General features: G+C 42.6%; 1 protein-coding gene and 1 long non-coding RNA gene across 12 annotated transcripts; one reads left to right on the top strand and one right to left on the bottom strand.

Annotated features, from left to right (window-relative positions):
• Positions 1-37,143: 37,143 nt before the first annotated feature.
• On the bottom strand, positions 37,144-109,109 carry Ptpn12 (protein tyrosine phosphatase, non-receptor type 12). Of its 11 annotated transcripts, none has more exons than XM_087655657.1 (18): positions 108,765-109,109; positions 84,032-84,140; positions 76,015-76,091; positions 73,843-73,938; positions 70,976-71,014; positions 68,639-68,710; positions 64,329-64,388; positions 62,575-62,717; positions 58,421-58,487; positions 55,822-55,899; positions 55,626-55,721; positions 54,976-55,061; positions 51,232-52,181; positions 47,446-47,514; positions 46,816-46,883; positions 45,698-45,728; positions 43,357-43,443; positions 37,144-38,005 (listed from the first exon to the last, which is right to left on the bottom strand). In XM_087655657.1, exons 1-18 carry the CDS (start codon positions 108,861-108,863, stop codon positions 37,944-37,946), a joined length of 2,289 nt encoding a protein of 762 aa, XP_087511783.1. In that variant the 5' UTR covers positions 108,864-109,109; the 3' UTR covers positions 37,144-37,943.
• A 2,552-nt stretch (positions 109,110-111,661) lies between these two features.
• On the top strand, positions 111,662-117,091 carry LOC102556034 (uncharacterized). Its single transcript, XR_015686318.1, has 3 exons — positions 111,662-112,197; positions 114,414-114,548; positions 115,697-117,091. It is a non-coding gene; the product is annotated as an uncharacterized LOC102556034 (long non-coding RNA).
• The last annotated feature ends 27,088 nt before the right edge of the window (positions 117,092-144,179 follow it).

The following is a 144,179-nucleotide window of genomic DNA, read 5'->3' as shown; positions in this document are numbered from 1 at the left end:
CTTGCAGGCCTGATTTAAAGCACATTAGGGATTCCAGGGTAGGTGACATTTATCTTGCTCCATCTCTGGGACATTCCATTAACCGGGTGTGGGGGCTGGAAACTGTTGCTGAGGAAGTCTGAAAACTCCTGACCCATTGTCCTTGCCTCAGACCAGGTGGTGGAGCAGCTTCTGAGGCCTGGACTTGCTCTGTTCTTGGAAACAGACATTTAGGCCTTGTCTCCTTCCAATTTGAAGCCTGTCGTGGAGTCAGCCTAGCCTTCTCAGTTACTGTTCTATTTCTGTGAAGGTACACATTACCAAGGCAACTCTTAAAATAGAAAGCAATTAACTGGGGGATTGCTTATAGTTTTAGAGGATTAGTCCATGACATTCACGGAGAGAAGCAGACAGGCATGACACTGGAACAGTAGCTGAAAGCTTTTACATCTGCATCTGCAGGGAGCAGGCAGAGAGAGGGGCCAGACCTAGCCTGGGCTTTTTAAACCTTAAAGCTCACTCCCAGTAAGCTCCAACAAGGCCACACCTCCTAATCCTTCTCAAACAGTTTCCACTCCCTGGTGAATAAGCTTTGAAATGTGAGGATATGGGAGCTGTTCTCATTCATGTATTGGCTTGTGTTCTCATGCTAATTGTGTTACCTGTTTGCAGTGTCCCAGTGTAGGCTAAAGGAAGCCTGCCCACCCTTGGCTCTGATTGGACAATAGAGTTGCCAGCGCCCAGTGGCTGGGAAGGGAGACAGAAGGATTTTTTTTTTTTTAGGATTCCCTAGGCAAGAAATGCAGGGGAGGAGGAGAAGGGATTCTGCCATGAGAAGGGTATAGGACAGACCATGCAGTGATGAGGTGAGAGATCCGCATTAAGAGCCCACAGACATGTAAGAGTCAGGGAAGTAGCCCCACTCCCCCACTTGGGTCTGCAAAGATAAAATAAAGATTTAGAAAGTGTTAACTAAGGAATACTGGAAGGAAGTGTGTGCTAGCCGAGAGGAGGTTTGGAAGAGCCCAGTCATTGAGCTGGTCAAGGCATATTAAATTAAGCTGAAGTGTATGTGTCTTTCTCTTGCTAGAAGCACAGTCACGCACCAGGAGCTCAGTGTGGATTAAGTGTTCACCTTTACACATTCAAACCACATCATCCCCAGAGGGAATCACAGTGCCTTAGCCTTCACTCCCTGGTTCCTCTGAGATTCTGCCAGGTGCCTTGTAGACAATCACTGGTCTACTTTCTGTCCGTTCCCTGCCGCCGTGTGGAGCAAGAGGAAAGATGAGTTTTCCCTGAAGGCTTCTAGAGAGAGAGACCTTTGTCCCTGTTCTCAAAATGAGATGCTCGAACTCCTTGCCATTTTGAGGATTAAATTAGTCCTTCAGATTGATAGCTTATTTCCCCGCTGGTGCAGCGAGCCCATTCAAGCCAGGTTAGAATATATTAAAGGCGGGGTTACTGAGAAGCCGCTCTCAGGCAAGTTCATCGTCCCCAAGGACTGGGCCAGGGAAGTTACCATGTGGGGTGAGGGAGAAAGAGAGGGTGTGTACACACACACACACACACACACACACACACACAGAGAGAGAGAGAGAGAGAGGAGACACCAACATGTCTGGATTATATAGGGAGGAGCCTCTGGGAGAAGGGCAGCTCAGCCCATGGGCTGGAAAGTCCAGGGTCGAGGGCAGGGTGTGCTGGGAGGACCTGGAGGCCAGGTCTACTTTGATATGTAAATTATGTACCTCAGTCCCTTATCATGGGCTCAGAACCAAACACAGATAGATTCCCATCGGATCTTCAAAAGGTAGGAATATATTATGTTTATATATAATATCTATGAACATATTCATACCTAAATTTGATCTGACTTAACTTTAATGGTTTCTTTTAAAGTAAGATCCCAGCACACAGAGACATACACATACACACGTGCACACATCCCTGCCTTGCCTGTCTTGCTGCTCTTGTGAAGCTGTCTTGTCTGAACTGCGTGCCTATAACTTCCCTACTCAGGCTATGTTACAAACAGATTCAACAAGTAAGGCCGACAGAAAAGCAAGCAAAACCATGTGTGGAGGGGCAGTGAGCACCGTTGGGCTCTCATGCTCTCTCCAGTGTCTAGCCCTCTCCTGGCTCTCATGCTCTCTCCAGTGTCTAGCCCTCTCCTGGCTCACATGCTCTCTCCAGTGTCTAGCCCTCTCCTGGCTCACATGCTCTCTCCAGTGTCTAGCCCTCTCCTGGCTCTCGTTGTTTTCTCCAGTGTCTAGCCCTCTCCTGGCTCTCATGCTCTCTCCAGTGTCTAGCCCTCTCCTGGCTCTCGTTGTTTTCTCCAGTGTCTAGCCCTCTCCTGGCTCTTGTACTCATGTCTTGCTCATTTGACATGAGTTCCCAGAAATACTAGACATCAGGAAAAGAGGTATCCTCAATGAATAAAGACAGTAGAATGAGCCAAGGATGACTTGGACAACCACCTCTTGACAGGGCAGTCACAGATAGTGAGGGTGTGACTCCTGGACTCACTCACAGACAGGACAGAGCACCATGGAAGGGTACTTGCCTAGTGTGTGTGAGGACCTACTTTTGATACCCAATGGTGAAAAACACAGACTGAACAAAGCAGGGCTCACAGCATTGAACAGTAGAAAATTCCCCCACACCAGGTCAAGTGCTAGTGGCATGGCCAACTGACACATCCTTCCTGTTTGTTTCCTGTGTGCCCTTCCCTGAAAACTCTTCTTGTGCCTCCCTTTCTCACCCAGTCCCTCCCTCAAACCAGTGTTGTTCTGGACTTACTCCATTGCTCTACGCAGTGCTAAAGGCACAGAAGATGAACAGATCATTTCAAAGGAGTTATTTAAGAATCTCGTAAAGTTATAACTACCTCAGGAAGGCAGAAGGAAGTAAGATTGTTTCAGCCGTTACTTTCCACTGAGCCAAGAGCATCCAGGTCCAGCCCAAGGAAACCGTGGAGCTGCTGTAGTTAGGCTGCTAAGGAGCAAACCCAGGTTGTTACACACACTGAGTCCATAGAGCTGCACCTGAGGCCTCATTCTAAATAGGAGTGAGATCAGTAGGACACCACGCTGACTCAGAAGCCTTGAAGGCACTGGAGAAGGAGAAAGCACAGCTGTCCCTGGGGCCTGAGGTAGCACTGCGCAGATGAATTGCTCTAGTCACTTGGGAGTCATTCAGGGGAGAGGTTGCCACACTCCAAGGTCAGACCCCCAGGCTCGGGGTAGGTCACAGGTCACAGGTCACAGGTCAACACAAACAGACTCGATGTTTTGTTTTTTCCTGTGCATTTGTTTGTTTAGGGGTTTTTGGTTTTTTGGTTTTTGTTTGTTTTGAGAGGGGGGGGACATAACATTGGATGGGTGGGGAAGTAAGTATCTGGCAGAGGAAAAAAAGTAATCAAAATATATTGAATGAGAAAATTATTTTCAATAAAAAAATAGCACATAAAGAAAAGGAAGGGCTGGAGAGATGACTCAGTGGTTAAGAGCACTGACTGCTCTCCCAGAGGTCCTGAGTTCAATTCCCAGCAACCACATGGTGGCTGACAGCCATCTATAATGGGATCCAATGCCCTCTTCTGGTGTGTCTGAAGACAACTACGGTGTACTCATATAAATAGAATAAATTTTTAAAGAAGAAAAGGAAAAGCAATTGTCTTTACATTACAGCCATACTTGCAGTGGTCCTGAAAGCCAGTGTCCCATGGAGAGCTGGAGAAGGGATGGGTATGGATCTCATTGGATGAAATTCTCAGCCAACTAACAATTTCTTTAAAACCGAAGACTTCATTGGCTCCTTCCTTGATTGGCTTTGTCATTGACACATCTTGTTTTAAGAAACATAAAACTCAAAGCCCAAATCTAGTAAAGCAGGAAGACAAACCACCAGGACAGGACAAACACATGCACAGACTTTACCAAAAACTCACTCAGGCAATTGGTCTGAGGATCTATCAGAAGCATCTTTATTTTCTAAATGATTTCTATCCGCTTAAACATAAAAGTGAACGCAGTTGTTTCAGTAATACTCTGTGCAGAATTTCACATTATAACTCTACAAGTTTCCAACTTGCTTCTAAGTTTACTGTTTCCGTCCTGAGTCCAGACTTCCCATTGCTAAATTTTATGGATTTTCTTTTTCCTCCTTAAGCCCATAATTTAACTCTGCTCTTGCCTTGAGCCTTGGATTTTTCTCACATACAGCTAGCTCATCTGTTATACCTGAGCCTCTCGCATTTGACACCACATGCCCGGTTCTTTCTGCGCTTCCTCAGAACTCTTGACTCCACAAGCCTTTAATCGGGCTGTTCTCTGAACCCTCGCCAAGTCTCCTTTTCCCTTGATAATAGCATGGCATGTAAACTGAAAAATGCAGTTTGTTCCAACTGAAGCCTGTCCAATGTGCAACAAAGCAGCAGCCCTTCCCCCTCCCCTTTCACACACGTGCTCAGCCCAACCTGGGAGAACGGTCTCCTCTCTCAATGCAGAGATCATCAACCCAACACCAAGCGCTGGGTCTGGCGTGGCTCTGTCTCTCATATTGCTGTCGTAGCTGATATTTCTGCTTCTTATTCAGGCAATCCGATTGGCCATCACATTGCCGTTGTTGTTGATGTTGTTGTTGTTGTTTTGAGACAGGGTTTCTTTGTAGACCAATTCTGGCCATCCTGGAGCTTACTTTGTGGACCAAGCTGGCTTTGAACTCACAGAGATCTGCCTGCCTCTCCCTCCTGAGTGCTGGGATCAAAGTCAGCATTATCACTCAATCTTTAAATTCATAGAAAGGACAGCTCATGCACATCCTCTCTAAAGATGGGTCCACACACTGTGAGGTCTGAGAATGAGCCATTTCCACAGCTGTCTAGTTAAAGCAAGCTGTGTTTAGAAGTGCACAAGGAACCGGCCGGAAAACTCCCTCCCACTATGTTGGGGTTTAAGGGAGCAGCCCTTCACTGGCTTTTGGGTTCCCTCTCATAGGGAAGGGTTATTTGATAGAAAATAGCTGTTAGCACCTGGACACAAGAGTGGGGGACTCGGGGCTCAAGGCTGCCTGTGGGTAGATGAATGCAAGAATACATCTTGTGAAGGGGAGTCAGGGGGTGTCCAGGAGATTAGCCACCGTGGAGTCCCAAGTTGAGCATAGGGTGAGAAGCATGGTTTGGAGGATACAATAAGCTTAGGAAGCAGAGATGGATTCTTGTTAGGTGTGGAGAGTTAATAACCTGTTATGACTGGTGCTTCCTTAACAGCGGTGTGGGCTCCTGCCACAGAACAACTTAGTGGACAGCAGTAAATATGAATTTAGTGCTGGGGTCTCAAGAACAGAGGCCTCGGTGACTGCAGGGCTAGGTGGAAACTAGATGGGTTCATTCAGATGCAAAGACTGCCAAAGCTGCAGACAACCAAGCTGTCTTCCTGAAGGACTGAGGGGAGTGGAGAATGGAAAATGGCACCCAGCAGCTACACGGCCATCTTTCTCAGACCATGGCTCAGATCCCTGCTTTCTGGAGGGTTCTAGGTGTTTGCCAGGTTCCAGGCATCGGCCTTGTTCTCTAGCTGGAAATCCACTGATACTTTTTCAAACTGTCTTCCATGGCTTGGAACCAAGAACTGTGGCAAAAGAAAAACACAGTTGGATCTTCTCCTCTAGCTTGTTAACCCTTTCAGAAGCTGGACTCTTAGTAAAGATTAAACACTGGGTAACAGCCAGGCAGTGGTGGTGCACACCTTTAACCCCAGCATTCCGGAGCAGAAACAGGTGGATCTCTGGGATCAAGACTAACCTGGTCTTTTAGAGTGAGTTCCAGGACAGCCAGGACTACATGGAGAAACCCTGTGTAGGGGAGAGGGGGAGGAACAACATGAAATACTTTACTACTATCCCTTAATAGCATCTTTATCTTTGGAATTTTGTTTGTCTTTCTGAGACAGGCTTTCGCTATGTAGATCAGGCTGGCTTTGCAACCTGCCTGCTCTGTTCCGTGTGCTGGCATTAAAGGCTAAAGTCTTGTGTCAATACACCCAGCATACGATTCTTGGACTTCTTCCTTACTTTTTTTTTTTTTTTTTTTTTTTTGGTTCTTTTTTTCGGAGCTGGGGACCGAACCCAGGGCCTTGCGCTTCCTAGGTAAGCGCTCCACTGAGCTAAATCCCCAGCCCCACTGAGCTAAATCCCCAGCCCCACTGAGCTAAATCCCCAGCCCCCTTCCTTACTTTTAAAAACTGAGTTTTCGCCAGGCTGCCGGTGCAGACCTGCAATGCCAGCTACTTGGAGACATCGGCGGATGGACAGTAAGTACAGGGCCTGCCTGGGCTACCAAATGGTGCATGCCTTCGTGGGCATCAGTGTGAGACCTGACTCAAAATACATAGCACAAAAGACCAGAGGGAGCAGTGAGATCCCTCAGTGGGTAGAGGTTCTGGCCAACAGCCATCAGTTCCATCCCTGGGCCCTCCATGCTGGAAGGAAAGAACCAAGTTGTCCCCTGACCTCTACACACATGCACATACATGCACACAATAAATAAACTTCTATCAGTATGACTAGGAGTAGACAGCCAGTGATGAGCCTCTTGCCCAAAGCCCTGGGTACAATCCCCAACAACACACAAAACAAAGCAAAGGAAAACAAAACACGGGGTCGAGAGATGGCTCAACAGTTAAGAGCACTGACTTCTCTTCCAGAGGTCCTAAGTTCAATTCCCAGCAACCACATGGTGGCTCACAACCATCTGTAATGGGATCTGATGCCCTCTTCTGGTGTGTCTGAAGACAGCTATAGTGTACTCATATAAATAAATAAATCTTGAAAAAAAAGAAAAAACACTGGCTTTATGGTGAATATTCCTATCTCATAACATTTCTCCAAATACTGCTTTGTCTTCTTTCTTCTGGAACTGAGGCTTGAATCCTGGGCATGCACTCTGTATTAAACTACATTGGGAAACAGAACTGTCTACTTGAAGAATAAAAATCAAAGATGATTTTACAGTTGAAATTTCTCTCCTCTCTCTGGGCGATGGCATGCAGTGGTTGGGTTTTGCCAGCTCGACACAAACCTGGACATGTCCGGGGCCCCTGCCTCAGCTCCTGCCTTGATTTCTGCCCCGCCTTCCCTCCGTGAGGGACTGTGCTGTGGAACTGGAAACTGAAATAAACACTTTTCTCCCTCAGTTGATGTTGGTCATGGTGTTTACCATAGCAATAAAAACCCTAATTAAGGGGCTGGGGATTTAGCTCAGTGGTAGAGCGCTTACCTAGGAAGCGCAAGGCCCTGGGTTCGGTCCCCAGCTCCGAAAAAAAGAACCAAAAAAAAAAAAAAAAAAAAAACCCTAATTAAGACATGGCACAAGTTTTTAATCCCAGGTAAGCAGCTCAGAGGTGGGGGTTGAGTAGTGGCAGGCACAGCCTGGTCTACACAAAGTCCCAAGCCAGCCAGGCCTACCTAGTGTCTCAACAAGAACCAACAAAGGGAAAGAACTTCTCTGCTCTCTCAGGATCTCCACGTGGGCAGGCTGTCGTGTTACGTAGTAGAACAAGTACATTTGAAATGGGTCTCTTGCTATCCACAGAACAGTATGACGGTAATCTCTCATCCTCCTATTGAGACCGGAAAACAGCAAAAACCAAACCAACAACAACGACCAACTGATGAAGCTCTCCTGACAGGGCTGGTGGGATGGCTCAGTGGTTAAGAGCACTGACTACTCTTGCAGAGGACTTGGTTCTCGCACCCCATAGCGGCTCACGAATGTCTCCAGTGCCAGGAGATCTGATGCCCTCTTATGGCCTCTGTAGGTACCAGGCACACCTGAAGTGTACATCCAAACATGTAGGCAAAACACTAATACAAATAAAAATAAGTAAATCTTACCAAAAAAAAATCAAAAAATAAACAAAAAAAGCAACCCTTTCCTAATAGCCATTTGAGGTGTGTATAGTTTGATGATATATGAGTCTGGAAATAGCTTTCCATGTCAAAAATGGCTGAAAGCCCACAACAGGCTCAAAGTCCTCCCCCACCCCCACCCCAACTCCCAACCCCCATCTTAACAGTCCTCAGGTACTGAAAGAAGAGCAGGGTTCCTGCATCAGGGGCCAAAAAAACGTCCAACTCCTTCTGAGAAGCCAGTACTTGGAAGGCACCTGCGCAGTTCTGAAAAGCTTCCCTGGCTTCTGAAAGCTCAGCTAACCCCAGGAGACCGACGACCTCGGGCCTCCCTCCTTTCCGGTTTGCCTGCCGTACATGTGGGAAGCAGAAAACTCAATGGTCCCTCCTGCAGCCTCGCACCCTGCAGCCTAGTGCCCAGCATGACCTTTTTGCTCCTCCTCTTAGTCTACAGTTAAGGCGTTTTCCCACTTACCCTGAGGATGGTGCCTGTAAAAAAGCACTCTCCCACCAAACTAAAACCCCAGTGGAGTTATTTTATTAAGAGCAGAGAGGGTACGAGACCAGGACAAAAGCCGAAAAAGAAAATTTCCTACTAGAACCCTGAAGATTTCTTCTTACGTTTGGAGAAGAGTTAACGTTCCATATTAAATTTCCGTGTTTGAATTCGATACTACCTATCACATTGTGTGGCTATTTTCGGCCCTACACTGCTCGAAGCAGGTTAGTTGCTTAGCTTTGATTGGCAGTGACGTTAACTGTGTGGTGATTCTATTTTAATCCACTCATTCCTGTGGTAAGTATGTGCTGAGCACTGAGGTGTGCTAGACAGGGCTGTGTGTAAGCGCTGGTGACAGAAATAAACTGGTCCCTGTGTTCACAGAGAGCAGGAGCCAGCAGTTAGCAAATGCTGGTGCACTACAAAGAGTGGAACATTTGCATATGGGGAGCTAGCCCCAACTCAGGGGGGCAGGACATGCTGCCCCCAAGCCCTATCTCACAAGCCCCAACACTTAACCCATGTTGTCAGTTTATTTCCACAGATAGAACATTAATTAAGCTCTCTGAACCAAGTTTCTGATCCAAATAACTAGATTAGAATTTGTATGAGAGAAAGACTCATTTGCTGCCCACGATGTAGGTTTTCTTCCAGAATTGAATAACTGTTTAAAAGAAGTGAGGGCATCAACGTGAAAGAAAGCTCTCACTCCTAAAAAAGGGAACGAGTGTTTATTCTGAAGCAAAATGTGAATGAACATGGTCCAGGAAGACAAACTGAGGTTACCCCAGATCCCATATTTAAAAAATTATTGTGTATATGCGTGTGTGACTGAGTGTATGTATGTGTGCCACATGCATGCAGTGCTTGACCAGGGGAACAGAGGCATCAGGTCCCCTGGAACTGAAGTTAGGAATGGTTGTGAGTCACCGTGTGGGTGACAGGAACTGAACTCAGGTCCTCCGCAAGAGCAACCACCACTCTTAACCAGGATCGTCCCTACAACCCCTCAAATTTTAAAGTTTTAGAATAACAGCAAAATAAGTCATATAGCAAAACGTTTTCAAGTATATCGATGAGAACATCAGGAGGCAGGTGGGTCGCAGCAAGGCAACCTCTGCTCTTCCCTGGAGACACTGTCAGATGACATTCTCAGCTTCCGGCTTGGTGGAAGTTAACCAGCAGGCAAGATCGTACACAGAGATGGGCAGTACGTGGCTATTTAGGGGCTGAAACCAGCCTGAGGTGCCTGACTTTGGATCTGTAACATTCCAACCCCTCCTCCAGCGCGAACGTGCTACCCAGCCAGTCAGCACTGTAGACTGTCCGGTGTAGGTGCACTTCTTCTCAGGGGCCTGCACCCCAAGGGTGCAGGTAAACAGCTGCTGTCTTGCTGGATCTCGGACCAGCTCTGACAGTCCAGAGAAGCCCTTTGTGGAGTTTCCTCACTACAGAGGACTTACTAACACGTTTTACGGCCCTTTGACGCCCCCCAGTGGCCAAAAACTATTCCTGGGGGGAAATTCCCTTCCGTTGTTTGCGCTGTATTTCGAGCCACGTTCCTGCCCACATCTTGATCAGAGGATGAAGAGAAAAGTGCGTTCGTGGGTTAGACACGCGCGCGTCGAGGCAAATACAACAGTTGCTAAGGGTAGAACTCAGGACTGATATGTGGGTTGCTATAACTCAACTTCTGTATTTTTGAACATCTATCTGTATTAAATGCTGAACAAAAGACCCGTGTTATGGTGGGGTGGTGGTGCACTGGGAGGCAGAGGCAGGAGGATCTGGGTCCAGAGTGAGCTCCAGAACAGCCAAGCCTACACTGAGAAACCCTGTCTCAAAAACTCAACCAAACAACCAACTGAACAAACAAAAAAACTAAAAAGAGAAAAACAAAACAAAAATCACTTTGTGAAACTGGAGTGATGTCTTCTTCTATTGGGTTCTTAAAGACTTTAAGACAGTATTTTAAAATAACACATGATGCACTTGTCTTAGTAAACATGGAATTGTTTTTAAATGTTTGAAAAGGAAAACACACTTAGGTCTTCTATGCTTCTTTCTTTTCTTTTCTTCCTTGATTTTTGAGACAGGGTTTCTCTGTGTAGCCCTGGCTGTCCTGGAACTCACTCTGTAGACCAGGCTGGCCGCAAACTCAGAGATCTGCCTTTATGCTTCTTTCTTATAGATTCAGATAATGAGAGTTGCATCAGCTAGGGTGTGCCCTGCTGTAAGGCATGCCATACTTTGTAAAACTAGTATTTCAGAACGTGCTTTGCCCTGAGATTTATAGGTAGCTTTTGAACTTACAGCACTAACATCGAGTTCCTGGGTGGGTAGATGAACAACGCCATCTGTCCGGCAGCACCGAGGTGGAAGAAAGGACTTACTCCTGAGAGGAGAAAGGATCTCCCTATGTATTTCTCAGAGCTAACTGAGACTGTAGGGAGACATGGGTGCATTTATGAGGCACAGCAAACCAAGGAGGACCCCTTGTGACGGCTCAGGGGCTAAAGGTGCTCACTGCCACACTTGGTGAGCTGAATTCGATTACTGGGGCTTACTTGCTGGAAGAAGAGGATTGGGTTGTCCTTTGACCTTTACGAGTGCTTTGCTGCATGCTCGGGAACACACACACACACACACACACACACACACACACACACACACACACACACACTATGTGAATCTAGGACCAATAGGCTGAGAACTTCCAACTGTCCTGGAGCTTCAACTTGGCTTTGTTCCTACTCTGGTGTGGCCCTCTCAACTGCCATTTACCTGTTGTCCATCTATCCATCCATCTATCCATCAGTCCTTCTTCTGCACACTGTCCTGTCCTTTTGCCTCTGCAGCTGGATTCAGTGCAGAACCTTCACTCTCAAAGCTGTGGTGTGAAGCATCGAGACCCGCACTGCAGTGTGTGTGTGTGTGTGTGTGTGTGTGTGTGTGTGTGTGTGTATGTGTGTTTGTGTGTATGTGTTTGTGTGTGTGTGTGTTTGTGTGTGTGTGTTTGTGTGTATGTGTTTGTGTGTGTGTTTGTGTGTGTGTTTGTGTGTGTGTTTGTGTGTGTGTTTGTGTGTGTGTTTGTGTGTGTGTGTTTGTGTGTATGTGTATGTGTGTGTGTTTGTGTGTGTGTGTTTGTGTGTGTGTTTGTGTGTGTGTGTGTGTGTGTGTGTGTGTGTGTGTGTGTGTCTGCCACATGCTCAGTTCTGGTTCTTGTTAGTTCTCTATCAGCACAGAGACTCTTGCACCCCTGAAGTTGGTTGGCTTTGCCTTCCCGGGGCTCTTTGAAACTCCGTTAGTCTTCGAAGATAATTATAACCTTGATGTATGGATGCAGGTGAACACGGTAGTTACTGACTGGAATGTGTGATCAGAGCTAATATTGTAAGACTGGAGCAAGAGAACCGGTGGCCTGGCCAGTGAGTGAAAGGTGCCTGCCACGAAGCATGATGGTCTGAGCGACCCATTGAGAAGGAGATAACTCATTCCCGTAAGTTGTTCTCTGACCTCCATGGGCACTTGGCTCTGCCCACAAAATAAATACACGAAATTTAGAAAGAAAGGAAGAGGAACTGAGTTTACTGCAGCCAAAGTTTCTGAGGAAATTGGAGGAATTGGCAAATTGCACCTTGTGACCTCCTTGTTATCAAATAAGTTCTGACACTGTAGAAGGCACAGCTGTGTTTATCTGTCCTTCCGACACAGACTCACGACAAGAATGTAAAACCATGTCTGAGTTGTCCGTGTAAAGTGAATTACTGTCATGAAATTTGGTGGATGTCTTTTGTAAGAAGATTTTTATTTTACTATATTTTTAATATTTATAAATTTTATTTTGCTTGTACAAGTTTTTTGTCTAAATGTGTATATGTGCACCATGTACATGAAGTCAGAAGAGGGCTTCTGATCCCCTGGAACTGGAATTACAGATGGTTGAGAGCCACCATGTGCGTACTGGAAAAGCATCTAGGTTCTCTGCAAGCGCAGACAACTGCTCTTAACCATTCAGCCATCTCTCCAGGCCCCTTTTACTGCTTTCAAGTGTCTCTGTTTAAGAAAGAGAGTGAGTGTGTGTGCATGTGCGTGTGTGTGTGTGTGTGTGTATGAATGTGTATGTGAATGTGTGTGTATGAATGTGTGTGTGAATGTGTGTATATGTGTGAATATGTGTGTGTATTGTGTGAGTGTATGCATGTATGTGTGTGAATATGTGTGCGAGTGTGTGTGTGAATGTGTGTGTGAGTGTGTGTGTGAATGTGTGTGTATACATGTGAGTATATACATGTGTGTATGTGTGTGACTGTGACTGTGTGTGTGTAAATGTGTATGTATATATGTGTGTGTGAGTGTATGCATGTGAATGTGTGTGTATGTGTGTGTATATGTGTGAATATGTGTGTGTGAGTGTATGCATGTATGTGTGTGTATGTGTGTGTGAACATGTGTGTATGTGTGAGTATATGCATGTGTGTATGTGTGTGTGACTGTGACTGTGTGTGTGTGTGCGCACACGCGTGTCCGTGAACATGAACAAAGTGCTTGATGAGTCCCGATGCATTGGGTCTCCCTAAAGCTGTACTTACAGGGGTTGTGAGCTGCCTGACGTGGGTGCTAGAACCAAACCTGTATCCTTTACAAGAGCAGGATAAGGTTGGCAGCACCTCTCGACCCTGTGTCTTTTTTTTTTTTTTATTTCAGAGCTGGGGACCGAACCCAGGGCCTTGCGCTTGCTAGGCAAGCGCTCTACCACTGAGCTAAATCCCCAACCCGACCCTGTGTCTTTTACAAGAGCAGGTATAAGGTTGGCAGCACCTCTCGACCCTGTGCTATTTTGCATTTTTGAAGCAGAGTCTTGCTATGCAACCCAGGCTGGCCTTGAATTCTACCTCCAGTGAACCGAGATAACAGATGTGCACCCCAGTCTGTACTGGCTTCTTAGAATATTTTATGAACTCAGGAAAACGGTAATTAATTTATTTATTTGCTTACTCATTCATCGCTATTAGGTAATTGTTGGAGAACTGTTCACAGTTCTTCTTAGAGACACACAGGTCAGGGTTTGCTCATGACAGTTCAGACCAAAAGGGATTCCTTATGAGATTTACAGAAGGTTGACAGGTTAAAGAATCAACCTGTGAGTGGAGCTCGAGGAATAACAGACTCCTGCTATACTCTGAAATGTCCACTTCCTATTCTGTGGTCAGGGAGCCACTTGTATTGAGAAGCTCCTGGGACACCGAGTGCTTCTAGAGACATCGTCTTCGCAGTAATGTCCTGCATCAAGGAGACCCATAACCTCCATCTGCCCCATGTTGGAGCAGGCAAGCATAAGGAGCAGCTTAGGAACCTAGGACTCCGGTAGGCTTGGGCTTTAAACACTTCCCCGTTGAGCAATGCACCTAGCAACCCGTGGCAACCTGGGATCCCTCTTCTCTACTGAGCTGCAGGCACACTCCACTCTGAGTGATGGAGTAAGATTCTTTTCCTCTAGACAACCATCAAACTGAGATTTTATTCAATTGTAGACAAAAGTGTACTCAACCACACCCTGTTTATAACTGAGTATCAGTGATAGGAAACCCATCCAGCATTAGGTTTTGATATATGGCATATATATATATGCCGTAAAGCCAATCTATGTCTTCAAGAGCACTCTTAGAGGAATTCCCCATCTCCTTTCTTATGCGTACTTGGGTGTGCCCACACTTAAAATCAGATGGGTTATGGGGAGGGACACATGCAGTAGAAAATAATTGTATTACTTAATCTATCAATCAAAATTGAGAAACACCCTAGTCACCCATTAAAAATCGGCCCTTCCTTCCTTCCTTTAGTCCTGTAAAAACAGTAATTGTGCCCGAGTTCTTTCTCAGTCACATGAACTGTCTGTCGCTGCCATACAGTATAGGTCTTTCTGATCTGTACTGTGTAATGCTTTGCTTAAAAAATTAACTTTTACGTGTATGTGTACTCTGCCACATGCATCCTGACCCTTGAGGCCAGAAAAAAGGCATCAGATCCCCTAGAATTAGGGTGCCAGACCCTCGTGAGTGGCCGTATGTGTGTTAGGAACTGAACCCAGATCTTTGGGAGAAAGCAGGCAGTGCCCTTAACCGTAAGTCATCTCCCTGGCCCGTGCTTTGGTTTTTTTTGTTTGTTTGTTTGTTTGTTTTTTGTTTTTTGCTTTTTTCTTTTTTCTTTTTTTCGGAGCTGGGGACCAAACCCAGTGTGCTTTGTTTTAAATAAAGTTTCTCACTACTTTGCAGACTATGTAGGCTTTCGTTTAATTTTTGAATAAGACGACCCTGGAAACACCTGGTCTATATTTCAACGACTGGTGACAAAGTCTGTTTAGAGTGTTTTTCTTTTGAGACGGTTTCTCTGTGTAGTCCTGGCTCTCCTGGCTCTCACACTGCAGGCCGGACTAGCCTTGACGTCACAGAGATCTGTCAGCTTCTGCCTCCCCAGTGCTGGGATCAAAACCTCTGCCCGGCTCCTGTTCTGAATGTTTTTACTCAAGTGCCCCTAGTTGGTGGAGTTTAAACACATTCATGGTAGTTTGGAAATCAACTAACACCTCTGGGGGAAAGAAATCCCAATCTCAGCTTTCTGAAAGCCCAGAAGATGCCAAGAGGAAGATGTCATTAAGGCCGTTGGCAACTGTATAATAACAGGGCCTGTGGGCAAACCCCAGCTTTTCCCTGTCAGTGGTGCACACTGTAATCCCAGCACTGAGAAGGTGGAGGGAGGAGGATCACTTAAATTAGGGGCTATCCTGGACTACATAGTTAGTTCCAGGTCAGCCTGAGCTACGGAGCAAGACTCTGTCACGAAGAAACAAAATGAAGGGCTGGCGGAATGACTCAGCTATGGTGGCTCACAGCTATCTGTGATCCCAGTCCCAGGTGATCCAACACCCTCTTCTGGCCACCTGAGGGCACCAGGCAACACAGGGTGCACAGACATCAAGCAGGCAAGACATCATACACATAAGATGAGAACTGGCCGCAGCGTGCCCGGTGGGCACAAGGGGACCACCGAACCGGTGTCACTCGTGTTTGTATGTTGTGGATGTGGCTGTGTGTGCACACACGTGCTGAGAGCAGGGGGTCAGCCTTCTCGATTGCTCCCCACCTCTTATTTCACACCTTTCACTGAACCTGTAGGTCACTGGTGTTGCGGTAAAAATTTAAAAAGGAGCGGAATCGTTTCCCATGAGTTCCCACTTCACGAGGATCTGTGGGAGCCGTGTGCTCCGGCTGTCTCGCCGTGAACTTTGCTCACATCCCCTGTAGCATGGTAAAATCAACGCTCTAGAAACGTGTAGTTTAACAATTAGATTTATATGTCAAATACGCAATCCACAATACATTCACACCGTAAGTTCACTGCCAATGAATAAAGATTTAAACCGCCCACCTAGACAAGATAAAATTGACCCAGTCCACCTGGATCTGGATCTTCCTGCTCCATTGTCTCCATCTTGATCTTTCCTCCTCCCCCCCCTCCTCCTCCTCTTTCTTTCCTATACGTTTTCCCTGCCTACCCTTCCTTCTCATTCAATGATAGGCTTCGCCTTATCCTGGACCTGCCTTGCTGCATAATGACGTCATGGCTAGACTGACTGTGCAGGAAACCTTGGGCTTCCCTGCCTCCCTCTGTCTCTCCAGTGCTGGGACCACAGTGCTTGGTTTTATAAGTGCTAGGGATTGAACTCAGGTCTTCACGGTTGCATGGCAAACCTTTAGTAATTGAGCTACCATCCAACCCCAAAAATACATAGAGACCTATGCTTTAAGTTCACCTGAGCTCCTTTCAAGATGGTCTTTGAGGCCCCCTAAACAGTGAACCATCCCCCAAAGCTTTGAGGCTACTGGCTTTTTGGGGGAAAAAAAAGCTTGCTTGTTTGTTTGTTCGAGGTGGTATCACTGTGTTCAACTGGCTGGTCTAGACCAGCCTTGGCCTCCAAATCACAGATACCTGGTCAGTCTGAACAGTAGCTAATTCCCCCAAAATTCAATTTTACACATAGAATTCTTTTTCATTCTTTTCCTTCCTCCTAACCTCTCTCTCTCTCTCTCTCTCTCTCTCTCTCTCTCTCTCTCTCTCTCTCACACACACACACACACACACACTCTGTATAGCAGAGGATGGATCTCCTACTCCTCCTGCCTCATTTTCTCCAGTGCTAGGCAGTAAGCACATCTACCATCCTACCGTGTGTAGTGTGTAGCTCTAGGGCTCGCCGCAGGGCTTCATGCACAGTGGACAAGCACTCTACCATCTGACTGCATCCCTACTCCCTAGCATCTTAATGACATTTTCTCTAATGTTGTTTCAGCTAACTTGTTTCTTTCCAATTAAAGGAGTTATGTAGTGTCCTTAGGTTGTTTTAAAATGTTTGCCTAAAAGCTACATGCAAAACGTTTACTTTGTAAACTTACTTCAAATACAACAAGGCTAAATACAGGTCTTATGTTTACTATTATAAATTACTTTAAAAAGTTTTCCCACATTTTTAGATTTTCTTATATTTATTTATTTGTATGTGTGTGGACTTGTGTGCTATGATGTGTGTGTGTATGTGTGTGTGAGAGTGTGAGTGTGTGTGTGTATGAGTGTGTGTGTGAGTGTGTGTATTTGTGTGTGTGAGTGTGAGAGTGTGTGTGAGAGAGTGTGAGTATGTATGTATGAGTGTATGTGTGAGTGTGTGTGTATGAGTGTGTGTGTGAGTGTGTGTATTTGTGTGTGTGAGTGTGAGTGTGTGTGTGTGAGAGAGTGTGAGTATGTATGTATGAGTGTATGTGTGAGTGTGTGTGAGTGTGTGTATTTGTGTGTATGAGTGTGTGTGTTTGTGTGTGAGAGTGTGAGTGGGTGTGTGTTTGTGTGAGAGTGTGAGTGGGTGTGTGTTTGTGTGTGAGAGTGTGTGAGTGTGTATGAGTGTATGTGTGTGTATTTGTGTGAGAGTGTGAGTGAGTGTGTGTGAGTGTGTGTGAGAGTGTGTGTGAGTGTGTGTATTTGTGTGTATGAGCGTGAGTGTGTGTATTTGTGTGTATGAGTGTGAGTGTGTGTATTTGTGTGTATGAGTATATGTGTGTGTGAGAGAGAGTGTGAGTGTGTGTGTTTGTGTGTGAGAGTGTGAGAGTGAGTGAGTGTGTATGAGTGTATGTGTATTTGTGTGTATGAGTATATGTGTGTGTGTATTTGTGTGTATGAGTGTGAGTGTGTGTATTTGTGTGTATGTGTGTGTGTATGAGTATATGTGTGTGTATGTGTGTGTGTATTTGTGTGTGTGTGTATTTGTGTGTATAAGTGTGTGTGTTTGTGTGTGAGTGTGTGTGTATGAGTGTGAGTGTGTGTATTTGTGTGTATGAGTGTGAGTGTGTGTATGAGTGTGAATGAGTGTATGTGTGTGTGTGTATCAGAGAACAATTTGCCGAGTCAGCCCTTTATCACCACATTTGTATTTTAGAAGCCACTAGAAACATTCCAGATTACATATGTAGTTGAAATGTAGAAGACACATCACTTGACCATACCATGAGTATAGAGATAGTCTCCATGTCTGAACACAAATCTTGGAGCCTACTGCAGGACTTTTCATCAGAAACACATGCGTTTTTTACCAGGCATTTTTAAAAAAAGATTTATTCATTTATTATATATGAGTACACTGTAACTGTCTTCAGACACACCAGAAGAGGGCATCAGATCTCATTACAGATGGTTGTGAGCCACCATGTGGTTGCTGGGAATTGAACTCAGGACCTCTGGAAGAGCAGTCGGTGCTCTTAACTGCTGAGCCACCTTTCCAGCCCTTTACCAGGCATTTTAAGAATGAATCTCGACTCTGTGATTCATGCTTGAGTATTTGGATATAAATCTAAGTAGCAACTAAGAATGTGTTCTTCCTGAAGTTGTGAGTGCTATTTCAGTTATGGCCTCTATATACATTTCATGTTATCTCTACAAAAGTTGAAATGGCAGAATTGTCCAAATGCCTTTCCTCCACTATTCAACAAATGCTCAGATCTACAGTAGTCAGAACAGAGGTCCATCCTCCAGATGCCAGCATGGTCACTTCCAGGGATATCAGCAACGGACACTGGCCATGGGTATATATGTGCACTTTGAAGACAAGTGGCAAACAGTTTGGAGCACTGCTGTTAAGAAAATGGAGTTTAGGGGGCTGGGGATTTAGCTCAGTGGTAGAGCGCTTACCTAGGAAGCGCAAGGCCCTGAGTTCGGTCCCCAGCTCAGAAAAAAAGAACAAAAAAAAAAAAAAAAAAAAAAAAAAGAAAGAAAATGGAGTTTACATTCAAAATCACATCTACACAGTGTGAGCACCATCAAAGGCTCCCCTCCCCTCTGTGTGTGTGAGTGTGTGAGTGTGTGTGTGAGTGAGTGTGTGTGTGTGTGTGTGTGTGTGTGTGTGTGTGTGTGTGTGTGCATTTCTTTGAGACACAGATTCTCCTGGCTGTTATGGAACTCCCTCTGTAGACCTGGCCGGCTTCAAACTCAGAGATCCTCCTACTTCTGCCTCCTAGGTGCTGCTGGTAGAATCTGAATCTTTGATCATTTAAAATAGAAACTGAAGAAAAATGTTAAGAGGTATCTGTTAATGAGGCAAAGTCTGTCAGGGTAAGAAGAAGGCAGATGGGGAAAAGCAGAAGCTTGGCCCTCTGAATTTGTGGACAAAGTACACCTTCCTTCCTACATGTAAAGATCCCCAGGCTTCTAACCAGAAGCCCATAGACCTGGGTCTGTAGTAGAGCCTGCCAGGCAGGTGAGGCTCTAGGTCCAAACAACCAACCAACCACACAACAGCAGCAACGAACACCGGAACACAAAACAAAGATAGAAATCAATGCATGGGCCGGAAAGGTGGCTCAGTGGTTAAGAGCACCGACTGCTCTTCCAGAGGTACTGAGTTCAAATCTCAGCAACCACATGGTGGCTCACAACCGTCTGTGATGAATTCTGATGCCCTCTTCTGGTGTGTCTGAAGACAGCGGCAGTGTACTCACATACATAAAATAAATAGATCTTTTAAAAAAATCAACGTACAAAAAAAAAAAACATTACTTTTCTGTACACCAATATGAACCTGCAGAGTTAGAAATCACAAGACTCCAACTCACAGTAGCCTGAAAACACACACACACACACACACACACACACACACACACACATGCACACATAAAAAGCAAGAAAGCAGCCAACCAAAGAAAGAACAAACAAATAAAAACCTTAGAAATAAATCTAACTGAGGAGGAGCAAGGCTCTGCCATGAGACCATGGAATGACAGAAGTGAGAAACCTAAAATGGGAAGAAATCCTGTGCTCACGGAGCAGGGAAATCATCCCATGCTCACAGAATGGGGAAACCATCCCATGCTCACAAAATGGGGAAACCATGCTGTGCTCACAGAGTGGGGAAACCATCCCATGCTCATGGAGCAGGGAAACCATCCCGTGCTCATAGGAGCGGCAGAATTAGTGCTGCAAAGATTAAAAGATATCTGCATATTTGACTGCAATCCCTATAAAATTCCAATGTCATACTTTATAGAAATGGGAAAAATTAATTCTTTTTTTTTGTAAAGATTTATTTATTTATTATATATAAGTACACTGTAGCTGTCTTCAGATACACCAGAAGAGGGCATCGGATCTCTTTACAGATGGTTGTGAGCCACCATGTGGTTGCTGGGAATTGAACTCATGACCTCTGAAAGAGCAGTTGGGTGCTCTTAACCGCTGAGCCATCTCTCCAGCCCCGAAATGGGAAAAATTAATTCTAAAATCCACATAAAGCACAAAAGACCCTGAGTAGAAAGTACGATGCCATATTCAAAATTATACTATAGAGTTCAAAACAGTGTGGCACTGCACACAAACATCCAAAGAACAGGCTCCAATTAATAACTAGGTGAATAAACTGACCAGTGGAGTAGGACACGGGACCAGAAATAGACCCATAGAGCCACAGTCATCGGACAAAGTCATCCACAATGGTTCTAGTTCGCTGTCTGTTGTCTTGATAAAGACGGTTCCTGAGTCATGGTCCATTGAAGGAAACCAAGGGAAGAACTCAAGAAGGATAGGAACCCAAAGGCAGGAATTGAGGCAGAAGCCATGGAGAAGTGTTGCTTCCTGGCTTGCTCTATTTGCTTTCTTATATAACGCAGGTCCACTTGTCCAGGGGTGGCAGCACCTCCAGCAAGCTGGGCTCTCCACATCAACCATCAATAAGAAGTGCTCCCAAGACTTGCCTACAGGCTGATCTGACGAGAGCATTTTCTTAATCACTTTCTCTCTTCTCAGATGACTATAGCTTGTGTCCAGCTGACAAAAAAACAAAAAACAAAACAAAACCCTGAAATAGTGACAAAAACATACAATGGAGAAGGTGGTCTCTTAAATGCAGGGGTTGCTACATATCCACGTGTAGAGGAATGAGATAATATCCCTGTCTCTTACCCTATAATGAACCATCTCAAATGTTTCAAAGACCTCCAGTGTAAGATCTGAAACTCTACAGAGTATATAAGGAACTCAAAAAAAAACAAACAAACAAAAAAAAAAAAACTAAACAACCAAAGAATAAACAAACAATCCAGCTAGTGAGTGAACAAATAAACGGATCAAGACATTTCTCAAAAAAAAGAAAAAGTACACACAGAAGATTTATCTCTAGGATATTCAACTCATACCACATGAAGGTCATACCTCAATGTCATTCACTGTTAGAATGAGTACCATTGAGAAATCAGACAGCAATGCTGGAGATGAGAAAGAAAGAGCATAAGGGGAAAAAGCCCTGTGGTGGTTGGACTAGGAATGACCTCCACTGGCTCAAACATTTGAATGCTTGGTCCTTAGGAAGACACTTGAATGCTTGGCCCTGGTTGACAGGGTTAGGAGGTGTGGCCTTGCTGGTGGAAGTGTCACTGGGGCTGAGCTTTGGGGCTTTAGATGCTCAAGCCAAGCCTAGCAAATGTCACTCTCTCTTCCAGGTACCTGCCAATCCAGATGTAGAACTCTCCTCTACCTCTCCAGCAGCACCATGTCTGCCTATGTGCTGCCGTGCTTCTTTGGCATGATACAGAAGTACACCTCAGAACTGTCAGCCAGCCCCACTTAAATGTTGTCCTTTCTAAGAGTTGCTGTGGTCATGGCGTTTCTTCACAGCAATGAAACCCTGTGACAAACCATTACAGGCCGTTATGTGAATTAGTTTATGCGTTATAGAAGTCAGTATAGAATTTCCTGAGAGTAGAATTATGGCAAAATCCTGTCGACTACCTTGGTATACACCTGAAGGAAACGGTGTGCTACTGTCTGCACTCCTGCATTTAACACAGCCCATTCACGAGAACACACAAAATGCAGATAAAGAAAGAAACTGCGTCACTTACAGGAAATTGAATGGATAATAACTGGCAAAACGATCACACTTTCTCTGTATGTAGGATCTAGATTTTTTTTAAAAAAAGATATGAAAGTAATGGGGGATTCACCAAGCCAGCTCAGTCAGTCAACGGGGTTCAAGGGAAGGAGTGAGGACTGAAAAGACAGAGACAATTAGACAAACACTATCACATGACTCCAGACGGTGCTGAGGCTGAAGCAGGTTCGTCTTCTCCAGCCTGCTTTTATATCATCCCCAAAACCACGGTCAATTCTTAGATCAAAGACAAAGTAGTCAAGTGAAGTAGTAAACAAAGAGATCACACAAGGAAGTCATCAAGCAGAGTCCTTGCACAAGGTAACAATTAAGTGAAGTAGGATGCAAAGAGATCACACAAGGGAGTAATTCAATAAAGTAGCAAACAAAGCCCTATGGCCACTGTTTCTAATATTCTTATCTGAGCCTACTTTCTTGTCCAAGAACAGTGACAAATGCCAAATTCCTAGAAGCAGCACCACAAGCTCTCAACATCTCCCTCTTTTTTATTTCACGAACAAGGCTGCAGCTGTCTTAAGTGATTCTGACAAGAGTGCCCTCCTTACCCGTCTTGGAATATACATTTAAAAAGAAAGAAACATGTACTTCTGTCTTAGGTTGGTAAGGCACTGTACAGAAAATTTGGATGCCAGCCCATTAGATTAATAACTCTGTCTGGGGAATCCATTTCTAGTTTCGAGTGAGGTAATTTGGCTGCCAACATGTCAGTGTTGTTAAAGGCAAGTTTTATCACAATGGGCAGGTATTCCGAGGACAAGGAGGGCTAGCATGATCAAGCTATACAACCCATTCTTGAGGCTTGACCAAGATGGAAATACTGATCTTAAGCCATGAATCAGATGACCAAAAGAAAAGAAATGCCACCCATTCCTGGGCTGAGTTTACTTTGAGCTTTGCATTCCTTAAATTCATGATCTCCTTATGCAAAGTTAAACTATCAGAGAGGTGTTAGAATTATGCCAAATACCCTGAATTTTCCATTGGTATTTAGCATGACACTCTAGATGACTTCTTAAATGCAGAACCTTCTCTCCAACAGTTTAAACAGTATCAATAAGAGCTCCAGTTTGTTGTTCTACATGTCTATCTGAATCTTCTTGAACACTCAGCATTAGAAACATTTTTTTTTTTTTGCTAGCTGACTAACAAAAGTATCTCTCTTAGCTTCCTGTGTCAAAACAATTGCAGAAGCAGTGGTGCTGATAATAATGTAATCAAAGCTGCTACACCAGCAATAATCAAGCCCACTATCCTCTTGCTTCTGCTCAAAGTCTGACTCACTTCTTCTAGTACTTGCAAGTCTTTTTCAGAATACCCAGGTCTGTTAATACTCACAGGCAGGGGCTGGTGAGATGGCTCAGTGATTAAGAGCACTAACTATTCTTCTAGAGGTCCTGGGTTCAATACCCAGCAACCACATGGTGGCTCACAACCATCTATAATGGGATCTGATGCCCTCTTCTGGTGTTTCTGAAGACAGCTACAGTATACTCACACATAATAAATAAATAAATAAATAAATAAATAAATAAATAAATAAAAATAAAAATACTCACAGGCAATAATACAAAAGCTGATTGATAGAGCACCGTAACGGAATTCCAGATTTCAGTACATTAACACAATTGGAAAGAGTACAATCAACACAACTCATGTTAAATACTGTAGAAGAAACAAAAGTAACTTTAACATGACCAGTCAATAAAAGATTCCAGTTTTGAGGAAACAGAAATACACCCATCATTTGTACTATTCTTCACAAAACAGACAGAAATCCCATCACCAAATGCATTGCAAGTCATGGTCTTACTATAAGTTGGCTTCTCCATCCAGGGAGATCCAAGTACGAGAATCTCTGGTCTCGACCACACTGCTGGATATATCAGTGGTGGGTCAGGAACATAGGCCCAATACAGCTTCCCTGTCGTCATTGTCGGGCACTCAGCAAGCTCACAGTCAGCATCATTCTTTGTCCCAGCATCAGCATGTTTCGCCAGTCACTCTGGCAGCTAGCACACTCCTTCTGCATCCTGCAAAAAAACCACAAACACACCCTCTTCCCCATATCAATACCTGATCAGGATCATGCCATATGTCCTTCCATTTCACCTAGACATAAATATGCCGAGTTGTAGGGTGCCATAGACCCTTGGCATCCAAATTTTTAAAAAATTTAAACAAAAGAACATGATTAAAATAAATTTGTCGCGTATGGGGACCACATCTTCTTAATTTTGTGAAGTTATTGTTTTAATGTTCCGTGGGACTGTTCCACAATACCTTGTCCCCAAGGACTATAAGGAATCCCAGTAATATGAGTAATATTAAATTGTTGACAAAAAGTCTCAAATGCTTGACTGCAATAACCAGTTCCATTATCTGTTTCAATCTGATTTGGTACACCCAGCGTAGAGAAACAATGTAGGCAATGAGTAATTACGTTTTTAGTTGCTTATCCCATTAAAGCAGTTGCAACAAGAAAACCTGAGAAGGTATCAACAGTACATATTTTACTTTTCCAAAATCAGAAATATGGGTAACATCCATGTGACGGTTTGCATATGCTTGGCCCAGGGGGTGGCACTATCAGAAGGTGTGACTTTGTTGGAGGAAGTGTGTCACTGTGGGGTGGGCTTGGAGACCCTCCTCCTAGCTGCCTGAGGGTGCTCAGTCTGTTCCTGGCTTCCTTCAGGTGAAGATGTAGATCTCTCAGCTCCTCCTGCACCATGCCTGCCTGGACTCTGCCATGCTCCCGCCTTGATGATAATGGACTGAACCTCTGAACCCGTAAGCCAGCCCCAATTAAATGTTGTCTTTTATAAAACTTACATTGGTCATGGTGTCTGTTCACAGCAATAAGACCCTAACTAAGACAATCCATTTGCCATAATTAATTAGGTATGAGTCCTTGAGGATTAACACCAGTATGTGGTGCAGGAAGAAATTGAGGACACTGAGGACAAATCTTTACAATTTGACGTGCATATTCTCTAGAAATTCCAAATTGTTGTCTCAAGCTATTACTATTTTGATGATGTAAAGAATAAGAATGTTTGGCTAATTTAAGGAACAGTACATTCTCTTAAATTAAGATGTATTTATATAAATAATTGCAAAATTTGAGAATTAATAGTATCTAAAAAAGTCTCAAGCAAACCATAAGCTATATATTGGCTATCAGTATACAAATTAAAAGCTTAATTTTTCAATATTTCAAGAACAGTGGCTACAGAACACAATTCAATTACTTGTGCCTGAAGCAGAAGGAAACCCAAGAGAATGAACATATGATCCAATTACATATGCCACTTTCCCATTAGATGAGCTGTCTATAAATACAGTAAGCGCATTCTCTACGGGCTGCATGTGTAAATTTACAGGAAATACAAGAGTATGTATAGAAGCAAGTTATAATAACTTGTCTTTTGGATAATGATTATCAATTTTTCCTGGAAAGTTTGCACATACAATAGGCCATATATCAGTATTCTGCAATGACCAATTTAATTGCTGTTTGGAATAAGGAATAAATATTTTATCATGTTCTTTCTCAAAATACATTTGTGATTCTATCCTGTAATTCTGTATTAACACAGCAATAGCTTCATAATAAGGCGTTCAAACTTTACTTGGAGATGAAGAAAAATGAGTCCACATTAATGGTCCCTTTTGACAAAGAACTGCTGTGGGTGCATGAGAAGTAGAAAGAACCAAACAGTCAACAATTGATCATAGTATCTGTTGTTGACTAATAGCTTCCTCTACTTTCTACAAAGCTATTCATCCCTCAGCAGTTAATTGTTGAGGGGAATTAGGATTTGCATCCCCCTCGAGGATATCAAACAGAGGTTTAAGCTCTCCCATGGTGAGCCTGAGGTGAGGTCTTAGCCAATTAATATCTCTTAGCTTTTGAAAATCATTTATTTAAAGTAAGTAGATTATCTTTTCTTATTTGAATTTTCTGTGCCACAATTTGTTTAGGATATAACTGATGCCCCAAATATTGAAACAGATATTGCCTTTGAATTTTTTTCTGGAGCAACAACTAATCAGACTCCTTCAGAGGGAATCAGCTATCAAAATATCATCCATATAATAAATACAATACACAGAAGGATACAAAGTCCTAACTTGTATTGAAGCAGCAACAAATTTTGACATAATATAGGGATATTAACCATTACCCGAGGTAAAACTTTCCAATGATATTGCTTCATGGGTTCTTTAAATTACAGGCAGGCATACTAAATGCAAACCTTTTACAATCATCAGGACACAAAACAATAGTATAAAAACAATCCTTTAAATCTATAATTATTATATATGTTTTTTTGGAATGGCAGATGGGGTAGGTAAGCCAGCTTGTAATGCCCCCTTAAGTTCCATAGTTTCATTAACCTTTGATCAATCTTGCAATAATCTCCAATTGCCTGACTTTTTTTTCTTAATTACAAACATAGGTGAGTTCGAGGGGGAATTGGAAAATTCAGTATGGCTAGCTTGCAATTGCTCCTGCACTAGCTGTTGAATGGCCAGAATGTTTTTCTGAAGAGACCACTGATCCACCCATACAGGAACATCACTCTCCAAGTAATTTTATCTGCATAGAGTGGAGGCTTCTCAATGGTCTCCACTAAAAATACCCTGGCCTGGTTTTCCTTCCCTGGGGGGTAACTATAAGGGTAACTAATTTTTCCTGATCTTGTTTTCCAAATCCTTGGATAACCACAATCACACATTTGTTGTGTAACTTTGTTTTTTGGACATATAAAAGGATTCCCATGTCCTTCATTATATCTCTTCCCCACAAATTAACAGGCAGGTTGGAAACAATGTAAAGTTTAAAACATCCTTACTGAGTGTGATGGTTTGCACATGCTTGGCCCAGGGAATGGCACTATTAGAAGGTGTGGCCTTGTTGGAGGAAGTGTGTCACCGTGGGGTGGACTTGGAGACTCTACTTCTAGCTGCCCAAGAATCAGTCTGTTCCTGGCTTCCTTCAGGTGAAGATGTAGAACTCTCAGCTCCTCCTGCACCATGCCTGCCTAGATGCTGCCATGTTTCTGCCTTGATGGTAATGGACTGAACCTCTGAACCTGTAAGCCAGCCCCAATTAAATGTTGTCCCTTATAAAAGTTGCCTTGGTCGTGGTGTCTGTTCACAACAATAAAACCCTAACTAAAACAGTGACCTTCCTCATCTTCCCAGTGTAAGAGATCAGGGCTTTGCTCGGGACTCTGACTTTGCCCAGGACTCTGACTTTGCCCCCTCCCTTGTAATTGAGTAATGGTAGTTGTTTTAGGCCGAGATCTAGGCCAGTGAATATAAATCATATTATATTCACATACAGATATATCTGCTCCTGTATCCAGCAGCCCTGCAATGTCTTTTCCATTTTTTTTCTTAAAACTAATTCAGGTCTTTCAGCTTTTATCACCTGGACCTGATGAGCATCTGAAGAACCAAATCCTTTTGCTCCTCGAACATTAGCTTTAACCTTACTTTCATCATAACCAATGGCACAAGGAGTAACTGAGCAACTCTCTGTCTGGGTTAAGAAATATGGGTAGGTGAAGAAGTCATAATTTTAATTTCCCATGTATAATCTGCATCTAGAACTCCTGGGGCGATCATCAATCCTGTCACAGTGGCCCTGCTTCTTCCTAGTAACAATTCTATGTTCCTGACAACAACGGACCGCATATTCCAGTAGGAAGGGCCTGCACCCCCACTTCAGGAGTTAATACTGTGTAGGTGGAGGGACCCAGGTCCAGTCCTGTGCTGTCTGGGTGTGGCTCCAAAGATCCTGAGAGGATTGTTTTGCTGAGGAAAGAACTGCATTGCCCCATAACATTGTTTCGGGGCCTGGGGCTGGCTCCCTCTCCTGTTTCTCTGAGGAAGAAGATTTCCTAAGTCATCTTAGACCTGCACTCATTAGCCTGATGAGTCCCTCTCTTGCATCTAGGACAGAGTCCTTGTTTTCTCTCATTACTATTTTCCTTAGTTCTTTTTGGACAATTTCTTACTTGATGCCCTGTCTGTCCACACCAAAAAACAAAACAAAACAAAACAAACAAACAAACAAAAAAACCCTTCCAGGAGGCCCATTAACCCTCCTCTTTCCTTTTCCTGTCTGTTGAAACAAAACTTGCTGTATAGTTTTTCCCTGTAGTTCGGCAGCCAGGTCCACACCCTGCATATAAGAGGGACCAAAGTCAGAACATAGTCTAATATAGTCTGCAATGGTTCCAATCTTTCTATAAGGTCTTATGGCAGCCTGACAGGCCGTGTTTGCGTTCTCAGAAACCAACTGTTTTACTAAAAGCATTCCGGCATTAGCATCTCCAAACACTCTGCCTGCCGCTTTCATCAACCTATCAACAAACTCCCGAAAAGGCTGGTCAGGTCCCTGCCTTACTCTTGAGATACCTTGAGACAAACCCCCTTCCATAGCAGCAGTGCCAATTCGAGCATAAGTACCAGGATTAAATTGTTACTGATTCTGAGTATCCTATTAACCTTCTCCTGCTAACATCTCATAAGTAACTGGATTGTTAGCTCTAGCATTTAACTCTGCTGTCTGCTGGCATTTTTTTTTTTAAGAAAAAATTAGTTTTCCATAACATAATCTCCTCATCCCAAACATGCACGAGCTGCTTCCCTAGGTTGACTCACACCACGTGTTGTTGTCTAAAATCGCTCCAACCCTAGGTTACCAGTGCTAAGACAACTTTCTGTTACCAATATTACAAATTTTTAATCATACCTAATAACTTACAAGCCAGTAGTCTATAACCAAGACATGCAGAACATGTTTACACGTCTAAACAAACATGAAGTTGCCACACCTTTACTTATTTAAACTAGAAAAAATTCTCTTGCTTTTTCTAGCTATAATTTCAAGGGAGGAGCACCTGTCGAAACCGATACACAGTCGCAGAGATTTTTCTAGGAGAAGCAGCCATCAGCTTCCTTACTATGGAAGCCGAGAAGCTGCTGGAGCCTTTCAGAGCAGTTTGCACAGGCAATCAGCTCCTGGCAGGGCTTCTCCAGCTATGCCGGGCTCCTAGCTACAGGTTCAGGGGAACTTACCAGTTTTTATAACATGAAAGACAGAGCAACAGTCACGCGACAAAACAAAAGCAGACATAAACTGACAGACACGGACAGATTGGCACGCCAAGGACAGATAACAGACAGAAAGGGAAGAGAATTATATGTGCCAAAGGGACCCAGATATCCTTCCTAAGTTACCCAGAACCAGAACTAAGCATCCCCCCAGAAGGAGCAGGAAGTCTCCTGACCTCCTCTTGCCCCTAGGAGAGCTCTGAAACAGCTTACATTCATCTTCTTTCTCTTTCACCAAAGCGTCCCACTCAGAGGGGACAACTGCTTTTCTGAAACCCATTCTCTGTCTCATGTCCAGGGTTAAATTATCTCTGATCAGGATCCAAAGACTAAAAGCGTCTATGAAAATTATCTTCACTCCTCTATATTTTAGCATAACTCTAAACACATACACAAAATATGTGGAAAGCCGCAATAACATTCGCCATCACAAGATGGCGCTGGCTTCCGCTGTGCCAGCCCGACTTCCTTTCAGGAAACTAGCTGTGTGCGCATGTGCCAGAGTGTGTTCGCGCCAAGTCTTTGCCCACCCCGGGGCGTGCCAGTGAGATCATGGGTAAGCGACCAATCAGGCGTGGACACGCCGTGCTAGGGTTTTATAAGCAGCACCTTTCTGGGCCCCGGTCTCTCCTCTTCAAGATGTAATAAACGCATTGCTACAGAAGGATCCTGGTGTCTGCGTGTCGTTCTTGCTGGCGAGACGTTGGGCGCGCAACAAAAATACATTCTACCATTTACCTTGTCCCTTTTTACAAGGTTTATTCACCACTGGCCCAAATCCCTTTTTTATATATTTGGTTGTGAGCCTAGCCTTTAACGGCTGAGCCATCTCTCCAGCCCCCAAATCCCTTTTTTATTTTCCTTCATCTTTCCTTTTCCTGAGGTGTCCTTTGCTGTGTCCCCTTCACTTGAGCTCCAGCATTGAGGCACCATCTGACCAAGTCAGTCAACAGGGTCCAAGGGAGGGAGTGAGGATTGAAATGACAGAGACAATTAGACAAACATTGTAACAGGACTCCAGACAGTGCTGAGGCTGAAGCAGGTTTAGTTCTCTCCCGTCTGCTTTTATATCATTCTAGGTACATCCAAAAACCATGGTTAGTTCTTAGATCAAAGACAGAGTAATCAATCAAAGTAGTAAACAAAGAGACCACACAAGATAGCAATTAAGTAGTAAACAAAGCCCTATGGTCAATTTCTAATATTCTTTTTTTTAGATTTTAATTAATTAATTAATTAATTAATTTATAAGTACACTGTAGCTGTTGTCTTCAGACACACCAGAAGAGGGCATTGGATCCCATTACAGATGGTCGTGAGTCACCATGTGGTTGCTGGGAATTGAACTCAGAACCTCTGGAAGAGCAATCAGTGCTCTTAACCGCTGAGCCGTCTCTCCAGCCCTGTTTCTAATATTCTTATCCGAGCCTATTTCTTTGTCTGAGCCCAGTGAAAAAAAATGCCAAATTCCTAGAAGCAGCACCAAAAGCTCTCAACCGGGGGATTATTTGAGGAAGTAAAGACAAAGGACAGGAAGACAGGAGGGGGATGGGTGTCGATGATTGAATTGGAATGTATATGTCTAAGTTGATGAAAATATCATAATGAAACCCTAATAGAAAACACATACTCAATCAAAAATGGGGGTGGGGACTGGAGAGATGGCTCAGTGGTTAAGAGCATTTACTTTCCTGCAGAGACCCAGGTTAGGTTCCCAGCACCCACAGTAGGCCACAGCCATCCATTGGATCAATTTCAGGAGATCCGATGTCTACCTGTGTAGGCACCAGGAGTGCATTCACACCGCGCTCAGACATAAGTACAGGTAAAACATGCATAAAGTAAAATAAATAAATCTTTGAAAAGTAGTTATTAAAACCAATACAGTGAGCTAATTTTACTTAATCTTATATTTAATTTAGCATTAACCCAAAGTAACTTCAGAGGCCAAGCACCAAATATGTATTTCAATAAAACGTTATAATTGAGCAACAGCTGATCAAATGTAATTTAGATGTTATTTTACAGTGACATTTTTCTAAATGTGATTATTCGGAGTGTGATGGTGTACACCCGCTGTCCTTGGAAGCTGAGAGCTGAAGTCAGTCTGCCCTGCGTAAGTATGGCCCAATCTCCAACAAAACTGACTTTGGATCTCCTGATGGCAAGATGCCTTCATTCCTTTTATTATTTCCCTTCATAGCAAGCATGAAACCTGCCTTATTGAGCTTTGAAAAACAATGTTATCGGGTTTTTAAAAAACCAGGTCTTACTATGTACTGTCCAGGTTAGCTTTGAAACTATGATCCTTCTACTCCACTCAGCTGCCTGCAGGCTGAGATTCCAAGTGTGAGGCAGGCATCACACTTATCAGAACAGTCTCAGTGGGTTTTCCAGTTTTTGGTTTTGTTTTGTTTGATTGACCTTGCTCTGTAGATCAGGCTGGCCTTGAACTCACAGAGACTCGCTTGCTGTTGCCTCCCGGCGTTGGGATTAATATCATGTGTCATCACTTCCGGCCCTACTTAGTACATTGTCAACCCATGGCTGCAAGCTTTCAGAGAAGTCAAACATGAAATTTGGGAAAAAACTAATAAACTACTCAGGATAAATGCTCATTATTTAAATTTTCTTTTTACTATTTTGTGTGTATGTTTTGTCAACATATATGTCTGTGCCTTATATGCATAGTGTCCTGGGAGGCCAGAGAGTGTCAGAACCCCTGGAATTGGAGATACACATAGTTGGAAGTCACCATGTGGATGCTGAAGGTTGAACCCAGGCCCTCTGGAAGAGCCTCGGTGCTATTAACCACTGAGCCATTGTTTCAGCCCCTGTTGCTGTTATTTTAAAAAAATGACTTATTTATCTACTTTAATTTTTCATGTGCATTAGTGGTTTGCCCCATGTATGCCTGTGTGAGGGTGTCAAATCACTTGGAGCTGGATTACAGCTGTGAGCTGCCGGACAGGGGCTGGGAATTGAACTCTGGTCTTCTGGAAGAGCTGTCATCCCTCCAGCCTTATCGCTGGCATTTTTGATCATTCTTATGAGCTGGTTTCAGGAAATGGACAATGTTGAAGCCCGGTTCCCTGACACAACATACCTGGCAGCGTTTTTATTATTGCTGACACAGGAAAAGAGCTTGACTCAGAACAGGGTCAAGTTGAATACATACCGTTATGTTCTGAGGGTTTTTTAAAAGGCATTCCACAGCCATAAGCTCCTCTTAGGACCAATCAGGATAAAGGTCAGTTAGAACCGTTTTGTCAAGCCAGCCAAAATAGCGTGAGTCAGAGCCGACCACTGGGCAGTGGTGCTTCCTGCACCTGCACATGAGCTCATTGTGGTTTTTGCCCTGGAAAACATTTGGGGCTGTAGTCTTAGCTCCTGAGTCTAAGGCTGCATCAGTATCAGTCAGTCTTGGGGTGTGCATTCAGTAAACTATGCTCGTTTAACTGAGATTGAGCGTGGCGATTCCTGGACAGCAACAGACAACGTATAGACTAAGCTTTACCCGAAGAATGAATTATTTGTATGTGCACTGAGTATTTGCCTGTGTGTATGTCTGTGCACATGTGTGCAGTACTCACAGGGGACATGTGAAGGGTGTCAGATCTCCTTGAACTGGAGTTTGTTATTAGCCACGTTTCAGATGCTGGGGACTGAACCAGGGTCCTCTGGAAGAACTGACAGCGCTCTTAAACACTGAGCCATCTGCCAAGTTCCCCAGGAGTGTCCTTATGTCAGGACTTTAAATCACATGTTAAGTTTGAAAGGAGAAGGCTTGGTGAGGGGAGGTGGCTTAGTAGGTAGGGTGCATTCCTGGTGCACTTAAAAGCCCTGGGTTCCACTTGAAGCACTGCATAGCCTGTTGGTGTGCATGTCTGCAAGTCCTGCACTCGGGAGACAAAGGAGGGTCAGAAGTCATGCTTGACTACAAAGCAAGTTACAGGCTAGCCTGGGGTATACAAGGTCTTAGAGGGCAGGAGGAGAAGCAAGACTTCCTCAGGGTAGAGCTGTTTCTTTAGTATGTGCTTCCCTTGGAGATAATTAACCTGTCACACTTACTCATTTCTCCCTCAGTAAGGACAGTACTGGAAGCTGAAACTTAGTTCTTTATATGTTTAGCTACCTGGTGAGTCTCAGCTTCCACTGCCTCCCTCCATTAAATGTCATGGTCGTCTGTCTGTCAGTAGCCCATAACTGAAAGCAAAATAATGAACAGGATACAACACAGAGAGAATCAAAGAGAAAGTTGATTTGGCCAGAAGCAGGATCAAGCCTTTAGTAGAGGAAATGACACTAGACAGGAATTTGGAGCACTCAGCAAAAGAAAGCCAAAGACAGGGCTTTTAATACCTCAAGAAGGGATGCTCTGTGAGTGGTGTGTGTGTGTGTGTGTGTGTGTGTGTGTGTGTGTGTGTGTGTGTGTGTGTGTGTGTACGGGCGCATGTGAGCGTGCACACTGCAGTTGGTGCTCAATACAGACAGCAAAGGAAAGAGACGAGTAGCAGTCAATCTGCAAAGAAGGTTGGGTTTGAATTTGTAGACTTAACTCCAACTTCACTGTGCAATGGACTGACTGTCAATGGCATGTCCTTAGTCCCATTCTAAGTTCTAAAATCCCAACTCGGGAGGCCCTGGGCTGGGCTTTAGAGGTTTGTGAAGACCTGGGAAATAGAAGGTTGAGATGGCTGTTATGGCTACAAAGCCCAGGCTGAGCTGGCACGTACAATCTGTTCCCAGCTGGACTACAAGAATAAATTATGACAACCTAAATTACATTTTACTAAACAGAGATGGGAAGATTTAAATGTAAAGACAAAGAGTCACTTATCTCAGCAAGAGAGAGGTAGGCCAAGAGGATCACAGTCAACCTAGACATTATCAATACCTAAGTTCAAAAACAATTCATTTAAATACCAAATAGTTCGTTTATTCTCTCTGGGTTTTTGTGTACATACTTCTAATTCATGTGTATGTTCATGTTTTGTTTTGTTTTGTTTTTGAGACAAGGTTTCTCTGTAAAGCCATGGCTGTCCTGTAACTCGATCTTCAGACCAGGATGGCCTTGAACTCTGCCTCCTGAGTGCTGGGATTAAAGGCACACACCACCACCGCCCAGCTATGTTCGGATTCTTAACCTGATCTACAGTGTAGTTGTTTCATAAGGCTATCAAGACTTTACTTCTATCTCTAGACCGGACATCACTTCTTGGATGATAGATTTATCAATTGCTTAAAGTTAAACACATTGAAAACTGGCATTTTCCATTTCAAACCAGAATCCTGGGAACCAAAGACAACCCTTTCTCAGTCACCTCACCTCTATTTGAAGAGAGGACCTGCACTTCCTACCCAAAGTTCTGGGTCTCCCTTCTCCCCATGTCGCTGGCCACTGGCCCATAAGGGCCAAGGGAGCAGATTCAACAAACAGGGTTTTGAACATCCCCTGAATTTGAACGAAAATGACACTTGGATCAGCTTGGGGGACAGAGCAACTTTATTTGGTCTGAATCAAGGGTTATATAGTTTAGGGAAGAGGGTAGGCGTATCCAGGGAGGGCAAAGGTTATTGGCTGAGGACTAAGGTACTGAGATATCTCATTATCACGGGGAAGCACTCCAGGAATCTCAGGTGCTTGCTGACCTGGTTGTTATTTGGAGAAAGGAAGCTAAACCTGTAATCTCACCAAGGCTAAGTGACATCCCACAGGCAGAGGTTCTGGGAGAGAAGTTGCTGGTAGAGGGAGTCCCCCATTTTCCCCAGAGCTCAGAAGGCAATCAGAACAATGGGAGACTTCATTTGCAGGGTTTCTCCACAGCGAATGGAGCTTTTTTTTTTTTTTTTTTTTTTTTTTTTCTTCCTTTTTTTTTCGGAGCTGGGGACCGAACCCAGGGCTTTGCGCTTGCTAGGCAAGCGCTCTACCACTGAGCTAAATCCCCAACCCCGCGAATGGAGCTTTAACGCATAAAAATTTAAACTGGCACAGAGAGCCTTTTAAACCCAGTTCAACATTTGGTTTATTAATTTAAGTGACCCCGATGGTTGTCCCCTACCTAAAGAGGCTGTCCCACTAAGTCACTTAACTAGAGATGGATAAAGGTCGGTAATGATGCCAAATTTGTGTTTTATCGCACTATGCTCATCAATATATGAAGAACATGGCCATAAAGCAACAAGTAGTACTTAGGAATACAGTGGCTCCCAGTCAGCGCTAAGCTGTGACACTATGAAAGGAAAGAGCTGAGTCCTTTGTAACTGAGACACAAGGTTGAGTTTTTGGAAAGCGGCAGGATGAATCTGACACTGGCCTGCCAGGAGCAACGAACAGGCTTACTTGAGTCTTTCACTGTATTCTCTACAGGTTTCACTGAGGGCTTTAGGTAGCATAAAAAATTATCAGTGGGACAGGCCAAGGCTTGCTAATGCCTGGTTCCAGCATTCCTGGGGCTGAGACAGGAAGTCGTGGATCGGGAATACATGTCAGAGGCTTTGGGGCTAGGGGATATGTAGACGGGTAGGTAGTGAGTAGCCTAGCATGTGTGAGGCCTTGGTTTCCATTGTCATCCCTGAAAAAGCCAAGCAGAGTTAAGACCCTACCTCAAAAAACAAAACAAGACAACAACAACGAACCCACCCCACCCAACAAACACACTTCCCTATGCTGCTGTAAGCTACCCACATATGCCCACCAATGCATTGGGTAAACATATTAACCTAAGACTTCCAGTTGTTCTGTGAACAAAGTGTGTAACTGCTCACTTCACAGTGGATGTGATTCATCTGTGTTCCTAGGCCACAGTCATATCTGACCCAGAATGAACCATCTGTATTTCCTGGAGCAGGAGACATTTTCCTAGGACAGGCTTTTACTTTCACCATTCTTCCTTCCAGCAGAACCATAGTTCAGTGTTCCAACATACGGCTTTTAAAGAATTACGTTTGTAGACGTGGATCCTGTGGAGCCCAGCTTCCAGCTATGGCTTGAGTGCCATGTGTGTTTGTGTCACAAGCTCTTTATTGACTCAACTATCTCTCTAGCTCCTAAAATTCTTTTTTCAGTTACACTTCACGTCAGTTTAAGCTTTATTAGGAAGTATCTTACAGCCTAAAGATATCTGTATCCTGTAATTGTCAAATATCTACTGGACCACCATTTTCTAATGACATACATGAAAACTTCTCATATTCTAAGGAATCAACATGAGAGTCATTTGTTTTTAAAATGCTAACATAAACCTCAGAGTGTGTCTCAAAATCCCAGCACTTGGGAGGCTGAGACAAGGAGGATCTGCAGTTAATCAAGGCTGATTTCACTATATAACAAAGCTGAGCCCAGTCTGGAATGCAAGAGATCCTGGCCCAAAAATCAAAAACCAACCTGACAGAAATCACAAAGAGAACTTAAGCAGAAACAGTAAGTGCTAACACAACCTAATTAGTTACTCCAGCTCCCTTCAGTCTCATGGTTTCTCCATTCTTCTGTAAGCACGGGGAAAACATGTCCAACCCAATCCCTGAGTCTGAAATGTAGGCTTAGTGTTTATGGCTAGATCCTGAGCTCCCTCATCGGGTAGAAGGGAACACGGGACCCACCCCGGTCTCACTCTGTGGTGTTCTGGGATCGTGGAAGAGTAACACGGACAAAATGCTGAGTGCTGACCGAGGGCAGGTGCTGAGAACGGGCATGGCCATGATTTCCTCAGAAGGTACTCTCTAGTCTCATTTTTACCCTTTCGTAGAGTAACTCTCAACTATGCTGTACAGACTTCAAACCTCATGGTTTAAGTGATCAAATGCTGCGCTTCCCGGAGGCTTCCATGGACTCGACTACAGGCATGCAGCTTCATTCTTAAGCCTTCCTTCCCACTCCATGGTCATGTGATTGAACCCTACCCACAGCTCATGACGGAAAAGATAAGAATGAGGGGCTAGAGAGATGGTTCATCAGTTAAAGAGTGTACATCATTCTTCTAGAGACCTAAGTCAGTTCCCAGCAGCCATGCTGGACAGCTCACAATCTCCTGTAATTCTGGTTCCAGGAGGACCTGATGCACTCGTGTGCACATAACTCCACAGATACACACATACACATAATTAATACAAATCTTTCCTTAAGAATAAAAAACAATACGAGACGTAGCAGTGTAAAACTGTTTGTTTTTTAATGGCAGGTCAACAAATATCCTGAAACATACATAGATTCTGATAGTCTTCTAACCCCAGTTGAATTCAAACTTGAAAGTAACACACGCGAGCTAAGGGAAGTCAATGTTGTTCCAAGGCACTTACTGAATCTCCATGACTAGACGAAAACAAGAACCATTAGGGTGAACAATTAGACAGTATATAATATAAAAATAACTTTTTGCTTACAATTTACAAAAGGTATTATTATTACACTCTTTGATCTCTGATAACCTGCAATGCTGGCTACACGAATCCAGCAAGTTTAAAATTCAGAAACAGTTTTCTAAAATTTCAGGGCAAATAATTTACAAGTAAGATACACAAAGACTTAAACCATGCAGAAATTCTTACATCTTCTGTTAATAATATTTTAGGACTTCAACTTTATCAAATTATATACCTACTTGCCCTGTACATATACAAAATAATGCATACATGATAAAACAGCAAAAGAGTAGTCCTTTAACTCAGTTTATCATAAAAGTATTACTATATTAACAGGTCTACAAGCAGCTTGTAACAGGGTTAAGAGACATTAAGGCAATAATACTTGAAGTTACAAAATAAACAATATGTAATACTTTCTCCTAAGTGTAGTATAAGGCAGGTAGATGGTCCCAGCAAAAAATATTAAGGTAACAATCTACACTGCTATCAGTCCCACATTTTAAAGATGGAATACTATAAATCTGGCTTTCAGTGGCACTTGAATTTTCCAGTATAATTTAAAGTGTCTTTTAACTCCCTGAATCATGTCCATTCTGAAGGTGGATCTCTTGGTCCTTTAGGTTTTCCACAGCGATTACCAAAACCTGTTGCCAAAAAAACAAAAAAACACAATAACAAATTAACATCCAAAAGGACTTCAAAAAAACATTTTTAAGAATGTATCTAAGAATACATGCATAGCTGTTCCCCCAAACAAAATTACCTGGGTCACCCCTACCAGTGCAACAGAACACCAGTTGCAGCCTCCCTTCCACCCTGTCCATGCCTCGTGGGTGCCACAGACCACCCCCCCTGGCCTCCCCTTCCCCAAGTCTCCAACACCAGCAAGCATTCTCCATAAGCATATCAGTGGAGCAGGCCAAAACAGGCAACACACAGCCATCACACTCTGAACATCTAGAAGAAACAGAAACCAAAGAACAAAACACCCACCCAACAAAGACAAGCCAGAAACCAGCACCTACATCTATAATCACTCCAAACTCAGATACCCGGATGCTAGCATAGAGAACACAGTAATAGCCAGGGCCAGGAATCCTACCATACCAGGCCCTGAATGCTTCAACATAGCTGAAGTATGATGTGAGCGCGAGCGCACGCGCACACACACACACACACACACACACACACAGAGAGAGAGAGAGAGAGAGAGAGAGAGAGAGAGAGAGAGAGAGAGACCTTAATTACAACTCTGTGAAGATGTCAGAGGTCCTTAAAGAGGAAATTAATAGATCAAAGAAAAGCCAGAAAAACACAAACAAAAATTGGACAAAAAGAAAGCCAAGGGGAAAAAACAAATAGACAGACAGATGAAGAAAACTAATAAAACTGTTCAAAACCTGAAAATGGAAACAGAAGCCATAAAGAAAACACAAACAGGGAATCCTGGAGATGGAGATTTAGGAATGTGAACAGGAAGCACAAAGGCAAGCTTCACCAACAGAATGTAAGCAACGGAAGATTATGTCAGTCACTGAAGGTAACAGAAGACCTAGATACCCCAGTCAAAGAAAACCTCTTATCTAAAAAATCCCCAACACAAAACATCCATGAAATATTGGACACCTTGAAGAGACCAAACCAAGAATATTAGGAGTAGAGGAAAGAGAAGATCCTAAGATCAAAGACCTAGAAAAAAAAATTCAACAAAATCATGGAATAAAGTTTTCCAAACTAAAAAATAATATGCTGATAATTCTATAAGCATATAGAACACCAAATAGATTGGACCGGAAGAGATAAAATACTAACCATACAGAAGAAAGGTTATTAGAAGCTGCAAGGGAAGCCAGGTAGTTGATCCCAGCCACACCTTTAATCCCCAACACCGGGAGGCAGAGGCAGACAGATCTCTTGACTTCCAAGCCAGCCTGGTCTACAGAGTGAGTTCCAGGACCACCAGAGCTACACAGAGAAACCCTGTTTTAGGGGGAAAATGCTGCAAGGGAAAAAGACCACATAACATATAAAGGCAGAATTGCACCTGACTTCTCAGCGGAGACTCTAAAAGTCAGAAGGGCCCAAACAGATAGATGTCTTACATGCTCTAAGAGACTAGAGATGCCAGTTCAGCAAAACTTTTAATCACCATAGGAAAAAATGAGTCATCTCATGATCAATTTTAAGCAATATCTATCTACAAATCTAGCCCTACAGAGGTGTTAGAAGGAAAACTGAACCCAAGGAACATAACTACATCCATGAAAACACAAGAAATAAATAACTGCAGACCAGCAAACCCAAAAGGGGCACACACACTACCAGCACCAGCACCACCAAAATAATAGGAATTCACAATCATTGGTCATGAGATTGATCTCTCAATATCAACCATCTTAAACTCCTCGATAAAAAGACACAGACTAACAGAATGGATGTGAAAACAGGATCCATCCTTCTGTTGCATACAAGAAACACACCTATATTCAACAAAACTTGAAAATCTGCAGGAAATGGACAATTTCCTAGACAGATACCAGGTACCGAAGTTAAATCAGGAACAGATAAACCAGTTAAACAACCCCATAACTCCTAAGGAAATAGAAGCAGTCATTAAAGGTCTCCCAACCAAAAAGAGCCCAGGTCCAGACGGGTTTAGTGCAGAATTCTATCAGACCTTCATAGAAGACCTCATACCAATATTATCCAAACTATTCCACAAAATTGAAACAGATGGATCACTACCGAATTCCTTCTATGAAGCCACAATTACTCTTATACCTAAACCACACAAAGACACAACAAAGAAAGAGAACTTCAGACCAATTGCCCTTATGAATATCGACGCAAAAATACTCAATAAAATTCTGGCAAACCGAATCCAAGAGCACATCAAAACAATCATCCATCATGATCAAGTAGGCTTCATCCCAGGCATGCAGGGATGGTTTAACATACGGAAAACCATCAACGTGATCCATTATATAAACAAACTGAAAGAACAAAACCACATGATCATTTCATTAGATGCTGAGAAAGCATTGGACAAAATTCAACACCCCTTCATGATAAAAGTCCTGGAAAGAATAGGAATTCAAGGCCCATACCTGAACATAGTAAAAGCCATATACAGCAAACCAGTTGCTAACATTAAACTAAATGGAGAGAAACTTGAAGCAATCCCAGTAAAATCAGGGACTAGACAAGGCTGCCCACTCTCTCCCTACTTATTCAATATAGCTCTTGAAGTTCTAGCCAGAGCAATCAGACAACAAAAGGAGGTCAAGGGGATACAGATCGGAAAAGAAGAAGTCGAAATATCACTATTTGCAGATGATATGATAGTATATTTAAGTGATCCCAAAAGTTCCACCAGAGAACTACTAAAGCTGATAAACAACTTCAGCAAAGTGGCTGGGTATAAAATTAACTCAAATAAATCAGTAGCCTTCCTCTACACAAAAGAGAAACAAGCCGAGAAAGAAATTAGGGAAACGACACCCTTCATAACAGACCCAAATAATATAAAGTACCTCGGTGTGACTTTAACCAAGCAAGTATAAGATTTGTACAATAAGAACTTCAAGACACTGAAGAAAGAAATTGAAGAAGACCTCAGAAGATGGAAAGATCTCCCATGCTCATGGATTGGCAGGATTAATATAGTAAAAATGGCCATTTTACCAAAGCGATCTACAGATTCAATGCAATCCCCATCAAAATACCAATCCAATTCTTCAAAGAGTTAGACAGAACAATTTGCAAATTCATCTGGAATAACAAAAAACCCAGGATAGCTAAAACTATCCTCAACAATAAAAGGACTTCAGGGGGAATCACTATCCCTGAACTCAAGCAGTCTTACAGAGCAATAGTGATAAAAACTGCATGGTATTGGTACAGAGACAGACAGATAGACCAATGGAACAGAATTGAAGACCCAGAAATGAACCCACACACCTATGGGCACTTGATTTTTGACAAAGGAGCCAAACCATCAAATGGAAAAAAGATAGCATTTTCAGCAAATGGTGCTGGTTCAACTGGAGGTTAACATGTAGAAGAATGCAGATCGATCCATGCTTATCACCCTGTACAAAGCTTAAGTCCAAGTGGATCAAGGACCTCCACATCAAACCAGATACACTCAAACTAATAGAAGAAAAACTAGAGCAGCATCTCGAACACATGGGCACTGGAAAAAAATTTCCTGAACAAAACACCAATGGCTTATGCTCTAAGATCAAGAATCGACAAATGGGATCTCATAAAACTGCAAAGCTTCTGTAAGGCAAAGGACACTGTGGTTAGGACAAAACGGCAACCAACAGATTGGGAAAAGATCTTTACCAATCCTACAACAGATAGAGGCCTTATATCCAAAATATACAAAGAACTCAAGAAGTTAGACCGCAGGGAGACAAATAACCCTATTAAAAAATGGGGTTCAGAGCTAAACAAAGAATTCACAGCTGAGGAATGCCGAATGGCTGAGAAACACCTAAAGAAATGTTCAACATCTTTAGTCATAAGGGAAATGCAAATCAAAACAACCCTGAGATTTCACCTCACACCAGTGAGAATGGCTAAGATCAAAAACTCAGGGGACAGCAGATGCTGGCGAGGATGTGGAGAAAGAGGAACACTTCTCCATTGTTGGTGGGATTACAGACTGGTACAACCATTCTGGAAATCAGTCTGGAGGTTCCTCAGAAAATTGGACATTAAACTGCCTGAGGATCCAGCTATACCTCTCTTGGGTATATACCCAAAAGATGCCCCAACATATAAAAAAAGACACGTGCTCCACTATGTTCATTGCAGCCTTATTTATAATAGCCAGAAGCTGGAAAGAACCCAGATGCCCTTCAACAGAGGAATGGATTCAAAAAATGTGGTACATCTACACAATGGAATATTACTCAGCTATCAAAAACAATGACTTTATGAAATTCATAGGCAAATGGTTGGAACTGGAAAATATCATCCTGAGTGAGGTAACCCAATCACAGAAAAAACACACATGGTATGCACTCATTGATAAGTGGCTATTAGCCCAAATGCTTGAATTACCCTAGATGCCTAGAACAAATGAAACTCAAGACGGATGATCAAAATGTGAATGCTTCACTCCTTCTTTAAAAGGGGAACAAGAATACCCTTGGCAGGGAAGGGAGAGGCAAAGATTAAAACAGAGACTGAAGGAACACCCATTCAGAGCCTGCCCCACATGTGGCCCATACATATACAGCCATCCAATTAGACAAGATGGATGAAGCAAAGAAGTGCAGGCCGACAGGAGCCGGATGTAGATCGCTCCTGAGAGACACAGCCAGAATACAGCAAACACAGAGGCAAATGCCAGCAGCAAACCACTGAACTAGGACCCCCGATGAAGGAATCAGAGAAAGAACTGGAAGAGCTTGGAGGAGCTCGAGACCCTTTATGAACAACAATGCCAAGCAACCAGAGCTTCCAGGGACTAAGCCACTACCTAAAGACTATACATGGACTGACCCTGGACTCTGACCTCATAGGTAGCAATGAATATCCTAGTAAGAGCACCAGTGGAAGGGGAAGCCCTGGGTCCTGCTAAGACTGAACCCCCAGTGAACTAGATTGTTGGGGGGAGGGCGGCAATGGGGGAGGATGGGGAGGGGAACACCGATAAGAAAGGGGAGGGGGGAGGGGGATGACTATCCGGAAACTGGGAAAGGGAATAACACTCGAAATGTATATAAGAAATACTCAAGTTAATAAAAAAAAAAAAAAAAAAAAAAAAAGAAACACACCCTAATATCAAGTACAGACATTACCTCAGAGTAAGAGTTGGAAAAAGAATTTCCAAACAAATGGACCTAAGAAGCAAGCTTGTATAGCCATTCTAATATCTAACAAAACGTGTTTTCAACCAAAATTAATCTGGAGAGATTGGAAAGGACAGACACAAGCACTAAGAGAGTCACTGTGCCTGGCTTTTAGAATCATGAATTACCAATGTCTGTGACTTCTGTTAGACTTTCTGTTATTTCCTCTTTCTTGTCACTGAAAGTGGGTGAACAAGCCGCTGTGTGGGAAACCCCTGCATCTAAAAGGAAACGTCCTTATTAATCACCGGCTTAGGGCAGCACCTCATTCACAGTAATTTGCAGCAGGAAGGGCACAGAATAAAAGAGCAAGTTTCACCTTATGGTTGCCATTTCTAAGACTCCATACAAGGAGAGGGGTAATGAGCAACTGGTCTGTGTGTGTGTGTGTGTGTGTGTGTGTGTGTGTGTGTGTGTGTGTGTGTGTGTGTGTGTGTGTTCTGGTGGTGGTGTTTCTAAGACTCCATAGCAACTGGTGTGTGTGTGTGTGTGTGTGTGTGTGTGTGTGTGTGTGTGTGTGTGTTCTGGTGGTGGTGTTTTGAGACAGTCTTGTTACATATCTTCAGCTCTCCTGTGTTGAAGTCAGAAGCATGAACCACAGCCGAGCTCCAATCAGGCAGTCTACACATGTGTGTTGGGGAGGTTCTGTGTACTTACCTCATTTCATCAATCCCGAACATGGCATGCTGTATTTTCTAAAGTAGTTATAGTCAAACAGGTTTCTAATTACTGGACAATTTACTACTCCCCATGCCAATATGAATTCTTTTTAAGTCTTCTTGTTTAAATTGTAGTTAATTTACTAATTTAAAGATCAATGAAAAGATTACTTTAAAAAAAATTAAGATTAATTCTTATACAATTTCTTCCTTCCCTCTTTTCTCCCTCCTTCCTTCCTTCAAGAGGGAACTTGGTAAGTAAACCAGGCTGGCGGCCTCAGACTCAGAGATCCGTGTGCCTTGTGCCTCCAGGGGTTTCAGGTTGCAGACAAGCAGCACACCCACACCCAGCCTCCTTCGTTGTTTCTGTTGAGAAACCTTTCTGGAAACCCAGGATAAGTCTACAGGTGTTCCCTGTGCTCATGATTCTGCCTTGTTATTCTTTGCCCACCCCACCCCCGACCCACTCTTGTTCTCTTTCCACTCTGCTAATCCAGAGTCTTGCTATGTAGCCCAGGCTGGCTTCTAACGCCCAACCCCCTGCCTGCTTCTAAGTGCTAGAATTTCAAGCATCAGCATCAGGCCCTACTTGGTTTCCTTTGAAACCATGTACATTTATTTCTTATGGGAATGCAGGTGCCACAGCATGTGTGGAGGCCACCATGTGGATCCTAGCAGTTCAACGCAGGCTGCCAGGCTTGGCAGCTAGCACCCTCACCCTGGGAGCCATCTCATTGACCTAAAACAATTTCCTAAAACAAACAAACAGGTTCAGCTCAAAGGTACACAAAGTCCTGCCAAGACCAGGGCAGGCCCTGGGGACAGAGTTTTCTAGCTGCTGGCCTAGTAAGAGACATGCATAAATCATCTTAGTGGTGGTGAGGAGTTCCTCAGGGCCACCTTCTAAGGAGGAAGACGGGGCAGATTTAAAGTCTCAAGCTTAGGTGAAGGTCATCCAGGAATAAGACTCAGCCTTAGAGGTCAAGGTTTAGTAAGGCAGAGGGCACAGGAGACGGTGCCAAATGGAGCACAGGAAGAGCAGGGAGCACCAAGAGCCCAACTGTAGACATTGCCAAGGAGGCAAAGTCCTGGGGACTAGCAGTGTCACAGTGGCAGCAGTGCCGATGATAACTTCATCTACTTTACTCATGATGGTGAGATCCTTCAGTCACTCCTCCCCTCCTGCTGCCCCTTCCAAATTCTGGGACTGCAAGTGTGCACCATCATGCCTGGTTTCTGAAGGGCTGGGAAATTAGGACTTTATGCACGCTAGGCCCTCACTGAGCTATCCTAAGTCAAATATAAAACTTCTAACTCGTAGTATTAACTATTGACTTATTTTCCAATAAACATGAGCACCCCCAGCAGTTATGGAGACATTTCCATTTGTTGGTCAATATGGAGCATATACTCAAACGGGAATGAACTTCTAAGTACCTGTTGTTAACTTTGGTGCTAAAAAGTAAACCTAGACTTTAGACCTGTTAACTATGTGCTCAATTAGAGCTATACCATAGCTTCTAGATATTTTAATAAACAATAAAAACACAACAAATATCCAAAAAGCAACACATAAACCCATAACTTCTGATAATAAATGTTCCCGTGACTTTCCGATTCAGATCAATAGTATTTATGGGTGGGTCAGCTTAGAAGAATTATGCCACAGAACTGTGTTTCCTCAAGCAGTTATTGCAGAGATCTTTACATAACATAGAGGAATAACCGAAGAGCACGAAGCAAGATATGTGCTGTTTTAGATAAACTAATCTGAAACACCTCTGGTAAAAAGGAAGAAATAATAACTCACCGTGTTTGTCATTTCCAGAGGTTATCAAGCCCTGCAAGGACATTTTACAGTTATTACAGAAAGCTCATCTTATGTGCAGTAAATAGAAGACAATCTGCTATAGGAATGACCCCAAGAAATTGAGATATAAAAAACCCCCCTCCTTGTTACCTATTTGTTTTTGAAACAGAATCTCACTTAGTCCAGGCTAGTTTCAAACTCACTATGTAGTCAAGGGTGGGCTCAAATTCCTGACCTTTCCTCCTTCACCTCCTTAAGTGCTAGCATTATAGGCACACACTACCAAGCTTGATTTGTATCTTGATTTTCAATATCAAAGAAAAAGAAAACAATGGTATATTATTATGCTTGAAATTCTGTTTTGCTTTACTTAAAAATTTCCCATTCCTTTGAGGCAGAGTCTCTCACTGATTCTGGGTGCAGGGGCACACCTAGGTCCTCATGCTTGAGTAGCAATTGCTCTTACACACTAAGCCATCTCCACAGCTCTTACTACCTTGATGTATACTGTAAAGGGAAACTTCTGCATTAAAACAAGACAAACACCCCCCACCCAGCTAATGCTGGAGGAGCACAGAACTGTAATCTACTACTGTGGTGTCCCCGAGTCCAAATTACCACTACAGAGTTTTTCTTGAATATAAAATAAACCTAGGGTGGTTGTATATGACAGGGGGACAAAATACTGAGTTCTATTCATATCTCCAAAATGACTTAAGACATGGTCTAATTTATGAACTTTTCAGTAGCAGTGTAACCAAGTCAGAGATGTCCTCACGAAAGCCAGAGTTCTTACATTGTATCTTACAAAAAAGCTGCAGCTTACGTTTTACGTCAACGTTTAATCCACAGCCTATCATGGTAGTGCATATATATGATAAGTAGTACTTGAGCTGAGGAGAAAGAGGAAGAGGGCCAACAGTTCAAGGGCAGCCCTGGACACAAGGTGAGTTTGAGGACAGTCTGACTATAGGAGACCCTGTCTCAAAAAATATCAAAAAAAGTAACACCTGTAAAAAAACTAATTAAAAAGAGTCAAGTCCAGGAACAGAGGAAGCGCGTAACTGAGGGTGACAAGCTCTCGGATGGAGCTAACACAGCGATTCCAAATGACTCACTTCAGATTCCCTGTGCTCCGAGCACTCCTGACTTGGAAGTTCATGCCAATCAGATCTTATGGGCATATCTGGGGAACAAAAAAAAGAAATCACAATATTAAAACTTTTGTCTTAACATTAAAAATAGCAGAGGAGAAGTCAGAAGAGGCATGTTATGTATGGGAAATATATGGAGTTGGTGGTGGAAAACCAGGTGTGGATGTATGAATTATCAAAAATAAATGATGTTATTAAAAAAACTTTTGTCTTTAATCCTTGAATTTTTTTTATTAAAGTCAATGCAAAAAAAAATCCTATAAATTTTAGAAACTATCCTCATAAACACGTGAATTCACAACGCAAGTTGAATGTTAACTTACATAAGTTGAATGGATTAAAGAATGAAATGACACCAACAAATCCAAGTTCTCTTGAAACTGCAGTTACCTTAATTCTAGTAGTTTCCAATGACTACTACAAATGCAGTCACTTAGCAACTTCAGGAAGGGAAAAATACTTACTTAAAGCGTTTTCAAGTGAGTAATAAAAACCTGTCAGCATCAATTAAAACGTACACTTCGATTTTGATTACTCAGTATAGTAGTTGATAGATTAAACCCAGCAATGAAGAAGACGTACTCATCCGCTCACCTGCTAATACAAAAGACTCGGGAGTTCTTTCAGGTAAGGGAGGAGGCGACTCTTCACTAACGTCAGCATCTAGATTAAACACACAATTTATTAATTAATTCAGACAATTAAACATTAGTAAAATACCATCTAAACAGAGAACTTCCTCATTGTCTCAAAAGAGTAAATGTCCAGCACCACGAAATTAGTTTCAGACATTGTCGCCACCCTATTCATGCTGCACAGACTCCGTTACTGTGTACAGAGCCAATAGCTCCCACAAGCCTGCAGGCGCTGAAGACATTGCTCTCACTGCACTATGACGCCATGAGTTTCCTCGTGATGCTTTGTGTGTCGAGCAGAAAGCCGCTCACCTGGTTAAAGCCAGTGTTTCCCAAATGACTGGCTTGCTTAACTGTGATGAACTGTAGCTACCATGCGCTGGGGGACAGTGGACTGTGCCAGGAAACTGGGTAAGGCTGAGGCGGGGTCAGAGTCCCCGGCACCCAGGAACCCACCTGAGACTGAAGGCGGCTCCCTGCTCCCTACCAGATTCCTGGCCTGGAACACGTGCCACGCTACCCACATAGGAAGGACCCGTGATCAGAACAGAGTTCTGCATGCTAATGGGGTATCTGGAGGCCCTGAGACAGGCAATAGGGTTCCCTTCCAGGACATTCCTCCCTGCAGAAGGTATTTAATCTCTGCTCCACAATGAGCCATCTGTCTAGTTCACTCACGGAAAAATTACGTACTTGAGTCAATCTCAAACAATTAAAGTAACATCTTAAGTCACATTATCTTCCCATTAGATATAATTTTAATAACCGTATATTTACTACTAGGTAGTGAAGGATCGTCAGACTCTGTGTCAAGGACATAAGCTAAAGTCATTTAAAGGCTTTTTCAGCAGTAGAAACCTAGCTAGCCCATAGAAAGGGTAAGAGGTAAAGCAGCAAGCCCCATAGGTAGCCTTAGGACTCGGGATAAACCGGTGTCCTGGATCTTTGAATCCCTGCTCTAGGAAGCGAAAACAACCGAGGAGGTCCTAGGGCCATGCGCGTGCCCAGTCTGGGCAGGGTGGACATGGGACACTATGCTGAGGAAACTATTGTTCTGCCCAGGCTTCATCCTTACTTTCTCTGAAAACGAGCAGTCTGGCAGGACAGCATCTTTCCCATATTCGATAGCAAGAAAAGCTCAAATCAAGTACATTTTCATAAGCAATGAGGCTGGCCGACTGCCCATGCCCCTTATGTTTATTTAGCTGGTGACATCACACAAAGTGAAGCCTTCAGTCCAGAGTTCCAATACAATACTCCATAGATGCACCTAGAGCAGCAGAACTATTTCCCTCATCCAAGAGTGGCAGGGAGCAGGTGAGCCAACAAGCACGGTTCCTCCTTGTCCTCTTAGCACAAACCGCCACACAGGACACTGGGACTGAGTTCTGAACCTGCTAAGTATCTGTCAGGTTCCCGATAACCACTGTCAAGAAGTCTGTTTTCTTAACTGTGGCCCTTGCTTCTCAACTGCATGCTTCTCCCTGGATCTATAAATGGCCTTTCACACACTTCAAGCTTTCTGTACAGTTTACATAATGACTGGGGTTAGAGCTCCAGGCTGGTACACTTACCCAGCACGTAAGAGGCTCAAGTTTCATTCCTAGAAGCCCTTCTACCCCCAAGACTTCTTCAACTAGAGACTGCCTTGTATTACAAAGGTTCTGAGCACCACAGTGTGTGGGGCCTACTCAGGTCAAACCTGAATAACATATCAGGCCTGAGAAAATGATGAAGTAAAAGTTCACAGCACATGTTTGGCATGTATAAACCCTGGGTACATGGGAATAAAAGGGAGAAAAAAGGAAAAAGAGAACTAATGAAAGAATTCATAGTGAAAAATCTTGTCAGGCAATAACATACAAAATACTATTTCTGCTATCAATACCAAATTATTGGGTTAACTCACCAACAAATTCTAATACAAAATTTCCTAATATTTTCAAGGCAATTGTTTTACAAAGCAAGTAACAAATTAAGTAATAACCAATTATTAAACAGTACCTACAAGGTAAGTGATTAGGAACAATTAAAAATAAGTCTACTTTTATTAATTTATCATTTATTTTTATTTTATGCACATTGGCGTTTTGCCTGCATGTATATCTGTGTGTGAGTGATGAGTCCTTGGAACTGGAGTTAAAATAGACAGATGTGAACTGCTGTGTGGCTGCTGGGAACTGAACCAGGGTCTTCTGGAAGAGCAGCCAGTGCTGTCGATAACTGAGCCGTCACTGTACCCCTGACAAGTCAGTCTACTGTGGCAGTCAACAGTAGTGCACTCCCGGGTATCTCAAGAGCACAGAGGACTGAGCCAGAAAGATGGAGTTGCAGGCTCTTGTCTCAAAAGCAAGAAAGCACTGTGTGAAGATCTCAAGACCCAACAGTCTACAGCAGGCATGGTGAATCAAACTAGAATCCCAGTGCAAAGGAGTCAGGAGGATCCCGAGTTCCAGGTTTGCCTGAACTACGTAAGAAACATACAGAGTGGGAGAATACATGTGTCCTGACATAGCAGACTTAGCGGAGAGGTGTTAAGGGAGCAGGCCTGGTATCAGGGTCTACACTCACTCTGCTCAGTCTTGAATAAATACAAGGCCTCTGGTCAGCAGAGTGGTCTCCAGTACCGTCTGGGTGAAGCTGCCAGCTCAGAGAAACTTTACTTGTAAGCATTTATGAAAACAGCTCTCTAAAAGTTATTTTGTAGTCAACGGTAGGAAAACAGAGCTACTAAGTGTTCCCAAGAAGCATGGGCGAAATCAAATGGCTAAGCAAGGGTCTACAGTGTGTGTCACCAATTCCACCAACATAATGATCACATTCTTGTAACAATAAATATAAACTTTAATTAAAATGTAAGGGCAGGGGCTGGCCCTGATTGTTTTTGAGACCCTTCTCCTCCAGAGCTGGCTTGTTCGCCTTGATGTGACAGTATGTGCCTGGTCTTACTGAAGCTTGTGGGGTGATATTTCTGGGAGGCCTGCTCTTTTGGTGGGGCAAAGATCTGGGGAAGAGGGGAGAGGGGGGAAGGAAGATGGGAGAGAGGGGAAACTGTGATTGAGATATGAGAGTAGAATAGAAGCATACTAATGTAAATGCTGAGACATTAAATAAGGTTGTGTATTTCTTTTTTTTTTTTAGGTTGTGTATTTCTATAAAAAAATTCTGCTAATTATAAACATTTACACTAGTTGGAGAGAAGAAAAGACTTTAAATTAGAATATTTAAAAAAAGAATAGATGGGCTGGAGAGATGGCCCATCGGTTAAGAGCACTGGCTGCTCGTCCAGAGGTCCTAAGTTCAATTCCCAGTAACCACATGGTGGCTCACAACCATCTGCGATGGGATCTGATGCCCTCTTCAGGTGTGTGATTGAAGACGGCGACAGTGTACTCATGTAAATAAAAATAAATAATATTTAAAAAAAAAAAGCGATCTGTCCAGTTGAAGTGGAGCGTGTCTTTAATCCCAGCACTGAGGAGGCAGAGACAGGTGGATGGATCTCTGGGATTTCCAGGCCAGCCTGGTCTAACAGAGTGAGTTCCAGGACAGCCAGGGATACAGAGAGACCCTGTGTCAAAAAACCAAAAACTAAACCACAAATTAACAAAAAGTTAACTAAAAAACAACTCAGTTTTGTTGCAAGTTCGAGTATGGTGTGGAATGCTAAGGAACTGACAGAGCTGAAGTGCTTAGAGCAGAGATGGGCAGGTAAGAAAGAGCTGAACATCAGACACTAAATTACCTTTCTCAGCACCTGAATGCCGCCTTCCTGCCATTTCCTGCCTGGCAATGGACATGGGCAGTACTCTCCTAGTGCAAGCACTCTCGGTACTACTGGCAGGAGACACGGTGGCACTTGCTGTTGAAATGCTAGTTTTGTTCTTGGTCACAGCACCATCGGAGTTCCCTTCGTCTGAGTCGTCAGAGTGAAGAGGGTTGGTAAAGCTGAGAGGAGCTCTCGGCAGAGGGGAGCTGTTATGGTGCTCTGTGAGATCGTGGGATTCCTCTTCTGCTGTCGAGTTTGGTGTGGAACTCACAGTTTTTAGAGTTTGAGAATGATTATCTGGTGAGTCAGATACAGGTGTGGCATTTTCAGGTCCATGAAGTGACCATGTCACATGTCCTTTCTTATCAAGGGGCAAGCAGTCTGGCCGTGGAGGTGTGTGTGAGTTCTGGGACTCTTCTGAAGACTCAGGAGCGTTGTCTAAGTGTGAGGCACTGCAGTCCGCACAGGAATTCTGAGACACATCGTGAACCTTTAGATCACCTGAACTTAACTCCTGTGGCTTAGAGCTTTTGTCAACTACAGAAGATGAAGCAGACTTAATTTTAATCGCATGTCCCCTATTCAAGAGTGTGTTCCCATCAAAACTTTTGGGCCCTTCTTGGAGAGGGACTTTCTTAATCTCAAAACTTAAATTTTGTTCTAACTTTTTATCTGTGTGCTCAACAGCAGATTCGCTTCTCCCCATTAGGTCCGCTGACTTATCATAGTTTCTGTTGAGGTCCGTTGGGGGCTGCTCTGGGGAAGCCATGTGCAGCACTGGCTTTGGGTGGTACCTGTCACTGTCTTGCCACACAGTGGTAACGGTTGGGAATGCTGAAGGAGGCGATGGTGTCAGGATGGGCGGCACCGGGTGAGGCTCTGGTGGCTGGAGGATTTCTTCCTTGGCATCCCCCTCTACAAGACAACTGCGATTCACAAACAGGACGTCAGCAATGGTTAACACGTAACAGTACGTTGACGGATTATTTTTCAAGGTAATACAGATGTACTGTTTTAAAGCTCTATGACATTAATGAAAAACAGTAGCCCCACCTTCTATCCTATTAACCAGAGGTGCCTACTCTGAAACTTTCTCACGGGGTTGGGTGTGAAGGCATAGGCCTTTAATCCCAGCACTGGAAGGCAGAGGCAGGTGAATCTCTGTGAGTTTGAGGCCAGCATGGTCTACAAAGCAAGTTTTGGGACAGGACCAGAACTACATATTGGAAATAAGAAAAAACTTTACAGTTACTTCTAAGATAAACCCCAATATTTTAAAATATTGACGACTGCTATTTATTTCTTGATCTCTTTGTTTTAAACATCATACTTTCTGCTTTGGAACTCTCTCCTGTGTTACCTTTCTGACAGTCTTAACTGTTTTTTGGCTCAATCTGTAACCACCACACACTTACAACACCATGCTTTTTTCATTCTATAACGTCTTGTCTTCCTGTTAGTCTTTGAGTTTTACAAGGTTTTTCTGTGTAGTCCTAGCTGTCCTGGAACTCACTCTGCAAACCAGGCTGGCTTCAAATTCAGAGATCTACCTGTCTCTACCTTCCTAAGGTAGAGACCAATTATACAAAAAAGCCAAAAGCCAAAAATACACATTCTAAACTGCATCTAATTATCAGGGGCTTATTCTAATCCATGAGTTAAGGGTGTGTGTGTGTGTGTGTGTGTGTGTGTGTGTGTGTGTGTGTGTGTGTGTAGCTACTTATGCTCATGTGAAGGCCAGAGGTCAAACTTGGGATCTTCTGCCATGCTCTAATTTGTCTTGAGACAGGCTCTCACTGAACCAGAGCTGCCATTTGGGCTAGACTGGCTGGAGACAGCACCTAGGATTTGCCAGTTTCCCTCTCTCCCTCCTTCTAATGGTCGGGTTCATGCACAGGCCACCATGCCAAGCTTTTGATGTAGGTGCTGGTGATCTGGACTCAGGTCCTCACACTTGTGCAGCAAGCTCTTTAATCACTAAGCCATCTCCAGACCCGTATTTGTTTTCTTAACTAATGGAAATAAACTTATATTTATCTAATTAAATATCTCTAGATATTTAGACCAGGCTGTAGTTGAATAAAGTTTTACTCATTATTTGTGTGCGGGACATGATGTGTAGCTATGTATGGACCACAGTGGTAGGCAGAAGACAGACTTCACGAGCTGAGTCTTACTTTCCACCCGGCTCTGAACTCAGGTCATCGGATTCCCTCGACACTGAGTGACCTGTGCACCGAACCATCTGACAGGCCTGACCTTGACCTTCTGATCTTTCTGCCTTTACCTTCCGAGAGCCTGGTCTGAAATGCTGTAATTTTTAGATGGGCTGGTTCTCTCATCATTTTCCTCCAGTTTTCTTTGATATTTTTGGCTTTTAATGAATCCACATGCAATTTAATATAGTCAGTTTTAAAAACACATATTCTGGTATTTTGAAAACTATGGCAAATAAGAAAAAGTACCTTAAATATTATTTAAAAGCTAAACTACATACATAATTTTCCGACTAAGAAAATTTATTTTGGTTTTTTTAAATTAACAAAAATAATAAACCTCTATTTAAAATTCTATTTTCTACTATCTACTACTCTATAATAAACCTCTTTAATACAACTTATTTGAATTTACTACAATTGTCTTTTAAAAAGATAAAAACTTGAGGCCGGTGAGATGGCTCAGCATTTAAAAATACCGTTGCTTTTCCAGGATCAGGGTTTGATTCCCTGCGCCCACAACTGCTTACAACAGCCTGTCATCCAGTTGTAAGGGATGTGACCCACCTTACACATGCACATAGAGATTTATCTGCACACATGTACACAGATGCAGATAAAGTACACATAAAGTCCAATGAGTAAGTCTAAAAAAATAATAAAAACCTGACATGTAGGCGAGGCTATCGTCTGCAGCAATCCCCAAATCTGCCTCAGTTTCTTCACTTCTGACCTGACATTGCACCATCTTATTTTGTACTTGCTCCTTTTTTCAAGTTCCTAGGTGAATTTCCCCACAACCCTACGCTGTTTGTGAGCTTCCCTAGTCAGACGCTCTAATGCTCTGACGGGACCCACCACAGCACCTTACTGCAGTCTCTTAGCTGCCATCTGCAATTCAACGTCTTCCATGCTCTGTGCTCTGCACACAGGTTTGAATGTGCAGCTCAGTCTCCGGGTAGCACAGTTGGGAGCACACACTCCTGCTAGGCCTGCACTCCCTCAGGGCGGGGCCTGCGGCCTAGTGGGAGGATGCTTGTCTGCCACAGGAAGCCCTGGGTTCCTTTCCTATCACCAAACTCCAGACAAACACAATAAAGTCATCTCTCCTCTGAGCCTCTACCACAGTGCTTTCCAACCGTGCTTCTGCCTTTTGTGCTCTATCCAGGATAACCAGTCTTGATAACCTTGGTCAAGACAGCATCTGGGCAGTTTCTCTTGAAACATGAACTGTTTTCTGATTTCCTGGGTCTAGAGAGTTCTTCTATCCTAAGAGAAACCATTTTAAATGAAGCGAAGAGAATATTCCCTATTCTAACACCAAAATACACATTTTGGTATAGTATACTACTGACATTTTATATAAAAATCAAACAAAAACTTTAGCTTATCAGTAACAAGTAATTGCTAAACGTTCTACAGCTTAAGAAATAGCCAGTTATAAAACTAAGAAGTAATCAGAACTTGTCATTTTAGTTTGGTCATGTCCTAAGGCACACAATACCTTCGAGTCCGTGGTGGCTTTGGAGGAGGAGAATCTTGTTTTTCACTATCAATGGAACTGACCATGTTTCCAGTGCTAATTTCATTCTGCAAAGGGGAAGAAAAGTTTCAGTAAAATTACAGGAAAAATATTTTCCTCGGTTGATACACGAGAGCTAAACCTACAGAGTTGTCTTAAGACCCCACACTATGGTATGTGTCCCTACCCCTACCTACACTGTGATGTGCACATGCAATCATACACTCCTTAATAATAAATTAAAAATCTGTAGCTCCAGTAAGAGCTTCTCATTTTACTTAGATTATTCAGTTTGTTTTGAGTCCCTAAATCTGTACCATAACAGATAAAAGTTAAGTGAGTTAGAAGGACCCAGATCAGAAAAAAGTCAACTCCTATCTGCCTGGCAGTGGTTGCAAACGCCTCTAATCCCAGCACCTGGGAGGCAGAGACAGGGGATCTCTGAACTCAAGACCAGCCTTGTCTACAGAGTTGAGTCCCAGGATAGTCGTGGCTAAACAGAGAAACCCTGTCTTGAGCCCTGCACCCTCCTAAAACCCCTAACACAGAACCCCCTGCTGCAGACGCTCTCACCCAGCTATGACACAAGGTCACAAGTAAGTCTGCCAAGGCTGCTGAGCTAGGACACTTACACCATCAGTGATTTTCTGGGCTCCGTGGATTTCATACAGTTGTAGCTGTTTTTCAAACAGTTGGGCAATAGCTCTATGGACGAGTTCATACTGCTCCTATTAAAAAGAGAAATGATACCACAGGAGACAATGAAGAACATCTGAGGAGAAACACGTATGAAAATATAACTTATAAGGAGAGGAAAATCAACCATACCTTCGTTTGTACTGCAGAGTGCCTTTGTGTTCTCATTTCTTGTATTAAATTAAATACATTAAATTCCTCTGGAATTTTCTAAAACAAAGAATATGACGCATGTAACTGTAGACAATGTCAGAAAATAGTAAAACACTCTCCCAGTTCTCATAGACCTTAGACACTTGCTGGGTTACTGCAAATATTTACTGCGTTCTAGCTATCAGACAAGGAGCACACACACTGCGCACAGAGCTTTTCCATCGTCAGCTGTCACGCCACAGAGCGTGACCACAGCATACAGGAAACAAGAGGCCACGGCAAACTGACGGATGGAGGAAAACTTACAGTTATGAAGGGCTGGGGAAGACAGCTCAAGTCAGGAAAGTGCTCATGTAACAAAGTCTGAGGACCTGGCTGCAGCTCCTCAGAACTGACATCAATGCCCGAGTGGTGTGGGGCTGAAACCCCAGTGCTGGGGGAGCAGCCATCCTAGCTCATTCTAGTTTACCAAGACTTGTTAACTCAAAAGATATGGTGTCCCATGAGTCAGGAAGACAACTGAAATCTATCTCTGACTGCCACTTGCTGGTGCGTATACCCATGCGCGCGCGCGCACACACACGCACACACACGCACACACACGCGCACACACACACACACACACACACACACACACACACACGCACAGGCACACGCACACACACACCATACATACAAACATGCGTGGGAACACACAGTTTTATACTGTCAAAATAAAGGGAATATATGCAATCACAGGAAAATGATTATTTGGAAAACTAGGAAGTTAAATATGGATAAAATGTAAGATAAGGTTACTTGAAATTAAGACTATAGATATAATAAAGACTGGACTCTCTAGGCTACTGTGTCCTTGCCCATGGCCATGTAAGACACAACTGAGAACTAAGATGCACAGGCTTCCTCTCCAGGTGATGACCATAAAGCCACCAGGACGACTGTACACTCCACTCTGAGACTACACTCTTGAGGTACATTTGTACCCTCCCAACTTCTAGTCCAGGAAAGAGGGCAGTCTGAACCGGGAAGAGGTCAGCAGGACTTCACATTCTGGAGTGATGAGGAAGATTGATGAGCAAAGAATGATTTTAAGTTTCACAGCTGTAGTCTCTAGAGACATTAAAGCATTTTTACACCTAGTTCCAGCTAAGGCCTAGGTTATGTTTATGTTAAGACAAATTCAATCAAGTAGGAACTACAATTGAAATATATAACTTTAGTGATGTTTCAAACAAATACTTAAATATTCTGAATTTCTTTTGTTTGCTGGTATTTAAATATCTCTTCCTTTCCCAGTTTTAATTTTTGAGTATAAAAATATTCATTAATGCTGTGAGGTGGTGGCACAGGCCTTTAATCCTAGCACATAGGAGGCGGAGGTAGGTGGGTCTCTGTGCGTTTGAGGCCAGCCTGGTCTACAGAGTGAAGTTCACAACAGTCAAAGCTACATAGTAAAAACCTGTCTAAACACTACCCCTCCCAAATACACGCACGCACGTGCGTGTGCGCACACGCACACACCCCAGATGCTTGCCTAATGCCTGCAGAGGTCAGATGGACTTGCCTATCCTGAAACTGAAGTTATGTGCCACCAGGTGGGTGATGGACTTGAACTCTGGTCTCAGGCAAGAGCAGGAAGTGCTCTTTACTGCTAGGCTATCAATCTACTACTGTAATTTTTTACTTTTTTGTTAAAAATGAGATCTAGGCACAGTGGCACTTTCCTTTAATCCAAGAACTTGGGAGGTAGAAGCAGGAGGATCTCTCTTTATATATATAGTTCCAGAAAAGCCAGAACCACATAGCAAGACCCTATGTTTCACACCTCCCCCCCAAAAATCCCCAACAAACAAACAAAAATAAACAAGTGGGAAGATCCTAGTAAAATTTTTCCATTTAATGTTTTCCATTAAAAGACATTTCTTATTAGGAAAAGACTAGTTTTTAAGGAATATAAAAATGAAATTTTATCCCAGAGAGATTATTAAAGAATTATTTAAAACTTGCTCATTCCCTAGAGTGGGAGGTGGGGGCAGGGAGACATGAGTAGACAGACGGATGAACAGCAATGGTAGGGAAAAAGAGATGACGTAGAAAGAAAAACTAAGCATTGAATCTAGGTTGTTTGTTTGTTTGTTTTTTGTTTTCTTAATTAACAAAATGTTGACTGACATAGCAAATTTCAAGCTATGATAGATGGTTTGCCTATAACCCAGAGAAGGAACTCTTACTGATCCTCTTGTCTTCCACAGCCTCAAACACAATTCATGGAAATAGCAGGTAGATATTACAGTGCTAACAGCAACCGTCAGAACTAAAATGCCACAGGCAGGGAATTTCAAGCCCAGAACTTATTCCAGGCGCTTTGTCCCCGTAGTCAGCACTCTTAAAACACCGTGTGTGAAAGAGTCCACTCGGTGGGAAACAAACCCCACCCTGCGACTCAAAGCAGCTGTAACAGTTACACTTACTCACATTTCTCTTTACGTGGTAAAACTAATTCTGGAAACATATCTAGAAAAGCTCTAATTCGAATAGAACAAACCCAAATATGATGCTTTATAAAAGCCACTCTTACCCCTGCTTTCAGTAAGTTCCACGTGTAGTCGATGGCACAAATAGCACCTGTCCGTCCACAGCCTGCACTAAGGGCACAGAGTCAGAGAAAACGATTTGATTTCTCGTTAAAATAAAAGGCATGCTAAACATTCAGAAGCTTACCTCATTAAGAAATTTGATGCAATTCTACGTAGTAAATCAAGTACACATTAGAGTACAGTACCATCGTTAACATTAATATTTGAGTATTTAAAAATGTAATTCAAGAAAAAGAAAACCTGTGAACCTTTAACTCCATACGTCTAATTCCAGCCTATAACCCCCTGTAGAGATAAAAATATTCTCAACAGTTATAAGCAGAATAAAAATAATGCTCAAGATGGCTTTATGGTTTTGGCCAATGAGCCCCAGTAAATTGTAGCAGGTATGGGACCGAGAAAGCCTCAAGTGTAGGGATCAGTTCAGAGAAGCAGCAGTGACCTTAGCTGTGACCAGTCCCGTAAACAAAGGCAGCTGACGACACACGGTCTCTTGAGGACAAGCAGGAGTTATACTTTTTACAGTGCTATTAAATACATGGAAGCACTCTTGTGAAGTATGCTCTAGAGCTGGGTGTGGGTGTGGGAGGCCTGCTGTGGTCATGGAGCACCTCGGAGGCTGAGGCGGAGGCTGGCTGTGGGTTCCCAGCCAGCGTGGGGAGGTATTAAGATCCCCATCTATAAAGAAACACTTTATATCCAATGGACACATTTTCTTTCCTTTTGTAGATGTGCTTTTAAAGTTACTTCAGTTAACGCATTTCTAACAGCATTAAATAACCAACTTTTTTTCGTACATGGTTTCTCTGTGTAGCCCTGGCTGTCCTGGAACTCTCTCTGTAGACCAGGCTAGCCTCAAATTCAGACATCCACCTGCCTCTGCCTCCCAAGTGTTGGGAGGTGCAAAGGTGTGCACCACTACCCCCCTCCCCCGTAAATAATTTTTAGAAGTAGAAAAACCCTACTGAAATAGATTTATGAATTATAGTTACTGACTGAGTAACAGGATGCAACAGGAAATAATTTCAAACAAGTTGTTTAAAAAAAAAAATCAAGGTAAAACCATTTATCTTTCAATTCCAGAATAAAAATTTTCTTTTCTGACTACCACTGAATTAACTGCGAAAAGACTGCTTTAATCCAGTTATTTGTTAGATGGTTTCTGTATTTCTACCAGCAAACTGATTCTCCTGGAGGCAGCCCTCTTTACTAATCAAAAGACTCCAGCTGGGTAAGAAAAGTTCAAAATTGAAATAAACCAACCTTTAAAAAATAATTAACCAATAATCTCTTATGTCTGAAATTTTTCGTTTACTTAAAAAAGAACTATGTCATGTGCAGGAGGGTTCTGTCTCTATGTATGTATGTCTGCACAGCACGTGCATGCACAGGAGAGGGTGTCTTAATCCCCTGGGGCTGGAGTCTAGGTTGCCAAGTGGGTGCTCGGAACCTGGGACTCAGACCCTGGGTCCTCCGGAAAAGCAGACCTGCGTCTTTTTGAGACAGGGCCTATGTAGCCCAGGTTGGTGTCCTACTCATAACTTTCTTGCACCAGTTCCCAGAATGCTGTCATGCTGTGCTCCTTATTGACTTCTCATAATAAATTCAATTACAGGTACAAGTAACTTAGTAGGACACATTCAGTGTGATTTTAAGAAACACTGATTCTAAGACATTTGAAATATAAAGATAGAAAGTAGAAAAAATGCCTCAGGAATCAAGCACATTTTATACTATTTGCAAACATACAGATTTATCTAATGAAATTCTAAAATTAGGTTTTGAAATATCCTATATATTACTGAACAATATAATTATGACTACACTGTAAAGCTACTGTGAGCCTTTTATTTTTAGTGATTGATTTATTATTTATTCTTTTAAAAGTTGCATTCTCCCTAACATTTTTATAGACACTATATACACAGACCTTAAAAATGATGCTAGGGTATGGTGGTTTGAATGAGTAATATCTTCCACAGACTCACACATCTGAACACTTGGCCCCCAGTTGGTGGCACTTTGGAGGTTGGTGTAGTATGAGACCTTTAGGAAATGGAGCCTTGTTGGAGGAAGTATATTGTTAGAGGTGGGCTTGCAGGGTTATAGTCTTGCCTTACTTTCTGATACTGATGCTATCCCTTCCCCAACATTATGCACACTAACCCCCTGAAACTGTGAGCTAAATAAACCCCTTCTTCTTTAAATTGTTTTGGGTCATGGTATTTTATGACAGCAATAGAAAAACATGTAACAATGCAAGGGGCAACTATTTTTCCTGTGTTTAATACACTGCTTAGCTGTTTCCTATGTTGGTTTTTGCTGGTTTGTTCCTTTAGGGTTTTATTGTTGCTGATTCTCTCCCCTGCCCCTCCTCTGTGAGACATAGTCTCCCTGTGCTGAGTCCAGGCTGGTCTTATGTCACACTGGTCTCCGAGAGTCTCTATGTAGTGAGGTTATAGGCACTTTATTGAGTCTTTGAACACTTTCAAGTAGTTAAAACTTCCTTGTTTGCCATCGTAGCAATGGGGAGGTAAAAGTTCAAGTCTCACCTTGGCTATTAAGACTCTACTCTGCCTTTGAAAAATAAAAACTTAGTGGTCATCCAAAAAAGCCTCAAGGCACTAACAGCCCTTCCTGAAAAGGGGTTCAGAGCTCTCAGCTCCATCATAAACAATATGGAGCAGGAAGATTGTCAGCTGAGACGGGAACAAAGGATCACAGTATTTAAGGCCATAAAATCCTATAAAGGCCCATTCTCAATTTCTCAGACATGGAAAAAATTAAGGCTATCTTCCTTCCAACTGGGATATTTCTTTGCTGTTCATTTAAACTATTTCATGACTTGTAAGTAGGAAAGACAAAGACAATAAAAACAGGTCATTGTGTTCAGTTAAAAACAGCTGATCTTATATAGCACAATTAACCTCTAACCCACTTAGCTACCCCTCCGAGAATGAACAAATGTCAAACTCACTGTCCTAGAAGTTGAAGGCTGGGTTTACGTGGCTTCTTACCTGTCAAAATGGCTAATTTTTGCAAAGCCTAACTGGAATTTGAACATTACCTACAGAGAATGAAGACATTTCTGCAGAGCAGTCCAGCATAGCTAGGGCTAACCCAAGCCTGCTAAGGGAGCAAGTCGTTATTCTAGGCAATTCTGCCGAGCACAGTTTAATAAAGATGTCCAGTAAGCATACACCAACAGTTCAATGTGTAACTTATGACAAAAATGCTAGGCCAGGTATCGTGGCACACATCTATAACCAAGCAGGCCAGTGGAGGCAGGGAAGATAGCCGTGGCTATTTAACGAGTCTGAGGCCAGCCTGGCCTACATAAGACACAGTTATAATCCTTCAGTTCTCAAAAAAAATTGGGGGATTCAAATATTTAACAATAAATAAATGTCACCCACCATAATTCTTTAAAAGTTAAAAAAAAAAAAAAAGAATGCTAGTTTCATGTTTGCCTAATATTTCAGCAGTTTTAAACTATAGTTTTGGGGTATGACAGCAGTGGTAGACTAGACATAGCAGCTTGTTTCTCAGGAACAAAACCAGCACAGAATGTTTGTCACTTAGAAAACACCTTATAACCTATATTGTAAGAGCTCTGAAATTCAGGTCCATCTTACAAATGACATCTATGCTGTGTAACTGGCAAGGAATTCTCCTTTCAAACTCTCACGTTCAGCATGTAAGGTCATGATGCGTCCCCTTTCCTTCCTTCCTTTCGGCTGACTGACAGCATCACTGACCAAATTTTGTATTAGCCGCCTTGGTTCTGGGATTATAAGCATGTTCCCTACACACAGCACCTCTCTGGAGACCAACAGTATCTCAGATCAGTAAGACCGTTCAGGTCTAAATACATCTTTTAAAGTCTGAGACTCTATCATTCATGAAAATTTGCCTGATTGATCACATCAGGGAATAGGGTGATGTTTCACTGTAACATTTGGACAATCTACTAACTGGATTAGATTCTAACAATTCACAGGGTCTCACTCTCAAACATACTGTAACAGGGCTAGGAAAGTTCAAGATATAATAAAGCATCATACTGATGTAGAAATAAAACTTTATTTCACAGAACTTAAGCATACTTCTCTCGACTGAGAATATGTTCCTGTACCTGCAATGGATACAAATAGGCACATCTTCGTGCTCTTGGTACTTCCTCATTAGACTTATCATGTCCAGGATAGAATCGAATGACGAAGGGACATCATGGTCTGGCCAGTTCACGTAATGAAACTGATAGAGTCGACGGGATTCCTTCATGAAAAACAGACATTCAGTAAGTAGAAGGATGTATGTACAAACTTGTAAGCCATGCATCCCATGTCTTAAAGGCTTCCCGACTTTAACCTTATAGCGAACACTGAGAGTGACAGCCCACATACATCAGAGACCCAAAGAAGCCTCAGGAACTCCAAACACTATTTTGTCTTCATCTATGAGTACCAACCCACAGACACACGTACACTGTGTGTGCCTCATGTCCCAGAGGTCGAAGACGGTTTTAGATCTGAGTGGATTAGAGTGGTTAGCCATCAGCACAGGGCTAGAAACTAACTTGGGTACTCTACGAGGGCACTTAACCTCTGAGCAGTCTCCTCAGTCCCCTCAATAACTTCTAAGATTGATTACTCTAGATGTCAGTAGAAAGAACAGAGCTTGGGTTTCAGTTCCAATATTCCAGTTCTGTATCTTCTGTGTTAAATAGGCTATTTAACTTTCCAAATCCCTTTTCCTATGTCTATGTGCACTACATACTTTATCTAATGCACTTGTGAAAGTGAAGGCACTTACTACAGATAGAATGTGCAGCCTGAGTACAAGAGATGACTCCACTACAGGAGTAGGATTAGTGCAGTCGATGAGAAGAAAGACTGCAGCTTACAAACAAGTTAGGAAGAATGGTGTACCATGACTGTACTGGAGGATTGTGTGTGTCAACTTGACACAAGCTAGCATCATCAGAGAGAAAAGGAGCCTCAGTTGAGAAAATGCCCCCAGGCCTTTTGTCAGTTACTGATAAATGGCAAAAGCCCAGCTCATGGTGGGTGGCACCGTCTGTGGGCTGGTGGTCCTAGTTTCACAGGAAAGCGACAGCAAGTCATGGGAATAAGGCAGTAAGCGGTACTCCATGGTCTGTGTGCGCAGCAGCTCCTGCCTGCAGCCTCCTGCCCAGTTGGGAGTTCCTGTCCTGACTTCCTTCAGTACTGAAGAACAACGAGGAACTACAGGGTGAACAAAGCCTTTCCTCCCCAAGCTGCTTTTTGGTCATGGTGTTCAGTCGGAGCAACAGACATCCCAAGACGGACTGATAACCAGAGAAGAGAAGAAAGCGGACAAGCATGCTCCCAGTGTCTTTGGTTTCTTCCCTGAAGAATTATCATTGTATTTGGCTCTGAAATATCTAAGTCAACAGCCTGAAGTAACCTTAGTTTAAATCTAAATTAATATTTACTTTTTAATTTCTTACAGTGCTGGGTATTGAACCCTTGTACCTGCTAGACAAAGGCCCCCACTATTGAGCTGTATCTCAGCTTCTAAAGGAAAATTTAGTTTTGTCTTTAAAAAATTTTGAATACAAGTGAGTAATAAGTAGTGTTATATAACCTGCCAATTGTTACCAGAAGAAAACTACACAACAGAGAAAGCACAATAACGCCACACAGAGAAAATTCCATTGTTCTAAATAAAACTCAGGCTGTCTTGCTATGCAGTTTGATAAGCATAAGGCTCAAGACACTAATTAACTAAACTACATAATAGCAAGACTCAGATCAGCGCAAGAATGGGAAGGAGGAGAGGGAGAAGGGGAGAATGAATATGAATGGAAATAGGTACTCTTTTTAATCTATAATGGCAGTTACTTACATTTTGAAATTCAAGTAAAAGTGTTCGAATGAAGTAGTCTGTTCTTGCTTGTTCATTTTCCTAAAAAGATAAAAGCTTGTAAATTAACACATATCTTTAATCCCAGCACTCTGTGAGGCAAAGGCATCGAATCTTTGTGAGTTCAAGTCCAGCCTGGTCTGAGCCTGCATGCGCGTGTGCGCGCGCGCACACACACACACACACACACACACACACACACACACACACAGACACACACACACACACACACACACCCATGCACGCACGCACGCACATGCTCTCTCTCTCTCTCTCTCTCAATTCTGGGTGTATGCAATAGTTATTTTAAAAATCTAAAAGTCGGGGTTGGGGATTTAGCTCAGTGGTAGAGCACTTGCCTAGCACGCGCAAGGCCCTGGGTTCAGTCCCCAGTTCCAAAAAAAAAGAAAAGAAAAAAAAAAAAAACAAAACAAAACTAAAAGTCATCCATTTAAGTTTCTTTTTAACGTGCTAGAGACTAAGCCCTGAGGCCTTGAAGGTGCTAGGATGATAAACATTTAACACACTGAGCCATAGCCTCTGCTTCCTAATGTTTTACTCACTGGCTTTAAAAAGTGTCTAGTAAGCGACTGTGTAATCCTGACTCTCCTCTAACAGAATATATTGAAGTGCAATCATCCCCAGAACCATTTAAGGGAACAATCCAGGAGCGTCAGGCCTACTGTCTGCCACTGCATCCCACTTTCACCATGTTTATTTCCACAGGGCTCTATATTCCCTTGTCACAGCCAACACTCAATTTAAATGAGCAGCAGCGAGGGAAGAACCCCCTTAGCTGTCATTATGGTTTTAAGAGACTGCTCAGCTTTGCATCTAATACCGTCTCTCGGCCAGATCAGGAGGAAGCCTGACATTTGTCTGCTGCTGAGTTCTTGTTTTTGCCTTGTTGGTTGTAACCACAGACAGTTAACAAGGACAACATATGCCATTCATTAATAAAATATATATCCACTATAATTCTAGCACTGGAAATCACTTCATTTGTTCGTTCATTCGTTCAATCGTTCATTTATTTGTTTTTTCATGTCAGAATTCTGCCTGTCTAACTCTGTTGTTTCTCCTACCTCAACACCCAATTAAAGGCATGCACCGCCATGCCCAACCCTTTTCATTTATTGTTAAGAGGAAGGTACATTTTACTTTTAAAGAAAGGAGTCAAGAACACAGCACAGCTGCTCATGCCTGTCATCCCCCCATGTGGAAGACTAGGGTGGGAAGACTAATGCTGCGAGTTTGGGGCGGATTTGGCTACAAATACAAACAGCCTAGTGGGCTAGTGCTGACATGGGACTGGCCTGCTGTCAGTCCTCCCTTCTGACCCCACTGCACTCTTCCCATCCCCGTATGACAGTTCCCAGAGAGGACTCACCTCTCTGTATCAAACATGGAGACTGCCAAGCAGGCACATTACACACTGCGGCTGTTTTCGCCAACATGCTTTCAGCTTGCAAATTTAGCTTTTATAAATGCAGTTAAATCAGTGGCAATATATCCTGAGTTATGAGTTGTCGGACACAAAAGTCACAAAAGTTCCTTTTATTCTAGTCCTCAGCATGGATTAATCCTGATACTCACATCAGAGCATCCTTTATTGACCAGACCAAAGCTCTCACTAAGAAGACTTCATTTTTCTTTCAGTTCAGGTTAAAACACATCCACAAAAGTCTTCTTTCCCCCTACTTACAGAACTGTTTTGCTGTTGAAAGTCAAACATCAAATTCTTACTTGAATAGTGGCATCACTACAGTCATCTTATTGCATTTAAATTAATAACCGTCAATATATATCCACAGCACACAGAACTCAGTTCCCTGGGCTGTCCTTGAATCTAATATAGAATCATTTCTGAACTGAGTGTGTGCCTTACTGATATACTGTGATGTGTACTAGTTATTGTTCATCCTAAATAACACAAAATACAGCAGGATTAAAATATGACATCTTTTTGTCCATTGTGGTACTATATACTTAAAAAAAAGATTTTATTGATTGATTGATTTAATGAGCTCTATCTGTATATACACCTGCAGGCCAGAAGAGGGCATCAGATCCCAGGACAGAGGGCTGTGAGCCACCATGTGGGTGCTGGGAATTCAAGTCAGGCCTGCTCTTAACCACAGAGCCATCTCTCCTGCCCCAGTGCACACTTCTAATCCAAACCTTTAAGAGGTGGGGGCAAGCTAATCTCTTTGAGTTCAAGGCCAGCCATGGCTGAACAGTGAGACCTTCTCTGAGAAAGGAAAACAAAACAACAAAACCCTCTAATGTCACTGTCCCACATTACAATTTTAGAATATTTGCTGCAGGTTGGATGAGTTCAGTTATGAGTGGGCTGTGGCTTTACAGGGTCTCTACTTTCACAAACTCTCTTCAGTACAGAGCTCTCTCCATGCCCCACTCATACTCCAATGCCCTTGGTTCTGTTTCTCTTGCATCCTAAAATGGCAAGTTCAAGGTGTTTGCTAAGGTGGGCAAATACAGCATTTATTATATAAGATATAAAGTACCATATAAATAAAACCATTATTATTCTATTTGGCTCTCTATATTTTACATAATTTTCTTTCTCTTCCCCTTATTCTCTTTCCTCACTGTTCTTAACTTCGTTTCCTCAAATTTCTACTGTGGTAGTATTTGACTTGAGTTTTAACTCCAGAGGTCATTAAATGGTCTCCCACTTCAACCCTGCAACGAGGCCCTTCCTCCTGCTGTGGCTCTTTAATTTAGCTCCTCATGCTGTGGTGACCTCCAACCATACAACTATCTTTGCTGCTACTTCATTTATGATGTAGTTTTGTTACGGTTATAAATAGAAATGTAACTATTTTTGGAGACAAGAGGTTTATGAAAGGGGTTGTGACGTGCAGGTTGAGAATCACTGGTCTATCGCTCGTTATGCAGACCAGGCCAAACCTGAACAATCCTCCTTAGTGATGCTGGAAGTCCAGCATCAACCAGGGCCAGCCTACACTTCAGCATCCATGTCAAATTACCTGCTATCAGGAATACTCTTTACTTTCAGGATGGCAATTCGAGTTTATCTTTATTCCTAATTTTAGAGTGTGTGGAAGAATAACAGTGAAGATTAACATTAAATATGTCACTTAATGAGCGGTGTTCTTTTCTATTTATTTGATCAGAAGTGATCAACTTCCAAAGAAATAGTCACATGTACATTGTCAAGAGATACAAAAAGACTAACAGAATCATCACAAAAGTAAATAACAGTTGTAAAAGTTGTTCCTAAACTCCGAAGTCAGTATAAAACACGTGTGCTGACCACTGTAAGTGACAGTCTGCATGAGTGAAGCCCGGGGCTCGACACATCCCAAGTCTGCACCTTATTACAATTCAGTGTTCATCAGTCTACAATGCAGTTTTTCTCATTGAATCATGTATATAAAAACGGTGCTGTGGAGACGTCCTCCCTACTGTGCAGCTTCTCTAATGCAGAATGGTAACGCATCAGTGGTGGAAGCCTTACCTGGCTGTGAACTGTGTGACCTGGCCATGCATGCCTACTGATGCAGTTGTGGCATGAATGTCATAGGATCCCCTTTTCACTGAACCTAAGGGCTGCTCCACAGAATGGAAATCAAGCCCGACACTGTAAACTGCTGGATAGGTCATATCCCTAGGGGAAAACCCACTTCTGTTACTTTGCTAAATGGACAAACTGCCTTCAAAAACTGATCTTTATATAAATCCATCAGTGCAACTCTGAACCTTCAACAAAGAAGCTTCTGTGTGCTAAGGATGGAGGCAAACCCAGAGACTCTAACTGGTTAAAGAGCAGAGAGTAATGGTGTAATGGTGTGGAGTGCTCATCAACAGATGGGATGTCTGCACCAGCCTCTCCTACGAAGCTCAGGTCCACTGTGGGCAAGTAGGAAGCCTCCAGGAGCCAGAGGCTGGCGAGGACTGCTGTGACACTGAGAACGCTGAAGTGCAGCTCCCTGAGCACACAGCCAATCAAGTCCACACAGTCCTACTCCAAGGGGAGGGGCTGCTGGGTAAGGACAGCTAATTTTCTTTAGGATGTGGCCTCTGGTAGTTTGCCTATGCTCCAGTTTACTGCCCTACACCACGTGCACCAACTGGACTCAGTGGATTAAAAAAATTCATGAAGTTGGGAGAAAGACAGTTTGTGAGTCCAGAGACCTGGAAAATGGGGCAAGGATAGATTTGATCAAAATAATTGTACTTGTGTATGAAATTCTCAAAGAACAACTTTTAAAAAATATATAAAGCAAATAAAAATAGGTACTTACACAAGAAATTTTAAATGGTGCAAATGTTATAGGATCTTCTCCATACAAAGGCCAATAGCGCTCACACTTTTTCTGTTGTCCAAAAAAGATAAAATAGAAGAAAGTTCAGTAACTGCATGATATTTCTTAAGCTTTTAGAAATATTTTAGTCCTAGGGTTAAGAAGAACGAACACTGGTTGGTATAAGAAGTACTTTGGGGGCTGGAGAGATGGCTCAGAGGTTAAGAGCACTGCCTCTCTTTCAGAGGATCCTGGTTCAATTCCCAGCATCCACATAGCAGCTTATCACTGTCTGCAGCTTTAATTCCTGGGAATCTTACACCCTCACACAGACATGCATGCAAGACATGCATGCCCAATGCATATAAAAAACAAAAAGGAATCATATCCAAAAAGGAGGAGGAGGAAGAAGTGCAGCAGCAGCTTCTATTGGTTTGTGCTAATTAAGTAACCGATTTTTACCACTTAATACAATGAGCTCCTCAATGAAGAGGGAAAAAAGGCCTCTAATCTAACGGCACTTCAGAAAAACACCAAGTGAGCCAGGTGGTGCACACGCCTTTAATCCCAGCACCAGGAGGCAGAGGCAGGCAGAGCTCTGCGTTTGAGGCCAGCCTGTCTTCTAATGAGTTCCAGAACAGCTAGGCTACCCAGAGAAACCCTGTCTTAAAATGAACAGGAAGGAAGGAAGGAAGGAAGGAAGGAAGGAAGGGAGGGAGGGAGGGAGGGAGGGAGGGAGGGAGGGAGGAGAAAACAACTAGATGAATAAAATGTAAATTTCCAACTATAAGTAAATGTCAAAGAATATTAACATTTACATAGAAAATCTGATTAGCCTTCAATTTTTATATTTTATTACCTTTGTTTACTTTCTATCCAACATCACTAATACTGCCAAGGAGTAAAAAATTAATTAAAATATAGGTCTTCCATTATTTATGACAAAGATATGTCTTGCTTATGTTCCACATCTCTTATTGAAAAGTTTTATAGCCATTTTTAGAACTTAAAATTTACCTTTACTGATGAATCACACTAATATGAAGAACTTTAAATAAAGACACTACACGTTATTCTTTAAGTTTGATTTGGGTGTCACATCTGGGATCAAACATGTTTTAGTTAAGTACTATTGTTTGTAAGTGTATGCCTATCTTCTATAGTGACAATTTCGGTTCTGATGCTGGAGGCCATCACAATGTCTGAAAACATCACTTACTCAGAACACCAGCTAAAAACAGAAGCTCGGCTGGAAGCTCGGTGGCCAGAGTGTGATAGGTTCTAGGTCCAATCTGAGCATCACCAAAACACAAACCAAGCAAAGGTTCTCTTTTCTGAGCTTTGAGAACAGCATCAACAAAAGCTGGGCGTACTGGCACATGGGTTTAATGCCAGCACTGGGGAGGCAGAAGCAGATCTGAGTTCTACAACAACCAGGGGCTGCCCACAGAAACATTGTCTTGAAATACTGCCCTTCAAAAGTATAAACAAACAAATAAAATACAACAGTGGTGGCAGACCGGGGAGGTGGTTCAATGGCTCTGCAGTCTGCTGAATTTGGAGCCCAGCACTCACATAGAGTCAGGCATAGTGTACCCATCTATAATGCCAGCACTGTGGGGAGGAGAGAATTCTGGACACTCCTTGGTAAGCTCCAAGTTTAGTGAGAGAGCCTATCTCAAGGGAGCAAGGGACAGATAGACAGAAAAATATTAACTGGATGCTAACCTCTGGTTTTTCATATTCATATGCACCACATGTGACTCTACCTGCACACACATACATGTGCCTATGTATGCACACATGTAAAACACACACACACGGATTAGTTTTTGTAAAGAGACTAATCAAAATATTCATGCTATTTTTAAGATTATCTTTTTTTTTAAAAAAAAAATCTGAGACAATGTCTCATATAGATTTAACTGGCCTAGAACTCATATGTAAACTGACTTGGCCTCAAATTTGTGGCATGCTCCCTGCTTCTGCCTCCCACGTGTTGGCATTACAAGTGTATGACACCATATACAGCTTAAACTGCTGACCACTGGAACTATTTTAATATGCTCATTTGTTCAATTTTATTACCATTTTAAAAATTACTTTTTAGACAATAAATTACACTTGGCTTAAAATACCATGAAACATTTGAAAACTATACTTAATTTTAGAATATTATAAAATAAATTTCTGAAACACAAGTCTGTGCTCCGTGTATCATGTAAAATAGCTGAGCACGAGATGTACCCTTTAACTACATGGGATCAGATAACTGACGTGACAAATGACCAGGAACTTGTATTCCCCAACATACAATGTGTACACTGGCATACGTACCCTTCCCATCTCAAATTCACGACAGGCCATTACAATGATCTAAGAAGGAGTTGGGGTGGGAGAGAAAAAAAAATCAGTTAAAAATAGTTTTACTTTAAAAACAAAATATAAATGTCAATAATTATTTTTTATTCTGAGCAAAAGTTTACTTGATCTATATTTAAAAATCTATCCCCTTATTTATAAAAGTATTTCAATGCCTTAGTACACAGTAGATATCAGCATACTAAATAACTGAGCATGCATATTATAGAGTTTAATATATTTGTTTAATATATTTTCTCTTGAAAATACATAACAATGAAATACAGCTCTTAAGTGACAATTCTCCAAATTTTGGCAAATGTGTACTTCTGTAAAATCCAACCTCCTGGGGGTTGGGGATTTAGCTCAGTGGTAGAGCACTTGCCTAGGAAGCGCAAGGCCCTGGGTTCGGTCCCCAGCTCCGAAAAAAAAAAAAAAAAAAAAAAAAAGAAAAAAAGAAAAAAAAAAAATCCAACCTTCTATGCAGACATAATATGTTCCCATTATCCAGAAGATGTGTTCCTGCTTTAAATCTCATTTTGAAGTGAAACTGTCAGCAAACACTAGTACTGTTATTCCACTCCCCTTTTATTAATCTCCCAAAGGGAGAACGGGGGGGGGGGGGGGGGATGCCAATGCATTAGAATCACTGCAGCGCCACAGAAAAAGCCATTGTAACGTTCGTGAGAAAGGAATGAGGGCCTCGTCACGGGCTTTCCACATCCGCACAAGTGCTGATTGCAGTGGTGCTGCTTAGCACCACGATGGCTTCACAGGATCCTACAAGCCATAGTTTCTGGCTTTCAAACCTAGGGGCGCATGATTTCCCTTTATCCAAAAAGGCCAAAAGGAACTAAAATGCCATAGCTCAGATATGCATCCCACTGAATGAGCAGAGGGGGGGAGATGGGTTCTTTAAATTCTTCTACACTCACTTCACTTCTTAATAATTTATAGTTAATATATTTACATCTATCTTCCTAGGAAGAGGGACACAAAACATTCTACTTTTAGACAAAAGTTAAGATATGGCTGTGGAACCTAGCATAACCGTCCTCTGAGAGGTTCCACTCAGCAACCAATGGAGACAGAGGCAGAGACCCATAGCTGAGCATTGGACAGAGCTCTGGGTGTCTTATGAAGAGTTTGGGGAAGGATTCAGGGACCCGGAAGAGGTCAGGAACTCCACAGGAAGATCAACAGAGTCAACTAAACTCAGTCCTTAGGGGTTCCCAGAGACTGGATCACCAACCAAAGAGTGAGCATGGGCTAGAGCTAGGCCTCCACGCACATATGTAGCAAATGAGCAGCTAGGTCCCCAACTACAGGAGTGGGGGCTCTTCCTGAATCTGTTGCCTGCCTGTCTATGGATCTGGTTCCCCAAATGGACTGCCTTGTTTGGCCTCAGTGGGAGAGGATGTGCCTAGTTCTGATATGTGTGTGTGTGGTGTGGGGGAGTCCCCATCTTAAGAGAGAAAGATATGAAGAACGAGGGGAGGTTCTGTGTGAGGGGTACCGGGAGGAGAAGGTGAGCAGACACTGGGGTGTAAAGTGAATAAATTAAAACAATAAACCTAAGAAGAAGAGGAGGAGGAGGAGTCATGTCTGTCATGCATGGAGGAGAGAGGTGCACTGTTATCACTCCAGGATGGGAAGACGTGGACAACTGATGGCTGCTTGGGAGGGGAAAGCAGTTTTTTTCTTTTAATTAAAAATGTTCAAGTTTCATGTATATGAATGGGTCCTTTGCCTGCATGGTATGTCTGTGAGCTACATACATGCCTAGCGCCCATGGATGCCACAGAAGGTCCCGGAACTGGAGCTATAGATGGCTGTAAGCTAATATTTGGATGCTAGGAACCAAAGCTCCATCTTGTCTTCCGGAAGAGCAGCCGGTGTCCTCAACTGTGGAGTCAGTTTTGTTAGGGCTATGGTCTTGGGTAGGCTCAGCAGGCATAAGTGCGCGGCTCCACACTGATGTGTGCATGAGGAGCACTAAGGAAACTATCCACAGCGGGCTGGGTAAGGGGAGAAGGTGAATAATGGTGGAACTGCACTGAATGTATGTATGTATCCATTTTTTAAGCAATACATTAAGAATCTATTATTTTTTTAAAAGAGCATGACTATATTATTAATCATTATGTTGGTCTATGCAAGCCTTAATCTCTTTAGAAATACGATTTTAAAGTTATTTAGTAGTTATATCATTGGTTGACAAGATTTAAACTATAGTCACACTTTTCTTAAAATATTTGAACTACTGTATGTGAGAATTTAATGAGCCATCTTCAAAATAAGTAGTTTTTGTCTTTTCCAGAAACACCACTACACTTAAACCACTATACCTAAAGAGTTGTCTTACAGGGGCTGAAGAGACGGCTCAGAAGTTAAGAGCACTGACTGCTCCTGTAGAAGACATGCGTTCAATTCCCAGCACCCACATGGCAGCTCACAGCTCTCTGTAACTCCAGTTCCAGAGACCCTGATACCCTCACATAGACATATATACAAACAAAATACCAATTCACTTAAAATAAAAATGAGTAAAATCATTCAAAACAGCACAAAACAAACAAAGAAAAAAATCCAGACAGTTCTTGGGGCTGGAGTGGAGCAGTTAGGAACACTGGCTGCTTTTCCGGAGGACCTGTGTTCAATTCCCAGCAGGTACATGGAAGCTCACGCCTGCCTGTAACTCTGTTCCTGGGCTTTGGACAATGCACATAAAATAAAAATAAATTATCGAAAAAAAAAAAGGTCGCCTTACTTCTTTCTCAGTAAGATACCTAATGTCATTCCCTATCATAGATCTCAAACCCCACGACAAGAGGGTCACTCACCACCACATTGTACTCCCATATCATCCTCCAGAAGTCTATGACTGTATTCGCCAAAGGCCCTTGGGTTGCCACGTATGCTCTCGGCCCATATACACCCTGAAAGAGTGAAAGGCAAACTTTACATGTACTGTGATCATCAAGAATATTTCATTAAGGTTTCAAATTTTATTAGTAATGTCTTCAACTAAAGCCATTTTCTTTCACAGAGTATAAAACATGAGAACAATAAACCCAATTCACTTCAGCTTTTGCTAATCAATAGTACTTTTGTATTAACTGAATATACTGTACAAAATCAGCAATTAAAACTTACTTTGTACTAAGAAATGAAAACAAAAATTTGGGTATGATGGCGCATATGCCGTTAATCCCAGCACTCGGAAGGCAGAGGCCTACTCTGTGGTAGATCTCCGTGCTCTTTTGAGTTTGAGGCCAGTCTGGCTTACACAGTTAGCTCCAGAGCAGCTAGGTCTGTATAACAGTCTCAGAGAGCGGCAAGGAGAAAGACACAATACCCAGCTCCCCCCCCCCCCCCCAAGAAGTAACTGTAGCCACAGAGCAGAGACACAAAAGCAGTTTGAATCGAAGGTCACCAGTTAATAGATGTTCCCATGACACCTTAAGAATCTACTCAAAAAGTGAGCGCATACTCAGAACCTACTATATGGGTCTGGAATTAATAAGCTAAGAATAGATAAAACAAGATATCTGATTAAAATAAATGAACTGGGATATAAGTGCCTTGAGAATAGCTAAAACCTAGAACTCTTACAGTGCATGGTGGCTCACGCCTTTAATCCCAGCACTAGTGGAGGCAGAGGCAGTGGCTCTCTGAGTCCAAGACTAATTTGGTCTATAGAGAGTTCTAGGACAGCCAAAGCTACACAGAAAAATTGTCTTGAAAAACAAACAAACAAACAAAAAATCTAGAACTCAACACATAAAAAAAAGTATATATTGATAGTACTTGAAATATAATATTCAGTTTTTATTGAATCCATAAATTTCTGTCTTAATATAATAACTAAGTTTATTTCATTAAAAGATTTTTTGACTTGAAACCATATTTGTCCAACACTACAAATACAATATTAATTTTCCACTCTTCCTATCTTTTATTATCAACAAAATACCTATTAAAATATATGACTGCTAATAAGTCATTGAAAGGCTCTAATATATAGAGCCTTTCAATATAACTAGACTAGATATAATATAACTATAACTAGACTCAAAATAACATAAAATAGCCTATAGGACAAATTAAAGTCTTTATTTAAACTCAAGTCTCACGGGAGGTTGCGTCTCTTTCTTGGCAACAGTGTAGACACCTGACTGGCTGGGCACAGTAGAACACACTCACAGCCACTACCAGAAAAGCAAGAGAATCTTAAGTTCTAAGCCAGCCTGGGCTACAGAAATGAGCTGAGTCTCAAATCACCCCCCCCCCCCACTAGTCACCACTTACGATTCAAGAATAACTAAAGTTATCCAGCACGGTGTTTAGTGCTTTATTTTTATTCACAGATTTACATAAACAGTTTTTATTTACATAATCATTTACTTATGTATTCATTTATTTTTAGGCAGTTGCATTCTTTAGCTGATGTTGGCCTTGAATTTACAGCAATCTTCCCTCTGATCTCAGCCTCCTGAATGTTGGGGTCACAGGTACACACATGGCCCTGAGTTGTCATAATAACATGGTAACAACTACCAAAGATTTTAAATTTTTCAGTTATATTTTATAAATTTAAATATCACCTAGTAATTTCAGCACTACTAGTTTATCCTAAGAAATTGTGCGAAGGAACAGTGTTCACTGTAATTTCATTTCTGAGGAAAACTGGGAACTATCATATAGTTCAGCAATGTATAGGCACCCTAAACCGAAAGACAACTTACAGAATGGCTTGAAAGGTCGTGCTTGTAATATAGGCCTCTGAAGCAGAAGCAGCACACAGAAAACTCTCTCTGCTGCTACATATATGGTTTGATCTATGTGGTGTAGGCAGCTACAAGAAGAGCAAATAAGATGTGCAAGACAAAAAGACAAAGGTTTTCTTTTTATCTCCTATTAGGACCACATTGGGTCGTTAACACCTTTGATAAAATCGCTATATAGGAAGGCATTAAGTGTAGCTAGGAAACTTCCCTCCATTTCATACATACCTTAATAAAATTTGCATTGATATAATCTGAATCTTGGGATGGTGTCTTCAAAGTCAACTTAACTCGGCTGTGATCAACTACAAAGAGAAAAGATTGTCATGATTTATGCCCAGCTGGCATCTGAGTGTGTCTGCTCTGGCGTTTTGTGGTAGGGCCTCACAATGTAGCTCACAGAGCCACTGGACTATTGCAGTCACCAAGAGCTGGGTAGCAAATATATTACATTTACTTTAAAAAATAAAAAGTGAAGTTTTAGGTACCAGGAGGGCAATTTTTTATTAAAAAAAAAAAACCTTTGAGAAAAGCAACAAAAAATGTTAATAAGTATATTAAAGACAAAATCAGAATTATCTCTGAAACTTTAGAAATATAGAACATTAGACATTGACCCAAATTAACTAGGGTGGTGTCTAGGGATGAAGCCCCAGCATGCTTTGTTTGTAATCCTAGCATTTATCAAGTAAAGGCAGGTGGATATCTGTGCATTCCAGGACACCTGTCTATAAGCTCCATGATGTACAGGGCTACATAGAGAAACCCTATCTTAAAAAAAACCAACCAAACAAAATAAAACTGTATGTGTATGGGTGTTTTGCCTGCACGTACATCTATGTGTGTAGGTGTGTGCAATGCCCAGAGAAGTCAGAAGACAGCTTCAGATGTCCTGGAACTGGAGTTATAGAGGGCTGCGAGCTATGATATGGGTACTGGAGGACGGGGCCCAGTCCTCTGGAGGAACAGCCACTGTTGTCTGCTGAGCCATGTGTCTCCCCAGCTCAAACCTCAGACTCCTCAGTTACGGCTTCTTTGCCAAAGTTCTTATCAAGAAACCTATCTTTCATATTTCACGGAAGTTATAAAAACTAAGTAATTATGACTAATGAATTAAGATACCAAATGACAGGATTGGAAAAAATTTAGACACAAAAACCACAATCTTTTACCTTCCAATATCAGGATTCATTTTATTTTGATGTGCATTAATGGTATGTAAATCCTTACTCATTTTCTATATTTATTTACGCATTTTCCTATGAGGGGCACAGGACACTAATGAACATGTGTGTCACGTGGACTGTATCAGAGGGTGAACTGTAGCAGTTGGTTCTCTCCATACACGTGGATTCTGGAAACAATTCAGGTCCTCAGATTTGGCAACAAGTAATTTAACTCATGGAGCCATCTTGTCAGCCTTTATGTTGATTTTAAAAAACATTTAGGTTGGGTTTAAGGGCACACAATCCTAGTACTCAGGAGGCAGAGGCAGGAAGATCTCTGTCAGTTTGAGGCAAGCCTGGTATACATACTGAGTTCTAGGGTAGCCAGAGAGACCCTATTTCAAAACAACAAAAGATCCAAACCTTATAAACCCCCAAAAAACTATAATAAATATTTAGAAAAGACTTTAGATTTAGACAGAAATTGCAAAAATAATGAAGAGTTATAGCTGCTTGCTACTGAGATTCCTAGTAACAATTACAAATTTTTGTTGAGTATGAGTATTTCAACCAAGGCCTTGCTGTATAGTTCAGACTAGCTTCGAACTCATGATTCTTTGTGCTTAGTCTCCTAAGTGCTGGGATTATAGGAATATCCCCATGCCTGGCTAGAAGCTAAGACCCATATAAACACAGCATAATTACCAAACCCAGAAAATTCAGTTATAAAACTATTAAGTAACAATTTTAAACTGTTTTCCTGATATTTTCCAAGACTACACTTAAATTTAGTTATTCTTTCTCCTTTGTCTCTTCCAATTACAACTTTTCCTAATTTATGACTTTTGACCAGGAGATTATATATTTTGGGGACTAATACCATAAGACTGAGGACTGGAAAGATGGCTGGGTAGTTAAAGGCCACTGCTGCTTTGCAGAGGATCGCAGTGATTCTCAATGCCCCTACCAGATGGCTTCCAACCATTTCTTACTCCAGCTTCAAGGGATTTGATGAACTCTGTGGTCAGAGGACCTGTACACATGTGGTGCACATAAACTCACACAGGCAAAAACATGTATGTACATACTCACATATAAAGAAAAAAAAATACTACAGAATTAGGTTTGTGCAACATCATGAGGGAAGATGGTGGTTCGTGGGGTCCATATACATCTTGTTACTTGTAATTTAAAGGAACTTCAGATGCTGGTTGACAAGAACCGCCCAATACTTACTACCTTTGGAGTAGAAAAGATCAGAACACGTACACCGTAACTATGATGATGATTATAATTATGGCTTTCTAATCCACAGACAATGAATCAGAAAGCCAATTAAAATACAAAAAGAAAGAAAAACTAGTAATGGCAACAGCTATACAGAAGCTAAGGACAACTTCAATGAATAACTTATTGGTCATTGGTTCAAATATTATGCAAAGCACTAAAGTTCTTTATCCTTATTTTGGGGAATAAAATCTTTATTCTGGCAATTTGTAGTCAGAACTCTGAGAAAGACATCCTAGTAATCCGTATGCAAACTATCTCTAAGTTTTCCAGGCACTAGAATGGTTACATGTTAGTGCTCTGACGCCGATCTCACTCACACCACTTGGCCTGCTTTTTAAAGTTCCATTTTGGAAAAAAAGCAGACGTTCCGAACATGCTGCTTCTGACACATAAGGGTAGAATACTGGGTCAGGATAATGCTGATTAACTATATAATGCTTCTTCTTACTATGCTTGCCAGTAATAAGAGGTCCCAGTTAATAACTGTTATCCATACGGCATACCACTCTCTAGTCAAAGAACCTCAAAGGTAGAGTACAACATTGGTTCCAAAATGATAGTTAAGACGTTAACCTACATGTTAGGCTGCCTATGTGCAGGGTGGGAATTACCTTATTCTTAAAAGTTTTCTGGGGTTGGGGATTTAGCTCAGTAGTAGAGTGCTTGCCTAGCAAGTGCAAGGCCCTGGGTTCAGTCACCAGCTCCAAAACAAAGAAAAAAAAAGTTTTCTAAGATGAAAAAGTTTTAACATACACAGGATGAAATGATATAATCTTCCTACTTAACAACAAAACAGATGGAGTATCTCCAATTCACCAATCCAAAGGCGGTCTCAGTTTTAGCCCTTACGAATAAGTACCTAACAGTACACAGAGAAATGTAATTGCGGGAATAGTTTCTAGGATCCAAGATGTACTGAGGAATCTTGCTGGGCACTGGCCCACACTTGTCATCCCAGCACTTGGAAGGCTTAAGGCAAGAGGGATCAAGAGCTTGGGCCAACCTGAACTACAAAGTATGAGAACTCTATCTCAAACCCAAGCAGGAAAAACAACAAAAAGAATTCTTATAGCACAGTAAGATTAAAGTAAAGTTTCTTTAAATAATTGGAAGACATTTCACTAAAGAATTAGCGAACAGTCCATGAAAAGCTACAAATTACAAACACATCAAGAAGCACTAGAAAGACTATAATCAAGAGTCTGGGTCTGGGAAGACGCTCCGTGGTGAAGGCAGCTGAGTGCTCACCGAGTACATATCCTCAGAACCCACGTAAATGCCAGGGGCATGTAATGCCCCATCGTAATTCCAGCCTCAGAGGGCAGAGACAGGACGCTGAACACGCTAGACCGTGAGACTATCTGAACAGTGGGCTCTGACCTTCATTAAGACTTGGCCTCAGTCTGAAGAGCAACTGAGGAAAATCCCCAGCATCAACCGCAGGCCTCTAGAAGCACATATGACTCATGTAATAAACCCAAAATCATGGAAAGAAAAGGAAAGTCCAGCAACTAAGTTCACGCCTCTAACTCCAGCTGCTCAGGAGGCCGAGGCAGGAGGAATGCCTGAAGCTAGCGCCTTATACCGAGCAGACACAATCCCAAGAAAAATGCAACAGTTCCAAGAGTTGGTAGGAGTGTAGCAGCTGATGCGTACATACCTCTGTTGGGAACAGAAAACAGGAGAGTGACTTTGGAATACATTTATCTCCATTTCTTAAAGCTAAACATAAGCTAGGTGTTGTGGTACTATTCTAGAGGTCCAGTACTACAAGGCTGAGGCAGGAGGAGGAAGAATTCAGAAGCCAGCTAGGCTACACAGCAACATGCTGCCTCGTGAAACCAAAAAGGTTAAAGTTAAATACAAACTCTGTAGGTCTACAATTATATTCCTGCACATGCACTTAAGAATAAAATTGTATTTATACAAAAGCCTTGATCACTGGGCAGTGGTGGTACACACCTTTAATCCCAGCACTCAGGAGGCAAAGGCAGGCCCATCTCTGTGAGTGTAGGGCCAGTTTGGTCTACAGAGCTACATAGAGAAAGCCTGTCTCAAAAGAGCCCTCTCCCAAATGGATAAACAAAATGCAATATTACACATAATATTAATAATACAAGTTATTCCTTAATACTAAAAAGAAATTAACTACTAATTCCACAGTAACAAAAATATAACTTTAAAAATGTGCTGAGTTAATGATATTGAGCACCACAGATCACCTAGCATGATATCTATCTTAAAATTTCTCGAAGAACAAAAATCTAGAATCAAAAAGAGCATACTAGCAGCTGCCTGGGACTAAATACAGGACTTCTGAAAGTAATGAGATGTCCTAAAATTGGATTGGGCTAGTCACTGCATGACCTAAGTTTACTCTGAAAATTAATTATATACTTAAAATGAGTAACTTTCATGGCATAGAAGTTATATGTTAGAACTGTTTAAAAGTGTGCTTATGCAAACAATGGACATGTTAAACATTCAAAGGAAACTAGCAAATTACTTTCTAACAAATATATAAGTACAGTTACTTTCAATATTACATGCCAAATCAAAACAGGTAGAATTTATTGAAATTCTACTTGTGAAAACCAGGCCCTCCTGACTTAACTCGGAGCTGCCATTCTAAAGGTTCTCCTTCAGCTTAGGCAAGTCTACTGTCAGGACAGTACACTGTGCACCAGGACCCTTGGGAGTCGCTTACTAGAAGCTGATGGCAGCAAATGCCTCCAGACACTGCCAAATACCCTTAAGTGCCACAAGCATCCCATCTGAACATCAAGACTTTGGATATAAACTATCTTCCACTCTGTGAGCACTAGGATAAATTACTCAGCTTCTCCAGCCTCAGATTCCCACTGGCAAATGGTGTATTATCAGCCTCCGTGGTCTTGTCATGATTATGGGGGAAACTATCACAGAAATCAGCAACCAGTACAAATGAGGGCTTCTCTTTCTCAGAAGGCTGCTCACTAGCCTGCCACTGACGTTCAACTCCCCTGTTCACAACCTGACACTTTCCTTGGTTCCCAGCTTTCTCAATGGCCCTCACCCTTTCTACATTATCCCTATTAGCACTAATCAACCACAAGACAGAGCTTGTGCAAATCTGTATTCACTGTCTACCACGCATGCTAGAACATGAATTACAAAAGGAGGGATTTCTGCACGTTCTCTTCTGTATCATCAGAGTGTATGCTCCCAACTTCCGGTAACAGAATGTGAAAACAGAATCCTGGAGCCAGTTAAGATTTATTTTTCTAGACCACAGAAAAATCAGTGGACAGTACTGAAAATTGTGCTTAATAAAGTATCCTGAAATCCATATTAACTCCTGTGGTGGTTTGAACATGCTAGGGCCATGTGAAGTGGCACTACTAGGAGGTGTGGTCTTGTTGGAGGAAGTGTGTCACTGTGTAGGTGGGCTTTGAGGTCTCCTAGTGTTCAAGTTTCACCCAGTGCAGAAGATAGTCTCCTCCTGGCTTCCTGTGTAAGAATCTCCTTCTGCCTTCAAATAAAGAGGTAGAACTCTTGGTTCCTCCAGCACCATGTCTGCCGGCACACTGCCATGCTTCCCACCATGATGATAATGGACTGAACCTAAGAAACTGTAAGCCAGCCCCAATGAAAAGTTGTCCTTATAAGAGTTGCTTGGTCATTGTGTCTCTTCACAGAAACAAAACCCTAACTAAGACAACTGTTATTCCAAGGAGGACTAGTGCTATGGTCTGATTAATTGTATTCTCATGAAATCATATGCTGAAACCTAGTTCCCAATCCAAGAACATCAAGATGAGCCTTTAGGATGTGAGGAAAGAGGTGTTGGGGATTTAGCTCAGTGGTAGAGCAACGATTGCCTAGCAAGTGCAAGGCCCTGGGTTCCGTCCTCAGCTCCAGAAAAAAAAAGAAAAGAAATTTAGAAGGGAAACTCCTACACAAGTGTCCAGAAAATACATACTAGAATAGGATGTGAGGAAAGCAGGTTCTGATGAACTCAATGACTATCACTATAAAAGAGGCCAAGGAAACGTGTTTGCTCCTTGCTACACATGAGGATTCAGTGAGAAGGTCCCAACTGTGAATCACTGGGTGAGCACTCATGACGCACCATGCTTTGATTCTCTCAATGCACTCCTATTGTTTTTTTGTTTTTTTGTTTTTTCTTTTTCTTTTTTTCGGAGCTGGGGACCGATCCCAGGGCCTTGCATTTGCTAGGCAAGCGCTCTACCACTGAGCTAAATCCCCAACCCCACTCCTATTGTTTATAAGCCACCACGTTTATGGCATTTTTGTTACAGCAGCCTGAACAGACTAAAGCAACTGGTAAGCAAAGTGGAGTGAGTGTATTTAAGGCAAAAGCTTTGAGTGGTTACAATGTTAGGTTAGTAAAAGATGTTTGACCTATCTAACACCCAAAGCAGGCCTTAGACATATTACCACTACCCACTTCGACTTACAATTGAGAAAACCAGACCCAGTGAAGACCAGTCCTGACTGAGTCTTACAGCTACAACCAAGTGATATCCAGATCTGAACATCCAGAGTGGTAACTCACCACCATTACTCTGTGAGGTTCTTTGTTAATTTTATTAATATATCTAATCACACAATCCATCCACAGATGAGAATAATGTACAACAGTTAGCAGTAGGATTAAATAAATTTAGGCCAAAAAAAAAAAATCATTGAGGAGGACTGGAGAGACGGCTTAGACAGGAAACTGCTTGCTATGCAAGCCTGAGGCCCTGAGCTCATCCCCACCATCCACATAAAACGCCAGGCATAAGTGGTACTTGTAATCCTAGCACTAGGGAGATGGACAAAGGCAGACAGATCTCTGAGGCTTGCTGCCAAGGTAATCTAGCCTAATTGAAAAGCCCATGCCACCGTCAGATACCAAGTGTCAAATAAAAACCAAACCAGAAGTGGCTTCTGAAGCACTATACTGAGGGCTGACTTCTGACTGTCCCCCAGTACACTCATAGATATGCACGCACCCAAGAAATCAGTGTGACAGAGGGCACTGAGCAGTAGGCAATGACTCCAAAGAGGGTTATCATAGAAGAAGAAAAGTCAGGAAATGGACTGGCACTGACATAAGACACTTAACAGGAGAGAAAACCCTGGAAAGAGAGCACTGGGTCTAGTGAGGTCACTGCTAAGTCCCTGTGACATGACGATATTCTAGAGAGAAGCTCTAATAATGACAGTTAAGGAAGTGATATCAGGGACTGTAGATCCGTGAAGGGAAACACTACAACAGCTTTCAAAAATGCAGGCCCAACGCAAAGGACCTTTATAGAGTGAGGACTCTCAGGTAGAAAACAATATTATCTTAGCATATAACTATACTGAGAATATGATGTTTTCAACTTTCGACGTGCTTAAGAGACACAGACTGCTGAGGACAGCAGACACACGGGTTCCTGAGGAACCTTATGGCCCATTTTTAAATCCATAGTTAATCAATTAAGGTCCTGTTAGGATAAAGTAGAAGATAAATCAGTGTTTTAGCATTTTAAGAAACTATCCCAATTGTCTACATTACTTTTATTTCTTTTGTTTTTCCAAAAACAAAACAAAAACAAACAAAAAAACAAACCCACAAACTGCTACACAAGGAGGAAGGGTTTCTAAGAAGCACAGTCACAAAATATTGTGTGGTGTACCCTGGGAGGGATTGATACTACACCTCCTTAGCTGTTCAATTCAGAAACAAAGCTTGTGGGGTTACAAAAGACTAGATAGCATTTCTATGCATTCTATCAAGGGCATTTCAAACTTACATGGCAGTATGTCCTTATATCTGTTCTTTTTAACATTTTCTTCTTTTTCTCCAGTGGCTGTGGGATAAATCTTTTCTGTTCTATATTTGGTAGACAATCTTCTCAATCGCTTAAAATACAAGAAAATAAAATTCAAGTTTAGAGAAACATTGGTATTTTCAAAATGTTAATGATTTACAAAGAGCTCTTCAATGAATTCTGCTGACCCAATTCCTCACAATTAATTCTCCTATTGCTCTAAGCTGTTAGTTTCCCTATCCCTTAAAAATTAACCCTAAGAATAATTTCTTTTTTAGAATATGTGCAAACAAAGATTAATGTTTATTACAAATGAGCAGCAAGGGGGAACAACTAGAAGTAATTCTACTTAAAGACATGAATAAGCTGAGAATTCCTGTGTTTAATAAGGATTTCATTAAGTAAGTTTTAAAGTCATACTTGGGGAATTGTGTACAGGTTTCTTCTCTCAATAATGTAGGAGCACCCATGATGTTCCAGGCTCTCTCAAAGACATATGCTAATAATTACTTGTAAAACACTTCAAAACAAAGTTCTTTCACACTGAATTGAAAATGTCCAACAAAGACTAATTCTGCTTATTCACTGAATTACAGAAGTGGTTTGTGGGCTAGTGACAAATTCTTACCACATATGGCAGTAGGGATGTTCTTTGGGCTGGAATATTTCTGCTTGTCAGTAATACACTTCCTGCTTTCAGCAGAACTGAAAGTTGGCATTGTGAATTGTTTAGGTTCTACTCGACTATATATTTCTAAAACTTAATTTCAAAGTAGTTTACTTTCTTGAAGAATTAAAGGCATATTGAGAGCATTTTGACTTTAGGACTCATATTAGTAAATGCAAATGAAATGAAAAAAAGCCTGGTAGCAATTTAATTTTTTCACCAGCTTATTTTTATAGCCTGTGATGCTGACCCTCAAGCAATTAAGAATTTCATGGTCATATTTTTTAAAATCAGAGAATTTTAACATATAAGAATCTTGTTTTATTCTTGTTATTTAAGTAATTTTACATACAGGCACTTACATAGTAAAAAGTCATTTTTGTTTTACTTTAAAAAAAAAAAAAAAAAAAAAAGACTGCAATTTAGAGACCAAACACAGAAGTATACACTTTTTTCCCTTAACAAAAATCATGTTGTGCCAGTACAGCACAATGCCAGAGTAAAAATTCACATGCTTATGATGACTTTTCCTGTAGTGGTAAAAATCTTAAATTATATAGACATGCAAACTACGTAGGTTTCCTTATGCCTGCAACCCTAGCACTTGTGGGACCGGCACACTGGGCTACTTCAGAATAATCAGACTTCAGCTCAATGTAGGTCCAAAAAGAGCATTACCAAACAAGGAGGGACAGGTGGCAGTTACAAACCTTACCTATCCTAAATTTCTACACATGTGCCCTCCAGATAAAACTGGCACACATGAAGTAGTAAATGCACAAAAGTGTATATTGCAATGTTTGTAGTAGCAGAAGTTCACAAACAATAAGCAGCCTATTAATAGGACTGGATACATCTGTTTCACACAGCCAAATATGCTATGGCTAGAAAGCAAGAAAGGAAGCTCTGTCTTAAATACAGAAATATGCACCATATCAAAACTCCCCATTGACTTTAAAAAGAAGAAAACACGACAATGTTCTACTGTTAGCATTAAGGGAACTTAAAACATGTCTGTACATATGCATAAAACATGTTCCCAAGAAATCTAATAGCAAAGGTTGAAGGTGCAGACCAGGAAAATGGGAACACTGGGAAATGGGCAGCAAAGAGATGCGTGTGTCTGTATACTTTCAGACTGTACAAATATCCTGCCTACCCAAAAATTAAACGTAAGATAGGGCAACGGAAAAGGCAAAAAAGAAGTTCCTAGGTTTCATTATTCCCTGCTAGCAATTACAGCTTACACATCTATTTTCTCTGCTTAAAGATCTGATAATCTGAAAATATATATTTCAAGTTATTTACTTTAATAAAAAGTGTTATGTGAAGATCATACTTAAAGAAGGATGTCAATTTAAACAGCCAGAGAAGCACTGGCAGAAAAGAAATGTAGTTTCTATCACTATTACTGAGAACAGAACTAAGAACAAAGGAAGTGGACCAAGGTGAAGTAACACACACTTCCACAGCACCTACTGCATCACTCAACACTTCATCTACGTGCAATTACTGAGAGACATTTTACCAAATCTTAGTGAAAGCTCATAATTATCAGACAATGTCTTCATATCATAGTAAATATTTAAGTTTGGAGTCTTACTTATCCAATGTTCTTAAAGCCTGACATATCATGGAATGCTTTATATATTTCACTTTAAAATAAAAGATGTTTTATGAAAATAAAACAAATAAATACCCCAGCGTCTACCTGAATAGTATACTCAGCCTGATCTGGTCACTGCATACTTTATATGTATGTATGTGTATGGACACACATACACATGCATATATATATGTATGTATTAAAATGTCACACTGTACCAGATATAATTATTAATCTAAATTAAGTCACATATAAAAAAAGTTAAATATAGTATCTTAAAAATCATCAAAATAGAAATATTCAACATAAAACAGAATAAAACTGTTTTTGCACTTTGAAAAGTCAACATCAAGAAGTCTACCAAGCTGTATTAAAAAGACATTTAAGTAGACATTTTATTCCTATCAAAAGTATAGTCAGTCTTACAATTAGTTGTAGTAATTAAAGTTTTGGTTTTGATAATGTGTGATAATGAACACATTTAATACAGATAAGACCTCCAGAATCAGCAGAGTCTGGGGCATAAAATGGCTCAATAATCATTAATTACTATTAGCCAATTAAAAAAACTTTAAGTATTACTTGTTACTTCAGATTTCCTAGACTGAATATCGAAAAGAAGTATATTCTGGGCCACTTTGTTTGCTTGGAACTGCAGTACAGTGTAAAGCAGTCTGTCTACCAGGAAGGTCAGACTGCTGAGGTCCCCAGACATTCAAAAGGTCTGGGGTAAATTAACCAGAACACTTTCGTTCTTAGTCAACTAACAGGTGCTGCTGCTGAGTGTCTGACCCAGCCTTTGAGGGGGACTGACTAACTCGCTTGGTAGAACAGAAGCTGATTTTCAACTGGTAGGTTCTTTTGTATTTATTTTACATATAGGTTTGCAGTATCAAATAATTCTGAGAAAGGTGTTTAGAGGCTTTTCATATGAAACTGGGTAAGAAATCAGTAAGGAAGGAAAAAAATGTAGTTTAAAAAGTCTGGAGAGGATGGAAGGAAGGCTACCACAGCTGAGTAACGAAGGGGAAAGCACAGGCTGTAGCAAATGAAAGGCACACACAGAAGGGTTACAGTGTCCTGACAATGACATGGGAGAAAGGAAAAATTTGGCGGTAGTACAGGGTTTCTAAAGGCACAACCACCAAATATGAACCCAAGTCAAACACAGACAATCTGAGGTTCTGGCTGTGCTCACCTGTGATGGGTGCATCAGCTGATTTTACTGTGCATGACTTCATGCTATGCAACATAATCATTAATGGAAACTCAACTCAGATGGGAGACTACTGCATGTAATGAACCAGAGTCTTGTTTTTAAATGTACACACCAAGTTTGCAGCTATTATAAAAACAGAATGGTTTCATTAGAGAAAACAGACTTTAATTAGCATGCAAATATCAAATCTGTGTATCTCTGGACTGTACTTAGAATGTTTGATTAGAATCAAACTGGTATGATTTACTCGGTAAAGTGCTGCTGCATCAGCACAGGACCAGAGGCTCAGTCCCAGAACCCATGGACTCAGGCTGGGCTCAGAGGGCCACTCGGGTGATCCCAGCACTGGGAGGCAGAGACAGGAAGCTCTCTGGGCCTTTCTGGCTAGCCCGTCTTAGATGAATCCAGGAGCTTCATGTTCAATGAAATGGCCTGACTCAAAACAGAGAGTGGAAAATCAGGGAAGACACCCAACTTGTGACCTCACCATGCACACATTCCTGTGCCTGCACATGTGGCTCCTTTAACTGCTGTCTGAGTTTCTAAGTTATGCTTCATTAAAAAAAAAAAAATCACTTAATAAATTTTGGCTTGGGATCAAGAGAATTTAGAGCAAGTTTTGAGATGGCCCCGAGTATTATACTGTTATCATTTGTACTATTTAGATATGTGAAATATTTTCAGCACAAACAATTATAAAAATCAAATTTGATCAACTCTGAAAAATGATAAAGATCCTCATGACCTACACTAGCACTATTTGGCCAGGATTTCTTAGTGTAAACCTATGTAAGCATGGGCAAGTGAGATAGCTCAGAGGCTAAGGGTATTTGTTTTCAAAGGTGAGATGACCAGAGTTCCATCTCCAGACCCTTATGATGGAAGAGAACCAAGTACCACACACATTATCCTCTCTCCATTTGCATGCTATAAACTACCACAGGCATTCTGGTGTGTGCGCACACACAGGAACTAGCTGCTCCTCGTTGCTATGATAAACAACACAATTCCTCAGAGAGGAAAGGGTTGATTTTCATCATACAGGTTACAGCCTATTATCTGGGTAAGCCAGGGAAAGAGCACAAGCAAAAACTGAAGCAGAAATCAGAGATTAATCTGATTCATGCTCAGCTAGCCTTCTTATAGAGCCCAGACCCCACTACCTAGAGATGGCACCATCCAGAGTAGGCTGGGCCTGCCACATCAGTCACGGCAATTTCAAACACACGGTCACACAGCCCAATCTACTTGTCAGTGTTTTTAAAAGTCTATCTATCTTATTAGCATATACATCTCCCTAATCGTAACCCCTTAATTAGTGCGTCTCTATAGCAGGCACTCTACCTCTAAGAGAGATTCTTAGCCCTACTCATCTTTAACAAACAGTAAATTATATGCATGCCAAGAAATTGTTTTTAAGAACTATGACTTCTTAGTAGTAAAGGCTTGGCTTATACATCTAGTTTATGTATCTGTATAACTGTTGTTCCATGTGAAAAAAGTTTACGACTGTTGTAAGACACGAGAATTACCCAACCTTGTATAACACGACAAAGCTGTACTTCAGCAGGGGAAACCTGCAGAAAGCATCATGTTTTGTTTTTTGTTTTTTCACGTGAAGCTGTAACTCAGGACTGATTAATTAAGGATATAACTAAGTAAAATAAAGGAGAACATCGGGTCTCTTAGGTCAAAGAATCCACGTGTGCTTCACTCCAGCTGACTTCTCTGCCTCATTTATTCCACCCGCCTTTGGTTTTCAGTACACCAGAATGGAAACCATCTTAAAACATTTTCCTACGACTAGTACTGCTCTAACACTCTTGTCATTCACTTCCTCCCAACCGCTTCCTCATCTCCACCTCAGCTCTCTCTATGGACCTCTAATAGAGGTCACAACCCAGTACACAAGCACTCCACCCTTGGTAGAACTTCACTCCTTGAAGACATAGGCCAGCTCCTATCACCAAAATTCATGACAGACATTCTTCTGCCTCTGCCTCTGAAGTCCTGGTACCTCATGTATGTGCTACCACCACTCCCAGCTAGAAACACAAACCTTTAATCTTAGTTTATCCTTTCCTTACCATGAAGATATCTTACAGAAATAAAAAAATATTTAAATCAGAAGGGTAATAACATTTTGTCATGTTGGGCCAATGAGATGGCTCAGCAGATAAAGGTGCTTGCCACCAAGTCTCATGAACAGACTTTGAACCCCAGGACCCATGTGATGAAGAACTGAGTCCTGAAAGCTGTTCACTGATCTCCACATGAACTGTGATGTACACACACACACTCCACAGATAGTAAACAAATTTAAACAAAGTTGCCTAAGAGATGTATTTTACTAAGTAAACGGGACAGAAATGTGTTGTTCCAATGCACAGGGAAGGCTCACTTCTATTACCAGCACCTTCCTTCTTTTAGCTAATGCTTCTCCATTCATTAAACCAATGCAGTCAGAGTCTACTGATTCTCTTCAGTAAACTCCAACTCCAGACATTTCTTTTTCTCCCTGTCCACAAAGGGAATTTCTCAGAAATTCCAAACTTGGGGCATTAAAACTATGGCTCCTGATAGTGGTGATACCAGTGACAAGGACATGGAGAATTAAAAATTTAAGGCAATGCTGAAAGCTGTACCACATGCCTTTAATTGTAGCTCTGGAGAGGAGGCAGAAACAGGCAGAACTCTGAGTTCCAGGAAGTCCAGGACTACATAGTGAGACCCTGTCTCCTCTTCCTCCTCCTCCTCCTCTCCCCCCATCATCAACTCAAGACAAGACTTTGCTCTATAATGAGTTTGAGATCACCTTGTGCTACTTGAGACCCTGTCCCCAACAATATGTGCAGAAAGTGGCCCCTAATAAATGCTATCTCCCTTCAGATGTATCCGACCTTCAAGAAAACAGCCATCGATTTTCATAGGATACTAAAGTAACACATCAGTAATAAAATTAAGAACATCAGGACTCAAAGTTTTACATTAACTGACAATAACACTGATTCTCTTTATATCCAACTAAAAAGACAAATCAAAGCCCTAAATTAATAGAACGGATATTCCTCATTGCCAAAACAAACATAGCAGAGGTCAATTACCACGTCTGCAGTTTAAACAGTTCAATATATATTCACCACTATATGGAAAATAGTTATTTTTGCAAGACTGGAGTGCCACAAAGCTGTGGTCAACAGACCAGAAGTTTTAAAAAGAAAAACATTTCCTGGTAAACCACTAACCTTCTGGAAAAAAAAATAAACAAAAAACCCTCCTTTTTTCCTGTTACAACTCTACTGAAATTTACTTTTAGAAGGTGGTCAATAATCTAAGAATGCATCAAAGGTCAATACTAAATTCAAAAAATGTATAATCAAAGGTTAAGATTCAGAGGCAATCATCATAATTACTGATATGACTGATTTCATGGAATTGTTTTTCCTGTTTTAGGATTTATTTACCATCCCTGGCTTCTAATGTCATCACTATCACCAATGACTATAATTCAGTGTCTGATATAATCTTTTATATTTTCTTATTTATATTATATAATATTTATAATATTTTTATTTTCTCCACAGTGCCGGTGTCTTCTACACATTCAGTGTGTCTTTCAGACACAGGTATTAATAATCTCATTCAGAACACCACAGCTAATGAACGGGCATCAATCAAATGGTATTTAAAGTTTGATCTTTGTTGTTTAATGATATTGATTTGAAACTGATAAGAAAAAAAATGGAGCAGTTTGCCTTAAGTAATAACCAAGCTGTTCTTCCATCCGAGTACTTACTAACCAGGCCTAAACCTACGTAGCTTCTAAGAGCTGACAAGATACAGTATATCCAGGGTGGCATGGCCATAGTCACCTTGTCTTAAATAACATATGTGAAGAAAGTTTTTAAATTCATTTCTTTATTACTAACAATCTCACCAGGAGAAGCTTCCATCTTTTAACTTCTTAAAAGAAACAACAACAACAACAACAACAACAACAACAACAACAACAACCTATTGTTGCCTTAAGACAAGGTAGGGAAGTGGGACAGCATACACCTCCACACCCGGCATAAAACTCATACTTTCCAACTGGGGATGCAGTTCACTGATAGGGCACTGTTCTAACATGCAGGAGGCCCAAGGTTCAAGTCCCCGCAGTGTGCAAAGAAGACCTCATCCTGTTTCCTCCAGCTTGCTACTCAGCCTCCTTCCGATTCTTCTCCTCATCTTTCCACCAGCCCCAAAGAGCCTTCTGTTTCCCAAATACGTTCATCTGTTCTCTCCTGCACCCCAGTTCTTCCTCGCTCTGTCAAGGACTCTGCTCTCACAGACTCTGAGACTTTATGACGGAAGCACTGTGGCCATGTGTCAAACAAGGGGTCAGGGTCCTTATGTATAAAAAGCTTGCCAAAGAATGCAGGCCATCCAAATTATAATCCCACTCAGGGCCATGGCTAAAGGATACAAAGCAAAAGCAGCACAAGAAAAGGCGTGTGAAGTGAGCTGGGAAGTACAAGTCTCCCATGGCTGTCTCCCAGGGAAGTCAAAGGACCCATCAATTCCTGCAGCAAGTTGTCTACCAGAGAGACCCACTAGACAGACAGATGGTGCCCGTGGCTCAGCGCCTGGCCAGAGGCGCTCTTGAACAGTACACCCGTGCATGGAAGGAAGGTGATCATAAGCCATACTGCTTGAACAACTGAGACACAGATGAACCACTCCTAACACAGGAACCCTTCTAAAGGCCCAGGTTCCCAGACATCAACCAAGGCTCAACCATAGAAAGGTCTTGCTAAGAAGAGTAATCCCAGGCCTGTCAAGCAGCTCTTCTCCACACAAGTCTAAAGTGAAGAAGCAAAATGTCTTCTCTCCTCCTCAAGTCCTTCTCATCTTCTACAGGTGTCTGCAGGGTAAATTACTGTACTTTAGGGTTCACAAAAACCAGTGTAGCTGACACACTAGGGCATACTCTTTTGTACACATATATTACAGAAAGACTTCCAGAATTTCCCATGTCAATTCTATGAGAAGTGGCCAGCTGCTTCCCCAAGTAGGTGTCTTCATTTTACCTTCCCCTGAATAGACTTAGAACCATTCTTCAATATTCTCTTCCATACTGCTATTGTTCTCAATTTTGTCAGCTATAAGTCAGCTAGGCCCTCCAAAAAGATGATCACTAGTTTACGATTCTCTGTTTACTGTAAAGACTGGTAGTCCCCCACCCCCACTCCCCACCAGTGTTCAGTATTTTATTTACATTGTCTTAATCATTATGCCATGTGCCTGCCTATGTTTCTACTAGAGGAGTTCTCCACCTCCCTAATGCTGCAACCCTTTAGTACAGTTCCTCATGTTGTGGTGACCCCAACCATAAAATTATTTCATTATTTTATTTTTGTTTTATTAAGACAGAGTTTCTCTGTGTAGCCTTGGCTGTCCTGGAACTTGCTCTGTAGACCAAGATGCCCTCAAACTCATACATGTGCCTGTCTCAGCCTCCCGAGTAGTGGGACTAAAGGCATGGACCACAACTGCCCAGCTTCATTACTGTAATTTTGCTAGTTATGAATCATAGAATAAATATCTGACATGCAAGATATTTGATATATAACCCCTGTGAAAGGTCATTTGACCCCCAAAGGGGTAGTGACCCACAGGTTGAGAACCATGGTACTAGAATGTTTTGGTTTTAGGGGTGTTTTGATTTTTACAAGATACTTATGTTTTTGGACAGTAATATTGCATCTGTTCAATATGCTAAATATTTTATCTTAAAACTATTGCTTATTTTTGCCTCACAGATGTGTTCTTAAACTTTACTTTTCAAGCATGTATACCGTGCTTCGTATGAAGTTGGAGAACGGATGTTTATGCCTTACCTATAAAGGTCAAACAAAAGAATTACTTGTGACTTCAGAAGCCAGATAAACAAGGAGAAAATAAAATAAAATGCTGAAAAAAAATTCTTACTAAGTTGCAAAGATTGGTCTTGAAGTCAATTCCATAGCCCAGATAGGCCTTGAAAAGGGTATGTTCCTCCCTAAGACTCCACACAGCTGGAATTATAGGTTAAGCTAAAACTTATTTCACTTATATTTAACAAGTAAAAGATCTCATACACGTACTAGCACAAAAATTATGGATGTTCGTGTATACTGATTATATACAAATAAAGTAATATTAACAATGACAGAAGAAATAAAGAGAGGAATAAGTACCACTCGGTCATAAAAATGCTCCCTCCCCAGGCTCGTGTGTTAACACTTGGCTCATGGTTGGTGGTGCTGTTTGCGAGGTGATGGAACTTGCAGGATGTGGAGCCGTCTGGAGACTTAGCTGTTGAGGGTTAGAGTCCCACTTGGAGCTCCTATGGATAGGAGAACCACTTTCTGCTTTCAGGTACTCAGGTGGGATGTTACCTTCTGATCCTGTGCCATGTTCTCCCCACCATCACAGAAATCTAATCTCTATATCCAGAGTTCAAAACTAGTTTTTCGGGCTGGAGAGATGGCTCAGTGGTTAAGAGCACTGACTGCTCTTCCAGAGGTCCTGAGTTCAAATCCCAGCACCCACATGGTGGCTCACAACCATCTGTAACGAGATCTGATACACCCTTCTGGTGTGTCTAAGACAGCTACAGTGTACTCATATATACTAAATAAATAAATAAATCTTTAAAAAAAAAACAAAAAAAAAACCTAGTTTTTCCTTAAATTGTTCTTGTTCATGGTATTTTATCACAGGCATCCAGTGCACACATGGATATGTGTGTGTCACTAAACAACGCAAACTAATACTAGTGTTAATTTACCTAAAAATATGAAAGTTGAGTTGGATTAGCTGAAAATGTACATTATAAGTTCTAGGGCAATCACTTTAAAAGGTGAAAAGGTACAAGTGATGAAAAAGAGACAATATTAATAATGTGCTCAGTGAAAACCCAAAAGGCAAAACAGTGAGATCAAAAGAGCAAGAGGAAAAAAGCCAGTAACAAATGTAGCAGACACTGAATGTCAGTAATAAATGCAACAATTAAATGGCAGCTTTTGAGAGTAGATAAGAAACAACACAATTATATACTGGTTATAGAAACTCACTTTATTAAGAAGGCATACACAGACTAAAAGCACATGGATGGCGGGACTGAGTGCAATGATACATACCTACAATCTCAGCACTCGGGAGACTGAGGAGGAAGAGAGTGCTAAGCCACTCTGGGGGGTGGGGGGCGAGAGAGAGAGAGAGAGAGAGAGAGAGACAGACAGACAGACAGACAGACAGACAGACAGACAGACAGACAGACATGGCTAGATATACCCTGAAACCCCACCCCCACTAACAAAATCTACCATTCTAAGATGAGTCAAGCAAATGCCACTAATTCTGAACAGAGAGGATTGCACAGGTAGAATGGTGAAGACTGAAGGGGGTATCACAGTTCTCCAGGAAGACATAACAATCTATGTACATTTAACACTGAATCATCACAACACATACGGAAGACTGACAGAAATGGAGGATAGCTGGCATCCACTAATTACAGTTGGAGATGTCACCTATTTATCAGAAACAGGCAGATGTTAGGAGCAGAAAACCAGGAAGGACATAATTGAACTCAACAACACCATCAATCAACTAGATGTAATGGACACCTATAAATTACCTCATGAGCAACTGCAGAATACATTTCCCCTCAAGTGCACAGGAACCCTGATCAAGACAGACCATATAATGGGGCATAAATACAGGGCATAATAAAATTTAACACATTTAGAAGGAAAGGAATTACATAGTGTTTGTTATTAAACAGAAACAGGCCCCAAATAGAAATCAGTAATAAAAATACTTGGAGATTAAGAACACATTTCTAGGGGCTGGAGAGATGGCTCAGTGGTTAAGAGCACCGACTGCTCTTCCAGAGGTCCTGAGTTCAAATCCCAGCAACCACATGGTGGCTCACAACCATCTGTAATGGAATCCGATGCCCTCTTCTGGTGTGTCTGAAGACAGCTACAGTGTACTCATATACAAAATAAATAAATAAATCTTAAAAAAAAAAAAAGAACACATTTCTAAATAATGGACTAGCAGTGTGGCCCAGTGCTGCCACTCAGTACTAGTCCTTGCCCAGGAGATACAATCTCTATCTCTATCACTACACTAAGCAAATAAAGAATAGATGGGTTAAATAAGAAACCTCAGGAGAGGGGCTGGGGATTTAGCTCAGTGGTAGAGCGCTTACCTAGGAAGCGCAAGGCCCTGGGTTCGGTCCCCAGCTCCGAAAAAAAAAGAACCAAAAAAAAAAAAAAAGAAACCTCAGGAGAAAAGTTAAAGTGATTTTGATCTGGCCAGGTGTGGTAGCATGTGCCTGTAATCCTAGCACAAAGGAGGCCAAGGCCGCTGTTCACAATGCCACCTTCCATAGAATATCATTTTTATATCCTAGCTTAGCATGTTACACATTCTCCTTCTTTTCTTTTCTGGTCCTAAACCAAATCCAGGGCTTCACATAAAAATTAAAGCCATATGCCAGAAGTTTCCTTCAAAACTAACAAGTAAAAAGCCTATTGCTTCAAAGGGAAACAAATAGGATAGAACCTTCAAGCCAGCCTTCAGAATGTTAAAATCAATCTCTCCCCCATCTCCCTCTCCTCACCGCTCCTGAATTCACCACTACAAGCTTAACAGCTTTCATTGCTTAAACACTTTCCAGGGAGGTAATAATATTACTACACATAGTTATTTGATATTATAAATAAAATCTATCAACATTTAAAAGTTGGCAGTGAACTAATGCAATGAACCAATATTTTCCCAGTAACAAATGTATAAATGTCAAAATTAGGCACAAATCCATCCAATATAAGACCAATGTTTAAAAAGAAAAACACAAAGAGATTAATAACATACCCCTCTTTCCTTACTATCTCTGTAAAACTAGATTTTCTTCATTTCCATTACTACATGATTGCACACAGCTAAAAATTAGCTATGAAGGCAAACATTAGAGATTTGCAAAATGACGTCACTTTTCTCCTCATAAAGCTGTTTGCATAGAAAACATTATATGCAGCCTTGGCTTATTTTGAAATAAGATTTCTCAGTTTCAATTTATTACCTGTCTTAATTTTTTTATTCTAAAATGAGCAAATATAGAAATCATTCATTTTACTTTATGCGGGTTGGTCCACATCAGAAAAGGGAATGACTCTGTCAGTTTATAAAGTTGCAGTCATAGCAGTGTTACGGACTGTAATCACAGGTCACCTTATAGAATGTAATCACAGGCCACCATAGAATGTGACACAGGCCACCATAGAATATGCTTGAGTTGGTAGATGCTGCTCAGGATTCTACTTAGTAATGAGCCTCTCAATTCAAAATATTATCAAACCTAATTCAAAAGTTTGATCATAACTACTAGTGTACGATTAGAGCTCAACAGGGAGAAAATAAACTAAGAGTAAAGGCAATACCCCAAATTCTTCACCTGGACTAGGCAGCAGACAAGAGTCATAGATTGGAATGAACACACTCTGCTTTTTTTTTCTCTGAGACAGGGTCCTATCATATAGCCTTGACTGGCCTGGAACTTACTAGGTAGACCAGGCTAGTCTCAAACAAGAGCTAGGATTAAAGGCATGTGCCACAATGCCCACTTCTCTTTAACACATTATGAAGAATAAACACTGTGCTCTACATTAAACTCCTGGGAAATGCTGGGGATCTGAGGAGGTGGAGACTAGTAGACTAGTAGGTGGTTATTGAGTTACTAGAGGAACACCCTCAAATGGGCCTGTGGGGTAACTCCATTCCTCTCATGTCCTGGCCATGAAGATAGCTGTCCGTTCTGAAACACTCTCCAGCATGATATACTGCTTAGTTATATACCCAAATGCAACTCCAGCAACTATCATGAACTGTAGCCTCTGACTGTGTAGACCACATACAACTTTCTGTCCAGCCTGATAGACAGCACAGGCCTCTAATCCAAGATCACACCCAAGTTCAAGGGCAGCACAAACAGGACTCCTTATCACAGACACAAAGTATGCTGGAGAGAAAGCTCAGTGGTTAGGACTTGCAGCGGACACAGGTTCACTTCCCAGTACCAACATGGCAGGTCACGATCCTCTGTAACTGCAGGTCTAACCTCTGAGGGCTCTCTAGGCATACACGTGCTGTGGTACACATACAAAAGTCAGTAACATGTACTGTGGAAACAAGTACCATTTTTCTCTTTTAAGAGGTGACTACCTCAAGTACCCGTTCCAGTAACAGAAAGGTGACTAAGAGGAGTGAAACCTTCAAATGTTTTTTTCAAGTTTGGTTTTTAAAAAGATCATGTATTATACTATACACTTTCTAGTAAGACATCCCTCCCTTTCTTTTCAGAAGTTTCTTTCATACACATAATAAGTTCTCACCTTGACCAACCTCTCACACTTAAACAAACAGAACACCCACAAAATCCTGAGTATATTCTCAGTAACCTGAAAGTGAGATTTAGGAACAGTTCTAGGTGCACTGAGTTCCTCCCTTAAGCTCTAAACAAATTAGTTACTGTAAGGTGTAAAGGATGCCCTTGTTCAGCAGAAATAGGCAAAACAAGAGTCCAGAGAAGTAAAGTCAAGGAAAAAGCAGCCCCATCTGTCAGACAGCCATGGAGGAACCACTGAGGCACTGGCATGCAGTCTTCTAGGTAATGACTTCCCCTTATAATCTTAACCTAGTCTGACTTCAAGATAGTTATGCTCCACTTGAGGAGGCTTTATCAATGTTTTGTAGCTAATACAAGCAAACATTAGCCTCTGCAGCACATGTCAAAGGAAAGCTTCTCTTTTCATTTCATGTCTCTGGTTAAACCCAGCCTTTCAAGCTCCCTCACAATGCCTTAACTTCTAGTTTCAGCACTCCTTTGCCATCAGAGTCTATGACTCTAGAAGTACAACTGTCTATATAAAGGTGGGAAAGGCCCTAGAGAGACTTCAGTTCTGTAGCACAAGATCTATGAACCCCTCTCCTGTCTCACTGTGTTTCTCAGCACAAAGGCTTTCTTAGGCCCACACGAATGACACTTTTAAATGCGTTTTTTTTTTTTTGACATGTGAATGTGCATGTGTATGTGTATGTGGGTGGATATGGTTGCTTCCTACCTATTTTCTTGACAGAGCAGGCCTCTCGCAGAATCTGAAGGTCACTGATCTGGTTAGAATGACTGAGCTCCTGAGATCTTGCCTCTACCTCTACAGTACTGAGAGGACATAGTATACCACTATACACACCAAGACTGAGTCACCTCCCCAGCCCTCAAACTCAATTTCTAAACAGATATTTGTGTATGTATACCATACACAAAGCGTCTGTGTGAATGTATACCACATGTGGTGTGCATGCCTACAGAAGTCAGAAGAGAGCACTGAATCCTCTGTGGTTGGAGGTAGAGCAACCGTGAGCCACTCTATGTGGGCGGGCACTGACTAGGAACTGAACTTGGGTCAATGTTTTTAACCACCGAGCCATCTTTCTAGACCCTCAAATGCAATTTTAAAATGTGATTTTTAACATATCTGACAGAACCAATGAAAACCACTAAGCTAGTATAGGCTATTTGTGTTTGCTAGTTTTTATGTCAACTTGACACAAGGTAGAAGAATCATTTTGGATTCACCTAACCTAAATGAAGGAAATGCCCCAGCCTGTGGGTGACGTCTGTAGTGCATCTCCTTAATTAATGACTGTTGTGGGAAGGCCAGCCCATTATGCCTTCCCCTGGGCTGGTGGTCCTGGGTGATATAAAAAAGACTTAGCAAGTCACAGGAACAAGCCAGTAAGCAGCACTCCCCTTTGGCCTCTGCATCATTTCCTGCCTTCAGGCTCCTGCCCTGCCTGAGTTCCTGACTCGGCTTCCTTGGATGACAGATTACAAACTGTAAAAGGAAATAAACCCTTTCCTACCCGAGTTTCTCTTGCTTGTCATGGTGCTTTATCCCAGTACCAGAAACTCTTGACTAAAATAGGGTTATAACCCAAGAGTAGATCACAGGGTTATCATGCAAGGACCTGAGAGGAATCCTCAGCACCAAAAGGAAAAAGAGAACGAGCAAAAACCAAGTTTTCAGACTGTTGCCTTCTTACAGTGTTGGAAGGGAACCTCACGCATGCTACTCAAGGACTCTCCTACGCGGCTCAGTTCCCACACCTGCAAATAAAAAAACATGGCCTGACTAAAAAGTGGGCAGAAGAGAGAAAGTGGGACTTCACATATCAGTAAAATCACCAGCTTCAAGAAAGGGAACTATTGATTTGGTACATGTCTGCGATCCCATACTCGGAATGCCAAGGCAGGCTATCTCAAGTTCCAGGCCAACCTGTGCTACATAGTTGTTACATGAAATGTGAGTAATATACAGTCCAAGGCACAGGATCTCCACCTCGCATGCCCCAGGAAAAACTTCTGAAAGCAACTATTGCTTGTTTCTTCATCTACTGCAAGCTAGTGACAAAACACGCACTGTACTATTAAACACCAGGGAACTAGATTTTTGTGTGATTTCAGAAGAGATAACTGTCGGTGAGTAATTATATAAATCTAAACAGTTTGAGCCACTATAAGAATATGAAAATGTTGAAGGAGTTCAGCTTCTTTGTGGGAGAATGGTGATTCAGAACAACTGCTTATTACTTCGCTTACCTTAGCACGTTTTCAACTCAAATCTAACCAAAGGCCCTTTTCCTACATAGTACTAAAAACCCAATTGTACAGGAGAACAAGTGCTTCTAGGTCAATTACACTAATGTACTTATCCCAGAAAGTAGGAGTTAAGTACATGCTCTCTTCCTCACTTTAGGTGAAGACTGTTTTGAACTGTCGGTAAGGTGGTACATAGTCCAGCACTGAAGAGGCCGAGGCAGGACTGCTGCACGGCTGAGGCCAGTTTAGGCTACAAGCACACAGAAAGTTTTGTTTATTTTTGAGTCAAGGTCCTGGCTGTCCTAGAGCATGTGTAGGCCAGATAAATAATAAAAATGAATCACATACCAGCAGTGGTGGCACACACCTTTGATCCCAGCTTGGGAGGCAGAGGCTGACAGATCTCTGTGAGTTCTCGGCCACCCTGGACTACAGAATGAGTCCCAATATAGCCAAAACAGAAGGACAACAACAACCAAACAAAAAACAAACAAAAAAAATCATGTTTCCCACGAATTCTCTAAGGATGTATTAGAAGAAGGAAGAGTTTAAATGCTTGTCTCCTGATCTCACTAGTACGGTTCCCTTTAGCCTTAAGACACCAGCACTTTCCAGAGTGTTAGAAAAGCGAGAACAATCCATGGAACGGACTGAATGAGACGAGAAACTGGAGGCAAGCAGACAGCACAAACTGCTTTGTAATCACTCGCCAAACATCCACCAGTTCACAAGAAACCACAGTGACACAATTATCTAGATTTTTATTTATTAAATCCAAAACCAGAAGTTGAAATTGGGTACTGTGTTAACACAAGACCCTTAACAGTACATGATTTATGCGGTATGTCCCACCTAGATGAACCCTCAATCGCTAAGCTCTCACAGAATCAGACTTATGCAGAAGAAACTGCAAATAACAAAGCATCCTTATTTTAAAGGTTTTACTTCAGTCTGGTTTTTTTTTTTTAAAACTAGAAAGATTTTCACTCATCTATTTATGTGTATGTCAGGATGTTCACATGTGAATGAGGTGCCTAAGGAGTCCAGAGGAGAATCCTTTGGAACTGAAGTTAGTTTAGGCAGATGTGAGCCACCAGACGTGGGTGCTGGGAACTGAACTTGGGTTGTCTGCAAGAACAGTATGAGCTAACCTTCCCACATATATACATACATACGCACGTATGCCACAGTGCTCAAGTGGAGATCAGAGGACATGGCAGTCAGTTCTCTCTCTTCTTCACATGCGTTCCAGGGACTGAACTCAGGTCCTAAGGTTAGCAGCAAAGTGACTTAACCTGTGAAGCCATCTTACTGACTAATCTGATTACTTGTCATGTTTTCTTTATCAGGGATACTAAAAGTACTGCCACATTTGTGTGACACACCTGTGTGTAGGAAACGGGAGAAAGCTCTCATAGTAGTCGGAAGACCACTATGGACTTTTTTGGCCATCTGAAAAATTCTCCTGCTGAGTAAATCTGTTTTAATAGCAGTAAACTTGCCTATAATTTCTATATGCAACAGACCACAGCCCTTACATTACAGTCAAGGCTTAGGGCCAGATCAAAAATTACATGCCTGCCTCTAGTCTTAAGAGATTTTTCAGGTGAGGGAAGTCAGAAATGTAAATATTTATGAGATTAATGAAATGAATGGTATAGAAACATGAACATGTTTAATGCATGAAAAGTTTAAATTCATCGGAATGTTAATATCTTTCTTTTTCATCCTTGCAAAACTTTAAAACCTTGCTTCTCTCTTCCCTCCCTCTCCCAGTCTCTCTCTCTCTCTCTCTCTCTCTCTCTCTCTCTCTCTGAGACAGGGTTTCTCTATGTAGCCCTGGCTATCCTAAACTCCCTTTGTAGACCAGGCTGTCTCCAACATACAGAGATCCCGACTGCCTCTGCCTCCTGAGTGCTGAGATTAGAAGGTGTGATTCACCACTGATTGGTCTTCAAAACTGTTTCTAAATCAAATGTCAAACACTGAAAACAAAACAAAACAAAAAACAACCCAGCAATATTCTAAAAATAAATGTAGTAAATCATTCTAGGAAATTAACACATTAATTTTTAGCGCATTGTCTCAAAGATCTGGAAAATTAAAAGGTTGTCTGCCACTTGTGAAATTTAAAATTTGTCTGAACACAAAAGATGGGGAAAAAAAGGCAATAATTAAATTAGCAACATTAAGCATGAAGATTAGCTCAATTTTAAGGACTGAAAAATATATTCTATGACTAGCTTTCAGAAACTAGTTACATACACAGAATCCTGCAAGCTGACTCAAGATACTACTTCATACCTGCAAGGATAGCAATAGTCAGGAAGAGAGGCATGTGGATATAGCAATACTGGGATCCACATGTAATCCATTGTGTGGGGTGTTAAATATACAGTTTTGGAAGAAACTCAACCAGCTAAACAATTCCAGTAATTCCGTTTTTAGTCTGAGAGAACTGAAAACACAGGCCCACACAAAGTCACACGCAAACACTCACAGTAGCATTACTGTTCATAGTGGCCAAAAGGGGGAAACAATCAAATACCCTCGATAGACTAATGAATAAATCAAATGCAATCCCCACATAACAGATTATATTTCAGTCATGAACAGAATGAAGTGCTATTAGTACACACTGCAACATGAATCAACCCTGAGAGCATGCCAGCCCAGTGTAGTGGCAGTGGCAGACTGAAGCAAGAGGACAGATGTCCACCTGGCCAGCAGGGACATGACAGTTCCCTAACTCAGACACCAAAGCAAACAAACAAAAAGGTAGGGGATGGGAGTGGGGCAGAGCACAAAGAAAATAAAACAAAACATTAAGGGAAGACAGGCACAAAGATTCCAACTGCATTTACTGACTCCAGATCAGACAAGTCTCCAAAGGCAGAAGGCGGGTAGTGACAGCTGTGAGCACTCTCGAGGGTTCTCTGGGGAGCTTAAGATGTTCCACAGTTGACTGTGGGGATGACTGTACAACTCTGTGACTATACTAAAACTAGTGAACGATAATTTTGAATGAACTCAGTGGTAGACAACTTGATCTCTGTAAAGCTATTATTACCTTTAAAAACTCTATTGGCCACAATATTGAATAAACAATTACTATTTTATACTTCTCTAGTCTCTAAAGCTCAAGATCTCTGTAGACCTTCAGTATCTTGGTATTTTCTCAAACTTCAAATACAAGCACCAACTCTGAAGATTTCAGGGTTTTACTTATTTGTACTTAAAAGACAATAGATGCACAGTAATAGATAATAAATAGCAGAAAAACACTCTTCAAAAAAAACTTGTCTTTTTTCAGATTTAACCATCCACTTTCAAAAAGCTGGACTAGATGAAGAACACTAAACGTGCCCATCACCACTTCTCTTCCAAGGACTGTAACCCGGCTCCTTCTATATCTTACCCCAACCGCTTCTTCTAGAGGGCAAACCTCCCACTGTCAAAGGAGTGGGTGCTTTCTCAACTGCACCCTGCCAGGCTGTCAAGTACTATGATTTAGCTCTAGTGACAATCCTTTCTCAAATCCCTCCTAGGCTTCTCAGACATCCCTTGTTCCTGTCCCTCCATTCTGACCACACCTTCCCAGGGCCTATCCTACTCAAGAGAATGCTCGTCTGAGTCAGCTTAGTCACTCAGGATGCTAACTACCTTCTACAAACTCATGACTGCTACCTATATGAGCTCCATACTTGTACTGGACATGTCACAGGCAGTTAACACACCCGGAACTACATCATCTCTCTTCTGAAACTTTCTCCTACAGTCTAACTTGACTAGTCTATTGTTTCTTTCCTTCTTCCTTCACTCACTGTACATGGAACCTTCTAGCTTGAGTGATTGCATCCCAAGCTGGAAATCTTTGAGCCACAATATCATATCATACCTAGTGAATCACTAAGTCCCCCTCCCCTTAGTTATTTAGCCCCAGGTTAGCTCTCAACTCAGGATCCTCAGCCTTCTGAGCTCCAGGGCCATGAGTGTGCACCACCAGCCTGGGCCTGGGGCTGGCTAACCCTCATCACAGATACTCTAGTTCCTGGTCTTAATTCAGATAAAGCCCTTTTTGCCAAACATCTACCTTTCTTAAGACATTCCACTGTCTGCCCTCCAGAGATTCGGAGTAGCATCTTTCAATTTCTCCAGCAGAACATATCTGAATAAGATAAAGCTTGCAGTAATCTTAAAAAGCAGGCTGGAAAGGTAGGGTGTGAGGAAGGGAAGAAAAGACCACAAGAATGTTAAACTGGCATTATTTGTTATTCTCAATAATCTCTTTTCCCTGTGACCCTGAAAGGTATTTCCAACCTGTAGCTTACATATACACAACAGGGTAAGGAAGAATGTGGCCTCACACCAAACTGTAAACTCATTTAAAACACAATGAGATTTTTCTGGAGCTCTTTTGGCTTTGTTTTGTTAACTCAACTGCATGGTTCTCCAATGTGAATTCATAGATGACGACCTGGTGTTGCAGTGTCAAAGGCTTGGGCATGCCTGCTAGGGATCCGTGTACAATGACCATGATGGCCCTACAGAATAGTAACTATTATAGTAAGATCCTTCATGAAGAGAGGGAGGAAAGTAGAGTAGACTCAGCACCACATTCTCCTCACAGTCCAAAGCCTACCTGTCTCAGGCATCACCTCTTGTCTGCATACATATTGTTCTCCGGTCCTCAATACATGGTTCAAGGCTGCCTCTCCTCAGTCAACGTCAGGGAACAGGTATGGAGAAAAACCTAACTCTGAGGGCTAGAGAATTGTTTCAGACTCCATTAAGGGCACTGCCTCTAGTTCTAGAGGACCTGGGGTTCCATTCCCAGCACCCAATGACAACTCACAGTTATAACTCCCATTCCAGGGAACTGACACCATCTTCTGGACATCAGACATGCATGTAGTACACTGACATACATGTAAGCAAAATAGCCATACACATAAATAAAAATAAAAGACAAAACCTAACTGTGAAATATGATGCATAACATCAACTTAGTCTGAGTTGAGAATAAAGATCAAGTTTCAGACCTGTCATAAAATAGTTTGTTTTATTAGCAAAATTAGCAAGTCAAGCATAATGTGCCTGGCTACAAAAATCTTGGTGTCTATGTTTCTCCTTTTGAGAGAACGGATGCCAAGGCCAAGAAAAATAAACTATAGTTAACTCTTCTTTCCTCCTTCCCTCTGTCCATCTTTAAGACAGGATCTCAGCTTTCACATAAGCTAGGTTTGTGAGAATCTCCCAATCTCCCTGCCTCATCTTCTGACTGCTGGAATAACATGAAAAGACCACCACATGCCTGTGGAGGCAGAAAATCTTCTATCATCAATATTAACCAAGAAATTCATGTCAGGAATAGTGGCAAATACTTCTAGCACCTGTGTGGTAAAGGCAAAGGAATCCAGAATACAAGGTCAGCTTAATATATAATAGCAAGTTAAAGGCTGGCCTAAGTTATATGAGATCCAGACTCAAACAGCCAAAAAGAAAAGAAAAAAATCCAAAGCAAACAAGATACAATTTATAAACCATAAAATCAAGATATACAAGCAAATAGTTTAACTCTAACAGTCACATTGTAACATGCTTAAATTATTCCTAGAAAGTAGCTGTAATTAATAAAAGACACTTAATAAAATCTAAGCTTAAAGGACTCCAAAAGACAAGAACATAACACAGGTGTGGCAGTTCAGACCTTTCATCCCAGTACTGGTGAGGCTGAGACAAGGCTACCACCAGTTCAAGGACAGCCTGGGTTGTGGAGTGAGTTCAGCTCCCTGGCCCTCAGAAACAAAACAAACAAAAACGTCCAACTACTTACAAAGGTGTATATATATATATATATATATATATATATATATATACATATATACATATATACATATATATAATATATATAGACACACACACACACACACACACGTGTGTGTGTGCACTTATTGTGACATAGACTCATTACAAACATAGATACAGGGAAAATAATGTAGTAACTCCATCGTTTACAGTATGAATGCCCAATCCATCTCCCCAAATATAAGTATTACCACTACTGATTATATCCTAACTGTTAATATTTATATTCTATAATTTGCAATTTTGAAGCTATTACTTTTATAATGAAACAGTTGTAACAATGATATTACCTTTTAAGACTTGGTTCTACAATGTTAAGATTTTAAAATCTATTTTTAAATCCACCTCAGAATTTAAGAATAACAAGTTAGAATTTATCTGCTCATCTTTGATTCTCTTTCCATGACAGAGGATAGTTCCTTTCCAGTCTTCTAGTCAAGAGAAAAAATCAGAGGCAACTGCCAACAGTCATAATTATAGCTACTGCTTATCAAGTCAGGAAATTAAAAAAGCAAGCCCTATAAAAGAAGGGCTTTAGTCATCAACTCTCTCATGTAGAACTACCTAGCTATACTTTGGTATTACGGAAGAATGGGAACAGATGTGGTCCTTGTGAAATGACATCTCCAATAGGAATCCCTGACTCATCTCTAAAGCATGAACCCCAAGGATACATCCCCTGTCCACACTGCAGGGATTGGGCACCTGTCCGGATGGCCTGCATTACCAACAATGATCCTCGACAGAATATGTCCAGGACAGCAAGATGACAAGCATGCCACAAACAGCCACATGGCCCCTTCTATGACCAGGAAAGACTGAAAGTCATTAGTTCTAAAAACCCTAAACTATTTTCTTCTTCGTTTGCTACAGCGTAGTAAAAAGAGGACTCTATAATTTTTGCAAATGTTATCATTCAAAAGATACTAACTATCCAAATTCGATGGTAAGAAGAGGAAAAGTACTTTTTCCAAAACATCATCCGAATATCAGAAAATGTTTAAAATAAGGAATAACTGGACTTTGATCTACATTTTTCAGTCCCCACTGTATCTTGTTCCTACTTTCTTTTGTAAATCTGCCTGCTAGGTGGAAGTCACAAAGCTCCACAATCCTACTACTAATACTGTGCGAGGCCAGCCAACAGTCTACTTTTCAAACCATTAACAATTTGAACACTAAAGTTTTACCAGACAGAAATCTCTTTAAAATGGGAAAACCCACTTCAGCACTAAAAATCACTTCATTTGCACTTTGAAATAAAAAACTAGCCAACGTTTCGTAGCCACTCATTTTTATAGACATCAACCGAGTATGGCTTTTCATATCCAAATTTCAGATGAACTGATTATTCTTAGAAGTGCACCTTGTCCAGAGCAAATTTGCTATTTGCTATCCCGAGCTCATTTGCTATTCCCAACCCCCTGCTAAAGAGCGAAGGACTTCCCAAAGTCCCATTTCCTTTTCCATTCCCCAGACCTCCAGGGTTTACAACGCCCCAGTCTTGCGCAACATCCGTAGGAGCAGCAGCCGCAACCACCGCCTCCAAAGCCGGGAAACAACCCTAGAGGGAACATTGTCCAAAAGAAAAATAAAAGGAGCGGGGAGGGGGGCTAGTGTAGGAAGTCGGCTTCTGGTCCCACGCCTTTGGAACTGATACCCCCGCCCCCCAATTACTCACCTAGAGATATTTCACATACTAGACTTTTAACCCTCACCTCCACTCACTCATGCCTGCCTACACAAGCGGAGGGCGGAAAAGGGGGTGGCGGAAAAGGGGGGACGGGAAGGTTATCTCCCAGTTCAGGGCTTCAGCCCATATACTCGCCTCCACCCGACTAGGACTATTGTTCCCAAGTTCCCCACCCCCACCCCGGATAGGAAGTGATAGTCACATCCCCTCCGGCTTCGGCAATATCCCTTCAAGTCCGGAGTGAGCTTCCTTCAGGATAACCCCCATCCACACTGACCCCCCCCCCCCAGCCCTTTCAACCTAAAGTCACACTGGCCTCTCGGTCACCTCAAACCTGGGTCTCAGGAAGAAAAGAAACTCGACCAGATAAATGGGGATCAGGTAAACCGTGAGATTCCTTATGGTCAACCCTTTAGCAAGCGGAGAGATAATAACCGTGAACTCAGAGGCGGCACAGTCCTGCCGTCCACTCGGACCAAGGCCGGCATCAGTACAGGGACCCAGCGAGTTAATGCTCAACACCCTCGCTCTCCGTCAGCCTCAAGCCGCTCGGCCGGCCGCAGCCAGACAGCTCGCCTCGACCCTCCCCGGAGGGGCAGGCGGGGAAGGCAGGCGTGGGAAGGCGAGCCCGCACCCCAGTCGCCGCCGCCCCGCCGGGTAGACAATAGGTAGTCGCGGGCGGCGGGGCCGGAGCGGGCTGGGCCCCGCGGCCGCTCCCTTTACTCCCGGGCCGGCAGGGCGGGCGCCGCACGGGCCGTGGAAAAAAAAAAAAAAAAAAAAAAAGAGGCTGAGGGGCGGGGGTGACCTCGCCTCCCGCAAGCTCGCCGAAGGCGCTCGCGGCTGGGCGCGCGACCCCCGCCTGTCCGCGCACCGCACACAAAGCGCTGGCAGCCCAGACCGGCCGAGAGCGGCGAGGGGAGCTCGGCGGCTGGCGACACGAGGCGCCGGCGAGAACGGACACTCACCATGAAGTCCCGGGCGAAGTTGTCCTCCCCATTGTGGTCCGGACTTTTCATGGCCTGGACCCTCTGGATGAACCTCCTCAGAATCTCCACTTGCTCCATCCTCCCGCGTCCCCCCCGCCGCCCGCCCGCGCGCCGCAGCGCCCGCTCCGTCTTCCCCAGCTCGCTCCGGCCCGCCCTCCCTCCCCGCCGCGCGAGGCGGCTGCGGCTGCAGCGGCACCGGCCGGGCTCCCCGCGCAACTTAAAGAGCAGCGCCGCTTTCCCCACTCCGAGGCGAGCCGCGGGCTAGCGCCAGCCCCAACCCCCAGCTTGCCCCATCCTCCTTCCCCGCCCTCCTCAGTCCGAGACGCCGCCGCCGCCTCAGGAGCACGGCTCTCCGTTCGCCCTGCCCCCTTCCCGGTTCTGCCTACCCCCCCACCCCCCACCAGCAGCCGCAGCCGCCTCTCCCCACGGGCGCGCCCCCGCCGCCACCCAGACGCGCGGGCCCGTACGGCGGCCCCGCCCCAAGAGCGAAGACCAAGCCGCCCTCGCTCGCCTGTCCGGACCCGCCCTCGCCCGCTCTGAGTGGCTGGAAGCCGCTTCCGGGGCGTGGCTCTCCCTGGGCGCTCGCTGCTCGCTGCGGTGAGGTTGGGTTCTGGTGGACGTCCTGCGTCTGGAAGCCGGGCCAAGCCCAGTGGGTCAGACAGTAAACTTCTTATGGGCCTTGCGGCCTCAGGGTTTGGCGGGGAGGGAAGGCTGATTCCCAAAGTGCTTCAGCGCTACCGCCGGCCGCGGGCTGGGACTACAAGACCCCGCCTGCCGGAGTCCCCGGAGCAGGGTGGGACAGAGGTATGCTGGGAACTGTAGTAGAGCCTCCTCTGCTTTCACTGCTCGTAGGTGCTCTTCTGACTAATTGGTGAGGGTCACCCAAGGCCTTGGCACTTTGGCTAGCAGAAACCAATGGTTTCTTGGGTGAAAGGGCTTACCCTTCGCAAACATTCTAACCCCAGTGAGTGAAGCTTTTAATTCAGAGTGCGCCCTTCACATGACACCCTTTTTGCCAAGAGGAAGGCAAAATTGCTTCCTATCTTAAAATTCTCACGGTTTCAGAATTGAATGAGTGACATTCTTTTCATAAAATAGAATTTGTGACTCTTAGCAGAGAACATGCTGATGCAATCCGTCCTTTCATAAATAAAAGTGATTTGCCCAAAGTTCACTCCCCACAGCATATTCATGTAGAGTCAGAACTAGAACGCAACTTCTTTTACTTTGACTCTGGCAACACACAATTCGAAAGGACGAGAGTTTGTGTTGGTATTGTTCCACAACTGAGGGATTTGATCCATGGACTGACTTTGGTCACCTACACCCACAAACAAAAAACATGTTTTCACAGAACAGGTTGCCAGGAAATTTGCTTAAGATAGGAAACATCAATGCAGGAAACATTTCCTAAACTGATGTTTGGCCACACCATGAAATGTAATTAAAAAGAAAATCGAAGACAACAAATGTGAGTAGCAATAGACAATTACACTTTAAAATAAAACACAGAAAATAATGCACCTAATACTCACCAACCCATTTCATTCAAGGCATTTCAAGAGATGCTTTCAATTCTAAAATAGACTTTTGAAAGGAGTGTCTGTAGTAACTTGACCCACCACAAAGGCTAAATTTCACTAAACGTGAGCAAAAGAATTCAGGCTTGACAGTGACAAATAGGTAGATGGTGTAAATGCCCTCACTTTTACTTATGTCTTTTTATATTTTGGATTCTCTGAGCCAGGGTCTCACTCGGTAACTCAGGCTGACCTTGAAAGCATGGCCCTCTTCCTGCCTTGGCCTCAGAGGTGCTGGGAGCACAGGCTCGGACCACTGTGTCCACCTACACTTTTGAGATGACCAAAAAGAATGTGAAAACCAGTTAGTGATTGGCAAACTGTGTACAGGCGTGCTTTATCTGAACTATTTGTTGGCAGTCTGATGGGTGGCAGACCGCGTCTGATTTGCCCTAGTGTTTTGTAGGGCAACTTTTTTTCCATATGAGAAAACTCCTACAATGCTTGAGGGTTACTTGAGTTCCCAGCAGCTATTTTTGGCATTGTGTGTAGGTGAGGTAAAAACTAAAGGATGTCTGAAAAGTTCATTGGTTTTTGGAAGGCTTAGCTTCCCTTGATGATCAGTAGCCAGCTCCTTTTTCTTTTTTTAAGATTTACTTTATGTATATGAGTACACAGTCACTCTCATCAGACACACCAAAAGAGGGCATCAATCTCAATGTAGATGGTTGTGAGCCACCATGTGGTTGCTGGGGTTTGAACTCAGGACCTCTGGAAGAGCAGCCAGTGCTCTTCACTGCTGAACCATCTCTCCAGTCCATCTCTAACTTTTCTTACAATTAAAAATTGTACAAAATGATGAATTTGATCATGGTATCTTCCCACATGCATGCCATATTCTTCCTTCATATTCATCATCCCATAGCCCCTTTCTTGGCCACCATTATACCCTTCCTCCTCCCAGGTCACCCTCTTCTATATATATTTGGGAGGCCATCAAATGGCTCAGTGCTTTCTGCCAAGCCTGATGACCCATTTGTTCCCCGCAAGAAGAGAACTTTCCTCAAGTTGACCTCCATGCACCCACCCCGTTCACTACACAAACAAATAAATGTATTTTTAAAAATCTAGAATGTCCTAAATATATTCAATCTACATGTCTTTTGAGATACTCAAAATATGAAGGGTTATGTGGTGTGTGTATGTGTGTTTGTGAAGGGGTGTGTGTGTGTGTGTGTGTGTGTTGCAGAAAATGTTTTAGGAGAACTCCTCCACTTACGAAGCATTTCTAGAAGGCAGAAATGCCAAGTGAGAGGTTAAGAACAAGTGATGTCATCGCCCTGAGAGGAGCGTTCCAGAGCAGAACCAGCAGTCTCAGGACAAGTGAGTTTGAACAGGAAGAAGAATTCCCAGGCAAGAGAAGGGGTGACACAAAGGTTGAGAGCAGCAGAGCAGAAGTCTAAGCAGATTTTGTGTATAAGGCACTCCAGTAGACCGGTCTCCAGAAAGAGACGAACACCTAGGTAAGGATTCACCACTGGTCCTGTGGACACGGCCAGCCACCGAAGGGTTCTGATGTGAGAAGTCCACTGGGACTGAGGAAAATATTAACTTGGCTTTTTAAAAAAACAAGTCATGAATTAATAGAGGGAAAATGAAATGAGAGCTAACAGGAGGCAGTGGATGGAGCAACAGAGGCTGGGCCAGGAGTCAAAGGTCAAGTTCAAAGACCCAGATGGAAGGACAGACCTTCACAGAGCCAGAGTTAGGCGGCTGACATTGGGATAACAGGAAGACTGGAGAGAAAACGACCGAAGTTAGGGCTGGGGACATAACTCAGTGCCTGCCACCCGTGAAACACTGGGATCACCTTAGCATCACACACAATTAAGGTAAGGCAAGAACCACAACTTTCTATGAAGGTATTTTTTAAAATAAAGATATCTTACGTATTTTGACATGGAATTGTCCCAAATATCTATTCGTTGCAAGGGAAATAAGGTACATTTAGGGCGTACTATTTATGCTTTCGCTTAAAACTTAAATATGTTTGTATAATGAAATCATTTCTTTCTGAAGAGGACTTCAAAAACTCTTGGCTGTGGCTGCCTCTAGAAGGGCCTTGAGAATTTAAGATGATTTCCTTTATTTTTTTTTAAATAGTGTGTGTGTGTGTGTGTGTGTGTGTGTGTACATGCACACGTGCACGCAGCAGACACACACACACATGCACACACACACACACACCCCTGAAATGTGTACAGGTGCCCTTAGATGCCAAAAGAGGGTGTCAGATTCCCTGGAGCTGGAGTTACAGTGATCTCAGCTGCCTGCTGTGGGTGTTGCAACCTGAACTCAGGTCCCCAGGAAGAGTAGCAAGTGTTCTTACCTGCTGAGTGATCTCTCTGGCCCCATATCTTTATTTTTAGTATTTGGTTTGAGAGGCAAAGTCTCACTGTGAGCCAAGGCTGACATCAAATTGCTCGAATCTATAGTCCCCCTGCCTCAGCTTCCCAAATCCTGGGATTATAAGTGTATAACACGGGGCTGGGGATTTAGCTCAGTGGTAGAGCGCTTACCTAGGAAGCGCAAGGCCCTGGGTTCGGTCCCCAGCTCCGAAAAAAAAGAACCAAAAAATAAATAAATAAATAAATAAATAAGTGTATAACACTGTGACCAGGGTCATGCATCCTCTTGTGTTCTGAATATTCTGCTTCTCACATGTATTGATTTTTTTCCAACAAAATTAAATGTTATTACAAGTGGTAGGGAGAATGGCGGTATGGAACAGGTAAACAATAAGCAAAGGAGGTAGGCCTTGCTGGGGGAAGCTGGTGTTTGTGTTTGCTTGTTTGTCTGAGATAAGGTCTGATGTAGCCCAGGCAGGCCTTAAACTTGTTATGCAGGCAAAGATTTCAGATCCTCCTGCCTCCACCTTTCGGGTACTAGGATGACAGTATGCACCCGCATTGCCTGCTGGGTCTGTTTTATGATAGATGGGAAGCTACGGGAAGTAGCATAGTTTTCAGGGAAGTTTACTGTTCTGACACTCCCCAGCTTTCCCTGAGTCTTTGGGCACTTACATTATCACCCAGCTTACTAAGTCATGTAAACTGGCCAGTGGCCTATGGCTTAGTATAGGAAGGTGACTTGAGTGGTTGTTTCTCATGGGAATCTGAACTTGGAAACCAAGATCCAAGTCATTAGAGTAATGAGGGCAGGAGTGGAATGTATGCTCATATGAGGTATGATTAGGTTTTGGCAAGCCAAGGCTAAGAGGTGGGGTCGGGGTGGGATGCCAAAGAATCTGATGCATAAAGAACCTGTAGCAGGCATGTAGCAGTGTGCAGAGATGTTAGAATGCAGCCCGTGCGGCCACCAGGAGAGTGCTTGGGGCAGCCTGACTTCTGAAAATTGTGGGGATGGGTTTGGTTGGTTTTATACATAAACAAATCCAGCTTTTCTCAGAAACAGAACAGGCAAAGATAGAGAATGTGGGCTGTCAAGTCAGGGAGATTGCTCAAGCACTTTACATGGAGCCAGTCGCTTAACCTCTGCGAGTCTTTTCTCGTGGGAAAGCAGCCTAGTGTCCCCAAGCTGCGTCTCAGCACGCAGTGCTATATATACATCATACTGCACACAGAAAACAAAAACTAGTTCAACCTGGTGATTTCTGCACCGACATTCCTTCCCTCCCGTCTTACCTCTCTTAGCCCCTTTCCATATTTATTAACCACCAACCCTGTAGGGAAATAGGTGAGGAGTTAGAAGGGAGACAAACGGCATTTTAGAAAGTGATGGTACTTTTGTGGTTTCAGCGAGAAGTTTTGAAAAGTTCAGAATCTGGTTTCAGGAGTGTCTTTTTGTTCACACCCACGCTCTCTGTTCATAGGTCATTCGCAGAGCATTTAACCTGTGTCTCTGCATCTGTCCGTGTGAAAGCTAAAGCTTCTAGAGCGTTTAGTGCTTTCGTTTTTAAAACTATTTTAGGAAGTGATTAGGTACCACTAGCCTCAGTGAGGGAAGAAAACCTAAATAAAGCACAGGGAGTGAACATGGTTAACTCGCGTGAAACACCAAACATGAGACTCGTGAACATAACCCACAGATCCTGAGTTTCCAGCTTGTTACACAGACCACTGAGTCCCAACACTTGTGTCCTGGTATAATTTATGTGGAACCAAAGGTGAAGATTCACTCCATTCCTGAGATTCTAATGCTGACCTCTCGTCTCATCCTGTTGGTAAGCCATGTCCCAAATGCCTGCTAGCTGGGAAATTATGGGGGAGTGACTAGCACAGGAGGGAAGTTCTTCTCCCGTGTATTCCTGCTGTTTACTCTTACATTCCTCAGTCCAGCCTCAGCAAAAACAGTTGGTCACCACTTTATTAATTTGTAAAATTTTTGGTTGAAATTGTTTAATCCAATAAAAGGGAAACTGGACTAAAGGAACACACTTTTTAATATCTTGAATTAACAATATTTTACAAAACAAGGGCTTGTAAAAACAAAGAAAAGCAGGACTAGAGAGATGGCTCAGAAGTGGGAAGGCACTGATTGCTCTTCCAGAGGACCCAGGTTCAAATCCCAGCACCCACATGGCAGCTCACAGCTGTCTATAAATGCACGATCTGATACCTTCACACAGACATGCACGCAGGCAGAACATCCATGCAATAAAATGGAAATTTTAAAAAATTAACAGAGAAGCTTGGAAAGGATAAAATTTAGTAATCTATATTCCTGAGGCTTAATATTTTATAGCTTTCAGTTCAAGTACTGTGATCATCATCTTTAAATGTGCATTAAGAAACTGGTGGGAAAGGGGTTTGGGATTTAGCTCAGTGGTAGAGCGCTTGACTAGGAAGCGCAAGGCCCTGGGTTCGGTCCCCAGCTCTGGGAAAAAAAAAAAAAAAAGAAACTGGTGGGAGAGAGGTAGAAGGAAAATGCCTACTGCTGAAGACACCATGCACTTGAGAAACAGGCCCAGAAGGCCCTGAGCTAGAACTGACCTGGATCTCCCCTCCCTTAAGACTAGCTTTCATGGTACCAAAAGGCACCATGCAAACTTCCAAAGGAGGGAGGCAACCTACCCAGCCCTGGATGTTCGTGAACCCCGTCGATGACCAGCATGACATGATAACCCTGAGGGTGCAGTAGTGGCATGTATACCTGGGCAGTAACCAACAGCTCCCTAATTGGAGGGAAACCATGCCGGGTGCAGGGAACCTCGCCAGCCTCTCAGTACTAGTAGAGTTGTGGTTATTGAAGGAGAATCTACAACCTCTGTACTAAACCAGCATGATTACCAACAACGATCTGCACACTTTGTCCCCATTCACACAGGTAAGTAGACTCCATATTCCTCATCGAGGAAACTTCTATTTGCAGCAGACGGAGACAACTACAGAGAACCACGCCAATCCAAATCCACACCCGTGGAGCCCAGTCGCAGCGGGCACAGTAACAAAACACTCCTGCACCTGAGGCTTGGGGAACATTGCAGGAAATTGAGCAGAGAGATGGTGAGATCAGAGGATTGTCAGAAGCGACCCCATAAAGTCTCACCAACATGACTGCCCAGCCCAAACATAAGCTGAACAAGGATGACAGCAAAGGACACACCAAAGTGGGTGGGGCAAAGGCCTCGCTCGACCCTACACAAAGAATTTAGGCAACTAAGGAAAGATGGGGATGGGAAATTTGGGTTTCTGAAGGGAAGAGCACACCAATTGGTTGTACAGGGCCAACGGGTCAGCTCTGAAAGCATACATACAGTAACATGGACTGAGCAGGATATATTTAGGTAGTAAGATCCACCCTGCCTACTCTGTTCTACCTAATGTTTCCTGTGCCATTTAACATTCAAAGAAAAACGAACATTTTACATATAGCTTCAAAGTAAATGTACCACCTGAACATCTGATTGGTGATTTTGTTTAAAACAGGGTGACGATTAGTTTCAGTACACAGAAAAGATAACTATTAAGAGCTATGTGATGGTTTGTACATGCTTGGTCCAGGGAGTGGCACTATTAGGAGGTGTGTCCTTGTTGGAGTAGGTGTCTCACTGTGAACATGGGTTTCAAGGCCCTCATCCTAGCTGCCTGGAAATGAGTATTCTGCCAGCACCCTTCAGATGAAGATATAGAACTCTCAGCTCCTCCTGTACCATGCCTGCCTGGATGCTGCCATGATGGTAATAGACCGAACCTCTGAAGCTGTAATTCAGCCCCAATTAAATGTTGTCCTTTATGAGACTTTCATTGGTCATGGTGTCTGTGCACAGTAGTAAAACCCTAACTAAGGCAGGCTAGGAGGTATTGAACCATATAAGATACATCTACCATATTGATTTGGCTTGGGACAAACTCATCAGTAATTCCCCAAGCAAGCAAAACTGTGTCCCATCCAGTGATTACATACTTTCTATTAAAAATAAATTGTGATTTCCCCCTACGCGAGGCATTTATAATAGGTACAGTGAAATAAATAGGGAATGATGGCCACTAGGGGCCAGAAGAAGAGAAACTAGAGTGTGACTCAATGGGCGTAGAGCTGTAGACATCCAAGGTGGAACACTGCCGAACCAGACATTTAAAACGGCTCTGGGGATGAATTTCATTTTACATAGAGAGCGTATGTTGTTGGGGATTGCAGAAAGTATAGAGATGGACAATGGTGGTGGTTGCATAGTTAAATGAATATCTTTAATGTCACTGAACATTAAAAATAGTTACAAAAAAGATAAATCTTATATTAAATATGTTTTACCGCCATAAAAAACTATACGTCTGACTATATTCTTATCACATCTACCATTCTGATGATCATCTCAGTTATTTAACCTCAAGTTCGACATAAATAATTAGTGTTATTAGAGAGAGCTACATAAGTCAAAGTAAACTCTAAGTAGCTAGCCCTGGCTATCCTGGAACTCACTCTGTAGACCAGGATAGCCCCAAACTCATAGAGATCCACATGTCTCTGCCTCCAGAGAGCTGCAATTAGAGGCATGCACCCCCACCATCTCTCCTACAAAGATTCTTCAGTGCTCATAGAATTTTACAAGCCACCTCAGGTTCAGATCGCTCCTCAAGGTTACATAATCAGTATCAACTGCTAGGGACAGTGGGCTGTCCAAGCTGCAGAGCTGCCAGCAAGTCCTACGGGAGTGCGGAATTTGGTGAGTTGTGAATCTACACCTATTTGGGGGCTGGAGGCGGGGGCTTTTCCATAAGGTGTTGCCTTTGAGTTGCTCTTACATAGTCTTGTAGTGAGCCCCACACTCATGCACCTGTAAGTAACCCCAATAAACGTATTGTTTCACACACTAGAGAATTGCTTCATTGGTCTGTCCTTTGTGCCCTTTCTATGGAGAGTGGATGAACAGACATTTGTTCACTGCTCCCAGGAAAGGTTACACAATACATGCCTTCCTGAAAACTTTCCCCCTTGAGCTAAAAAAAAAAAAAAAAAAAAAAAAAAAAGGAAGAAGAAGAAAAAGAAGTTAAATTGATGGATAATTATAATTAATTGGTTTAATGTGTACATGTTGTGTGTCGTGTAAGCACGTGAGTATACATATGTATGTCTAGATGGCCTTTTTCTATTGCTCTCTATTTCCTCGAGACAGCATCTCTCACAGAACTAGCCTGTGCTATCTCAGAATCTTCCTGTCTCTAACCCCCCCCCCCACTCCTAGTGCTGCCAGCGCCATGTAAGGGTGAAATATTCAAACTCAGATTCTCACACCTACATACAATAGATAAGAGCTTGAACCCACTGCGACATCTCCCTAGCCTTAAGTTAACCATTTTAAGTGAATGGTTGAGTGGTGTTTGGTCTATTTCACAGTATTTGCATGATACTGCCCCAAAGGAAATTACATTTCCACTAAGTATTTGCTCCCTACTTACTCCTTGTCCAAACTCTCGACAGCTACTGATCTGCGTTCCAATGAAGCAATCTGTGAGTTACTTAGACTGCATTTTGTATAGCAGAGTCACATGCCAAATGAACCCCCTTGTGGCTTCTTTCGCTTAGCACGCTGCTTTCTTCTTAACCATTTTCTTAAATGCAGAATGTCGTTGTTTTTTCTCTGTATCTATGACCTCGTATTGAGTAGAGCGTTGTCGTTATTATCATTATTTCATCATTAATGCAAAAGTGCAGGCCTGTAATCGTAGTACTGGGGATGCTGAGGCAGAAAGATGTTATAGGTTCAAGGCCAGTCTGAGCCGCAAAGCAAGATTCCATCTCACGAAAAGTAAAAGTTTTGAAACATAAAGTTTACCACCCTGTTTCATTCACACTGTTCTGAGGCAAATCTCTAGGCATTTTTCATCCTGCAAAGCTGTAGTCCTGTGTCAGCTCTTACATCAGCATCTATCAGTTACTGGGAAGGTAGATGTGCACACATGTATGTGCACTTGTGTGGTTATAATCTCAAGATAGGAAGAATACAAAATGCTTGCTATAGAAAGGGACGGCAGCTGTTAACTAGAGAAGGTTTGCCCTGCAGTCTTGCTCAACTTCTCCCTCCCCTAGAGTACAGCTCCATTGAATTCAGTCAACTCCTTCTTCAATTCCTTTTCTCCTTTCTGCTTGCTTCCACTGGCACTCTGGCCCTTGGCCTCCCTGTTGTCCCATGAAACTACTGCACTTGCCAGCATCTGACCTCAGTCTACACTGGCTGGTTATTTCTTCTCCGGGGTACTTCTCCACCAGGTATCCACATGGTTCATTCTCTGGATTCGTTTTAAAATTCTCGGTGTGCGCACGTGTATGTGAATTTAGTTTTTGACTCTTACATTACTGCGGTTTTCAAGAAGGCACATTACCTGGAATAGTTCCATTTACTCTCCTTCCTGCAGTAAAAATTGATTGACTCATAACTGGCTCTTTAAAGGTCCTTTTGTATTCCTTTCCTCATTAAGGGGATTGACAGCTATAAGCTAGTCTTATTTATAAGCCATACCCGTCAGCCATACTGATGAGTGTCCTATTTATGGCATAATTAGCTGACTCATAAATTACTTATCAATCATTTGCCTCTAGGTGTTAGGTAATAGATGGTGTCATTCCTAAGAATAAAAATGGGAAACACTGCTAATACACATTGGCTTGACACATTGCTTATCCTTGCATATTCACAGAGTGTGATGGTTTGTATATGCTTGGCCCAGGGAGTGGCACTGTTGGGAGGTGTGGTCTTGTTTGAGTGGGTGTGGCCTTGTTTGAGTGGGTGTGGCCTTTCGGGGTCCTAGTTGCCTGGGAATCAGTCTTCCAGTAGCGGCCTTTAGAAGAAGAGTTGAACCCTCAGTTCCTCCTGCACCGTGCCTGTCTGGAGCCATGCTCCTGCCTTTATGATGATGGACTGACCCTGTGAACCTGTAAGCCAGCCCCAACTAAATGCTGTCCTTATAGGAGTTGCCTTGGTCATGGTGCCTGTTCACAGTAGTAAAACCCTGACTAAGACACAGAATAAAAACAGATTAGTGAGGGGCTGGGGATTTAGCTCAGTGGTAGAGCACTTACCTAGGAAGCACAAGGCCCTGGGTTCGGTCCCCAGCTCCGAAAAAAAAAAAAGAACCAAAAAAAAAAAAAAAACAGATTAGTGGCATAAATGGGATTCTAGGAAGTTGATCAGCATAAAAAAGTGAACTACTTGTGAGTGATCATTTGAAGTAATCATTTACTCATCTAGACAATATCGATTAAGTGGTTATATGTATCATGCACAGTCAACAACTGGAAAGGACAAACAAGGCATAACTCTTGCCTTTAAAGAATCTGTAATTTAATGGAAGTGCATCAAGTAGATAACTCAGTACAATAAAATGTGAGAATGTCCAGAAGGCCCGTCTGTGGGGCTGCAGAGCACTGAGATGAGGATGTAAAAGGCCTGCAGACTGTGGGAATGAGAGGGAAGCAAAACTCAAACAAAGAGCTTCCCATGAGACAGACTGGGCAAACAGCTCGGTCCTGGAAGTGAGCTTGATCTGCAGAACCCACGTCTGCATTTTGTTTGTTTGTTTGTTGTTTAAACCTGGGCGTGGTCATGGTGATGCCCATTTCTAATCCCTGCACTGGGAAGACAGAGGGAGCCAAATCTTGGGCTCTGTCTAGTCAGCCTCACCAGCTGTATAGTAGGTAAACTCTAAGCCAATGAGAGATCCTGTTTCCAAACCCAATGAGGATTCAAGGCATAAAGATCCAGATGTTTCAAATGATCTATCTGGTTAGCAGAGCTGGTTGGCAGCCATAGAGCACCTCGGGAGTATAAGACCATAATGGTGTGTAGGAGTCAGTGAATGCTGTGGCATTTTGTAGTTATCTTGGCTTTCTTCCTTGGCTTCCTCTGGTAACGGCCTGTGATGGTGAGTGTTGATGGTCTGCTTGACATCGACATTTAGGATGTAGATCATCTGTAGACAAACCTCTGTCCATGTCTGTAAGGGAGTTTCCTGGGCTGGCTTAACTGAGGTTCGAAGACTCCTCCTAACTGTAGAAGTACCCTGCCACAGCTGCCAGACTGAATGAGAGGGAGACATTGAACTGAGCACCAGAACTCATCTCTTGAATGTGGACGCAATGGGACCAGCTCTTGCGGCCTGACTGCCTGCTACTCCCTAGATTGCTTTTGCCAAGTGCTTAGTCACAGTGACGAGAAAGGGAACTAGTTCAGCCAGTGAATACCTCTAGATAAGATAGCATCATCAAGGTGGGGTGTGGTGGAGCACACCTTTAAGTCCAGCATTCCCGGGCTGAGGCAGGAAGATCTCTGTAAATTCCAAGTCAGGACTGACCTAGTTCACTTGGCGAGTGTCAAGCTAGCCAGGTATGCCGAGTAGGACCTCACCCGGGTTATCAGCGATGGGTTACACCGATGGAGCTGGGACAGCAGGGCTCTGTGAGGGCGGAGATTCTGATCTGAGAACAAGTAAGAGAAGAGGAGACAGCTGAGAAGTGTTAGAATCCAGTGCACCTGCCGACCACTTGATGATGGAGTTATGGGGAGAGGAAACAGTTGCGACACCCACCAGTCACAGCGCCCTGGGGCCTGCAAGAATGAATGAGAGGAGCCTCTGTGTCCCTGGTGGCCACTGTGACTCATCTGAGCCTCACAGGGACCCGCACTGCTCCTTCTTAGCCAGTTCTACGCAGGCAGGGAAATGTGACCTCGCCTTCTGATTATCATTATTTTTTACAACTTAAAATAATGTACTTTTAAATTTTATTCTCTCATAGTGCATCCCCACCGCAGCCTCCTCCAGCTTCCCTTTATGCCCCGTCTCCACCCTCCACACCCAGTCCTCTTCTGTTTCCCTTCAGAAAAGGGCAGGCCTCACACGGATATGAACCCAACATGGCAAGTTGCAATGAGACTAGGCACTTCCCCTCCTGTTCATTACCCTCTGCTTTTTAAAGACAAGATTAAATAATGTATTTCATGGGAAATCTCCCAAATCTTAAGTGATGTCCTAAAGGTTCTAAAGTGCTGGCTGGAAGTACGTAGGAAGTAGGCAAGAGTGGTATAGATGATGATGATGATGATAATAATAATAATAATAACATGTACAGCAAGTGTGGCAGCCTCTGGACTCATTCCTCTATTCTACCATCAGTTATTAGAAGCAGGATACTCAACCAAAGAGTATAGCGTGTCCTAAATCATCACATTTCTCAAACATGTGCTTTTTATTGATTATACCTCAATAAAGCTGAATTAAAGGCAAATCAAACCCTGAGGTTGAAGTGAGGAGAACAGGGAGACTGCACTCGAGAGCACGGCTGTTCTCCCAGAGGTTGGGGTTTGATTCCCAGCACCCACATGGCCATTCACAACTGTGTGTAACTCCAGTTCTGGGGATCTGGTGTCCTCCTCTGGCCCCTCTGGCACTTTACAACGCGGTTTACAGCCACACGTTCAGGCAAAATGCCCACATACATGAAGGTAAATAAATAAGTAAGCAAAATTGTTAAGAAATGAACTTTGGGTCGATCCAATACTGTAGAAACGGAGGGTAGCAAGCTGCCCGGAAGGTGGCTTTGTGAAGGACTGACAGGTGTAAACGTGTCAAATCAACGGGAGGCCACACAAGCGAAGTTCCTGCATGGTAAGTATTCTGCAATGAAAAAAATAAAGATTTGGAAGAGCACTAAGTAATAGACATGACTGCTAGTGGTTCTGAGTGAGATGAGAAGAGAGGCAAGAACTGGATGTTAGGAAGACCCTCTGGAACTAGCTATGTAGACCAGTCTGGCCTTGCACTCATAGAGATCCACCTGCCTCTGCCTCCCAAGTGCTGGGAGTAAAGATGTGCATCACCTTGGCTCTGGGCAAGGAGACATTTTTAAAGTTTTCGTACCTAAAAAACCTTAAGTAACAGTAAACAGAGATGAGGGGGGAGGGAGAGGGGGGAGAGGGAGGGGGAGGGAGAAAGGGGGAGAGGGAGGGATGAGAATGAATGAATATGACATGGATGAAATCACTGATTGGCCAGTTGCTGTAAGTGGTAGACATAGGCAAAGCTTCATTAACGATGACCGAGAATATAATGCCAGTGGAGACCTCCTTGATTCTATTTCGTTTTAGCAAACTTTTATATTGTCTGTAGAATATTACTGAGAAATTACCCTGTGTCTCATCCAGGCAGTTAGCAGGAAGAATTTCCTGCCCTACCATATAATGAACTCCTCATAGAATCTTAAGCATTTGAAGTACAAAGAAAGCCTTGGGCTTGAATATAGTATTGGATGTCAAACCTAGTTACAAATTAGAATCGTGTGTGTGTGTGTGTGTGTGTGTGTGTGTGTGTGTGTTACTAGGGATTGATCTCAAGGCCTTGCTTGCACTTGTGAGGCAAGAACTCTGCTATTGAACTATGTCTCCCTTTCAATCTACGAGTCTTTCAAACACACCATACCACAGCCCTGATCTGAATCAGTAAAACCTGAGGGGCTCATCTAGTTGTGTTGTCTACATTTCCAAGGTTAGAAATGTCTGGCCTGCTGACACTGGAGTTGCTTGGAAAAATTAGCAGTTAGTCCCTTCTTCAGGGCAGCCCACTATGTGCACTTAAGCCTTCCTGTCTCTCCCAATAAGGTTCTAGTATCTTCCACTTTGTCAAATTGTCACATTTTCTGTCTCATTCAGAAATAGTAGGCAGACCTATAGCCTACTGATAGAATTTCTGTCCTCATCATATGTGGGCATGGAACATCCAGGACAGTCTCAGATTTTTCCTTCCTTGTAGGAGGAACGGCAGGGCCAGGGCCGCCTCTATGTAAATACTGGGGGCCATGCAGCTGCAAAAGCATCTCCTGCAAGAGGACCTAACTGAGGACTGCCTGGGAGAGCAAGGATTGCTGGTGCAAATAATACCAGCCAATCAGGAACTGCTGTTTAGAATAAATACTTTCTTGGAACCAATGGGGGCGTGGGTGGAGGGTATTAAAGGAGCTTGTGGCAGTGCTCAGATGAGCTTGCTGCAGCCGTTCTCACCTGCTCCCAGTGTCTGTGTCGTTGACTTTGTGCCAACTCACCCTCCACCCCCAAGAGCAGGTAGGGATGGGTGGAGAGCTGTCCAGGGCACGGGCAACACTTCCCAATCTTCATGCCCCTGCATCGTCTTCTTCTCCTTCATTCTAAGGTTGGTCTTGGTGACACAGAATTCAAGAGAAATCAGAGTGTGTTACTTCTAAGACCGGATCAAAAGATGACAGTCGCTTCTGACCTTCACTCTTGGATGCCACATTCACCGAAGCTGGCTGTCAGGCATAATGAGAGCCAAACAAGTCTATGCAGACATGAAGAAGTGGAGCCTCCCATCAGCCAGCACACTGCACGGGAGTGCGCCACTGGCGGGGATCCTCTAGCCCCATCCAGGAGCTACTTACCGTTCAGGAGCCAGAGCGACAGATGACCATTCGTTTTTGTAACCTCCTGAGTTCTAGAGCAGTAATCTACTAACTTAATAATGCCAGCAGTAGAGGGAGGCCCTCAAATTGAAAGCTTTCCCCCCACAAACTCTAAACTAATTCATTTAGACGGCTTGTATCTTGCTCCTGTCTCTGCCCCAGAAAGGAAAGCTGAGCTCCTTGCCTGAAACCACAGAGCCATTAAAGACTTCCATCCTTTGTTGGCAGACTTGGGTAGTTTGTGTCTGGCTTGAGGAAACCATTCTCTGTGTTTATATGCCTCTGAAACATTGTATTTCGGTCTTTGTAATACATTAGAAAATTTGAAGATCAGCTTTTTAAAAGTAGTATAATTACTCCTAAGACAATGAACACAGGTGTAGCTCCTGTGGTGCTACATGGTGGTGTAGAAGGAAGGACAATTACACTGTTCTATTAGAATTATCAGTGTATGGTAAGTGTTTACTACGGGTCACTGAACATAAAAGTTACTTTGTTTCATTTGAATTCCCTTAAGAAAAGGTTGCTCTGAATGAAAACACTACATTCCTCAGTCTCTGTTAAATCGTGTCAAACTCTGTCTACCATCTACCCAGGTGTAAATGGGAACTATCTAAAAGACAAGAAGCAGGAAGGTCCGTTCCTTTTCAAACTGTAAAAGTCTCTGCCTGGCAACCTGTCAAGGACCTAGCACACCTCAAAACAGAGTATAAAATACAGAGTGATTTTAAGTAGAAAAACCATGTGATAACAATCTCTTTTATCCCATATATTAACGTAGTGAAAACCTTTTATAATTGGGTAGTGTCTTAGTTAGGGTTTTACTGCTGTGAACAGATACCATGACCACGGCAGTTCTTATAAGGACAACATTTAATTGGGGCTGGCTTACAGGTTCAGAGGTTCAGTCTATTATCATCAAGGTGGGAGCATGGCAGAGTCCAGGCAGACATGGTGCAGGAGGAGCTGAGTTCTACATCTTCATCTGAAGGGTGCTAGCAGAATACTGGCCTCCAGGTAGCTTTGGTGAGGGTATTAAAGCCCATGCCCACAGTGACACACCTACTCCAACAAGGACACACCTCCAAATAGTGCCACTCCCTGGGCCAAGCATATACAAACCATCACAGGTATGATAATGCATTCCCATTAATCCCAGCAATGGGGAGGCACAGGCAGGCAGATTATTCTGAGTTTGAGGCCTGTTGTGGAGCTCTGGGAATGGGCCCAGGTCCCACCCTCCTTCCCTTGAATCCATGGATGAAAGACACACCCACAGTTGTTCGTTTTTCAACTTGCCCTCTTGGCACCATTGCTAGACATTATTAAACCCCCGCTACTAGCATGCCCTTACCTTATCAGTACTCAGCTCCTCACCTCCCGCCTGCCCTAAACTTTAGTGCCCATGATACATCTAGTCCCTGCTAAATATCCCTGACCACCCTCCTGTAGGAGCGGCCACAGACCACTGCATCTCCCAAGACCTCACAGGGCTGCCTCACTTTTCTCCCTCCAAACCACTGTGAATTCTTCTCTCCTCCAGGGACCTCCAAGTCCTGCCTACTCCTTCCACCCAGCAATTGGCCCACGGCTTCTTTACTGACAGATCAAGAACCAATTAGGGAATCAGATAGCATCAGAAACACCCCTACAGAGGCAGGCCAAATTTTAGGCATAAAATGTGTTATGTAGGATTAAATAGACAGACCCTGACTCAAAAAATTATTTTTAAAATTTTTCCACATTTATTTATTTGCCAGGGCAGGGGGTATGTGCTAGCATGTGTCTGACAAGGTCAGAGCACAGCTTTTGCAGTCTCTCCTCGGCTCCCGCCAAGTGGATTGAATTCAAGTCATCAGGCTTGGTGGCAAGCATCTTTAACATGCTGATCCACCTCACCACACAGCTTGTTTGTGTGTCTGCGTGTGTGTGTGTGTGTGCTTGCACTCACGTGTTTGCAGCCCAGAGGTTGATTTCATACGTCTTCCTCTAACACTCCTAGTTCTGAGAAAGGACCTTTCTTGCTAAATCCCCACAGAGCTTGTCATTTTGCCTAGAATGGCTGGGGGCTGACTCCAGAGATCTTCCTGCCCCTGCCCAACTGAACACTCAAATTACACCACACTTGCTTTTTTATGTGGGTGCTGAGGACCTGACCTCAGATCCTCATGCTTGTAATGTGCCCAAGTCACCTCCTTATCTCCTGCGTTATAGTTCTTAAAAGGTTCTCTAAACTTGCCCCACCCCTGTACTGGGTCCTGTTGTATAGACAAAAATGGCCTCAAACTAGTTATGTAGCCCAGATAGGTTTTGAACCCTGGATTACTCTATTTCTAAATCTGGTTTTATTCTGGAAATAATTAGGCAAATCTTTCACAAAACTTATGGCCTATACCCCCCCCATGAGTAAAATGCCACATAAATTATAAAGATGGATATGCACGGTGCACAATTTCTTCCAGAAATTTAGTTCTTTCGGTTTTGTTTTTGTTTGTTTGTTTCAAGACAGGTGTGTGTTGGGTATGCCTGGCTGTTCTGGAACTTACTTTGTAGATCAGGCTAACCTCACACTCACAGAGATTTGCCTGAGCACACTGTGATGAAAGAAAGGTGTGCACCTCCGAAAAAAAGAACCAAAAAAAAAAAAAAAAAAAAAAAAGAAAGGTGTGCACCACCACCACCTGGCAGCAACTTAATTCTTAGTAGAAGAAATAAAGCCCATTCATAAAAAATATAATGGGCTAAATTACTATATAGTTTGTTTTTCATAGAGGTCAGAATAGTACTTGTTGATAAAGTGAACTTAAGGGATTTATAACTGTGTTGGCTAGTTTTGTCAACTTGACACAAACCCACACTATATCTGGTGTGATGGTATATACATGCTTGGCCCAGGAGTGGCACTATTTGGAGGTGTGTCCTTGGAGTTGGTGTGTCACTGTGGGTGTGGGCTTTAATACCCTAGTCCTACTGCCTGGAAGCTGTATTCTGCCAGCGGCCTTCAGATGAAGATGTAGAACTCTCAGCTCCTCATGTACCATGCCTGTCTGGATGCTGCCATGTTCCCACCTTGATGATAATGGATTGAACCTCTGAACCTGTAAGACAGACCCAATTAAATGTTCTTTATAAGACTTGCATTGGTCATGGTATCTGTTTACAGCAGTAAAACCCTAACCGTGACAGCTGGGAAGAGAGAACCTCAGTTGAGGAATTGATTTCATCAGATTTTCCTGTAGGCAGCCTGCAGGGGCGTTTTCTTGGTGAGTGAGTGATATGGGAGGACCCAGCCCACTGTGAGTAGTGCCACACCTGGGCAGGTGATCCTGGGTGATATACGAAAGCCAGTTCTGCTGGCTTAAGGATACATGCCTCTAATCCCAGCATTAGAGAAGCAGAAGCTGGTGGATCTTTGTGAGTTCAAAACAAGCCTGGTCTTCAAATCAAGTTCCAGGCCAGTCAGAGCCATACTATGAGACTGTATCTCAAAGCACAGCAAAGCAAAACAAAACAAAAGTAAGATGAGAGATTCCCAGAGAGGATCCATACAGGCCGGTCCCTCCGTGGCCTTTGCTTCAGTTTCTGCACATAGGTTCCTACCCTGAGCTCCTACCCAGCCTCCCTCAGTGATGGTCCGTTGTGGTGGTTATCACAACAATAGAAAAAAAACTGGAATAACAGCCTTCGTGTAAGAGCCCGAACGGCTTAGATTTTGCCAGTATAGTGCCAAATAGTCCTTAAAGCCATAAATTATGCTTTGAAGTTATAAATATTGTTTTTTCAGCATTACAATTTTTTAACATAGTTTCACAGAAACTATGCAAAGCCAAAAAGCAAGCAAAAATAGAAATATGCTTTAGTATTATAAAGTAAATATTTTGATTAATAATGGTTATTTGAACCAATCTTGCTAAAGATAACATGTAAAGACATAATTTAAAAGCTTTGGGAAAACCGGGACCCAGATGAGTTAGCACGGAAACCATTTGCTAAAGACACGTGCTGACCTCTAGCAAATTCCAGCAAGGGTCATTGAGGAAAGTCACCTCTGCCTGAGCTCACCGTATGTATGCTTAGTGGGGATTGTATTCTATCGTCACAGAAGGGAAAGCATCTGATTGGCTGGTCATCTCCCCCGCCCCCCTCCCGAGCTAGAAGGCAAAGAAAGCACAGAAGCTTTTACAGGTCACTATCTGCAACAAACGTGTGCTACGAGGCAAGCCTGAGCTTGGAGAATACAAAAGCCCTGGAACTAGCGGGCGCTCACAGAAGCCCAGTTGTAGGCACAATCCCTTTCTGAAAAAGCCAGTCATCCCACGTGAGAACACCAGAGGCTCCGCAACGGCAGGCGGGTCTTTTACAAAATAGAAATCGTTTGTTTGGATTAAAACCAAATTCAAAGATCACGTTGCAGAGTAAGACGTCCTGTGTAGGGTCCAAAACAACGAGAGCTAACGAAATGAGTGTTGATGGCCCAAGCTGTACACTACTGACTCTGAAGTCCTGAGTAAGACAAAGGAGAGGGGCTGGTTCTTCCTGGGAGGTGAGGGAACTGTTTGCGCCAGTCTTGCAGAAGAGACAGTATCTTACCTCTGAAGAAGAGGTGGAAGTCTACAAATATATACCTAGGTTTAAAGCGACAATGGGTGGATGGATTTATAGATCCCACTTCCCTTGCATTTGATGTAGTTAAGGTTACTGTTTTCCCAGAAGACAGGAGTTCAGTTCCCAGCACCAGCACCGTGTGGCTCACAATGTGAACCTGTAACTTCACTTCTAGAGGATCCAACTTCCTCTTCTGCCTACAGGCACCTGCACACAGGACATGTCCATCCCCCCCAACCAATCCCCCTCCTTGTAATGGCTGGTTTTGTGTGTCAACTTGACTCAAGGTAGAGTCATCAAAGAACGAACCTCAATTGAGGAAATGCCTCCATGAGATCCAAGTATTAGTGATCAGTGGGGGAGGGCCCAGCCCACTATAGGTGGTAGCATCCCTGGGTTCTATAAGAAAGCCATGTGAAGCCAGCCAGTAAGCAGCACCCTCCATAGCCTCTTCCTGCCGTCAGGTTCCAGCCCTGCTTGAGTTCCTGTGCTGACTTCCTCCAGTCGGACTATGATCTGGAAGTGTAAGCTGAATAAACCCTTTCCTTCCCGACCTGCTTATTGGTCAGGTGTTTTCATCACAGCAATAGAAACACAAACTAAGCCCCGCCCCCGTACAATTAAAAATAAACCTTTAGAGAACGTTTACAAAGTGACGAAGCTTTCTAAGAGAGTTCTTGCTTAGCCTGCACGAGGCTGTGGGTTCAATCTCAGTAAGATATTAAGTGATAGATACATAAAAATAGGTGGATGGCACTGGTGTCAAGATTTTCCTGTTGAGAATTTATTTTCGATGCCTTAGGCCAGCCTTTCATATTTCTACTTATTTATAGGTAAGTTTATTTGATTTAAGAAATGACAAGAAACATTACTGGGCTCGTTACTTACGCAACAACAAGTCATGGTGATAAATAGTACCCCAAGTCTCTTCCCTCTTCCCCTCCCTCCTCCCTTTCCCTCTCCTCCCCTCTCTCGGGCCCTCATGTGGCCTAGGCTGGCCTCAAACTTGCTTTGTAAGAGAGGATGACTGAATTCCTAATCCTCCTGCCTCCACCCTTCCGAGTACCAGGACTACAGGTGTGTGTGTCCTTATGCCTGGCTTTTGGTTTGTTTCTTGAAAAAAACAATTAGTATGGAAAGGGTTATGGGGCCCGATGGATTTCTTTCTTTCTTTTTTTTTTTTTTGGTTCTTTTTTTTCGGAGCTGGGGATCGAACCCAGGGTCTTGCGCTTCCTAGGCAAGCGCTCTACCACTGAGCTAAATCCCCAACCCCGGATTTATTTCTTGATTTGCGATTTTTGCAGCCCGAGATAGGGCAGGAGCGATGAAATCCCGGCAGGAGTGGTGGCCGACTAGGGAGAGAACATTGCTCTTTCATAGGATGGTCTGCCACCAAGTGTCACGTGAGGAGGCTGGTTCTACAGCTCCATAACAGTAGCTGACATTATTTATCCTTTACGTTAATGTATGTTATTTCATTCAGCCAAACAGCCCAGTGACTAAGTTCGCATTCATCTTAATTTTGTGGACATCGGAGTCACGCAGTATGTTAGTGGAACAGCTAAAAATTGAATACGGGCTTTTAAGTCGGAGAATCTGAAGTTGCTTTCTCTGACTCCTCCTCCTCTGTGTTTCTGGCCCCTGCTCGTTCTGCTTGGAACCAAACCCAAGGCATTTGTCTTTCTAGGCAATTGTTTTCCCGCCGAGCTACATCTACAGCACGCAGCTTTGCCAGGGAGACCCTCCCTCTGTGTTTCAGACCGACTTGGACTTGAGATCCTCTTCCCCGTCCTGAGTCATACACGATCATCCTTGGTTTAGACTCCGAGCCTTAGAGATAGACTTGTTATCCTAAAGTCCTGTGTACCGTGTTGCAGGCTATGTGTATGTGAGTGCAATCGCCTGTGGAGACCAGACTCGAGCGTCAGACTCGTTGGAACTGGAGATACAGGAGGCTGGGAATAACCAAACTTAGGAGCTCCGCGGGAATAGTTCATGTGCTTTTAATGGCTGAGTCTCCTCCTCAGCTCAATGATCTGAATTCCTAACTGTAATTCTATGATGCCTCTAATAATAACGGCCACAACAATATGCCAAAGTATGCTAAAAACAAACATGCACTATAAGTATGACATTAAAAAATGTTTTTAGCCAATTCATGCTACACGCCCGTGGCTGTACTCTGTATGTGCAGGGCTAGGCAAAAATCCAGAGCCTTGCAAAAGCTAGGCAAGTGCTCTCCTACTGGCATCAACTCCAGGCCTCATCTGAGTGTTAGACCCAAAGGACCAGCATTATAGAATCTGAAAGTTGACACGGTTTTTAAATTATATATCTCTTATATTTTTGGTTGTGAGCCTAGCCTTTAACGGCTGAGCCATCTCTCCAGCCCAAGGAAGAAGTCCTTTTTTTTTTTTGTTTTTTGTTTTTTTTTTCGGAGCTGGGGACCAAACCCAGGGCCTTGCGCTTCCTAGGCAAGCGCTCTACCACTGAGCTAAATTAAGGTCAAGAATCTACAAATGGGATCTCATAAAACTGCAAAGCTTCTGTAAGGCAAAGGACACTGTGGTTAGGACAAAACGGCAACCAACAGATTGGGAAAAGATCTTTACCAATCCTACAACAGATAGAGGCCTTATATCCAAAATATACAAAGAACTCAAGAAGTTAGACTGCAGGGAAACAAATAACCCTATTAAAAAATGGGGTTCAGGGGCTGGGGATTTAGCTCAGTGGTAGAGCGCTTACCTAGGAAGCGCAAGGCCCTGGGTTCGGTCCCCAGCTCCGAAAAAAAAAAAAAGAACCAAAAAAGAAAAAAAAATGGGGTTCAGAGCTAAACAAAGAATTCACAGCTGAGGAATGCCGAATGGCTGAGAAACACCTAAAGAAATGTTCAACATCTTTAGTCATAAGGGAAATGCAAATCAAAACAACACTGAGATTTCACCTCACACCAGTGAGAATGGCTAAGATCAAAAACTCAGGGGACAACAGATGCTGGCGAGGATGTGGAGAAAGAGGAACACTCCTCCATTGTTGGTGAAATTGCATACTGGTACAACCATTCTGGAAATCAGTCTGGAGGATCCTCAGAAAATTGGACATTGAACTGCCTGAGGATCCAGCTATACCTCTCTTGGGCATATACCCAAAAGATGCCCCAACATATAAAAAAGACACATGCTCCACTATGTTCATTGCAGCCTTATTTATAATAGCCAGGAGCTGGAAAGAACCCAGATGCCCTTCAACAGAGGAATGGATACAGAAAATGTGGTACATCTACACAATGGAATATTACTCAGCTATCAAAAACAACGACTTTATGAAATTCGTAGGCAAATGGTTGGAACTGGAAAATATCATCCTGAGTGAGCTAACCCAATCACAGAAAGACATACATGGTATGCATTCATTGATAAGTGGCTATTAGCCCAAATGCTTGAATTACCCTAGATCCCTAGAACAAACGAAACTCAAGACGGATGATCAAAATGTGAATGCCTCACTCCTTCTTTAAATGAGGAAAAAGAATACCCTTGGCAGGGAAGGGAGAGGCAAAGATTAAAACAGACACAGAAGGAACACCCATTCAGAGCCTGCCCCACATGTGGCCCATACATATACAGCCACCCAATTAGACAAGATGGATGAAGCAAAGAAGTGCAGGCCGACAGGAGCCGGATGTAGATCGCTCCTGAGAGACACAGCCAGAATACAGCAAATACAGAGGCGAATGCCAGCAGCAAACCACTGAACTGAGAATAGGACCCCCGTTGAAGGAATCAGAGAAAGAACTGGAAGAGCCTGAAGGGGCTCGAGACCCCATATGTACAACAATGCCAAGCAACCAGAGCTTCCAGGGACTAAGCCACTACCTAAAGACTATACATGGACTGACCCTGGACTCTGACCTCATAGGTAGCAATGAATATCCTAGTAAGAGCACCAGTGGAAGGGGAAGCCCTGGGTCCTGCTAAGACTGAACCCCCAGTGAACTAGACTGGTGGGGGGAGGGCGGCAATGGGGGGAGGGTTGGGAGGGGAACACCCATAAGGAAGGGGAGGGGGGAGGGGGATGTTTGCCCGGATACCGGGAAAGGGAATAACACTCGAAATGTATATAAGAAATACTCAAGTTAATAAAAAAAAATAAAATGTAAAAAAAAAATTAAATGATATATCTCAACATCCAAGTTTTATAAATGAGGAGGCCGGGGCTTCAGTAGGTTAAAATAATTTCCCCAATGTGACAGAACGGGTTGACACAGGCCAGAGGCTCCACCTCCAGCCACACTAAACCTTGTACCATCTAAATAACTAAACGATGATCTCAGTGGAAATATGCTTGCTACATAATAAAACTTGAAGACCATGAAAACTTTTAGAACTCTCCAAACTACCTCATATTTGTTTATATAAGAATTGCGAGGGCCAGAGAGAAGGCTCAGTGGTTAAGGGCACTGACTGCTCTTCCAGAGGTCCTGAGTTCAATTCCCAGCCACCACATGGTGGCTCACAACCATCTGTGATGGGATCCAAGCCCTCTTCTGGTGTGTCTGAAGACAGCTACAGTGTACTCACATACATTAAACAAACAAACAAACAAACAAACCTTTAAAAAGAAGAATTGTGCTTGCTGTGCAATCGTGGATTGAACTGTTATTTTCGTATCCTTCTTTTATATGAATTCTGGAGTCATGACTATGTCAGAGCGGCAGATTTCAGTCACTGTCTCTTGCAGTGCTGTTGCTAATGGCGCTTACAATGTGCTTTTTACTAATGCCTACATTGTACTTCCTCTGGCTGGGCACTGTGTCAAGGGCTGTATGCCCATTAACTAACTCATTTGAGCTATTTAGGAGGACGCCTTCTCGGGTAGGTCCCAGTGCCATCCCATCTTAGAGAGGACAGTGTATCGAAACACAGAAGCCGAGAGCATTCGAGTTGTCCATAGGAAAGTTGGGTGTCCACATACCAGCAGTATGGACCACAGGCAGTGCTCTTCGTCACTGTGCAAATGTCCGTTATGATGTCACGTGTTTCCAGGAGAGGTAACTCACTATCCCTTTTGCATTGTTTATATCTTCTTGATTATAATTAACTCTTTTTCCTTGGACCAAAATAATTCTTCCTTAAAGACTGCAGGTGGTACCCTCATTACTGTCCAGCTTGCGGCTCTCTGGAAGTGTCCTGAGTACACTGCTTTCCTATAGAAAAGTTGTTCCTGCAGCACTTAGAGCCTTTAGATAAATGATTCTTAACCTGTGGGTCACAACCCCTTTTGGGAAGGTCAGGCCAAACAACCCTTTCTGAAGACAACAAAGGGGGTGTTTCACACAATCATGTGGCTTCAGTTACTTGGAATTTCAACAAGAGAATTCTGTAAGGACAGAGACAAGACTGTCCAAATTAATTTTGGGATTACAGCTCTCAAGTTTTTACAGTAATGGTAGGAAGATCACAGTGAAGAAACACACAGGCGGGCTGGAGGTGGTTTGGTGATTAAGAGCAGTGGTTGATCGTCCGGAGGTCCTGGGTTCAATTCGCAGTGCCTACATAGCAGCCACAACTGGATAGAACTCTAGTCCTAGGGCCCCGGGTGGCAACTCCTTCAGGGGTCAAGCACCCCTTTCACGGGGGATGCCTAAGATCATCGGAAAACACAGGTATTACATTTTGATTCATAAAATTAGCAACAAAATAATCTTATGTTTGGGGGGTCCCCACGACATGAGGAACTTTCTTTCTTTCTTCCTCTCTTTCTTTCTTTCTTTCTTTCTTTCTTTCTTTCTTTCTTTCTTTCTTTCTTTCTTTATTTATTTATTTATTGAGGCAAGGTTTTTCTGAGTAGCTCTGGCTATCCTGGAACTTACACTGTAGACCAGGGTGGCGTCAAACTCAGAAATCTGCCTGCCTCTACCTCCTGAATGCTGGGATTAAACACATATACCACCACTTTAGCTATGAGTAACTCTCCTTCAAGCATTTAAATCGTGTCATTGACTACTCACTTCTCAAGCATATTTCCAAGTAAACAATACAAGATCTATAATAGGTGAAAATCATTCTTTTTTTTTTTTTTTTTTTTTTTTGGTTCTTTTTTTCGGAGCTGGGGACCAAACCCAGGGCCTTGCGCTTCCTAGGTAAGCGCTCTACCACTGAGCTAAATCCCCAGCCCCATGAAAATCATTCTTAACCTTTGCCCTAACTCTGTAGTAATTATATTTTCCAGGTATTTTAAACTGTTTCAAAACTACACTTCCGAATGTCATATTTGCATAGATATGTGTATGTGAATATCTGTAAGAGGACACACATCATACATATCATATATATGAATACACATGTGGTTAAATATAGTAAATGCCATGCATACCGTTAATCCTAGCACTCAGTAGGCAGAGGTAGGAGGTCTCTGAGTTTGAGGCCAGCCTGATTTACACAGTAAATTCCAGGACAAGGCTACATAGCCAAACACTGTCTCAAATGTGTGTGTGTGTGTGTGTGTGTGTGTGTGTGTGTGTGTGTGTATGTCTGTGTGTGTGTATAATCAGATCTTTAAAGTTTTAACATATGTAGACTTACAACTTTTTCACAGTAGAAAATTAATGAAATGTCCACAATGTATTCTTAAAAGACAGATTATGAGGACCGGAGACATGACTTGGCGACTAAGAGCACTGGCTGCTCTTCCAGAGGACATAGGTTCAATTCCTAATACCCACATGGTCTCAAACTCACAACTGTCTATAGCTCATTCGTGTGGTGCACAGACATTGTGTGTATTGGTGAGCAAGACACCAATATACATACAATGAATAAATAAATAAATTTTAAAAAGAGATTAGCAACAAAATCTTTTTAGTGGAAAAACAGCAGACTTTTCCCTTCTTCATGCCTATACTAGGAGTCTTCAATGAACAATGCTTCCTTTATTTCTTTCCTTCCTTCCTTTCTCCCTTCCTTCCTTCCTTTCTTTGTAGTAATTGATTCCAAACTCCCTTTGTATACTTATATTTCTTATTTATCAGTTTAAAGGTTTACGTTTGTGATGTCCTGTCATTTAGCAAATTACCTAAAAATACAACCGACCTAAAACAATCATTTATTACCTCCCAGTTTCTATGGATGAGGAGTTTGAGACTTCATCTCCAGAGCTCACATTGTAGGAGAGAACCAACTGATGACTATTGGGGAACCCTGTTTTTTGTTTCTGTTTTTAATTTGTTTATTTTATGTAAGTACACTGTCACTGTCTTCAGACACACCAGAAGAAGGCGTCAGATCCCATTTTTTGAGCCACCATGTGGTTGCTGGGAATTGGACACGGGACCTCTGGAAGAGTAGTCAGTGCTCTTAACTGCTGAGCCATCTCTCCAGCCCCAAAGGAACCCTGTTATTAAAGTCGCAGACCCCCCATGGTGTGGAGGACTCCCTTTCTCAGTGGGGCTTCCCTTTCTCTGGCTCACTTTGTCTAGAATGTCCCTGAACACAAGTGCCCGGCCTTATCTGAAGAATGACTTTGTACAGAGTTGCTGAAACTCAGCACACAAGTCCTGTTCTGGCTTCCTGCCTGCATGATAACTAGGTACTGTATTAGTCCTTCCCACCCGTACCCCTAAAAGCCCTTATGTACCCCATTCCTGGAACAAGAGAGTTTTCTTGCTACAGTGGTCTGCAAAAGACCATCTATTCATCTGAACACCCATGGTCTCTGAGGAGAAGGGAGAGTCATACTGATTCCTGCAAGTGGTCCTCTGATGTTTATACGTCTACCTTGACACACTCACACACACATACACACAAATATGAATGAATGAATGGATGGATTGATTAATGTCAAAATGTTTTAAAACTTTTTTTTAAATGTATTATGTTTGTTAGGGTATCCAAGTACCCAACAGGTACATGCTAAGGGAGGAAGGATTTGTCTTCAGCTCATGGTTTCAGGGGTTCAGTCTACTGTTGGCTGGGACCATGTACTCGGGAAGAACTCAGGTTGTGGAAGAGGCTCTTTACTTCTTCTAAGATAGGACAGAGAAATCCGATCCAGGAAGGGGCCAGGACAAGACATATCCCCCAGGACAGCCCTGATAGCTTGCTCCCTCCAAAGGTTCCAACTCTTTACCACCTCCCAATAATCATCATATTATGAACCAACTGAGGGATTGATTCCTTTTGATTAGGCCAGAGACCTCATGATCTAATTGTCTTCGGACACCACTGTAGGCTAATGCCAAGGTTTCGCTTCATTACTCTGGTAGGTGTTAATTCAGTCGAGCTGATGGCCAGAATTAACCATTACAGCTGGTGATTCTGGCTCTGGGTGTGAGCACTTGAAGGCTTGCCTGAGGGTGGAGGCTGGTCGTAAGATGGCTCACTCACATGGTTCTTAGCTTCTTTCACTTCTTGGCTAGAGCCCTAAGTTTCTTCTGGGCCTCTCCACTGGGGCTCATGACGCAGCAGCACGTTTTCCCACATCACGTGGTCCGAGAGCGCCAGAGTGATAAGCTGGGTGCTTGCCATGATCTGCCCTCGGTGGTCACGCTCCGTTGTCTGCGTTGTTTTTTTCTGTTTGGCACAAGTAAGTCTCAAAATCCAGGTCATACGAAGTAAGGGGAATTGGTCTCCAAACTCCACCCCTGTCTGTGCTTCCTCTATTCATCCAATAAACTAACTTCCGTTGGCTAAGTATACGGTTCGAAGACCAGGCAGAGAGTCCTACAATTACCTTTGTACATTTGTCTCTGTCTTCAGCATTGTTTTACTTTTCCATGAGTTTCTAATTCTTTCCTTTACCGTGTCCTGATGTCTATTTATTTATTTGACACAGGGTTGCCTATAAATTCCAGGGATCTGCCTGTATTCTGTCCCTTGAGTATCGGGATTACAGATGTGTACCACAGTGCCCAGCTTTTACACAGGCATTAGGGATCCAAACCCCAATCATGCACACATGTGCTGGCTGAGCTCTCGCCACAGCTCCCAGCTGGCTCGTTTTATCTGTTTCTCTTACCCTGAGCTGTTCTTTTCTTCACTGGTTTCCTGCACTCTATATTTAGAAATCTACCAGGATTTCTTGACCTTTCTTTCCTCCTTCTGTTCTTTATGCCCTTGTGAATTTATACTCATTCTCCTCCTGTCTCAGCCTCCTGTGCCCATGGTGCATGGCGCCCTTTCATGGTCCAAGACTGTATCTGAATAGAAAAAGTAAGTTGAGTACCAAAAGAGCAAGCAAACGAGGAACTATGTGTTCATTCTCTCTGCCTTGACTTCCCAGTAACAATAACTGCACTTCGGAATTGGAAGCCAAGTAAACCCTCTCCCCTGTTGCTTCCCCACCGCTCCTGTTCCTTTTTCTCAGGGTATTTTGTCACAACAACAGATATGAAACTAGAATGCTATGTATTAAACTTCTTAACCTTTCTCCATGAAAATATGAGAAATGTTACTTTGTATGTCACGTACGCCTGACGCCAAGGACAGAGCCATCAGAGCTGTGGTCAAGACTGCTGCTGAGAATGGCTTACAGATTCGTCTTTAGAATTTTTAGGGCTGGAGAGATGGCTCAGCGGTTAAGAGCACTGACTGCTCTTCCAGAGCCCCGAGTTCAATTCCCAGCAACTACATGGTGGCTCACAGCCATCTGTAATGAGATCTGATGTCCTCTTCTAGTGTATCTGAAGACAGCTATACTGTACTTATATATAATAAATAAATCTAAGAAAAAAAAAGAATTTTTAGCCATCAGGCAAATGACAATATTTATGAGGGGAAAACGGGCACTTCATAGAAGATTCTGGTTCGTAAAGAAAGTGTTACTAAGGGCTAAGGATATAGGTCAATAACAGAGCCCTTACCTAGCATGTGCAAGATCCTGAGTTTTATTCCCCAGCCTTGTCACCCTCCAAAAGAACATGTTATCAGCGGATCGTGGTGGTTCACATCTATTACAACTCCAGGTTGAGTCAGGGGAATCGTGTTCTTTGGGACCCATCCATGCTACATATGATGACCTGGTCTCCAAAAGTGGGGGGTGGGGAGGGGAATCCTCAAAAACAAAAGCCAAATGAAATTAGCACGTCATACTCTATAGCTGAAAATAGAGGTTGAAAGGCTGTTTATGGCATCTGTATGGACAGAGGCCGACAGCCACCACAGCAAAAGCAAGAAAGGCCGCAGCATGGTGCAGACTCTGGTGGCCTGACCGCTCTTAGAATATCCGTAGGACTTACAAGTGCAAGCGACTACAGGGGCCAGCTGTGAGATGGGGGGTGTGTGTGTGTGTGTGTGTGTGTGTGTGTGTGTGTGCGCGCGCGCGCGTGTGCTCGCACACACGTGTGGTACGTGGACTGTGATCCCACAGCCTCCCCTTCCATAATCAAATGGAGCAACAGGTATTTCTCAATCCCAGTAGACACATCTAGGCTAGTGCGATCCTACCTTCCAGATTTGCATTCTCAATTTTTCTTTCTCTATTAATTTTTTTTTTTTTGAGACAGGATCTCATTTAGCCTAGGCTACCCTGAAACTATAATCAAAACTTAGTCTCGAATTCCTGATTTTCCTGCCTCTACCCCACCCCCATCCTCGGGGCTGAGATTATAGCCTTGTACTGCCACACCTAGCTTCAACTTTTCAAAGTCGAAAATGCTACTTCTTAAAGTATTGCACGGGTCAGGTTAGTTATCTCTGTGAGCTAAGATCACCCCATTTGTGAATGGTTATCTAGAAGAATGGGTTGATTTCATATCCTTCAGGTAACCCACCATGGATATACTTCTCTCAGCATATGTACTTGTCGGGAGTGAGATTGTTTAAAAAAATAGAATGATTTTTAGACTGGAGAGATGGCTTAGTTGGCAAAATATTTGCCTTGCAGCCATGAAGACCTCCAGGTTTGGTTTTCAGCACTTATGTAAAAAACTAGGCTTGTAATTCATGCTTCGAGGTGCAGACCAATGCATCTGTGGAACTTTCTGGCCAGCCGGCCTAGCTGTACTGAAAAGTACCGGGTGTTAGTAAGAGAACCGATCTCAAGAACAAGTTGGGCAGCATCTTCTGAGCGACCTACCGAAGGTTGCTCTTTGGCCCCCAAATCTGTACAGCGCATACCTGTGAACACCCACCCACCTGCACCATCGCACATACACACCAACAAAGTAAGAGACTTGCTTAAGAAACACAAGGCCCCGAGTTGGAAGTTAAAAAGGAAGAGACGGCGATGTATTAACTTCCATCGCTGGATCATTCCTCCTCAATTTTAACAACACAATCATGTGATCAGCAGAATGCCAATTTTAAAGTTGGCGCTTGTCCACAGCACACCTGCAACTGATCTAGAAGAGGGCCGGCCTCCTCCACAGGGGCAGCTCTCACAGGCCGCTTCCAACACCTCTCACCACTGATATTAATGTTTGACTTTCGTCTACTAAGTAATCAATTTGAAGCTTCTATGATAGACCTAATAAAAGAACTCAAGCCGGGGTTGGGGATTTAGCTCAGTGGTAGAGCGCTTGCCTAGCAAGCGCAAGGCCCTGGGTTCGGTCCCCAGCTCTGAAAAAAAGAAAAAAGAAAAAAAAAAGGACTCGAGCCCTAATTTTATTAGAAGCGGAGAGTATGCCTGGAATGTCTACACAGGATGCATGAGAACAGGAGCTGAGCCCTTCCAGCGCACACACCAGGCAGGTAACACAAGGCAAGCGCTCCCACAGTGCTTTTGTTACAGTTTTCTCAAGGACAAGTGCATTCGGCTACTGACTGACAAGGATCCTGTTTCACGATGACCTCAAATAGTTAAAAGCCAACACAACCTGACAGAAACTTCAGAGACCACAGCCAAAAATGCCCTAGTCGCTTGCATTTGTACTACAGATCCAAGAAACAACTTCTAAAAAATTAAATTTAGTTACAGAACCGAATGACTTATAGCATTAACTAAAGGACTAGCCTAGGGTGTTTGGTGTATAGGACGATTCTATTAACACTGTATAGATTTCTGCCTGCAACCTTTTACTTGTATGGCAGTCACAGTTTAGGTGCTGCCATTAGGCATAGTAAGACAGCCTATTAAGCCAAGGTCTTAGCATTCACCTCTCCTGAGTGTAGAAGACCAGTGTCTTCTAGTCTAAGTTTAGCATTAAGAACCTAGACAAACTGGCCTGAATTATAATGTGACTAATTAAGAAAAATTATACTGTTTGGCCACGTGTGGTTATTTTTTATATTTTTCTAAATTTGTAGTTTATAATAAAGGGGTGATTAAAAAAAAAACCCACAGTTTAAAAATAGACTAATGGGAACAGAAGGCATAGGGATCCTGAGTAATCAAAATGGAAACCCAAGCATTATTAGGTGCTGAAACTAAGCAAAAAGATTGTGTTTCTGGATGCGTGGTTCTTTCTGGGTCCCCTCTGGTTCTTCTACTCTGCAATAGACAGGGACTGGCTCAGAGGGTGACTTCCCAAGCTCTCCAGCCGATGATACACAGTGGAGTGGCAGCAGCCTCAGGAAGGGCTGGAACGCATTGCGGTAAACTGTAGAGGACTTGGTAGAAAAAGTGACTGCCATGCAGCATAAGAGCCAGAGTTCAGATCCCCCATGAGAGCCAGGCAGGCACAGCAGTCGCCTGTAATCCCGGCACTGGGGAGGCGGAGATGGGGACCCACAGGGCAAGCTGACTAGCTACATTAGTTAGAATCAGCAAGGTCTGGTTCAGTGGAAGACCATTCCTTGATAAATAAAGTAGAGAGGGATTGAGGAAGACACCAGCGTCAACTTTGGCCTGTACACAGAAACACAAATGTATGTACACATACCTGTACAACACACACACACACACACACACACACACACACACACACGTGTGCGTACACACACACACATGTACACACCAAGTGCACAGTAAGGGATCCTAGTCCTATTTTAATGCCAGTTTAAACTGGCTACCCATGAAATCCCAGTACCTTCAGATTATCCTATCTCCCCTCCATCAGAATGATTATCTATCGGGTGTAAAGAACGGAACAAAGTAATTAATTGTGTAGTTAAATATTCTTCAATTTGTTGTGTCGATTTTTCCTTGGTTGACATGAATAAATGGCTCGATACAGGGTATCAGTGACAGACCAAAGGAAGGCTTCCACCCAAGTCCAGCTTGGTGAACCAGTTGCTATTACTTACAAGAGTATGGGTAAGGGGTTGGTTATGTGTAAGAGCACGGGTGACCTCCAAACAGCTTACATTTCCAAAGCATGATACATAGCATGCTTGCCGGTGTCCTCATAACTGCAAGAACGGAAGCTACCTTCACCTACTGTTCTATCTCTATATGCACTTCCTGAGACCCTGAGCGGTAGGGCAGAGTTCCATACCTCCGAGAGAGTGGTTCAGAAATGGGTGCCTAGAGTCTCAGACAAAGGTCTAAAGACCCACCACATCCCTCCTATGGGGAAACATCAACATGGCTGACCTTGGGAGGCAATCGTGTGGGCAGTCAGTTGCTCTGATGCAGACGGCCACAGCCAGGCTCTCAGAGGACGCTGTTCCACAGCGCATCTGATTTAAATGCTAGCAACAACTTTTTTGTTTCCCTCTGGTAGGCATTAAGGAATAAAATGCTTATTATTGAAAGACCTTAGTACTTAGTGTTAATATTGCTTCCTTTCAGGCTGATATAAAATTTAGAAACAGTGACAAAACGCTTAGCAGGTCACATTGGTGTTGATCTGTGGCTACAATTATGTCTACTGTCATTACATCTTAACATGCAAATAACCTTTGATTCCATGAGTAGGATTCCATGGCTTTATAGGAAAGAGTATTAGTTTCTTTTTGATAGTTCTGAAAGGCAGAGCAGATTAGCAAGCTCGGTTTCTTAAGTTTGTGCTTGTAGACGACATGATGGTATGTTCTTCAAAGGTTTTGGTCACTTTGCCCTGGGATTTCTAGTTAGTTTGTATTATATCCACAAACAGGTATCTTCCAGGACTTCCTTAACATAAACACATTTTTAGTGTGAAAAGGCAACGTAGAAACATTCCTAAAACTAAGATCTAAGGAATGACAAAATGAAGGATGGTGTATCTCATGGTAAAGTTTATGGTGATTAATACATAACAACATTATGTTTATTCTTAAGTGGGCTATTTTTATACATATTTAGGATAGGGCTTTTCCTAATCCTTTAGTCTTTTGTGTTCATTCTTGATATAGTGTACATAGAGAGGACCTGTCTTGTACTATATGGAAACATCATCTGTCAATAAAATGGTCTCGGTCAATGAACTGAGGCAGGATTAGAAGCTGGGACATTTGGCAGAGAGGAGAGAGAGAGAGAGAGAGAGAGAGAGAGAGAGAGAGAGAGAGAGAGAGAATTCTAGGATAACAGTTATGCTCAAGAAATCCACTGAGGACCAGGTAAGCAGCCACATGGCAATTTACAATGGAATGTTGGGATGATTAAGTTATGAGCGAGTCAGGGACCGTCCAAGGCTTTTGGCCTAGTTATTTGCTCATCTATAAGAAGTCTCTGTACCCCATTTTTAATAGGGTTATTTGGCTCTCTGCAGTCTAACTTCTTGAGTTCTTTGTATATTTTGGATATTAGCCCTCTATCAGATGTAAGATTGGCAAAGATCTTTTCCCAATCTGTTGGTTGCTGTTTTGTCTTAATGACAGTGTCCTTTGTCTTACAGAAGCTTTGCAGTTTTATGAGATCCCATTTGTCGATTTTGATCTTAGAGCATAAGCCATTGGTATTCTGTTCAGGAAATTTTCCCCAATGCCCATGTGTTCGAGACTCTTCCCCACTTTTTCTTCTATTAGTTTGAATGTATTTGGTTTGATGTGGAGGTCCTTGATCCACTTGTACATAAGCTTTGTACAGGGTGATAAGTACCAGTGGAATTCCCTTGGATAAGCCTTTGGTCCTGCCAAGGTTGGACCCCCAGTACAGGGGAATGTTGGGGGGCAGTAAGGGGGATGTATGGGGGGAATACCCTTATGGGGGAGGGAGAGGGGACAGGGAGCTTATGCACAGGAAACCGGGAAAGGGAATAATATTTGAAATGTAAATAAAGAAATATATCCAATAAAAAAGGAAAATATTCAAACAAAGACACATTCAAAATCCATCAAAACACACACAAAAGAATTTATTAAATTTGCATTACCATACTGTTTGCTCAAGCCAGACCGCTATTATATCAAAATAGGTTTCAAAGCAGACTTACATTATATTAAAGTATAGTCATTACATGGTGAAACATTTATTATTTCCTAATAAACAATCACATTACAACACAATTTTATCATTTGCAAGAGATACATTTATTAAAATT

The sequence above is a fragment of the Rattus norvegicus genome, chromosome 4, assembly GCF_021556685.1.
Source record: "Rattus norvegicus strain SHRSP/BbbUtx chromosome 4, alternate assembly SHRSP_T2T, whole genome shotgun sequence".
Lineage (NCBI taxonomy): Eukaryota > Metazoa > Chordata > Mammalia > Rodentia > Muridae > Rattus > Rattus norvegicus.
Note: the sequence above shows the minus strand (reverse complement) of the source record. Positions and strands in the feature narration are given on the sequence as shown.

What these genes read in the sequence shown, in the direction of transcription:
- Ptpn12 (XM_087655657.1), bottom strand. Translation starts at nt 108,863, where the DNA reads ATGGAGCAAGTGGAGATTCTGAGGAGGTTCATCCAGAGGGTCCAGGCC. An exon ending in TCAATGCAAATTTTATTAAG is followed by an intron (nt 73,939 to 76,014) that starts GTATGTATGAAA and finishes TCACTCTTTCAG; the next exon opens with GGTGTATATGGGCCGAGAGC. An exon ending in GCATTCAGGTGCTGAGAAAG is followed by an intron (nt 47,515 to 51,231) that starts GTAATTTAGTGT and finishes TGTTTAATCTAG; the next exon opens with ATGCTGACGTTAGTGAAGAG.